This window comes from Haliotis rubra, unplaced genomic scaffold (assembly GCF_003918875.1).
Source record: "Haliotis rubra isolate DU_JTF1 unplaced genomic scaffold, ASM391887v1 Scf14, whole genome shotgun sequence".
Taxonomy (NCBI): domain Eukaryota; kingdom Metazoa; phylum Mollusca; class Gastropoda; order Lepetellida; family Haliotidae; genus Haliotis; species Haliotis rubra.
The window spans coordinates 1673457-1817635 of record NW_025765336.1 but is presented as its reverse complement, the minus strand read 5'-3'; the positions used below and the strand labels follow the sequence as shown (position 1 = coordinate 1817635).

Sequence of the window (144179 nt, the reverse complement as noted above, 5' to 3'; positions counted from 1 at the left end):
ACCCACTCAACATTCATAATACCCACTCCCAAAAGATACAGTGGGTACAGTACCCACATTAGCTAAATCTTATCTGGAGCTGTGTTTGTTGTTTTTGTTTGCAATTCAAAAGCGACGATAAAATCAAACAATCCTGTAATATATGCACGAACCACATAGGTGAAAGTCGAACCGAATCAAGCTAGTATCGTTAGTTTCGGAGGGCGACTGGTCCAGTGGAACGTGATCCTGTATAGATTGCTTCCCCACCACTGAATGTTCCTTTGCGGAGAGGGGCGGTGGAGTAGCCTAGTGGATGTTTGCGCGTCACGCCGAAGACCCGTGTTCGATTCCTCACATGGGCACAATGTGTGAAGCCCATTTGTGGTGTCCCCCGCCGTGATATTGCTGGAATATTGCTAAAAGCGGCGTAAAGTCACTCACTCACTCACTCCTTTGCGGAGAAGAAGCCGATTTTAGACACATTTGGAGTCAGAGTGTTAATATAAAAACGAGAAAGTGAAAATGCGCTGACATTTGTTTTTAAAAACAAATAACGGAAATTGTTCCCGAAACTACGTGACAAAGACAATTATTCTTCAAATGTGTGTTCCCCAATACCTGCATCATCGCAAGGCTATTTGTTTGGATGCTTAAAATATCTAACCCTAACACAGTTTTAAATTTGCAGCTATTGCTCACAATTTTGCTATACAGAGCACACACACACACACACACACACACACACACACACACACACACACACACACACACACACACACACACACACACACACACACACACACACACACACACACACACACACACACACACATTTACAAAAACTTGGGTTAATAGGTCAGTCGTACAATTATTGTCGAAATATGACGCTTGCAGACTTCTGGGCGTAGAATAGTCAATGAAATTGCAAATGACTTGTTTTGTCGCAGCATCTGTGTCACATCCTTTTCATCTGGGAAATGAATTATAAAAGAACTCTATAATATTTACAGCTTCGATGACAGCTTGGACATAACTATATCCCAGTTGTTAGCTCGATGCTCAAGATCTTCTTGAAAAGCATTCAGAAGTTGGACGAACTTGCATGCATGACATTTATGGATTTTTCACTCGGTTGATAACAGTGTTAGTACCTACACCGAAACGGTGCACTTATTGCAATAAATAAGTTGACTATCCATAGAACTCTGTTGTCTTTCATCTTTACAGCTTCTAAAATGCCTCTCAAAGAAGGAACTTTTTTCTTCTATATATGACTTTTTTGAGTGAATTCTTGCTCCTTCATCTGATGAAGGAGCAAGAATTAGCTCAGAAACGTCGTCAAGATATGAACATTGTTTCACAACCTCTAAATCACACACTCTACAAACTTTCAAGTTATATTATAATGTCGTCTTTGAATAATTATGACCATGAATACAATCCGATCCCTTCGTGATCAAAACTTGTTCCGGGATAAGCCGAATGGCGACTCGTCCTTGCCCAGTGTTGTTAGTTTTGTGACTTGGTTCCGTCTTGGTGCAAAAGGGCACAGCTTAAAAGAATGGTCAGTTGCCATCGGACCATAACTATTTTCAGGCTGTTCTCCTGGTGAATGCTGATTGGTCTGTACCTGCCACAAATCTGTCTGGATCCACTGTCAGGATAAAGTGGTATCCTTTAAGAACAGTGACAACCGGAACGTTTGAGCAGACATGCAGATTGTGGATAAATTGACAGTTACACCAAAGCACAATGCTGATGTTTCATTTACGCTATCACAAGTCACTCTGAAAACATAGGCTCAGAGTAAACGGCCGATTTTAAAAAAGTCATATATTCTGGTTCATGGGGGGGGTGGGTGTGAGCCCAACTAGTGGGACAATATTACGCATACGTGAAAATATCGTGAAAGAAACCACACCTCGCTCTTCATTGTTCTTTGCGATTTATACGAATATGCCCGCCCTTTATTCCGTTTAAACGGACGGAACTGGAGCTCTTTATGGGAGATGTCGTAAATAAGATCCTCTAACAAGCAGGATGCCCGGAACGGCTAACGTGGACTCGTTGTAATGCATTACTATGACAACTGATACTGAATAACGTTTTGTTTCGTTTTCTAGAAGTTGGTGGTATATAAGAAAAGTACGACTTTATGGATAACCAACTTCCGGTTTATTGCATCAAGCGGCTTCGAGCCTCTTACAGGTTACTATTAATCTGTTTTAATACATTCGGGGATTACATATGAATTAGGTAATGAATTTTTCATTCCCCAAGTTTGCGATTAAGCGCTATTGTGAGATTGGAGTCTTGGATTTGACGTAAACATAAAAAAAATTGTTTTGAAACAACACGAATACAACAAACACGTCGCAGTCGCTGGTACTCACATACATTCACAAACTGACATGCAAGTGAGTTAATGTCACATGAAGATTTAATGCAGCGAAGTTTAGCTTATTGATTATTGCAGGTACACATACTAAAACATTGTTATTCCGCACCTGTTCCTGGATATTATACGTGCATACACAGGGCCACATTCTTCTAGACCATATCACTGACGATTTTATAAATATGCATTAAACGTTATTAATCCAGACACCATCACTGATCATTCTCTATACATACACCGGACCACACTCTTCCCGACCCTGTCACTGATAATATCATAGATATAATTGAACCTCATTCTTGCAGACATATCACAGATTATTGTATGTTCACACACTAAACATTGTTAGTGAGGACCCTATCACTAATAATATTATAGATATAATTGAACCTCATTCTTGCAGACATATCACAGATTATTGTATGTTCACACACTAAACATTGTTAGTGAGGACCCTATCACTAATAATATTATAGATATAATTGAACCTCATTCTTGCAGACATATCACAGATTATTGTATGTTCACACACTAAACATTGTTAGTGAGGACCCTATCACTAATAATATTATAGATATAATTGAACCTCATTCTTGCAGACATATCACAGATTATTGCATGTTCACACACTAAACATTGTTAGTGAGGACGCTGTCACTGATTAGTATACAGGACTTTCTGTAAGTAACTGACCCCCAGTTACGTGTAGTCAACAAGAGAATATACAGAACAAAAGATATACCTTTAACATCAAGACTCTCAGCTTATCGTAACTGTTATGACAGCATCTGTACTCGTGGGCGTGTTTATAGACACAATCAGAGTATGCTTTTCAAAGTGCAGGCATGTTATCTGAAATATGCAGCATTTCTATTCACATGTATATTTCTTATTGTATATTTAGTAGACTATTCAGTTTAATGCCACTGTAGGTGGAACATCTATATTTCAGTCTTGCGCAGAGTCAGATAACATGACCCAGTTTGGTGAGGTCAAGGCAGGAGGTCATTCTCAAGAGACAGTCATTCAGGCAGATAAGAGCAGTGGGTGTCAGTTATAACAATGTCGGTTTCTAAGACGGTCACTTTGCCCGGGGGTGCCAAGATTCCATCCGTGGGGTGCGGGACGTGGACCGTGTGGGAGGTAAGAGAGGGAGGGGGATGTGATGAGGCAGGGTACGGGGCTTGGGTCGAGTTGTGGGTAAGAGGGGGAGGGTGATGTGATGAGGAAGGGGTTTGGAACGTGGGTCGTGTGGGGGGTAAGAGGGGAGGGTGATGAGGCAAGGGGTCGGAACGTGGGTCGAGTGGGAGGTAAGAGGGGAGGGTGATGTGATGAGGCAGGGGGTTTGGACGTGAGTCCTGTGGGAGGAAGTAAGAGGGGAGGGTGATGTGATGAGGCAGGGGTTTGGGACGTGGGTCGAGTGGGAGGTAAGAGGGAGAGGGGTGATGTGATGAGGCAGGGGTTCGCGACGTGGGTCGAGTGGGAGGTAAGAGAGGGAGGGTGATGTGATGAGGCAGGGGTTTGGGACGTGGGTCAGAGTGGGAGGTAAGAGGGGGAGGGAGGTGATGAGGCAGGGGTTTGGACGTGGGTCGAGTGGGAGGTAAGCAGGGAGGGTGATGATGAGGCAGGGGTTTGGGACGTGGGTCGAGTGGGAGGTAGAAGGGGGAGGGGATGTGATGAGGCAGGGGTTCGCGACGTGGGTCGAGTGGGAGGTAAGAGGGAGGTCGATGTGATGAGGCAGGGGTTCGGGACGTGGGTCGAGTGGGAGGTAAGAGGGGAGGGTGATGTGATGAGGCAGGGTTTGGGACGTGGGTCGAGTGGGAGGTAAGAGGGGGAGGGTGATGAGGGCAGGGGTTTGGACGTGGGTCGAGTGGGAGGTAAGCAGGGAGAGTGATGTTATGAGGCAAGGGTCAGGACGTGGGTCGAGTGGGAGAGTAGAGAGGGGAGGTGATGTGGTGAGGCAGGGGGTTTGGACGTGGGTCGAGTGGGAGGTAAGAGGGGAGGGTGATGTGATGAGGCAGGGGTTTAGGACGTGGGTCAGAGTGGGAGGTAGAGGGGAGGAGTGATGTTATAAGGCAAGGGGTCAGGACGTGGGTCGAGGGAGGTAAGAGGGGGAGAGGGATGTGATGAGGCAGGGGGGTTTGGACGTGGGTCAGTGGGAGGTAAGAGGTAGTAGGGTGATGTGATGAGGCAAGGGGTTTGGGACGTGGGTCGAGTGGGAGGTAAGAGGAGAGGAGTGATGTGATGAGGCAGAGGTTTGGGACATGGGTCGAGTGGGAGGTAAGAGGTGAGGGTGATGAGGCAGGGGTTTGGACGTGGGTCGAGTGGGAGGTAAGAGGGGAGGGTGATGTTATGAGGCAAGGGGTCAGGACGTGGGTCGAGTGGGAGGTAAGAGGGGGGGGGGTGATGTGGTGAGGCAGGGGTTTGGACGTGGGTCGAGAGTGGGAGGTAAGAGGGGAGGGTGATGTGATGAGGCAGGGGTTTAGGACGTGGGTCGAGTGGGAGAGTAAGAGGGGAGGGTGATGTTATAAGAGCAAAGGGGTCGGGACGTGGGTCGAGGGGAGGTAAAGAGGGGGAGGGATGTGATGAGGCAGGGGGTTTGGACGTGGGTCGAGTGGGAGAGTAAGAGGGTAGGAGTGATGTGATGAGGCAAGGGGGTTTGGGACGTGGGTCGAGAGTGGGAGTAGAGAGGGAGGAGTGATGAGGCAGGGGTTTGGGACGTGGGTCGAGTGGGACGTAAGAAGGGGTGGGAGGTAAGAGGGGGAGGGTGATGTGATGAGGCAGGGGTTTGGACGTGGGTCGAGAGTGGGAGGTAAGAGGGGAGGGTGATGTGATGAGGCAGGGGTTTCGGACGTGGGTCGAGTGGGAGGTAAGAGGGAGGGTGATGTTATGAGGCAGGGGGTTTGGACGTGGTTCGAGTGAGGGGGAGGTAAGAGGGAGGGTGATGTGATGAGGCAGGGGTTTGGGACGTGGGTCGAGTGGGAGGTAAGAGGGGAGAGTGATGAGGCAGGGGTTTGGGACGTGGGTCGAGTGGGAGGTAAGAGGGGGGAGAGTGATGAGGCAGGGGTTTGGGACGTGGGTCGAGTGGGAGGTAAGAGGGGAGAGTGATGAGGCAGGGGTTTGGACGTGGGTCGAGTGGGAGGTAAGAGGGGAGAGTGATGAGGCAGGGGTTTGGGACGTGGGTCGAGTGGGAGGTAAGAGGGGGAGGGTGATGTGATGAGGCAGGGGCTTGGGACGTGGGTCGAGTGGGAGGTAAGAGGGGGAGGGTGATGTCATGAGGCAGGGATTTGGGACGTGGATCGAGTTGGAGGTAAGAGTAGGCGGGGTGATGTGTTGATGTTTCAATACTGATTCAGAATTAGCGTGTCGAAATAACGTGAAATAAGACATTGGTTTTAACATATATTTAAAAATGACCTAACATGCACACACACGCACGCACGCACGCACGCACACATACATTCAACATTTTTGTCAAAACAGAAATTCAGAGATTAGGGTGACAGGCGTTGTCACTGTTTGAAGTCGATAAGATTTTCAGATTGATTATCTTCGATGGAAAGGGATTTAAATAACTGAATATTTACTACAAGACAGCAAATAGTGTTTTTTCATCCTAAGGGACTGAGCATTGATCACAGGCACGGTCCTCGGTGAATGTGATGAGGCAGGGGTTGGGGACGTGGGTCGAGTGGGAGGTAAGAGGGGAGAGTGATGAGGCAGGGGTTTGGGACGTGGGTCGAGTGGGAGGTAAGAGGGGGAGGGTGATGAGGCAGGGGTTTGGGACGTGGGTCGAGTGGGAGGTAAGAGGGGCTAGGGTGATGTGATGAGGCAGGGGTTTGGGACGTGGGTCGAGTGGGAGGTAAGAGGGGGAGTGTGATGTCATGATGCAGGGGTTCGGGACGTAGGTCAAGTTGGAGGTAAGAGTAGGCGGGGTGATGTGTTGATGTTTCAACACTGATTCAGAATTAGCGTGTCGAAATAACGTGATATAAGACATTGGTTTCAACATATATTTAAAAATGACCTAACATGCACACACGCACGCACGCACGCACGCACACATACATTCGACATTTTTGTCAAAACAGAAATTCAGAGATTTGGATGACAGGAGTTGTCACTGTTTGAAATCGATAAGATTTTCAGATTGATTATCTTCGATAGAAAGGGATTTAAATAACTGAATATTTACTACAAGACAGCAAATAGTGGGGGTTTTCATCCCAAAGGACTGAGCATTCATCACAGACACGGTCCTCGGTGAATGTGGTCTTTTTTTCTTCCCAGTTCAATATATGTGTATCTGTTGACTTGCTCATAGTGTGAGCGCGCTATCTTCTTTTCCTATCTATCCGAGTTATCTCGATGGGACAAAGATATGCAAGGCCAGCATGCGCGTGGTTAACACAATCACTCACTGAGCAGTTTTCGATAAAAGAAATAGTTCTTTATCATGGTTATGGATGTAGCCATAGCAACGGTATCTGGTTGAGTGCGATTGCGAAATCATAAAAATTTAAAGTCGACATTTCAACGTCAGCTCAGTTTCAGATTCAAACAAAACTGTATCCCACCTTCGTTGAAGTCAACCATTGTTTCAACGTTGTGCTGTCTGATGTTGATTTAAGTAGATTTTTCAATATCAGTTCTAGGGCTGAGACGATTCACCGATGCATCGATGCATCGCGATACATTTAAGAAGAAGATTGTTTATTAAAGTGCCACATGATGTTCATAATAAAAAACATCATAAAATATTGGCATAAAATAGAGTACAACGCCCGGCCAATACGGCCTATGAGACACTATATTGCATTTAAAAACAGAAGTTAAAATTTGATAATAAATTGCTAACAGCTATAGTTGGTGGAACAGTGTAGTATTAAAATAGCGTAATGTTGCTAGGATTGTTAAGTTGGTCCCCGACGTTAGGACAACAACAAGATGAAGGTAAATAGTGAAGAGGTAGGTTAACTTGTGAGTTGACGACGCCTTAACATGCGTAGGAGTAAAACGGCTACTTGTTTAATAAACTGGTTATCTTGCATAATGAGAGTGACCTGGTCAACAGGGGTGTACTGGGTAATAAAGGAAGGGTATACTGTGTGACAGCGTTCCATAAGTCATATCTGATATCCGAATAAATACTACAACATGCCAAGAAGTGAATTTCAACCTCGACTTCATTGCTGTTGCATTTACTGCAAATGCGTTCTTCCAAAGGGGTCTTAGGTCGTTTAAATCTGCCTAGTTCGACCTGTAAAGGTAATGTACCACAACGGAATTTTGCAAATATACAACGTTGCGATCTGTCCAAATAGTGTTGACGTAGCTCTCTGTAAAAAGATGTTGCTTAAATAGACGAAATGTGCGTAATTTGTTACCATTCACTTGTCCCCTGTCATTCCACAGCTCTGAGAGTCATTCCCTATAGTCTAACGTTAAGAGCCATTCCTGCACAGACTTGAGATCTGACCGAGACATGCTGTTTACATCAGTGACTGGGAGCTGTAAAGAACTAAGTAGTGACAGAACATTATTATACCATGATTTTCTGAACTTAGTAGACCATCTGTTAATGGCATTGAGTATTGTACTATGACTGTTAAAATGCAGCTTATGCCAAAATCTCACAATTTCAACTTTATGTTTGGTAAAGGCAGAACACCAGCCCATTTCACCCATTTTAACACCTAAAAAGAACCTACAGGCACGGTTTCTGATGGCATTTATACAGCTGAATTACCGGGTGCCCCAAATAGCTGACCCATAAGATAAAATAGGCTGGACTAAATTGTCGAACAAGGTATTAAAAACATCATAGGCCAACGCCAACGGTTTTAAACTTACAAATTATAACGCCCAAAGCACGGCTAGCAGACTTAGCAAGTTCTTTAGCTGTAACGCTCCAGTCAATATGTTCGTGGAACCAAAGGCCCAGGTATTTGTATGCATGGCTATACTCTATGATACTATCACCAATGGTAAACGTACGTTGAGACCTGTTCATAGACACAGGACGGAAATGGATAACTTTCGTTTTACCAATGTTAACAGACAACCTCCATCGAGAGCACCAGTCAGCCACACAATCTAGCAGTCGCTTTAAACAGAGTTCGTCGGGTGCAAGGAGAGCTATGTCATCTGCGTACAGTAACGTACTAAGCATAAGGTCGCCTATTCTAATACCACATGACAGACTGTTAATTTCATCTACTAAGTCATTAATATACAGTGAAAACAGCGTCGGCGACATCACGAAGCCTTGACGGAGACCAGATATAACTGGAAATGGGTTTGTAAGAAAGTTGTTGACACGGACGCTAGACCAAGTGTTAGCATATATTGCTTGTATAGCGTCGAGGAATCTACCCTGAATCCCAATTTGTCTAAGCTTATACCACAGGCAATCACGGTTTACTTTGTCAATAGCTTTTCGTATATCAATAAAACGAACAAATGTAGACTGGCGTGTTGACTTTCTGTTACTAATGACAGAGTTAAGACAATAAATATGTTCAGTGGTACTACGTTTAGCACGGAAACCATTCTGTTCATCTGCTAAAACATCATTATATTTCAACCAGTTACTTAAACGAGTGTTTAAAATATCACAGTAAAGTTTGCATGGTACAGGAATGAGCGATATACCTCTACAACCCAAGGATCTCTGGGGTCATTATCTGGTTTAGGTATTGGATTAATAATGCTTGAACGCAAAACATCCGGACAATTACTGTTGTCATAACAAGATGTAAACAACCTAAAGAGAATGTCAATACACGATCGCTTCTTCAGGCTCGTTTTGCACGAGCAACAGCTGCCTCAACCTCAGCCAGCGAGATGGGTTTGTCCAGGTCACTAGTGTCAGGTGTAACGTCGCATGGCACACTCTTGTCATCCAGTGCCTGGCGCACGTGTGTCAGGTGTGGGTCGCTTTGACCTGAAGGGGACGTGTCCACAAACAGTGCACTGTAATTTTTTCCCACTTATTCATCACATTACGTTTATGAGTTGATAAGTTTAAGTTTGATACAGCTATCGTATCGTGTGGACTGGTGTATCGATACAAAACGGGGCACAACTTTTTTTTCAAATCGTAAACATGTTACAGTACTTATTTAGAGAAAAATACGCAAGTATGATAGAGTTACTTGTTTGTGTATTACAATAGTGTTATTGTTAAACACAAATACCTTGAAATAAATCATTTTAAATCTTGATACCATGTCATTCTTTCAAGGTGTATGTATCGTGATACGCATCGTATCGCAGGTAAAATATCGCGATATGTATCGTATCGTAACATGGTGTATCGTCCCAGCCCTAAAATTCAGTTCAGTTTCAAATCCAACCCAAGTCTGTAACCCATAGGTGACATGATGACTGATGACTGCATCCCACTGTAACAAGACTGATATACTGATGACTGCATCCTACTGTAACAAGACTGGCATACTAATGACTGCATCCTACTGTAACAAGACTGGCATACTGATGACTGCATCCTACTGTAACAAGACTGGCATACTGATGACTGCATCCTACTGTAACAAGACTGACATACTAATGACTGCATCCCTGTAACAAGACTGACACAAGATGATGACTGCATCCTACTGTAACAAGACTGACATATTTGATGACTGCTGTAACAAGGCTGATCCTACAGTCACACAGCTGACACATTAATGACTACATCCTACTGTAACAGGGCTGACATATTGATGACTGCATCCCACTCTTACAAGACTGACATACTGATGACTGCATCCTACTGTAACAAGGCTGGCATACTGATGACTGCATCCCACTGTAACAAGGCAGACATATTGATGACTGCATCTGTAACTACTGTAACAAGGCAGACATACTGATGACTGCATCCCACTGTAACAAGTAACAGACATACGGATATACTGCATCCCACAGGCTAACAACTGTAACAGACATACTGATGACTGCATCCTACTTTTACAGAAGGATGACTGACACTGTAACAAGACAGATACTGATGACTGCATCCTACTTTTACAAGGCTGACATACTGATGACTCCATCCCACTCTAACAAGACTGATGTATTGATGACTGCATCCCACTCTAACAAGTGTGATATTCTGAAGACTGCATCCTACTGTAACAAGGCTGACATACGGATGACTGCATCCTACTGTAACAAGACTCACATATTGATTACTGCATCCTACTGTAACAAAACTGACATACTGATGACTGCATCCCACTCTAACAAGACTGATGTTCTGAAGACTGCATCCTACTGTAACAAGGCTGACATATTTATGACTGCATCCTACTGTAACAAGACTGATATACTAATGCCTGCATCCTACTGTAACAAGACTGACATACTAATGACTGTATCCTACTGTAACAAGACTGATATACTAATGACTGCATCCTACTGTAACAAGACTGACATACTAATGACTGCATCCTACAGTAACAAGACTGATATACTAATGCCTGCATCCTACTGTAACAAGACTGACATACTAATGACTGCATCCTACTGTAACAAGACTGATATACTAATGCCTGCATCCTACTGTAACAAGACTGACATACTGATGACTGCATCCTACTGTAACAAGACTGACATACTAATGACTCCATCCTACTGTAACAAGACTGACATACTGATGACTGCATCCCACTCTAAAAGGACTGACATACTAATGACTGCATCCCACTGTAACAAGACTGATAAACTGATAACTGCATCCCACTCTAACAAGACTGATATATTGATGACTGCTTCCCACTGTAACAAAGCAGACACACTGATGACTGCATCCTACTGTAACAAGGCTGACACATTAATAACTGCATCCTAGTGTAACAAGACTGACACATTAATGACTGCATCCCACTGTAACAAGGCTGACACATTCATGACTGCATCTCACTGTAACAAGACTGACAAATTAATGACTGCATGCTACTGTAACAAGACTGACATACTGATAACTGCATCCCACCGTAACAAGGCAGACATACTAATAACTGCATCCCACTGTAACAAGGCTGACATACTGATGACTGCACCCCACTGTAACAAGGCAGACATACTGATAACTGCATCCCACTGTAACAAGGCTGACATACTGATGACTGCACCCCACTGTAACAAGGCAGACATACTGATAACTGCATCCCACTGTAACAAGGCTGACATACTGATGACTGCATCCCACTGTAACAATGCAGAGATACTTATGACTGCATCCCACTGTAACAAGGCTGACATACTGATAACTGCATCCCACTGTAACAAGGCAGACATACTGATGACTGCATCCCACTGTAACAATGCAGACATACTGATGACTGCATCCTACTGTAACAAGGCAGACACATTAATGACTGCATCCTACTGTAACAAGGCTGACACATTAATGACTGCATCCTTCTGTAACAAGACTGACATACTGATAACTGCATCCCACTGTAACAAGGCAGACATACTGATGACTGCATCCCACTGTAACAAGGAAGAAATAATGATGACTGCCTCCCACTGTAACAAGGCAGACATACTGATGACTGCATCCAACTAACAAGGCAGACGCATTAATGACTGCATCCTACTGTAACAAGGCTGACACATTGATGACTGCATCCTAGTGTAACAAGAGTGACATACTGATAACTGCATCCCACTGTAACAAGGCAGACATACTGATGACTGCATCTCACTGCAACAAGGCAGACATACTGATGACTGCATCCCACTGTAACAAGGCAGACATACTGATGACTGCATCCTACTGTAACAAGACAGGCATACTGATGACTGCATCCCACTGTAACAAGGCTGACACATTAATGACCGCATCCTAGTGTAACAAGACTAACATACTGATGACTGCATCCCACTGTAACAAGGCAGACATACTTATGACTGCATCTTACTGTAACAAAACAGACACACTGATGACTGCATCCCACTGTAACAAGGCTGACACATTAATGACTGCATCCCACTGTAACAAGGCTGACACATTAATGACTGCATCCCACTCTAACAAGGCAGACACATTAATGACTGCATCCTACTGTAACAAGGCAGACACATTAATGACTGCATCCTACTGTAACACGGCTGACACATTAATGACTGCATTCCACTCTAACAAGGCTGACATACTGATAACTGCATCCCACTCTAACAAGACTGACATATTGATTACTGCATCCCACTCTAACACGACTGATATATTGATGACTGCATCCTACTGTAACAAGACTGACATACTGATGACTGCATCCTACTCTAACACGACTGTTACACCACGACTGATATATTGATGACTGCATCCTAACTGTTACACTGTTACCATACACTGTTACACTACACCGTTACACCTCACTGTTACACTACATTTTGATGATTGAATGTTTCAGGCGCCACCTGGTGCGGTCTGTGAGGCGGTCAAAGCTGCCATCGCGGAAGGATACAGACACATCGACTGTGCGTGGGCGTATGCTAACGAGCATGAAGTTGGTGAAGGAATAGAGGCTAAAATCAAAGATGGCACCGTGGCGAGAGGTGACTTGTTTGTCACCACCAAGGTAGACTAGGTCGACATGTTTTGTAAATCAAACAAAACACACAGTTATGGTTGATATTTTGTATTCTAGTAACGTAATGTAAAGCATAGGCGGATCCAGAGGGGGTGGCAGGGGTGCGCACCCCCCTTTTTGTGCTGAAGGTTTGTTAAATGACCATTGAAACGCGGGTGAAAATGAAATGTGCACCCCTCCTTTTCTCAATAGTGTGCACCCCCTTTCTCAAAAAGCTGTATCCGCCGCTGTAAAGTAATGTTCACGGTGAGAACATGTCTACAGAAACCCCAAAGATATCATGTAGATATATACTTCATAACAAATCACTTAAGGATCTTGAATATTTTTGGTGATATTTGTTTGTCGTAAAAACAGAGTATTCACTTTCATTACAAATCCCCCAAAATGTTCGTGATCCATAACTTTTTGTGTAAATATCGTAACAACGGGAATATATTATTTGGGTTATTCGCTGACCTCCAACCTGTGCGGACATACCATTTTGCCATCTCTTTATAGAGTAATACCAACGTAGGTCAAATAGTGACCGGATTGCAGTGTGCCGGTGCTCTCGGGGCACTAATGCTTTGTTCCTGTGATGTAGCTATGGGACACCGCTCACAGACGCGGCGCCGTCACAGAGCAGCTGAAGAAGGCCCTCGTGAACCTCAAGCTGGACTACCTTGACCTGTACCTTATCCACTGGCCCACATCCTTAAAGGTCAGTTGGTAATTAACACCGCAGCAATATATCAGATGTCCCTCCGTCATGTGAATAGTCGACTCTGGACCAGGCAAAGCAGTGACTGAACGGTAAATTGTAGTGTGGGGGTAGACTGGATGGTAGTAGTGGTGGTAGACTTGGTGGTGGTGGTGATAGACTGGATGGTAGTGGTCGTGGTAGACTTGTAGGTAGTGGTCGTGGTAGACTGGGTGGTGGTGATGGTAGACTGGATGGTAGTGGTGGTGGTGGACTTGATGGTGGTAGTGGTGGTGGTGGTAGACTTGATGGTGGTGGTGATAGACTGGATGGTAGTAGCGGTGGTAGACTGGATGGTGGTGGTGGTAGACTGGATGGTAGTGGACGTGGTAGACTGGATGGTAGTGGTCGTGGTGGACTGGATGGTGGTGGTGATAGACTGGATGGTAGTGGTGGTGGTAGACTTGATGGTGGTGGTGATAGACTGGATGGTAGTAGCGGTGGTAGACTGATGTGGTGGTGAGACTTAATGGTAGACTGTGGTGGTGGTGGTAGACTTGATGGTAGTGGTGGTGGTGGACTTGATGGTGGTGGTGATAGACTGGATGGTAGTAGCGGTGGTAGACTTGATGATGGTGGTGATAGACTGGATGGTAGTAGCGGTGGTAGACTGGATGGTGGTGGTGGTAGACTGGATGGTAGTGGTCGTGGTGGTGGACTTGATGGTGGTGGTGATAGACTTGATGGATGGTATGGTAGCGGTGGTAGACTTGATGAGTCTGGATGGGTGGTGATAGACTGGATGGTAGTAGCGGTGGTAGACTGGATGGTGGTGGTGGTAGACTTGATGGTAGTGGACGTGGTAGACTTGATGGTAGTGGTGGTGGTGGACTGGATGGTAGTGGACGTGGTAGACTGGATGGTAGTGGTCGTGGTGGACTGGATGGTGGTGGTCGTGGTAGACTGGATGGTGGTGGTGGTGGTAGACTGGATGGTAGTGGTGGTAGACTTGATGGTAGTAGTGGTGGTAGACTTAATGGTGGTGGTGATAGACTGGATGGTAGTGGTGGTGGTAGACTGGATGGTAGTGGTGGTGCTAGACTGGATGGTAGTGGTGGTGGTGGTGGACTGGATGGTAGTGGTGGTGGTGGACTGGATGGTAGTGGTGGTGGTGGTAGACTGGATGGTAGTGGTGGTGGTGGTGGACTGGATGGTAGTGGTCGTGGTAGACTTTCTGGTATTGTGGTGGACTGGATGGTAGTCGTGGTGGTGGACTGGATGGTAGTGGTGGTGGTTGGTGGACTGGATGGTAGTAGTCGTGGTAGACTGGATGGTAGTGGTCGTGGTAGACTGGATGGTATTGTGGTGGTAGATTGGATTGTAGTGGTGGTGTTACACTGGATTTGAATGGTGGTGTGGTGGTGGTACACTGCATACTAGTGGCAGTGGCGGTGGTAGACTGGATAGTAGTGGTGATAGTAGACTAAATGGTAGCGGTGGTGGTGATAGACTAAATGGTAGTGGCGTTGGTAGACTGGATAGTAGTGGTGATAGTAGACTAAATGGTAGCCGTGGTGGATTGTAGTGTTAGTGGTCGTGCTGGCGGTATACCTACCTATATTTACTGTGAATCTCCCATTTTTAATTATTTTGTGATTATTTCTGCAGCTGCTTTTGTTTACATTTTAGGAAGGCGACGAAAACTTCCCCCAAGACGAAAACGGCAAACATATCTTCGCTTTCCATGATCTCTTGGACACATGGAAGGTTGGTGCGGTAGTTCTAGTGCTGGATAGTGCTGGGTAGTGGTGGATAGTGCTCTGTGGTGCTGGATAGTTCTGGGCAGTACTCTATAGCGCTCATGTTGGTAGGCAATGCTGGGTATTGCTAAGTTAAGCTTGGTAGTGCTGGATATTGCCAAGCAATATCTGATATCGCTATCTGGATAGCGCTGGGTAATGATGCTCCTAGTACGGCAAAGTGATGTAACTATGCTTACCTGGAACATTGATTGACGCACTGTCACTCAACAACACTGTACCACGACCTCAGTAGCCGTAGAATATCAACTTAGTAACTGCATATGTAGATCTATAACACTGTAACTAGGTGATGCTGTCACTGAACTGTAGAACTGTGTCATGGTAACTATATATCAGCGAAACTCTGTACCCATGTAACACTGCACCACCCTCCCACCCAGGGGATGGAAGACGCGGTGGATGCAGGGCTGGCAAAGAATATCGGTATCTCGAACTTCAACAGCCAACAGGTGCAGAGAGTCATAGATGGGGCTCGGATCAAGCCATGCAACATCCAGGTAACACACGCACAAACACACACGCACGCACGCACGCACGCACACACACGCACACACACACACACACACTCAATTGATTGATGTGTTTCTTTCAGTAAAAACGAGACGTACGTCCACGGTGACGCACAGTCAACTTAAAGGCACTATTTCACACCACTCTTCTCTAAAAATAAATAATGCATTAATCTTAATAATACTATCTGCCCTCAGGGAAGGTATCATATAATTTATTCCCCCCAAAATTATGTATTTACATTAAAATATACAATTATAAAGTTCGAATGAATTAATGTAACGTTGAATTAAATCAACTCTCGAGCCCTCTACCGGCCGAAAAATATTTCATGCGAACCCCATAGAGTTATGTCCCTTAGAATGTTTTTTTACGAATATCACAAGTTGTGACTGAAACCAGTTCGGCAAACACCGACAGCACCGCGTGCGACAGTTTTCGATGTACGGAGCAATTGTTTACATTCCATATATGGCAAGTGTTCTCTGTTTGAAAGCTGTTCGCCTCGAAGTTTCAATTATCGATTACAGGCAAGTCATAAGGGATGATGATTCTTTCATTGCATCAATAGGAAGCTAAAATGAGTGCATGTGCCCCAATATATATAATATAGGCCAAAGTATTGTCGAACATGGGTGAATTCTTGCCTTTTAAAGACAACTACAACTGTAATTGTCATATGCAAGTGTGAATATGACTTTGTGTAAGATTCCTCCCCATTACTCCCCATCCTCCAACCACCATCCCTCTCCTCCCCCCACGTCAGCCTCCCCATTCCATCCCCTCCCATCGTCATCTCCTCCCACTGTCCAATGTTCCAATTTATAATATTTCAAATTTATTTATTTAAAAACAACAACTTTTTCATGAAATAGACCACCACTGTCGTCACCTCCTTTCCTAGTGTCAGTGCCCATGGCATCCCTTAATATCGCCGTAAACTCCTATAAAATATTGATTGTCCCTTAGTAAAAAATAATCAAGTTGTTTATATTTTTGTTGAAAGCGTTCAATCAAAGATGTATTTATATAAGTACTCCCGTCATCAGCGGATATTGACATCTTCTGTGGCAGTATTTTTATGATAATAAGTCCTTGAAAATGGTCGTGTAAAGGGGTTGTCATCTTTACCTTGTGTTTCATTCCAGATCGAGGTGAACCCATTCTTCAGTAACGTAAAGCTGATTGACTTCTGCCGAGAACGGGGACTGACTGTCACTGCCTACGCTCCGTTCGGGAACCCCAACAGGCCATGGTAATACCATCCTATATACTCGTAATAGATACTGCAGAAACCCAATTTCATTGAGGGGACAAACAACGCCCAAGGCCTTACATACAGGGGATAGACCACATCCCACCCTTACATACAGAGGATACACAACATCCCACCCTTACATACAGAGGATACACAGCATCCCACCCTTACATACAGAGGATAGACACATCCCACCCTTACATACAGAGGATACACAACATCCCACCCTTACATACAGAGGATACACAGCATCCCACCCTTACATACAGAGATACACAACATCTCACCCTTACATACAGAGATAGACAACACTCCACCCCTTACATACAAAGGATAGACCACATCCCAGCCCTCACATACAAAGGATAGAAAACACAAACCTTTCGACATGGCATTGACGACACCTTCCCTTTTACCCACCCAGGATGGACTAGAATAAATTCTTTGCAGACAAGGGATGAATCACAAGCGAGGATACACTACAACCCAAATACCAACAATAAATGATCGTTGTGTATCATTTCATAAAACTATGTTTCTTTAACAGTTCTGTCACTCATTCGGGACGTCATATTTGACGTTGACGTTAAGACACTACGCTGATTGTATCTAAACTAAAATGTCTGTGTACTGCAAACATTTCTCTATATTCCATATTTCTTTTCTGCCTTTGGTCATGTTTCCTTCCAAATATTCATTTCCAGGAAGAAAAGTGACGACCCATTGCTATTCGAGCAGCCAATCTTGAAAGAAATCGCTGCCGCCAAAGGAAAAACCCCTGCCCAGGTCTGAAGCATCGTTCATGGCACCCTTGTTGTCTTGACAACCACGGAGCATTAAATGTGATACTTTAATAATGTATCGGAATTGGCATTCATAAGAGAGAAATGTGTTGGTGTTGCTCCAAACAATTCTAACTAGTCGTTGACCATTTCGTGTCGTTCCCCTCAAGGTGAGGTGAAATTGGGTTTCATTTCAGCGATTCTTGTTCCTGATTAGGACACATAAAAATAATTTTTCGTTTCTCATTACCACCCGACCCAAAACTTTGGCCAGAGCCTATTTTTTCATTTATCTTTTTGCACTGGTAAATTTGCGTGTATAAAACCCGCAGACTTCCGAAATCCGTCTCAGCTTCCAGCATTCCAAGTTTTCGACTAACATTGTATAGAGAATTAATGACACCATATCATATTGAAGTCAATGAATTATTGGCAAGTTGCATAGCTTCAATTTGTTAATCACCTATACAAATTCATGAAAACGCACGTCCATAAACATGTTAAAGTTATTAAGCTTTCTCATTATAGACAATATTTTTATATTTCCCGATATTATCTGGAGATATCGACCAAGTCAATCTATTGTTTGAATTTGCAACCACCTGACCCAAATCATTACGAAACGTTCTACATTTGTGCCGAAAAAGTAAGATTTGTCTTTTTTGAAAGACAGGACGTCTTTGATACCAATCCACAGTTGTGTATTAAGTGATAAAAGTATTTCGTTTGTTTGATTGAACTTTAAAATAAATTCATAGTTCCCAATTGCATAGATGGATGCTCTTGCTGTCTATCACTGGATTGTCTGGTCCAGACCGTCGCCTTGTAGCATACATTGCTGATTGCCGCGTTAAACATCACTCACTCACTCACGTACGCACGCACTCACTCACTCACTCAGTATTAATGCTGTGTAGTGAAGTATCGTCTTGTGTTATCAACTAACATTAGCAGATCATGTTGAGACATTGTATTCTATAACGGTTCAGGTGTGTCTGAGGTTCCTCCTCCAGCGGGGATTGGCCATCGTTCCAAAGAGCGTCACGCCCTCCAGGATCAAGGAGAACTTTCAGGTAGGCCATACCACAAAACCGATCACTGCGGACACAGGTAAACCGGAAACCCGCTTTATGGACAACTACTGTTAGGACGTCTGTAATTCAACACTGGCTCGACCAAGTAAACTGACTGACACCCTCTGGAAATATGGTAGGCTATATTTATCTTACATTTTATAGAATTGATGAGCATACATTGAATAACGAACCCAGTTTTCGTTATCAAGAAGTTCTGAATAATCAAACACCTCATGCTCATTGGTACACCTGTGAATGGAACCCGCAATCTCTTATTACATGAGTATCAATGTATATATATGACAGAGCTACTATAGATATTCCATTTAAAGCGTTTGAATAACGAACCCTCTGCTAGCACGTTATTCGTTATTCGAAAGACGAATAACGAAACACGAACCGGCTGCTAACTTCAGGCTGCTTCTGGTGACTGTAACTTTACCGTTATGTTTGTATATTTCAGTTGTTCGACTTCGAGCTGTCAGAGGCTGAGATGAAGCAACTGTTCAGTCTGAACAGAGATTTCCGTGTCTATGAACAGGACATGTGAGTATCACATTTGTAACACCTCGCTTGTACCCTGAAATAGTCACTGTGTATTAAGAGAGTATTGATATTCACAACATACTTATTAAAGAACAACTAATGATATATGGACAACGAATGCGAGAATACGTCAACCGACCGAACTGTCAAATCTCCACGTGATTTAAATAACATTAAATAACATTAAAACTACTTCACACATTGTAAATCCTCAAAGCGCCCTCTGATGTTTAAAGCTTTTTGACTGCATATTCGCAAAATCTTTTTGAAAAATTCTTAGATCTGAATTAATAAACTATCACGGTTACATACTTCTTATTTAATAACTGACGCTCAGAAATCCGTTGACAACAAAGCACCATCTGGCATCTTTCAGCTTAATAATGTAACACCGTGGTATCGGCCAATCAGGTAAAAGTAGTCGTTTAGCCGACATCATCATTACTGGTTGTTGAGCAGTGGTATACACATGCATTTTTATCGGTAGAAAGTTTGGAATCGCTTGTTTTCCAGAACCAATTTTGCCAAACTTTGCATCCATGCTATTTTACAAATGTACATAGATACTCTGAGAGTGTGAGTTCGAGTCCCGTATGCGACTCATCTCAATATAGTACTAGAATTTCTACTTTACAGAGAAAGTGTAATGCCAAATATGTATAACATATCATATGATATGTTACATTTGATCACTTTCTAAATGGACCAGTGTAGTCCTTGCATCAACTCATGCCATTATGTAACTTGATAATGTTTTCCAAAAATGTTTACATGTAATCATGTTATACTTCACTATGCGCCATAAACACGTGGAAAAGATTGAGGTCATATTCAGTGTGAAAAGGTCACTGGGAAAGGTCATGGTTATATTCATCAGTTCGGTAGCAGATGCATCTTGCTGTACCTGCTTTATTAAAGAATCTCTGACAGGCTTGTCACCGTCCTATAACAAACAATACAGATCCACTGACAGACCTAAGCTGGTATTATAACGTCATAATGCTACGTGTGACGCCACTTGCTTGTCACCGTCCTATAACAAACAATACAGATCCACTGACAGACCTAAGCTGGTATTATAACGCCATAATGCTACGTGTGACGCCACTTGCTTGTCACCGTCCTATAACAAACAATACAGATCCACTGACAGACCTAAGCTGGTATTATAACGCCATAATGCTACGTGTGACGCCACTTGCGAATCTCTGACAGGCTTGTCACCGTCCTATAACAAACAATACAGATCCACTGACAGACCTAAGCTGGTATTATAACGCCATAATGCTACGTGTGACGCCACTTGCTTGTCACCGTCCTATAACACTGACTGACTGACTGAGTTTAGTTTTACGCCGCTTTTAGCAATATTCCAGCAATATCACGGCGGGGGACACCAGAAATGGGCTTAACACATTGTGCCCATGTGGGGAATCGAACCCGGGCCTTCGGCGTGACGAGCCAACGCTTTAACCACTAGGCTACCCCACCGCCCCCCTATAACAAACAATACAGATCCACTGACAGACCTAAGCTGGTATTATAACGCCATAATGCTACGTGTGACGCCACTTGCTTGTCACCGTCCTATAACAAACAATACAGATCCACTGACAGACCTAAGCTGGTATTATAACGCCATAATGCTACGTGTGACGCCATTTGCTTGTCACCGTCCTATAACAAACAATACAGATCCACTGACAGACCTAAGCTGGTATTATACGTCATAATGCTACGTGTGACGCCACTTGCTTGTCACCGTCCTATAACAAACAATACAGATCCACTGACAGACCTAAGCTGGTATTATAACGCCATAATGCTACGTGTGACGCCACTTGCTTGTCACCGTCCTATAACAAACAATACAGATCCACTGACAGACCTAAGCTGGTATTATACGTCATAATGCTACGTGTGACGCCACTTGCTTGTTGTCACCAGTCCTATAACAAACAATACAGATCCACTGACAGACCTAAGCTGGTATTATGACACGCTGGTATTATGCATAATGCTACGTGACGCCACTTGCTTTGTCACCGTCCTATAACAAACAATACAGATCCACTGACAGACCTAAGCTGGTATTATAACGCCATAATGCTACGTGTGACGCCACTTGCTTGTCACCGTCGTATAACAGACAATACAAATCCATTGACAGACCTAAGCTGATATTATAACGTCATAATGCTACGTGTGACGCCACTTGCTTGTCACGTCGCAGTTGACCTTTGCGACCAGCAAATCAGACCGTTGGATTCTCTGAAAAATAATGAGTGAGCGAGTGAGTTTAGTTTTACGCCGCACTCAGCAATATTCCAGCTATATTGTGGCGTTGACAAGAAATGAAATTACATGATATCCATCAAACAACACAACAGGGCCCGTAAGTAGATTACGGCACTACGCGAGTACTTGGTACTTCTGGTGACAAACAAAGTTTCATACCTTTTCGAATGGTCTCATGGTTGTCAGTTGACAGTAAGGAGCCGATAATCCTTGCAGGAATTTCCGATCTATCCATCCCCATATTACCCAACTATTACGACTGTCAAGTGTCAACAGCTGTGACAGCCTAGCATGGTTGCACACTTGGTCCGGTCTAGTAATGTCATATTTGGCGGTCGTGCAATCTGGAACTAGAACTGGTTCTTGAATATACGCTTGTCACCGGAAGTCTGGTACCGGAAGTAACCTAGTTTCGCATATCGCTAGTTGGCGCGCACAAAGGGAGCCGGGAACCAGCTTAGAACTGGAAGTAGCGCCTCGCGAGACTCTCAGGCCCTACACCATATATAGTCAAACACTTTTGTGTCGAACTTGTATTGTACAACTTACTTTTGTCTCGACGTACAAGCTGAGTCCTGCGTATTCCTTATTTAGTAAGGATTTTATGGTTGTGTCGAACTTCGGATAACTCGAAGTGTTAACGTGGGTTCCTTCGACACAACCGTATTTCACTGTATTCTCAATTACACTGACTAATGTTGATCATTGTTGTTTCAGAACGATCGATCATCCTGAGTATCCATTTAAGATCCCCTTCTGAAGCGAAAGGATACTACTTGCTTACACTCAGGTCAAACGTGTGTATAAGACATGAATATTGCATGAAATAAACTGTTAGATGCCTGAAGGATTAATTGCGTTGTTCATGCATGGCAAACAACCCCTTGGGAACCACGAGTCCAAGTACCCAGCCACTTACGGTTGTAAGTGGTGATTAAATTGACTCTGTGGTAAAGACACAGTGGTTTGCGGCTTGTGGTCATGCGGGGTAGTTGAAAGCAGTGTGGCTCATGACACTGCAGTCACTGTGGCTGACGGCGTGTAGTCAGAAACTGTGGCTCATGGCGTGGCGTAGTCAGACACTGTGGTTCATGGTGGCTGATGTTGTCAGACACTGTGGCTCATGGCGTGTAGTCAGACACTGTGGCTCATGGCGTGTAGTCAGACACTGTGGTTGATGGCGTGTAGTCAGACACTGTGGTTGATGGCGTGTAGTCAGACACTGTGGCTCATGGCGTGTAGTCAGACACTGTGGCTCATGGCGTGTAGTCAGACACTGGTGGTTGATGGTCAGACACTGTGGTATGGCATGTGAAACTGTGGTTGATGGCGTGTAGTCAGACACTGTGGTTGATGGCGTGTAGTCAGACACTGTGGTTGATGGCGTGTAGTCAGACACTGTGGTTGATGGCGTGTAGTCAGACACTGTGGCTCATGGCATGTAGTCAGACACTGTGGCTCATGGCGTGTAGTCAGACACTGTGGCTCATGGCGTGTAGTCAGACACTGTGGTTGATGGCGTGTAGTCAGACACTGTGGTTGACGGCGTAGTCAGACACTGTGGTTGATGGCGTGTAGTCAGACACTGTGGTTGATGGCGTGTAGTCAGACACTGTGGTTGACGGCATGTAGTCAGACACTGTGTTTGATGGCGTGTAGTCAGACACTGTGGTTGATGGCGTGTAGTCAGACACCGTGGTGGCGTAGATGGCGATGTAGTCAGACACTGTGGTTGATGGCGTGTAGTCAAGTCGGACACTGTGGTTGACGGCGTGTAGTCAGACACTGTGGCTCATGGCGTGTAGTCAGACACTGTGGTTGATGGCGTGTAGTCAGACACTGTGGTTGATGGTGTGTTGATCAGACACTGTGGTTGATGGCGTGTAGTCAGACACTGTGGTTGATGGCGTGTAGTCAGACACTGTGGTTGATGGCATGTAGTCAGACACTGTGGTTGATGGCGTGTAGTCAGACACTGTGGCTCATGGCGTGTAGTCAGAAACTGTGGTTGATGGCGTGTAGTCAGACACTGTGGTTGATGGCGTGTAGTCAGACACTGTGGTTGATGGCGTGTAGTCAGACACTGTGGTTGATGGCGTGTAGTCAGACACTGTGGTTGATGGCGTGTAGTCAGACACTGTGGTTGGCGGCGTGTAGTCAGACACTGTGGTTGATGGCGTGTAGTCAGACACTGTGGTTGATGGCGTGTAGTCAGACACTGTGGTTGATGGCGTGTAGTCAGACACTGTGGTTGATGGCGTGTAGTCAGACACTGGTTGATGGCGTGTAGTCAGACACTGTGGCTGATGGCGTGTAGTCAGACACTGTGGTTGACGGCGTGTAGTCAGACACTGTGTTTGATGGCGTGTAGTCAGACACTGTGGTTGATGGCATGTAGTCAGAAACTGTGGTTGATGGCGTGTAGTCAGACACTGTGGTTGATGGCGTGTAATCAGACACTGTGGTTGACGGCGTGTAGTCAGATGCCACTGTGGTTGATGGCGTGTAGTCAGACACTGTGGTTGATGGCGTGTAGTCAGACACTGTGGTTGACGGCGTGTAGTCAGACACTGTGGTTGATGGCGTGTAGTCAGACACTGTGGTTGATGGCGTGTAGTCAGACACTGTGGTTGATGGCGTGTAGTCAGACACTGTGGTTGATGGCGTGAAGTCAGACACTGTGGTTGATGGCGTGTAGTCAGACACTGTGGCTCATGGCGTAGTCAGTCAGACACTGTGGTTGATGGCGTGTAGTCAGACACTGTGGCTCATGGCGTGTAGTCAGACACTGTGGTTGATGGCGTGTAGTCAGACACTGTGGTTGATGGCGTGTAGTCAGACACTGTGGTTGATGGCGTGTAGTCAGACACTGTGGTTGATGGCATGTAGTCAGACACTGTGGTTGATGGCGTGTAGTCAGACACTGTGGTTGATGGCATGTAGTCAGACACTGTGTTTGATGGCGTGTAGTCAGACACTGTGGTTGATGGCGTGTAGTCAGACACTGTGGTTGATGGCGTGTAGTCAGACACTGTGGTTGATGGCATGTGGTCAGACACTGTGGTTGATGGCGTGTAGTCAGACACTGTGGTTGATGGCGTGTAGTCAGACACTGTGGTTGATGGCGTGTAGTCAGACACTGTGGTTGATGACATGTAGTCAGAAACTGTGGTTGATGGCGTGTAGTCAGACACTGTGTTTGATGGCGTGTAGTCAGACACTGTGTTTGATGGCGTGTCAAATACCCAAAGGTAAGGACGTCAGGCATAGTATCATTATGACCCTACCTTTCACAAGTAAATACATAGGGTAGACCTAGTCCTGCCCTGTATCACCACAGAGAGACATACATAGGGTACTGGGGATCTAGGCCTGCCCTGTATCACCACAGATGGACATACATTGGGTACTGGGGACCTAGGCCTACCCTGTATCACCACAGATGGACACACATTGGGTACTGGGGACCTAGGCCTGCCCTTGTATCATCACAGAGGACACACATTGGGTACTGGGGACCTAGGCCTGCCCTTGTATCATCACAGATGAGACACACATTGGGTACTGGGGACCTAGGCCTGCCCTTGTATCATCACAGAGAGACACACATTGGGTACTGGGGACCTAGGCCTGCCCTGTATCACCACAGAGAGACACACATTGGGTACTGGGGACCTAGGCCTGCCCTGTATCATCACAGAGAGACACACATTGGGTACTGGGGACCTAGGCCTGCCCTTGTATCACCACAGAGAGACACACATTGGGTACTGGGGACCTAGACCTGCCCCTGTATCATCACAGAGAGGCACACATTGGGTACTGGGGACCTAGGCCTGCCCTGTATCATCACAGATGGACACACATTGGGTACTGGGGATCTAGTCCTGCCCTGTATCACCACAGAGAGACACACATTGGGTACTGGGGATCTAGTCCTGCCCTTGTATCACCACAGAGAGACACACATTGGGTACTGGGGACCTAGGCCTGCCCTTGTATCACAACAGAGAGACATACATAGGGTACTGGGGATCTAGGCCTGCCCTGTATCACCACAGAGAGACACACACATTGGGTACTGGGGACCTAGGCCTGCCCTTGTATCACCACAGAGACACACACACATTGGGTACTGGGGACCTAGGCCTGCCCTTGTATCACCACAGAGAGACACACATTGGGTACTTGGGACCTAGGCCTGCCCCTGTATCTGTATCATCACAGAGAGACACACATTGGGTACTGGGGACCTAGGATTGCCCTGTATCATCACAGAGAGACACACATTGGGTACTGGGGATCTAGTCCTGCCCCTGTATCACCACAGAGAGAGACACACATTGGGTACTGGGGATCCTAGTCCTGCCCTTGTATCACCACAGAGAGACACACATTGGGTACTGGGGACCTAGGGCCTGCCCCCTGTATCACACATGAGACACCCTTGTATCATCACACAGAGAGACACACATTGGGTACTGGGGATCTAGTCCTGCCCTTGTATCACCACAGAGAGACACACATTGGGTACTGGGGATCTAGGCCTGCCCTTGTATCACCACAGAGAGACACACACATTGGGTACTGGGGACCTAGGCCTGCCCTTGTATCACCACAGAGAGACACACATTGGGTACTACTGGGGATCTAGGCCTGCCCCCTTGTATCACCACAGAGAGACACACATTGGGTACTGGGGATCTAGGCCTGCCCTTGTATCACCACAGAGAGACACACATTGGGTACTGGGGACCTAGGCCTGCCCTTGTATCACCACAGAGAGACATACATAGGGTACTGGGGATCTAGGCCTGCCCCTGTATCACCACAGAGAGACACACATTGGGTACTGGGGACCTAGGCCTGCCCTTGTATCACCACAGAGAGACATACATAGGGTACTGGGGATCTAGGCCTGCCCTTGTATCACCACAGAGAGACACACATTTGGTACTGGGGACCTAGGCCTGCCCTTGTATCACCACAGAGAGACACACATACATAGGGTATCACCACAGATGGGTACTGGGGATCTAGGACTGCCCTTGTATCACCACAGAGAGACACACATAGGGTACTGGAGGCCTAGGCCTGCCCTTGTATCATCACAGATGGACACACATTGGGTACTGGGGACCTAGTCCTGCCCTTGTATCACAATAGAGAGACATACATAGTGTACTGGGGATCTAGGGCTGCCCTTGTATCATCACAGAGTGACACACATTTGGTACTAGGGATCTAGTCCTGCCTCTGTATCACCACAGAGAGACATACATAGGGTACTGGGACCTAGTCCTGCCCTTGTATCACCACAGAGAGACACACATTGGGTACTGGGGACCTAGTCCTGCCCTGTATCACCACAAGAGAGACACACATTGGGTACTGGGGACCTAGTCCTGCCCTTGTATCACCACAGAGAGACACACATTGGGTACTGGGGACCTAGGCCTGCCCTTGTATCACCACAGAGAGACACACATTGGGTACTGGGGACCTAGGCCTGCCCCTTGTATCACCACAGAGAGACACACATTGGGTACTGGGGACCTAGGCCTGCCCTTGTATCACCACAGAGAGACACACATTGGGTACTGGGGACCTAGGCCTGCCCTGTATCACCACAGAGAGACACACATTGGGTACTGGGAACCTAGGCCTGCCCTTGTATCACCACAGAGAGACACACATAAAGTACTGGGGACCTAGGCCTGCCCTTGTATCACCACAGAGACACACATTGGGTACTGGGGACCTAGGCCTGCCCTTGTATCACCACAGAGAGACACACATAGGGTACTGGGGACCTAGGCCTGCCCTTGTATCACCACAGAGAGACACACATTGGGTACTGGGATCCTAGGCCTGCCCTTGTATCACCACAGAGAGACACACATAGGGTACTGGGACCTAGGCCTGCCCCTGTATCATCACAGAGAGACACACATAGGGTACTGGGGATCTAGGCCTGCCCTTGTATCACCACAGAGAGACACACATTTGGTACTGGGACCTAGATCTACAGAGACACACATTGGGTACCTGCCTTGTATCACCACAGAGAGACATACATAGGGTACTGGGGATCTAGGCCTGCCCTTGTATCACCACAGAGAGACATACATAGGGTACTGGGGACCTAGGCCTGCCCTTGTATCACCACAGAGAGACATACATTGGGTACTGGGGACCTAGGCCTGCCCTTGTATCACCACAGAGAGACATACATTTGGTACTGGGGACCTAGTCCTGCCCTTGTATCACCACAGAGAGACACACATAGGGTACTGGGATCTAGGCCTGCCCTTGTATCACCACACAGAGACATACATAGGGTACTGGGGACCTAGGCCTGCCCCTGTATCACCACAGAGAGACATACATAGGGTACTGGGGATCTAGGCCTGCCCTTGTATCACCACAGAGAGACACATTTGGGTACTGGGACCTAGTCCTGCCCCTGTATCACCACAGAGAGACATACATAGGGTACTGGGACCTAGTCCTGCCCCGCCTCTGTATCACCACAGAGAGACATACATTTGGTACTGGGACCTAGTCCTGCCCCTGTATCACCACAGAGAGTTACACAGTGGGCACTAGGGTCTTGGTTATTATTATCGGGAACGTACTATTCATTGTTCTTGAATGGAGATTCAATTTTAGTTTTACTCATTGTCCCTATCCAGACTCATTCAACTCTCCTTGATGTATATCGCAATTATTCATTCGGTTTACCAATCAATCAATCAAGTTCACATGTCACTCAGGTTATCAATTTACCTGATTATTTGATTGTCTCAGAAGCGAAAGGTCAGTATATTGAATTTTCTACTCGGGATTTTCAAACATTTCTTTTAATCAAGAAGCACCAGAAATTAAATCTTTGTGTGATGTTAAATTCAGATTAAATGGGCTTCGTTCGGTGGCTCTCCGAATCAAACCAGGCATTATTCTTCTCAGTGACATAACCACTGTTGTATTAATTTACGATGGTCGCATTGAGAAGCTTCCAGTTTATCAGATTTGTATATTTAAAATCCCTTCCCACTTTGCTTTACAACTTGATGAATTCGACATAGGCATGAGCATTTACATTCTCTTCCCTCAAAGGTTATATGTCATATCTTCCTACGAACCTCTGTTCTAATACGGCCATATTTCCCGGTTCTTGTAAAATCCCCTAGCGGCAAAAAGTCACAACACGAATTATCTCCCTTCTTTTTATCCAATCAGAACATGTGTTACGTCGACTTAGATCCAGCTTGACTAATACAAACAAATGTGGGGCCACAAATGTCCCTCATCAGCAGGGAATTGTGTTGATGTGACACACAAGACATTTAATGGCTAGCTTGTCCGTTGTCAACGAGGGCGATGGAGATGCCATTGATCCGCCATTACATGACTGAGTTCTGTCTAGAAGAAACGTTTGCGCATCGCGCAGGGGAAGAGGTTCTAGTTTTCCCGAAGCATACGGAAATTACCGAGGCCTTGCGAATGATCACTTTTGAAACAACGTCGCTGATTGCACAACTAAATCTGATTGCAACCAATGACGAATCCTGAACACTCGCACCATGAAAGGGCCGTATTAGAACAGAGGTTCGTAGGAAGATATGACAAGTAACCTCTGTGGGAAGAGAATGGAGCATTTATAATTGTCAGAATTATTTTTTTTAAATTAAACCAACCTCTTCTTTTACTCTCATTAGAATTTTCAATTTGTCCTCATTAAAACCTTTAAGAACCTTTACAACTTCTCCTCGAAAATAATGCTTTTAAAATTCCACATTTATTACTTGATAATAAAGTGAACATTCGAAAAGGGGACAAGAACTATGTAATTTGATTTACGACTTATATCCCAAAGTATGAACAAGTGTGTCATAATTTAACTGATGTATGTTGGATAATTTTCCCTTCCACTAACTCTGATTGTAGTGAGATTATGGTCTCACAATTCTATCTTTTTCCGCGAGAGCTGACATTGTCAGCTAGAAATCATCTAAATTTTCATATTTAACGAGAATTCCTTTTTCACTACTTACATTATGATTCGTCCTCTTTGCAAATTCCCACCCATAATAGTGTACATATTTCTGTGAAGATTTATATCACTTGATTAAAAGCGTTTCTACCTACTATGACAGGTGATTTATGGTCCTCCAACATTGTGGAGCAGCTTTCCCGTTACCTCTGAAACAGTCCATATCGCAGGCACCATCCTGTCTGTCATATTAAAGCGGCCTTAAACTCTCAGTCTTTGACATCTGGTATGTGTAGACAAAGTCGACATATTCTTTGTCCTTGTTGGTATTTCTATACGTCATATTTCATACTGTGATCTAGTTCAACAACCAATTATGTGAGCCTTATGAACACTTGTCTGTAGGGTACATTGAGAATTTGAGAAAACAGAATGTTTTAGAATTCCATAGGTGATTGTATCGCATAAAAACTCATGTTCTAAAGTTATATTTATATTAGTTCTGTTTTCATATGAAATGTCATCATGGTTTTACCTCTATCATAACTACCGAGTTACCAGAGGAATATTCAGTCATATAATAATACTCATTCTTACAAAAAAATATTGTAAGCCGTTGCTATAGAGATAGTGCTTGTATTCGGACTGCGTATCTCACATATTATGGACAGCCGGTAGTTACTTATATTAAAATATTCTCCAGATGCTTCTCTTCAATATTACGTACTAGGATCGAGTTTCATCAGTGTTTCAGTGTATTCCCTCAATCCCTCACATATCTATACAGGATGTTACTTCTAGTACATTGTTGTATCACAAGCGTTTAATCTCTCCACGTGGTAATCTCTCCACGTGGTAACCTCCCAAAACTTCAGGGAGACCGCCATATCTGTAGTTTCATCGAATGCAACTAAATGGGAGAGAGACTATTGAGAAGTTACTAATACAACAACTTTGTTTCTGTTGTAAAGATACCCGTTTTGAAGAAGAACTTATAGGTGTACCTTTCTGTGAAGTAACAAACTCTACCTTTCGAGGTCAAGCCATATTGCCATACTGACCTATGATTATGATTGGAAGTTTAACGTCGGCTTCTGGCTGTAGCACCCACTTTACAGTTTCAATTGTTCTGTTTATTTCCCTAGAGGTACTCCACTTAAGGTATCAGAACAGTTGACCGCGGTAGATTCTCTTCATCTTGAGGAATATTCAAATGAAAACACAGCATCTTTAAACTTAATCCTTGTTTGCCTCACTTTGTTCCTTCAGTATCATTTACTTCTGAATACAAGCCATACTGACCTATGATTATGTCTACTCAGCAGCGAACACTAATCAGAACAGTTCCCTTTCATCTTGGTTTGAGTCAGAAATCGGACTGAATACAAAGGTATGAATAATGCAAATTTTAATCAAGTTATGTCTGTCTACGGTCTAAGTTTTGGGAGATAACCCTCCATTGCCTTAGTTTTGGGGAGATAACATAAAGTACGTATCTCTTTCTGCCATTTCCATAGTAGGGCACAGTTTTATTGTATGTGCTTCTCACCACCCGACCGACCCATCTAATTTTATAGCCGATCGATGCTCATGCTTTTGATCCCTGGATTGTCTGGTCCAAACTCGATTATTTACAGACCAACGCCATATAGCTGGAATATTGCTGAGTGCGGCTTAAAACTAAACTCACTCACTCACTCACTACTTCGATGTGACAATGTCAAAAATGATTCTCAGGATGTCGGACTTTAAACCAGTAGGTCTGCGACTTCTACTGAAGCTCTTTTCGATTTGATGGATGGTGATTGTTTTGCGGCGTAAAACTAAACTCACTCACTCACTGACCTAGTCAGTCCAGTCCCCTTGCCACTCGGGTTATGAATTAACCAGATTATTCTGCTCTTTTAGAGGCGAAAGATCATCCCTGACTCTCGAAATGGAACCAGGTATTATTCTTATCAGTGGCACAGAAACCATTTAACAAACTTATGGTCGCACTAAGAAGTGTCCAGATTGTCAGAATTGTATATTTAATATTCCTTGTCACTGCACATTGAAACTTGATAAATTTGACATTGGCATGGGAATTCATAATTGGCAGAAAATGACAACCTTATCTTTTACTCGGATCAGAATTTTTGTATTTGTCCGATTTTAAACCTTTTGCAAACTTTACAATCTTTCCTAGAAAAGTATGCTTTAAAATTACACATTTATTACTTGATGATAAAGTGTTTGATAACATAAACAGGTCAAAGAAGTTGATTTACGTCTTATTTCAAAGCGTATGAAAAGGGCAAATGTTATTTCGGATAATTCATTTGATGACGGTTTGGATAGATTTCAGTTGGATGGGAACTTAACCAACTTTGTTTGTCGTGAGAATATGGTCTCACAATTATTTCAATGTCGTTGATACTTGTTGTTTAACAGGTTTTATTCCTTTTGAGGATGTAAACAAATGTATAATGTCAAATACATCTTCCTTGACTATAACATGTTTTAATAATATCCCAATACAATGGACTCAACTGATAAAAACACAGATATAAATATTTATAACACAGGAGTAAACAATAACAATCACAAAGGTTAAAGTTCTTTTTTACGCTAAGTTACTGGTAACTGATGGCCTTATGCTCAAGGTACAAGTGGGAAGAGCTATGCCATGACATTACTTATACATGGGAGAAAATCTTCCTTCGGAATATTAAATGTCCAAAAGAATGTTCAATTACGAAAATTCCAATACCAGTTCTTACATCAAATAATCGACTCAAGATACTACCAACAAAACTGCAGTATTTGATAACGATTCAGGTACATTTTATCAATTTTTCTATGTATTTCTAGAATGCAAACATATTGAACACTTCTGTGACCAGCTTGAATACACAGTCAGTAATATTTGGATTCAATATCAAACAGACACTAGTCTACCACATCTCACGTTGCTAAGCGACACCTATTTGTGTCAAGTATGAACTAGTGTTGGGAATTGGTTAAAATCTCATAATTGATGATTGCTTCATTACAACCGATCAATCATCGAAAATAATTGGTTAGCGTCATTTATGAATTTTTCCTGGTTATTTTTGTTAATGCACAAAAACATAAAGAACAAAACATGTAGTTCTTTGGGGTTTTTTTTTCACAATTTTCACATCTTGAAAGGATGACTAGTATGTTAGGAACATAAATTTCCTGATGTCTTTAAGATAAATTTAATCATGACTTGGAACAAGCTTTTAGTGCTTATGAAATGTAACTGACAAAACCAACCTTGTGAAAAATATTGTTAATGCTAAAAGTGTTTCAGAATTGTTTGTATTCGATTATGAGAAAACATGATCGATTGCTTGGTCGTTTAGTCACTGCGACCAATCTTCGATTATTTCAATTAATCGGACCACCACTAGTATGAACAACGAACAACCAGCTCAGAATACTTTCAACAAGAGAGTCGGTGATCTATACAAAATAGTTTTAAATACTGCCAAGAAAAAGAACGCTGTGGAAAATGGGACAATTCGACTAACCTATTTGATATCAGATATGTACTATACTCTCACTTACTCTACCATTTACATGTATATGTACTCATTTGCGATTAAATCTCAGAATTCAAAACCTACCCCAAATAGATTCTTCTGAACAAGAATTTGTAAGTGTATTTTCAAAATGAAACTTTACCCATATAGTTACTGCTCAGTCTGATCTGATTTATGGGTATTGATTGACTGACTGACTGATCTCGGTGTATTTGGACGTCTTTAGATTTATCTGATCAATTATTTTTGATGGACTAAAGTAGTTTAATGAATTCATCCATCAATCACTGACATACGTATGTACGCTTTCTGCTATGCATATTTAATATTGACGAAGTGAAAGATAGATTCCTGACTTGACATGAGATTTATTCCTTTATATATTTATTCGAGAATTATCTGGATGTATCTGATTGTTTGATTCAATGAATGATTGATGGATTGAATTGTACCATCTACAATTCATTACAGTTTTTGTTCCAAGATAAATGTTAATAGATTCATAAATTTAGAATGGCAATGATGGAAAAAATAAAATGGGGGAACTCATATTAGATATTACAAGTTTCTACACAAGTTTCTTTTAAACAAGAAGCTGGTAAAATTAAACAAAGATAATAACGGGCGAGAAACTATGAAAGTCAACGTCTTAATTTTGAGGAACACTAAATGAATGAAAAGGCTAGGAAGCAGATGGCTATATTATTGAGTGTGAACCAACAACGGTGATAAGATAACAACAAGGGAAGCTAGCAGTTAATTAACACTGATTGGTTATGGCAATGGACAAATGAAAGACGTTCCAAGAATATTTAGAATCTTTTTCATGATCGTGGAATGAACAATGCAAGCATATGTAATATGTTAGAACTCGAAGACGACACAATATTGTTGCCAAAGAAATATTTACCATAGTTTGTCTACATTTCCCATGCAAACAAGCTCTTAATGTTCTACAATCTAAGAAAGCAGACTGAATCAAATCAGCATCTCATGAGATGCACGTTTCAGTTGTGGTATCATGAAAAGGCATTGCATGAGAGGATCACATTTGATGTTGAATTTTGGAAATTATCTCTGGAAAAACTGTTAAAGTTTTACCTTAGGGCTGTTTTACCTGATATCGTCTCTGGGCGTGTTATGCGTGGCAAATCTCTGTATAGAAAGTAGGTATTCTATAATATCTAACTCAACGAAATATTTAATGAGTAGATGAAGAGTATATATGGGTGTACATTTCAAACTCAAAATATGTTCCCCAATGACATATTTATCATGCATTTCATCAGAAAACCATTTGACTATACAGTTCAATTAAATTTGTATTTGTATCTTTATATTAAAAAACAGTTCTGTGCAGCAATTAAGCTACAGATATATTGTTCTTTCGGATTTTTATTCCTTTTCGTTCTTAGTCTGTATGAGTCAAAGATTGAACAATAAGTAAAAACAGTCTGTTCAAAATGACATTTATTTAACGACTACAGCTTGTCGACAAACACATGGTTTTGTTTCCAATATTTGACATAATATCAACATGGATGATGTATTAACATTGTAACATTGTAACTTCTACGCGGTACGAGGGGTAGAAGAAGAATGGATAAGTGAACACATATTTTCCAAATCTTAGAAACATTATTGGATAACGTGATTGGAAGAACACCCTGATGAACACGGAAATTCTTAATTTCTTCATTGCCATTTCCACATAATTTCACAAGTCTTGTTTCTTCAATTTCTCGTCTGAAAAACTTCCTATAAGCTCTCCTAAAAGGGGGAATGATCAGCTTCAATCCCCGTGGTGTAGTTAAGTCCGAGATAAGAAAACCCTTATCCGTCATTATAACATCACCAGGTTCACATACATTCAATACCCACTTTGTTTAGTAATTTGTTTGTTACTTATATTTCTGCACCATAGATCTGCCAGAAAGGTTATCACTCCAGATGAACTGATACTAACTAATGCCTTATAGGTCATGTGTGATTTTTATTGTGAATACAGTTCAGATCTGTTTCCATGAGACTGTGGTGTTTCAGTAAATACTTCTGTGCAGTCAATAATCACTCGTGTGTTAGAATATCTCTTGAAGTTTGCAGACACTGTCTTTCTAATAACGTTTCTAGATGGCCATGCAGTCAGGAAGGACTGATTAACACTAAGATAGTCTATCCACCTGTCAATATCGCACCACACTTCGGCTTGGAAATCTATCAGCCAAATCCTCAAGTAGGAATCCCAATCCAAACTCATCAATTAACCTCAGAGTTATCGGTCTCCCTACTGTGTTTGTTGTACCATTTCTAGCTTTGTCTTCCAAAGACTCGCTCATTTCATCAAATAATGAAGTAAACCCCTTCGAATTTGGCACACCAGTATAAAATCTAAATTTTTCTCTATTTCACAAAATCCGTTTGTTCCGATTTATTCAGGTTCTGCGTATCACAAGACACATTTCCATAGTAGTTGTGCATAGACATCGATGCTGTAACATAATTTTCTGCAAGTAGGACTGTGTCAAATGAATCTTTAGTTGTATTTTCGGCATCCTTCGACGGGCCTTGATTCTGTTTTACTGCATCTTCAGTCTCTCCAGTCAGCTGGCAAAGCAAAGCAATTACTAGTATTACATTAGTAAACACATTTCTGCATATCAAATACGATAAGGTGTATGTATTTTATTCATGGACAATTTTTACTGTATAATCTATTCAGATACATCTGTACGCATCTATGTCTTATGAAACTAAAAACCATTGATATTAGCTTAAATATTCGAATGTATGGAGTTAGCTTGATTAGCGTTGATTCAAACATATACTATCGAAAAAAAAAACGCATGGGCGTTTTGTATTTTTACATATCTATCAGTTACCTATGGTGTTCAAACAATCGTCAAAATATGTAACAAAAGTGTTGATAACATTTTACACAATTGCACAAGCAAAACGTCGACCTTACCTGAAAATGTTTATATTGATGAGATTTCTTACAAGGATTAAAAAGGCATCACCACAAAGCAACAGAAATCACCTTCCAGTTGAAACTGTGCAGCAAAGAGCATGCACTGTCTGGCTATAAAAATCCAGATTACTTTCGGAAATCGGCATTCGTTTTGAAGGAGTTTCAAGGTCAAATCACTACGCCACGTCTTGACGCTGCGACACGCAACATCGCCATTGAAAGAATGCACGCTGGAGATTACCAATCTTCTGTTGCCAGGCGTCTGAATGTTAGTCTGAGCACGATATCACGGCTTACAGCTCGTTACAACCAAACAGGTATAACAAATGACCCTCCCCGTACAGGCAGACCTCGAGTCACCACTGTAGCCCAGGATCGGTACATCCGGGTACTACATTTGCGTGATCGTACTGCCATGGGTGAGAGCACAGCAGCCAGGGTGCCTGGACTTCAGAGGATATCCGGTCAAACTGTACGGAACAGGTTGAGAGAGATTGGACTGAGAGCCTGGAGATCCGACGTCGGGACAGTGCTACGTCGTCACCATCGCGCTCAACGTCTCCGTTATCTACAATTATCCACTTGGTTGTATAGACATTTCCTTCTTCTAAGGTGGTGCAAAGATTCATTTCCTAAAGTCTATTTGTAGACGAGTTATACATGTTTGAAAATACACAACATATTTTTCGCAACAGATTTCTGGGTTATGGGTTTCATTTTTAAATAGTAGCCTATATTTTCAAATTCACCTTGTTTGGATAAACTACTTATACTTAGAGGCTCGAATAAAAATAAATTCTGATCGCATTTACTTAATAATTTAAGTTTTATTAGTGGTAAATTATCTTACTTTACATGAGTTGGACACCTTTTTGCCGAACACTGATGGAATAGTACTACGTTCAAACTTCCCGCTCTTGAAATGTTCAGAGCACAGACGTTGAGTGACGGTGAATTCATACTCCTTCTGTACGAGTTTGTTGCGTCTGATCCATGTCTTTCATATACTTCCCCAGCTGGAAACCTATGCAGTGATACCATCCTAGTCATGGCCTTTTTGCCACGGTAGCTGGAGCATACAGTGTTTGATCTTAGCATGGTCATCTATTTTGACGTAAATAATCTCCGGAAGTCAACGCTAGGCTGATAATGAACCTCAGCAGTTGAAGAGTAGCATAAGGGAGACAACTCCCATAACCTTGTCGGAAAGTACTAATAGTGAGTGAGTTTAGTTTTACGCCGCACTCAGCAATATTCCAGCTATATGGCGGCGGTCTGTAAATAATCGAGTCTGGACCAGACAATCCAGTGATCAACATCATGAACATCGATCTGCGCAATTGGGAACCGATGACATGTGTCAACTAAGTCAGCGAGCCTGACCACCCGATCCCGTTAGTCGCCTCTTACGACAAGCATAGTCGCCTTCTTATTAGCCAATAAATATATCCAATTCTCCAGTGTCAAACAGAATAAGTTATCCATTGAAAGTTTGTCAATATTCTGCAGGATATTTTTAAAGTTGAAAAACTGCACGTAAGAATAACACTTGGCCTTCATTTCATACCAAATGAACACACCTGAACAATGTACTGCAGTCCCAAATGTGTCATGATGCCAATTATATTTTACGTAAGCTTCAATTGCGTTATTTGACCAATGTAACATTGATGTCACAAAATATACACCTGCTGTACTGAAATGAATGAACAGAACAGAAAAAACATCATAAGAAAAATACCTTCACATGCATTGGTCCAAAACATTCACCGTCCATCAAGTCGAAAAGAGCGTTATTAGAAGTTGCAGACTTACTGGTTTCAAGTCCGACATCCTGAGTATCATATTGGACATTGTCACATCGAAGTAGAATTACTTACTCATGCTCACGTATTTCACTAAAGTAGTACACGTCTAAGATACACATCACATAAAACATAAAACGGATATGCAGAGACATTCTCTTCCCACAGAGGTTACTTGTCATATCTTCCTACGAACCTCTGTTCTAATACGGCCCTTTCATGGTGCGAGTGTTCAGGATTCGTGATTGGTTGCAATCAGATTTAGTTGTGCAATCAGCGACGTTGTTTCAAAAGTGATCATTCGCAAGGCCTCGGTAATTTCCGTATGCTTCGGGAAAACTAGAACCTCTTCCCCTGCGCGATGCGCAAACGTTTCTTCTAGACAGAACTCAATCATGTAATGGCGGATCAATGGCATCTCCATCACCCTCGTTGACAACGGACAAGCTAGCCATTAAATGTCTTGTGTGTCACATCGACACAATTCCCTGCTGATGAGGGACATTTGTGGCCCCACATTTGTTTGTATTAGTCAAGCTGGATCTAAGTCGACGTAACACAGTTCTGATTGGATAAAAAGAAGGGAGATAATTCGTGTTGTGACTTTTTGCCGCTAGGGGATTTTACAAGAACCGGGAGATATGGCCGTATTAGAACAGAGGTTCGTAGGAAGATATGACAAGTAACCTCTGAGGGAAGAGGATGATGCAGAGACGTACATACTGAAATGCTGTTCAGAATGGTGTTAAATCCACCTCACTCATTCACTTTAACTATTGTATAACATGCAGTACCCAAATGTATACTTTTGATTTTCTCTAAATTGCATTCTCATTATTTATTAAACCAACTTCTGTGTAGCCATTTGTTTTGCAGCTATACCTATACTGTCTATAATGACTGAGTGAGTGAGTTTAGCTTTCAATTCTAATCCGGCTCTTCACGGGTTACTCTCTCAATAACCACAAACTGCAAGAGTGTGGAACAGTATAAATGTGTGTTTATAGTGCATCATGTTGTACCGTGCGTACATAGGTAGTACATTTTGCATACTCCTGAAAACAAGTTAAAGAACATGTCAGATTATCTACAGTAATGAAGAATGTGGTGTTCTTCAACTTTCCCATTGTTTGAAGGATACATTGTACCTTTAATGCACTTTTATAGGGTTGGTGACAGTAAAAGACTAAGCACATCTCTGACATCTCTGCAGCGTGTGCAAGGTTTGCTTTCACAGTCCTTGAAGAGTTTGCGTGGCCTGCCCTGGTTGCACTTGCCTGTACACAGTCCGCCAAAACAACAGCTGTTTGAGTAGCCAGTGATCGACCATGCGAACAATGTGTCCGACCCATCGAAGCTGGTTCTCAGTATCATGGTTTCGATGCTGATGGACTCCGCTCAGTCAATAACTTCGAGATTCGAACTCGGTCCTGCCATGGAATGTTCAGGATGGACCTCAGGCTGCGCATGTGGAACCGCTCCAGTTGTTTGGGGTGTCATCTGTACAGGGTCCATGACCCACACCCGTAGAGGAGTCCCTCTATGTATTTAAAAACAAACAAAAAGTAACAAAGAACATTTAGGTTCATATTCTTAATTCTTAAAAAATATCTTGTCTTAATATACTTCTACACCTAGAATGAACTGTGCTTTTACTCTTTGTTGGTTCAAAAAGCGACAAAAAAAGAGAGAAAACAACACGAGATTATGATTCCAAGTGTATCATAAGCGTTTATGTTTATGTGTTTATGAATTTTCATAAAATATTGGTGGTTAATTTGTTCGAAATAAGGTCACCGTATACATCCCCACCCTAAACCTGACGCAAATACTTGCACAGGCAAGGCAATTATTTACCTACAAAACTGGATCATATGGTACAAGTGAAACAAAGGAACTGAAGTGGACATCATTTTTGTTTCTGATGCGTTTGGAAATGTTATCCACATATCGGTCATAAAACGTTTTTAAACCTTACTTAGGCCTTGCGTGATGTAGGCTTGATTAAATAACTTTTCAGAAAGACAATTCTATTCCAATAATATTTCATCCGTTTCACGTTTCACTCCAGAAATCACAGTTAAACCAGCGAGTAATTAGATAATCTAGTCCAGTCTTCCGAGGTTAAGCAGTAAAGCACTGGCTATTTACTGGAAGCCTCTCATGAGACAAATGGAACCAACCAGCCGACGTACCACTGAATATTCATCATATCGAACAGGTAGCTGTGATCTGGTTGTTGTATGGTCAGCACACTGCTCCCCTGCAACTCAACAGTGTCAGTATGGATATACTGCTGCTGCTGCTAGTCTTGGTGTTTTGGATAGTTCATGTAACAAGTAAGAAGTTTCTATGCTTATACGGGTTTTATGTTGTATTGGTTTCTATGTTTTATGTGATTTAAAATGCAACTTTAAATTTCTTCACCAAAATATGTCGTAATGTTCGTGTGACTTTATATTCTTGCGTACTCGGGGAGTTTGGATGTTTTGGTTGGTTTTTGACTTGCTTAATTGGGTGCGTGAGTTTAGTTTTACGCCGCATTCAGCAATCTTCCAGCTATATGGCGGCTGTCTGAAACTAATCGAGTCTGGACCAGAAAAGAGCATGAGCATCGATCAAGGCAATTGGGATGCAATGACATGTCTCAACCCAGTCAGCGAGCCTGACCACCCGATCCCTATCAGTCACCTCTTACGACAAGCATGGTTACTGAAGACCAATTGTAACCCGGACCTTCACGGGTATGGTAATCAACAGAACACGTTGGCGTGTTGTATTGTAGAGCATCACTTGCTTCTACTAGAGATGGGTACTCGCATTGCAAATACGGTACTCTAATCTCCAGTATATGGCATTTCATATCAGGTCTTTGTCATGTCGCGTAGGTTCGAACAGTGATTAGTAAGACGGTATAACATGTCATTGCTCATCACTCGCGTTATTGTTACTGAACACGCCTCTCCAACCATCTTGGAAACCAGTCGGACCCTTTCGCTAAATTCCAGGAAAAGCTAATGGGTACTTCTAAAATGGAATGGATTTTCCGATTCGAAATTATGTACTGAACTAGTAGACGTGTGCTCTATTACGTGTACAATTATTTTAAATTGAAAGTGTATCAGTTTATTAAAGTTTTTGATCAGTAAAAGCACAGAATGTGTTTGAATTAAAGATTAATAGAAAACTCGATTTCCTATGAAATTTAACTATGAAGTAAAATGGGACAATTATTTCGGATTACCCACATGGTCACGTGACTAGTAATTTGCTACATGTTCACTGGTCATTGCGGAAGGAGTATTGTGCGACCTTTGCAGAACCATGGAGCACAGGTAAATTGTAGAGTACTTAGGGTTGCGCAACAAAGAGAAAATGACCAGTCTTTCCATATGCGAGCGAAGCGACTTTGCTTGCTTCGCTCGCTTATGGAAAGACTGGTCATTTTTTCTTTGTTGCGCAACCCTATTTGCGCTACAATTTGCCTGTGCATGGAGGAACATCACCCGTGTCCACGAGAGAACTGAAACAGTAAAATAATGGTGTTTAAGACACAGGGGAACAGGTTCCAATATCGGTTTCGAATACCATCAGGCCCTGGAGCTGTATAAGATTGGACTATTAGATAACACTTTTCAGGCAATCTGATGAGATGCAACGACCCAAACGACAAACGACCCAGTTATTTTTTTCATACATTGGAGTGATTGTAGTCACGGACCCTTGTTGCCTCAAGGTTACAGTCGCCGGGAACAGACCACAGCTGTTCCAAAACCTTTCATTGGCATCCATGGGAGGCCGTTTATCATGTTCACCATCACCTTTTGTTTTGAGTTGCCTGTAAAATATATTTTCATTATTTCTAAAGAATTTATTTTGTTTATGGATTTTCCCATTTTTCTTTCTTTCAGTCCAAACCTTTAATTTTGCCTTAAGGTCATCGACAATTTGGAGAAGTACCTTTTCTTTCTTGATTTAAATTTTCTCCAAACCGACTTTTGCCTTTTAGACATGGGGTTCCCTGACGATCTTATTTTAAGGCACAGTTCAATCCAGGAAATGTTTCTTCTAGTTTCATTTAGTTTTACTAGAAACCGTTTTTTCTTTGGTCTTTATTATTAATATTATGACAATGATTTGTTTTAAATCTTTTATTCATCCACTGGCATATATATGTACAAAAAGCAAATGTAGTCCTCATTAATACAGTGGCAACAATTGTACGTATTCCGATAGCAATAGTACTAAGATGCGTCAAGTATGTTCACTAAAGATATCAATTTTCTTTAGAAGCAGTTAAGGTCTGGGATTTTTGGCAATATAATTCTCAATGTTGAAAAGGTCTTTAGTGATTTTAGGTTTTCAAAAGCAAATCTTGTTTAATGCATGGAATATGAATGTTTTTTTAGTAATGAGAATGATATGATTCGTACGAATTTGTGTGCTTGGAATGCCTTTGAGTACATACTGGTTAAATATTGCTTCAAACCTTTTTCCAGAGATTATTGACACAGTGACAATCAACATATACATCTAAAATATCCTCATCGTCTACCTTGCAGAAACTACAAGTCTTTTTTATCCACAAGCATCATTCGAAGCAATTCATGCTTTGTGTAAATAATTCTGTGAATAAATCTATCCACTGGAAATCCAAAAGCTTTGTGTCTTTTGTACATTTTTTTACAAGTTAGTAAAACCTACGTTCCAGTCAATATGAAAAGATAATACGCTCTGCCATTTTAAACACACTGGCAAAGTTGTTTTTCTGTAGTGGTCATGTCATAGTAAAATCTAGAACCTTTCACATCTAATTTATAGTAAGATTTTCTGGGGTTTTTTTATTCATTTGTTTGATGATGTCTCTCTATGCTTTTGGTATGTTTAAAACTATTCTATTATATTCAAAAATTGTCCGGTCCAGTTCAAGGGCATTATTTTTCAAAATTCATGAAGCCATCATCATTGCAAATAGCTCCAATTGAATTCCTGAACCAGCTATCAACACAAAGATCAGAGTAATGAAATTGGTGATTAAGCCGTAATGGTTCACAAAGAATGTCCTCTGTATCAAGATTTGTTTTATGGATTTTATAATATTCTGACCAGATATTGAGAACATCTTACCAGAAAGGATTTTTTATTTAAGAAATACACTTCGCTCTACCACCATGTATAGTGTAATAAAACACACTTTTGCCCTGAACTATTATAGTTAAAGCACGAGGACGCTTGAGTGTTTTAACGTTATAATAGTTCAGGGCGAAAGTGTGCTTTATTACACTATACATGGTGGAAGATAGAACTGTATTTCTTTTCTAAGATGCCAAATTTAATACTTTCTAAAGATAATTACGATTAATCTAAGGCAGAAAACAAACGACGGTGTCGGTGACCTAAATTAAGAATCCTCGCACAGGGCTAACTGGCGCGCTGTTCTATTGATGTGTCTGCCCCCCTACGTTAAGACGAACGTTACCAGAAAAAAACAAATGATAACAGTTTGATGACGGTTTACGTTCGGATTAAATATCTTCTCTGAATTATTTTAATTACATCTGTCATTAACGTAAACCATATGGGGCAATATGAACGTTGCATTTCTACTACCAGCGTAAGTTTAGATCAGTACATCCAGAGGAAGTTGAGTAGTCAAGCGACATTCCACAATTGCATTGTGGGAATGTAAACATTACGAACTTTACCGTGTCGCTGAAAACTTTTGAGTCGAAATGACACATTTTAACCGTCGTAAAACATAAACGTATTGTTTCCACCAGTGATGTTAGCTGCGTGAAGCAACAGCAAACCAAGAAACTGGATGCAACGGTGTAGTTTACTGTAGGAGGCCGTACGAGGCGATGACAACTGACATGCATCGTGACGTCGCTTACATTGTGACGTAATGTAAAATGGTTCGATTACGAGGGGGCACACTAGAATGGCGCAGTGACGGGAAAACGTCATTCAATTGTTACGTCATCAAAAAAACTATACCTTTATTGTCTGATAATGTATTTATTTTTCGATTGTTCTAACCGCTAGGCATCTTAGAAATGAATGTGTTCAGCAAAGTTTGCCTCCAATATAAAAATAGTTTATAGGTATGCTGCTTAGGCCAATATGAGTGTTTTTCCGAATATATTAATTCAAGTGTGAAAGCTTTAAAGCATTGATAAAGTTGTTAATATCAATTATTCTAAGTCCTGCCTGCTCGTGTTTTCTTACTATGTTTTCCCTCTTTATTTTATCCCTCTTGTCATTCCAAATCAAATTAAAGAATACCTTATTCGGATCATCTATACATGATTTGGAAGGATTGAGGAGGGCAATAAAAATATGTACTAAGGTAGAAAGAGCAAGTGTTTTAATGACCGTAATTTTACCAATATGAGTAAAGCTTCTTTACACACGGCAAGAATTTTGTTAATATTCTCCAGTCTTTTCCTTGTATTGATAACCAAGAGGTTTTCCACCAGAGGTTTTCCAGTTGAGCATTAAGTTTATTCCTAATACTTCAAAGTCTCCTACATGCCAATCTAGTTTCATATCTGTACAAAGTGTAACACTACTGTCTGCCATTGCAACTATCCACAAAGATTTGGTCTTATCAATGTTCATTTTGAGGTCTGAAATTTTATAGAAATCGTTAAGAGTATTAATAGCAGCCATTAAGCTATTGCCACTTCCATCTAAAACAGGTGGGTGTAATCTCCATACTGACCTAGTTTGTTTTCAATACCATTAAGTGGGATACCGTTAATTTCAAGATTTTTGCGAATCATATTTCCTAATATTTCAGCCATAAAAAGAAATAAGTAAGGTGAGAGAGGATCACCTTGTCGACAGCCCCTTTCATGTTGTATTACACACGGGTGGAATTTGAATAAGTATTTTCATCCATGTTATCATCTTGGATCCAAAGCCAACCTTATCCAACAACCGTATGATAAAGCTCTTTGATACAGTATCGAAGGCTTTTTCGAAACCGATTAAGAGTAATAGACCAGGTTCGTTAGATAATTTAGCTTCAAAAGAACATCATATAGTTGCCTTGTGTTTTCACTTATATTTCTCACGGAAATTAATCCTGCTTGATCATCATGAATGAGTTAGTCAAGAGTTTATTTTAAATTACTAGAAATGCAAGTACTGAAAACTTCATAAAGGGAATTGAGTAAAGTAATAGGTCTCCGATTCTTTAAGTATACTCTATTTCAATTTGATTTAGGTATAAAAGTTGTCTGTATTAGAATACAGTATCTTATAAAATTTCATTTGTTCATTCAACATCTGTTTATCAGAGATCGACTGTGCCCTCAACGGGGGTTATAACCTATGTTTTATATCTACCTTCGTTTCAATAGTAGGCTATTTATTCTTTTAACATCGGAAGGGATGGTGTAAATCCAGCTGGGGTCCATACAGGCATCAACAGTACTGTACGTCCTCATGGTCCCTACTATGGTGATCTGCCTTCAGTTGCTGACGATGTGTAGACTTTTATATATTGTATTGTTTTCTGTAGTAATACATTTTATTATAACAGGCTGCTTTTAAACCATATCTATGATACGCTGATGTTTTTACTGTCCTTGGAGGACAGGTTTTTATGGTATAGATTTATTTGGGTGTAGTGTGTAGTTTGTTTTCGTCACGGTATGGCTGAAATGTTGCCGATGTGACGTTAAATATTAACTCACCTAGTCATTGACATTCCTTGACATCCATAATACACCTCGAGCGTTTTAGCCAATACGTTTGTCGAAGATCTGATCTTGCACAATAAAGGTGAAATGGCCGGTTCCTTTCCACTTCTTTACCCACCTTAACCAGATACAAGGACGACATGGGACATGACTTTGCGTCTTTAAAATCTGCAGCTCCAGTCTTTGGTGTCTACAACTCGTAATGTTTGAGGTAGAATCGAACCTGCGTTTTCTCAGAATATTTCAAAGAATGCCATGTGTTTCTTGCACAAAATGTGTTTGTAAAGTAACATTTCCAAATTTGACGAATCGGTGGCAAAAATGATATCCAATTTTTTAAACTTTTGATTTGCAAAAGTGATCCTGCGTTCTTTTTCAGTGAACGATTAACTTGCCTTTGCAAGCGTTAAAGCATATTCTAGAAAGTAGTAATTATGTTTAAAACCCAAACGTTAGACTTCCAAAACTATAGCAATTGGGTCAAGTATAGTTGCGTGAACTGTCTTCTCTACTTTTCAGATTCTCAACTGGTAATATTTTCAACACCAACAACTCATACCTACCACTCGCTGTTTGATCATAATGTTAAACGAAGACACCACAACTCCCTCACGTTTAAGGTGAAAGCCTGCAGGGATGCCCATGTAGCCTTGCAGACACATTACCAGAATTCAACCCTCCAGATGTACGAAATCGTCCTGGGTGGCTGGAGCAACACCAAGTCAGTGATCAGGCGATGTGCCCAGTGTGATCCAGTAACGCTTTACCATGGAGCCGTGGTGTCCTGTTCTCAGTACAGACAATTCTGGACGAGCTGGGTTGATGGAACAATTAAGGCAGGAAAGGGTGAGACAGTTGGTCAAGACACGATCCTTTCTTACACAGATCCCAGTCCACATACCATCAACTACTTTGCTGCTGCTACTGGATTTGGTTCGTCTGGGGAGTGGATGTTTGGTAAGATTAATACAACTGAGATAAACTTCTAAAGTGAACTAAATACGACCTCATTGAGTCCCTCTGCAGTTTGATACTAGTAGAATTGGTTCAGGGTCATCGTGGAGCCCACATGCTTCAAAGATGTGTTATTCTTTGGACGTTTAACTCTGCAATTTCCAGCTATATGATAGCGATCCGTATATAATTGGTCTGGACCAAAGAATTCAGTCATTGACACCATGAGCACCAAGTCAGCAACCGTGACCACCTGATCTCGTTAGGCGCCTCTAACGACAAACATGAGTTGCTGGTAAATAATTCTAAACTGGATCTTCACGTGTCAGCTTTTAAGGTAACAGTTTCACAGAATATTATATATGACAACTGTCGGGGTTTAACTGTGGTCACATGTATTTCTCTTTCTGCTGTCATATTAGTGACAATTAAATGACACCATGTTCTGATGACAATAACGCAATTCATTTAAGAAATACAGTTCGCTCTACCACCATGTATACTGTAACAAAGCACACTTTCACCCTGAACTATTATAGTTAAAGCACGAGAACGTTTGAGTGTTTTAACGTTATAATAGTTCAGGGCGAAAGTGTGCTTTATTACACTATACATGGTGGAAGATAGAACTGTATTTCTTTTCTAAGATGCCAAATTTAATACTTTCTAAGGATAATTACGATTAATCTAAGGCAAAACACAAACGACGGTGTCGGTGACCTAAATTAAGAATCCTCGCACAGGGCTAACTGGCGCGCTGTTCTATTGACGTGTCTGTCCCCCTACGTTAAGACGAACCTTACCAGAAAAACAAATGCTAAGCTGTTTGATTACGTTCGGGTAAAATATCTTCTCTAAATTATTTTAATTACATATGCGCTTAAGGTAAACCATATGGGGCAATATGAACGTCACATTTCTACCAACGTAAGTTAAGATCAGTACATCCAGATGAAGCTGAGAAGTCAAGCGACATTCCACGATTGCATTGTGGGAATGTAAACATTGCGAACTTTACCGTGTCGGTGAAAACTTGTGAGCCGAATTGAGACATTTTAACCGTTGGAAAACATAAACGTAATGTTTCCACCAGTGATGTTAGCTGCGTGAAGCAACAGCAAACCAAGAAACGGGATGCAACGGTGTAGTTTTCTGTAGGAGGCTGTACGAGCCGATGACAACTGACATGCATCGTGACGTCGCTTACATTGTGACGCAATGCAAAATTGTTCGATTACGAGGGGGCAGACTAGAATGGCGCAGTGACGCCAATGCATTGTGACGTATTGCAAAAAGTGCACATCGTCTGATAAAGTACTGTCGGCACCTTTGATCTTTCACCGAAGCATCTCAGAATAATAAGAGGGTAAACATATCCGGGTTCAAATTTTAATACGATGCCCTAGGGCAATATATCACTTTACGAGGAAATGTTCCATGTCAAGCCTCGATTTCAAAGGGAGCTACTTTTTTCATTCATGAAATATTACTATGCTTTTCTACGTTCATTCACAGATGGGCATTTCGGAGATGTAGAAAGTGTAATCCAACCGATTGGGATATTTCATGTGTATAATGTTCCAACGGATACAGAGGGTGATATTTCTTTACATTCACTGCCCTTGTTTGAATATTCCAACTTGCGCCTGGCATTCTGACTGGTACTGTCTTCTGTAGACTTTGCGCTACGTTCTAAAGCTGCTATTTCAAAACAAACTTCTTGTTTATGGAAGGTTAAACGTTGTGAATTACATATTTATGACTGAAACATATTTTTCTGTTGTTATTTAAACTCAAGGTTGACAAATAACTGTCGCTGAAAATGTGCACTTGTTTCATATGCGCGTACGGTAACTGTCGGTAAGTGGTGCTAAGGTCTTCGCCCAATTACGTTGATATTTTCTTCCGCCGCCATTACAGGTGATGCTGCCTTATATCACTCGTGCTAAATGTCCGTATTTCCCGTGCTCTCGCTCTGGAATTGCTAACATTCCGGCATTCGTGACGTAAACATAGTATGACACGCAGACTCCTATAATATCCTCTATGTGTTTTTGTTGTAGATATCTGTGAGTCTACTCTGCAGTTTAAGTTCCTCCAGAACAACTCAACGTATGACGGAGGCACCACTACTGATTCCAAGACAGTTCAGTCCAGAATACATTGCTCGATCACCTGTTTCTCCAACATCTGGTGTCGGGGATTCAGTCATGAGTTGTCCACGAACACCTGCAACATGTTCGATGATATTCCAGCAAAGACAGCCCTCAACTCTGCCACGGGATGGACTACATGTATTGTTTTCCAGTGATTATTTCTTTCAAATGTTGTTTTGCATATTCGTACTATGTTCACAAACCTCTACACCCAAAACGGTGAACTTTAAGTGGGAAACGAAATAAAACCAACACCTGGTGTCATCTCTTCTTTTCAGTGGGGCGATGGGGTAGCCTAGTCGTTAAAGCGTTGGCTCGTCACGCCGAAGACCCGGGTTCGATTCCCCACATGGGCACAATGTGTTAAGCCCATTTCTGGTGTCCCCCGCCGTGATATTGCTGGAATATTGCTAAAAGCGGCGTAAAACTAAACTCAGTCAGTCTTTTCAGTGATCCATTCAGTTGATGTAAATCGTTGTTTCGTCCTTTATGCCAATTGGAAACAATGCCGACAGAAAGTCGAGACTGGTTATTTTCCGGCATTGACGTTTTGCGTCAATTTCCTGTGATGATTAGTGTCAAGAACAAGACTTCATCAAGACCTCATTTCCGTATAAGTGCGTTTTGGATTACGTTCTGTCCCGTGTCGATTTCTTAACTGAAACAAATGCAAATTCAGTGTGAAGCCAACACATAACAAATGTGTAACAGCTCACGCCGAGAAAACACGACTCGTTGTGGGGTGTGAATCATTTATTCGAGAGGAAGAAAACAGCGCGCACAGTTAACACACTAGATAACTTGGAAAGTATACTAGGCACATAAAGAAACTGTGCATACAAAAATTTAAAATCTAAATTTATCAAACCTGTGTAGACACATAAGGATTTAATCTCAGAGATTAGTGACATGTATCCAACATGCATGCACGTGCCACGTTCCGTGACGTCAGTGGGTTCGTCCTTGAGACGTGCAATACGTTGTTGCACGTGCATTCCGGGAAAGAGAAACAGAGCAAATGAATGCCACACAATACTGTCACTTTGGAAAGCTCAACCCCTGCCCTTCCGATCGTTCAACAAATTAAACGGCTATTGAAACGCATAGCATGCCAAGGCTCACGTCTGCACAACGTCATGAGGCCATTGGGATGGTCCGTGGGGGAATGTCTCAACGACAAGTGGCTGCACATTTCCACTGCCACCGGAACACCATTTCTGCACTGGTGAGACGCTACCAGAACACAAATGACGTCATCGATCGGCCACGTTCTGAACGTCCACGTGTAACAACGCCAAGACAGGACAGATGGATAAGGGTGACCCATCTTCGCAACAGGTTTCAGACTGCAGTGATGACTGCCCGAACCATCACAGGACTTCGCCGTTTCCACCCCAACACAGTTCGACAACGTTTACGTCATCACGGGATCAGACCACGACGTCCCGCCATACGGCCTATCCTGACACAACGTCATCGACAAACTCGCCGAATGCGGTACCGAAATCATGTCCGCAGGCCCTTGTTTTGGTGGAGAAATGTTGTTTTTACAGATGAGTCCAGGTTTAACATTTCCCATAGTGATGGACGTCAACGTGCCTATAGACGCGTGGGAGAACGTTATGCACAGGCCTGTGTCTTGGAGAGGAATCGCTTTGGTGGTGGTGGTTCCGTGATGACTTGGGGTTGAATAACAGCACGCCAAGAACTCCTTTGGTGATTGTTCAGGGCAACATAACTGGTGTGGGCTACAGGGATCCGATTCTTCGACCTGTGGCAATTCCGTTTCTGCAACGTAATGGCCCTGGGTTAACATTCCAACAGGACAATACCCGCCCTCATACGGCAAGGGTTGCTATGGATTTCTTGCAACACCACAACGTTGACTTACTGCCCTGGCCTGCAAATTCACCGGATCTCTCCCCGATAGAGCATGTTTGGGACGAGATGGATCGACGTCTACGCCGTCTTCCTCATCCGCCAGATAACGTCCTTGACCTTGCAACAGAACTTGAGAGAATCTGGCGTCACATCCCACAAGCCTTCCTTGCACGTTTGATAGGCTCTATGCGTCGTCGATGCACTGCTATTCTCAATGTCGATGTTGGACATACCCGTTATTGAGCTTGTGACATGGTCGTTTGACCCCTGTCCCGCTTGTGGACTCGTGACGTCATTGTGATTGACTTTTCAGTTGAAATTCTCCCGACTTGTTATGGTCTCATGATCCCTCCATTAAAGTTTATATGTACCTTTGACATTGTTATCGTACTTATTAACTGGGATAATATTTTGACAATGCACATTTTCTTTATGTGGCTAGTATATTTGAGAGAATTAAATAATAGAATATAACATTAGGTGTGAATATTTTACAGCCTGAACCGGTGAAGCTAAGCATAACGTTTACATTATTAAAACGCTAATATTAAAGAATGTTTTAATAGACGTCTTTAGCCTAGAACAGCAAGTTAAAGACTTTATAACCTGACAACTTTATAAAGAATTTGTACAACCAAACATAAACTAACCTTGTGACAACTCTGGCTTGGCCTCACATGTTCGGCTCTCAGAACGCAATGACGACCACAAGACACTACGAGGTATCATCTTATTGAAACAGATGATCCAATCAGTCAATCAAAATCCTCAATATTATCACAAAGATTCCCACCAACATGAAATGCACGTGAAATGCATGTTCATCAACCATGCCTTACCAGACAACAGGCAAAGAGAATATCATGAATATTATTACCCACAAAACTGTACAACACAAAAAAAGGTTTGGTTTTTTTTCATAGCTTTTTATTGACTTTAAAATAAAACAAACAATATATAAATGACGTGAAAACGTCACTGTTACATATACCAATCAGCAAAAACAAATGGTGTACAATTATCATTTGTGTTACAAACTTAATTAGGCTTACAAATAAATACAAATTAGTGAAAAAGTAATGGCAATACACAATTTTTGTGGCCGCAGAAATATTCGTTGCAATTGCAAAGGTTGAAAAAATAAATTCTTCTATTCTTCGCTAAAAGATCAAGGCGCCGACAGTACTTTATCAGGCGATAAAATACACATTTATTGACGTTCTACGCCATTTTAATCTGCCCCCTCGTAATCAAACGTACCTTTGGTAAGCGACGTCACGATGCATAGCAGTTGTCATTGCCGGGTACAGTTTTCTGCAGTACAACTAACTCAGTAGCACCACGTTTCTTGGTTTGCAGTTGCTTCAGTCGGCTACGACAAGATAATATGTGTCGACATTTCAATTTCGCTGACAAGACCAATGTCCAAAGAAATGCGATTGTCACGTGACTCTTCATCTTCTATTCTAAACTTCGTTGGAAGTAGAGATGTGACGTCTATGTGCCCCATATGGCTAATAATCTCAAATTCAATTAGGATATTAAAGAGAAGAATTAAACCCGAAAGTAAACCATCTTGTTTTCTTGGTAACGAGCGTCTTAATGCAGGCTGCAGACTTGGCACGGCATTTAACCCTGAACGCATAACCAACTTAACTCCATGACAATCCGAATACCGATCGAAGGATTTCTTTGGTGTATGATCATGAAAGAACGATAACTCTACTTGTATTTAATTCCGCAGTATTAAAGAACTCGAAGGTTTTTGCTTTTAGAATATATTAACCTGTTCATGATCTTCTTTCATGAATAGGCAATTAAAGTAACAACAGATTCACAAAATACGTTTGAAATAATGTTAAACTGAAGAATTCACGGATAGCCCAAACATGATTTAGTTTACCAGTTGTCTGAACTCTTATGTATAACTGCTGCTATACACCTGGTGAAATATAAAATGAATACGCTGAAAAAATATGAAAGACCCCAGGAAACGTCAGACTGAAATATCCCCAGTGAAGTGAAATGTTAGCACAGTGTGTAAGATTAAAGTTGATTACCTATACATGTATATGAATAAATTGTTTTGAAACCCGTAGCTATTTTTTAATTCTGTTCGATTCTATTTAATTCTGATTAGTTTTGGGTTTTTTTGCACAAATCCATGGAGAGGGGGACGAGTCTTCTTGGAGGTTACGAAAGGGGCGAGTGTTGACGAAACGGGTAGAGCAGGCAGTGCAATAAATAACACAAGTTCACATCATAAGTTACATCGGCGGTTTTTCAGCAGTGTTGTAACGGAGGGCAATGTTGACGATAAAAATAATTTTAATGTCACAGAAATTGTAACCAGTATATCAGAACACTACACTCCCCACTCGCCGAAAAAGAAAAGAAAACCAACAACCCCAACCTACTTTACCGACATGGCATCCCAGGATATATTCCATCCCTCAAATGTTCTTATGTTTCAAGTAAGACGCCTACAGAAATATATCGCCGACAGCCTTTTATTTCTCTATCTTTCCATCAGAAGGCTGCTTCTCCACTGTCTGATATAGGGAGTTGTACGTGCTACCCGTATTTGGCTCACCACCAAAAGCACGGGCTTCTACACCTGTGACGTATGACAATTTGAATTCACATTCAATTGTCATCCGTCAGCCATCACACATGTATGGCTGACACAACATCTTCCTAATGTTGTATTTCATTCACAGGTAAGCACCCTCTCTATATCCTTTCTCTATTTCATAGTGCTAAATATCTAATTATTATCAGTTAAGTATTTTAAGTTAGTAAACATATTGTTACCGATCGCGCATAAAGTAAACATATCTATCGCGTATCACTTACTAACTTAAGCACAAGCACGTAAGACAGTGTGTGAAAGTATAATTATATTATATTTTATAAACCTTTTATTATCAACACCAACTGTATATATTTTTAGCAATAATATGATGCATCAGCTTTATGTGACGTCATCATGTAAACAATCAACATTATTCAATTGCTATCATAATTATAACGTATGCCACTGTGCTATTTGATTATCAATTGAATAATTAATATGCCTGATTGATTGACATTCAATTGTCATCCGTCAGCCATCACACATGTATGGCTGACACAACATCTTCCTAATGTTGTATTTCATTCACAGGCAATAAACAAGATGTTTCACACGAACGAGGGTCTCCGTCCATTATTTTGTCTGCTTGGCAAGACTCAGGCCTGAACCCGCGACAAATTGGCGCCCGAACAGGGACGGAGTCAATCAGCCTCGTCAAGGACAGTGACAACGACTTCGTCGGCATGACCTATATCATCAACATGACCTACATCGTCAGCAACATCGTCATGGTTCACTGTCTACACATCTTGTCAACCAACTGAGGTACTACATATGAACTCCTCACTCACATCGTTCACGGAGCAACACATCGTGAAACAGGTTTTTGACTTGCAATACCGTAAATACTGTGATGAGCTCGTGTTATGAACTTGTGTGAATTTACATACATAAAGTTCTGCATAACGAACCAACTGCGATAACTGTTATCAACTGATCAAGTGGTAACTGTTCATCTGTGAATATCTGCGATTATCTGTGATGGACATCTTTTGACATTTATCATCAGAGACTTTCATATACTTCATAGACATTTCACATTGTTTCACCTATTTACATTGCATTTATACATTGAATTCTTATGACATTTTGTCTTTGTATTTCTGTGTACACTTGCTGTGATAATATTGATTGTGCAATAATATATTTATTCATCATGATCAAAATATCATATCATGCACAGCTTATGCTACTGTGAAGCAACTTAGTTCAGCTTAGTTAGTTTAATATTGGCTTGGCTGGTTTAAGTCAACTTAGTTTAGCTTAGTTAGTTTAATATTAGCTTAGCTGGTTTAGGTCAACTTAGTTTAGCTTAGTTAGTTTAATATTAGCTTAGCTGGTTTAAGTCAACTTAGTTTAGTTTAGTTTAGTTTAGTTTAGTTTTTAGTTAGCTGAGGTGGTTTAAGTTAGCTTAGTTAGTTCCCTATAACAAGTTGGCGTCTGTAAAAACGACGAAGTATTCTTAGTGTTATATTACTAGTGCAATATTGTTTCTTTACATTATGATTGTGTGAGCGCGTCCGTCACATACACTTGCACTAACAGGTCATCGCACTCGCGTCAGTTATCTCGTTGTTCACCGCGTTCGCGTTTGTAGGCACTTTGTATAACCTTAAACTTGTAGCTTTATCAAAACTTAGGGTCTTCATTCTTCTCTCTGTCCTATAGGTCTATCCTCGCCTGTCCTATTGGCGATTACCTCCCTTTGCTTCCATTCCAGCTGAAGTTGTTTTGTTCTTTCTGGGATTGTTTGCGTTGCTTCATCAGTAATTTTATTACTCTTGTTGTGCCCTTGGTGTCTATTTATTAGGTTCACTTTCGGTTGACAGCTAGGGGTTTATATTTTTGCATTCTCTGGTGTTTACATTTCTGTACCCATTTTTGGTACACTACCGTATTACCTCTTGTAAACATCAGTTGCAACTTACACTTGCATTTTCACTTTATGTGAACACATGTGTTAGTATTGCATACGCACATTGTACATATATCACTCATAGTACCGTTACCATGGCACAAGGAGGTGAAGATTGGGAAGTGAGATCGGAAGTGATCTCAGAAGAGGATGAAGCTAGGATGTTGTCATACCTACAGAAGACTGGGAAATACAACATACAACCTACTTCTTTTACTTCTACACCACACATCAAACCCAAGCCACATTCTTCTTCATTTAACCCTCGCACTCCTAGTTTTCCTTCTTATGTCCCTACACCAAACTCCTTCGCCATTCCAAATCAGCTCTACCCTCCTCAACCTTGGCCTGTATACCAGCAACCACCTCGCATATCCTTGTTTTCAGGTGAAGATCCAATTCCAAAGGGAGAGACTACGTTCGAGAATTGGAAGTTCGAAGTCCGTTGCCTTATGAAGGATGAGAGTCTGCCTTCTTCAACACTCACTCAAGCAGTCCGGAAATCGCTCAGAGGAGACGCTGCTCGTCTACTTGTATCCCTCGGGGAGTATGCCACCATCACAGACATCGTGCAACGTTTGGAAGGACCCTATGGCACCATTGTCACAGCGGAATCCCTACTTCAGGAATTTCACCAGACCTTACAGCAGGAACGGGAATCGGTAGCATCATGGGCGATACGATTGGGAGGACTTGCTTCAACGTTCATTGGACAGAGGAGCCTACATGGATAGTCGCGGAAGGAATGCCATGCTCAGGAATAGATTCTGGACTGGACTGAGGAATCCACACTTGAAGGATGCCACACGACATGCCTTCTATTCAACAATGGATTTCGAAACCTTGCTACAGACAGTCAGGCTCATCGAACAGGAGCTCTCCAACACTCAACCTGTTAGATCCCGGCCGCCACGTAGCACCCATCAGCCACAACAGACTCTTGGATTCTCACAGCCACTGGAAGGATCTACCACTTCTTCCCCCCACAGATATCTCAGAGCAACTCACTTCCATCACCAAGAGACTGGAGAAGTTGGAGACAGCTCACCGGAAACCAACGTCTGATAACCAGATGCTACAACAGATTCTCGACCGGTTAACAGTGTTGGAATCCCAGAAGGAGAATCCACCTAGACAAGTCCCTCTGCAACCATCACGGTCTCGAGGCAGAGGCAGGGGAGGAAGAGGAAGAGGCACTGGCAGAGGAAGAGGAAATGAAGCTTTAAACTGATTCAGCCTACTTCAGCGGGGCATGCAGAGGCTGAAGACTTTACTAGCCCCTCAAGTGACCTACACCAAAGGATGATAGGCAAGGCGAATGAGGCATCAGTTAACATCGAAGAGTTGGATTGTGAAGCTTTGATTGATCCTGGATCCATGGTCTCCACTGTATCGGAAGGATATCACAAGTCAAGTCTAAGTCACCTCCCGTTGAAGGCACTCACTGACTTTGAAGTGGAAGTAATGGCAGCAGGTGATAACATCCTTCCCTACACCGGATACATAGAGGCTAACATCTACATCCCTTTTATCAACAAGAACTTCACACTACCACTACTTGTAACTGGTGACACGGAGTACAACAGAAGAGTCCCTTTGGTAATCGGCACCAACCTTATAGATCAGGTAGAAGCTTACTTGGAACCAGTCAACAGCAGCATCCCTCCTTCATGGGTTACAGCTCTCCGGTCCCAAGCCTCTAATGGAATCATCGGTCAAGTAAGATCCACAAATAAGTCCCCTATTAATGTTCAGCCAAACCAGATGATGACTGTTTATGGACTTGTTCGACATCAACCCGGAAGAACAACAGCAGTTACCGAGCACTTCGACTTGGATTCTGATCTACAGACAGGACTTTCGGTATGCCCAAGACTTGTAGATGTTGGAAAACATGGTAACTCTTCAAGGATTCCTGTTCGAATCTGCAACCTCTCAGCAAGAACCATCACCATACCAGCCAAGACAAGACTCTGCAAGTTACATGAGGTCCGTGTACTTAGCCAAGTACCTATTGATGCCTTACCACTGAAGACCCAGACACATGCAGAACCGACTCCAGCTCCAACAGTTAGCATCGACCTTTCCAACAGTTGTCTAACAGATGCACAAAAGGACCAGGCCATGACTTTGCTTCAGAAATGGGATTGCATCATGTCGAAGAACATCTTAGACTTAGGACACACCACTGCAGTTCAACATGAGATTAATCTCACTGATGACACCCCATTTAAGGACCCTCATCGTCGCATACCACCTGGAATGTTTGAGGAAGTGAGGGAGCATCTTCATGAAATGTTAGCCTGTGGAGCCATACGGGGAGTCGCATAGCCCTTTCTCATCCAACGTGGTGCTTGTACGGAAGAAAGACAAGACTCTGAGGTTCTGTTTAGATTTTCGCCGGATTAATCAGCGGACCATTAAAGACGCCTATTCCATCCCTCGGATTGATGAGACACTGGATTGCCTCTCAGGAGCATCTTTGTTTTCAAAGCTGGATTTGCGCTCGGGATATTGGCAGGTGGAGATGAAAGAAGAAGACAAGAAGAAAACAGCATTTTCAGTCGGCCCACTTGGATTCTACGAGTGTAACAGGATGCCGTTTGGCCTTACCAACGCCCCAGCTACGTTTCAACGTTTGATGGAAAAATGCATGGGAGACCTAAACCTGAAGGAATGTCTCATCTATCTTGATGACGTCATCATTTTCTCCAAAACGTTTGATGAGCATTTGGAACGCTTGGAAGCAGTATTTCAACGTCTCCATGACAATGGACTCAAGCTCAAGCCATCCAAGTGTGAGCTGTTCAGAGACCGAGTGACATATCTAGGACATGTAGTCTCTTGCAATGGAATAGAAACAGACCCAGAGAAAGTCTCTGCACTGACGACCTGGCCAACTCCAACTAATGTCCATGAAGTCAGAAGATTCTTAGGCTTTACTGGATACTATCGCCGTTTTGTCAAGGACTTCGCCAGAATTGCTCGGCCACTGAATGATCTCCTGACTGGACAACCCAAGAAGAAGAGAAGGAACTCAAAACCTGATCCCAATTGGAAATGGAACGATGAACACCAGGAAGCATTTGACACCTTAGTCAGGCACCTCACGTCACCTCCGATCTTAGCCTATGCCGACTACTCTCTTCCTTTTGAAGTCCACACAGACGCCAGTATAGAAGGACTTGGTGCAGTGCTCTATCAGAAGCAGGACGGGAAGATGAGAGTCATCGCTTATGCAAGTCGTGGTCTGAGGAAAAGTGAGAAGAACTACCCTGCTCACAAACTGGAATTCTTGGCACTGAAATGGGCAGTCACGGACAAGTTCCATGAGTATCTCTACGGTAACAAATTCGAGGTCAAGACTGACAACAATCCTCTAACGTATGTCTTGACATCCGCCAAGCTCGACGCTACTGGTCACCGATGGCTAGCTGCTTTGTCAACCTACGATTTCATCATCACATACCGAGCTGGAAATACCAACATGGATGCTGATGGATTATCAAGAAGGCCAGACTACTCTGTTAGCCAGGAGACACACATAGAACCAACCTCTATCAAGGCCATCTGCCAGGTTCACCACACTCCTTGCATAGCAGCTGAGAACAGCCCAATGAAGATATTCCTGTCTACACTGTGAAGCAAGAGTGTGGTAAAGGGCCACTGAGGGGACTCTACATCGCCAACATGCTCCACCACTACAATCTGTTTCCCTACAGCCAGCTCTGCCTACACAAAGACGTGACTACCCACGCAGCAAGAAGTCTGTTTCCCTTCATGTGAAGGATTACCAAGCTGCACATGAATCCGAAGATGACAGCGAGGAAGAAATACTGCTGCTGCCAAGACTCAGGAGTCAGGTAGGTGCAACTGATGTCCTCTCAGCTGCTGAGTCTTCCATCTCTGATCGTGGTCACATCTCATGTGATCAACCCGCCGATGTCAGCTCCTTAAAGTCTCAACAGCACTAATAATAATAATAATAATAATAATAATAATAATCTACTTCTATAGCGCCGAGTTCCAGCTAGGCCGCTCACAGGCGCTTGTGCAGATCAGTCTATTTCATTTCAAATAGATGTGTCTTTAAATGTTTTCGAAAAGTTGGTAGACTTGGGGCAGATTTTAGCGACATAGGAGGTTGTTCCATAGCATTGGAGCTGCACATTCAAAGCAGCGGTCCCCGTATTTGGTCCTGGATGGTCTGGTGATAAGCAGATCTTTATCTTGTGATCTAAGAGTTCTTGTTGGTCTATGGTTGTTTTAGAAGAGATGACAAGTAAGATGGAGCAGTGTTGGTCTTCAGGCACTTGTAGATAATGGTAAGCACCTTGAATTTTATGCGTCTGGCAACGGGTAGCCAATGCAGTTCTCTTAACCTGGGGGTGATGTGGTCTCTTCAAAGAGACAACGAGTTATTATCCTGGCGGCTGTGTTTTGTATAACCTGGAGTCGATGAACCAGGGAAGCTGTTATCCCAAACAAAAGTGAATTGGCATAGTCAAGGCGAGATATGACTGTTGCTTGAGTGAGAGTTTTGGCAGTTTCATCTGAAAGATATCGTCTTAGTTTACCAATCTGATGAAGATGATAGTGAGAAGACTGGCACATTTGGGTGACCTGCTTGTTCATGGTCATGTGGGAGTCAAAAACAACTCCTAGATTCTTCACTTGGGAAGAGGCAGGCACATTCACAGGTCCAATATTGACTGAGAATTCTGTCATACGTTCCTGTAAGTGCTTTGGCCCAGCAATGAATACTTCCGTTTTGTTGTCATTTAGTTTGAGAAAGTTAATTCTCATCCAAGTTCTGATGTCACTGACCTGGATCTTCTGGACGTTCTCTGGCAAGAGTCACCGACGCATTGCCAGAGGTTCCAAAGCACTATCCAGAGGCAGTTATTTCCCATGACAACACCTCAAGTCCGGCTTCAACGTCGAACCCATGTTCACCTGCGCAGACAGAGGATGTTGCTGTTTCTCCTGTCATTGAGGATGGTCAACATGCATCTCCTACCCAAACCGACACTCCAGAGTTGGGGAGGCCTACCCGACTTCGAAACCGTCCAGCCTGGATGAGGGATAACCAATGGATCATCAACTTCGGATCGACCATCAGAGAAGACACAGAAGAGGAGGAAGTTTTTGTGTGATGTACTGCTTATTGTAAATATGTTTGCATTTTGTGGCTCTCTTTGTTCAGTTTGGTTTTGCCTGTTCTTATCTCAAAGTATAAGAACCATTGAGAATCCAGAAGGAACATTTCAGTGTTTGGTTTCTTCTTTCCCAAGACATGAGTCTTTGCAAGTGTCGTGGTTTTATTTTTATCATTCGTTGGGGCTTCATTTCCTTTGTCCAATGACTCTTATCAACAACATTTTTCCAAAGAAATGTCGCCGACAGCCTTTTATTTCTCTATCTTTCCATCAGAAGGCTGCTTCTCCACTGTCTGATATAGGGAGTTGTACGTGCTACCCGTATTTGGCTCACCACCAAAAGCACGGGCTTCTACACCTGTGACGTATGACATCAAGGACGAGACAGGACCCTTTATCTAGCTAAGTCAAGGTTCTTTTGGCCTGGAATGTCCGAGGAAGTGGAGCAATATGTGAAGAACTGTGGAAACTGCATCAGACGCAAGTCCAAGACTACAGTGAAAGCTGCACCTTTAGTCAGCCTTCAAGTCATCACAACCTATGGAACTTGTGTGATTGGATTATCTGAAACTTGAGGAATCAAAGGGAGGCTATGAGAACATCCTCGTTATAACAGACCATTTCACTCATTATGCCGCCATCCCAACTTCGCCAACCAATCCGCCAAGACAACTGCGAGAGTCCTGTTTGACAACTTCCTCGTCCATTATGGTTTCCCAGCCAAACTTCACAGTGACCAAGGGCTTTGAGGAAATATCATCAAGGAACTGTAATCGAGTTAACGGAATCAGAAAGACCAGAACAACACCTTATCATCCTCAAAGGGAATGGGTATGACTAGGCGGTTTAACCAGACTTTGATGAACATGTTGGGCACTCTCGATGAGGAAAAGAAAAGTGATTGGAAGACATACGTTCCGTCACTGGTACACTCATACAATGCCACCAGACACGAGAGTACAGGATACACGCCATTCTTCCTCATGTTTGGGAGACACCCTCGACTCCCTGTGGATGCCTTTCTCGGAGTTAGCCTTGGAGAAGGACAAACAACGCACACTCAGTATGCCCAGAACCTGAGAAAGAGGCTACAGTTTGCCTATAGCATTGGCTCCAAGGAATTTCGCTTTATCGCAGTATCGCTATATCGTCATATCGTTATGTCGCACCATCGCCTGTTTATATCGCATTATCATGCCGTATCGCTATATCTTCCTTAATGTCGGCTGTTTAGCCATTTAGGTGTCATGTTATAAGCCATTTAGGTGATGGTGTTATCAGCCATTTAGATGATTCGAGTTATCATGATAATGTAGTGTCTTTGCTATCAGCCATATCGGTGTCTTGCTATCACCATATCGTGTCGTGTTATGGCTATTTCGTTTTGGGGCTGTATGTAATACCGCTATATCGTTAATAAACCGCCATGTCGCAATATCGGTATTGTAGTGCTATCGGCTTATATGCAGTTGATACGCAGTACCGACTCTCATCTGTGAACAGAACAGTTCTCCATTGCCTGTATCGCCAGTTTTGGTGTTGTAGGGCAAACTGTAGACGTTCACGCCGATGACGAGGGGTGAGGATAGGTCCACGGTAAGGTCTACGGCAATGGATGTTCCCGCTGTTAAGACGTCGGCATACTGTATCAATACTGATTAGTCTTCCGTGTGTTCTCACTGTCTGGCGTGCTGTTTAGGAAGCCTGCATGAAGGGAATCTGTACATGCTGTCGCACAACATGGTGGTCTTGTCGTCTTGTGGTCACCCTTGGTCTGACAGTACGGGGGCGATCATTTGTGGTGTTGGTGGCCCAGACACGTTTCTGCAACCTGTAGATGGTCCGAACGTTGACCTGGAAGTGATTAGCAACGGCTTGTGCAGTGTGGCCAGCTTCAAGTCTTCCTAGCACCTGGTTCATCTGAGCTGTCGTGAGTCGCGGCATCCTGCTGACGTTGAAATGTGAATGTTTCAACCAGGTTTGGGGGTGCTTTTTATAGGGCTGGTCCTTGTGAACAGCACGTGCAGCATGAGTTGCATGAAAAACATGGAGAACACCGTACCATCTCCGAAATCAGGTTGCGTTTTTGAAACCATTTCCTGGGTTCCATTCTGAGTTTGGGAAGAAATGTCTTTGCTCAGGTAAAGTTGGAGATGTTGTCAAAAATATACAATCAAAACATTCAATGAGTTTACAGTCATCAGTTTCTGCGACGGAAAATTCCAAACTGACGTTCCTTTTGCTGCTTAGTATATAACTATTATGATAATAATAAATAAAGAATCGGGTTAGAATTGGTCTTCAGCAACCCGATTAATGGAATCGAGTAGTCAGGCTCGCTGACATGGTTGACACGTGCCATCGTATCCCAGTTGCGTACATCGATGCTCATGCTGTTGATCACTTGGTTGTTTGGTCCAGACTTGATTTATTTACAGACCGCTGCCATATAGCTGGAATATTGCTGAGTGCAGCGTTAAACAACAAACAAAACAAAAACAAATTCAGGGCATTCGCATATACCAAGGTCCATTTCGGAAAGACTAAGCACGACACCCTGACTTACAAAGCGTTCTACGATATGATCTAGGAACGATGTCATTAACAGACGGTTCAGTTACCAATAATTTCTGAAACCCTCCATGTTTATATCCATTAGGTTGCCATATTTCATTCCAAAGTCTGTCGTTACACCCCTGGCAATCGAAATCATCCACAACTTTACACTACTTTAAACAAATCGCTTCCGTTTTACCTTTAACATATTTTCAAAGAATCCCCATAAATGTAGTAAAAGTATTCAAAATATAATGTAAACTTTGTCAATCATAAGTGTCACCTATTTTCGTTATATGACGATTTATTTGCAAATGCCCATCAATAATATTAACATTAAAGTAACTAATAAGGTTACAGCATCAAAGGCAGGTACCTGGTTCTGAAGTTCACATTTCTCAGTCATCTTAAAGGGTGCATATGATATTCACTGTTGATAGCTATGTTTTATCAATCACTGAATGTTCGCGGCAGTAGCTCTTGTCAGACATGACCTAATTACCACTGTGTGTCACTACGCTATTTACATCCATGAAGGATTCTACTACTGATGTCATTCTGTACTGTTATTTTCACGTCTCCAATGATATATTTATTCACTGTCTGCAATCATTATGTATTTTGAGTGATAACAACCATGTTTGTCAGGGACTATTTCTTGTGTACACTCCTGCATAGTGGCTATTTATAGAAAAATTTATTTTACAGTACATTTACCTGTGAGAAACGTTCTTTTATTTATCTTATTTATCCTAAATTCACATATGTGTTCTGTGATTATGTAAAGCAAATTCCCATTGAGGGTAATAAAGTTTCTTCTTCTTCTTCCTCTTTCTATATATTACCCTGTATTTCTTCTTTTTCTTCTTTCTATATATTCCCCTGTATTTCTTCCTCTTCTTCCTCTTTCTATATATTACCCTGTATTTCCTACATTTTCTATTCTGTCTTCTTCTTCTTTCTATATATTCCCCTGTATTTCTTCTTCTTCTTTTTTCTATATATTCCCCTGTATTTCTTCTTCTTCTTCCTCTTTCTATATATTCCCCTGTATTTCTTCTTCTTCTTCTTTCTATATATGCCCCTGTATTTCTTCTTCTTCTTTTCTATATATTCCCCTGTATTTCTTCTTCTTCCTCTTTCTATATATTCCCTGTATTTCTTCTTCTTCTTCTCTTCATATATTCCCTGTATTTCTTCTTTTCTTCTTTCTCTGTATATTCCCTTCTTTTTCTATTTCTTCTTTTTTTTCTTTCTATATATTCCCCTGTATTTCTTCTTTTTTTTCTTTCTCTATATATCCCCTGTATTTCTTCTTTTTCTTTCTATATATTCCCCTGTATTTCTTCCTCTTCTTCCTCTTTCTATATATTACCCTGTATTTTCTTCTTCTTCTTCTTTCCATATATATGCCCCTGTATTTCTTCTTCTTCTTTTTTCTATATATTCCCTGTATTTCTTCTTCTTCTTCTCTTTCTGCATATCCCCTGTGTTTCTTCTTCTTCTTCCTCTTTCTATATATTTCTTCCCCTGTATTTCTTCTTCTTCTTCTTTCTGCATATTCCCCTGTATTTCTTCTTCTTCCTTTTTTCTGCATATTCCCCTGTATTTCTTCTTCTTCCTCTTTCTATATATTCCCCTGTATTTCTTCTTTTCTTCTTTCTATATATTCCCCTGTATTTCTTCTTCTTCCTCTTTCTATATATTCCCCTGTATTTCTTCTTCTTCTTCTTTCTATATATTCCCCTGTATTTCTTCTTCTTCTTTCTTTCTATATATTCCCCTGTATTTCTTCTTCTTCCTCTTTCTATATATTCCCCTGTATTTCTTCTTCTTCCTCTTTCTGCATATCCCCCTGTATTTCTTCTTCTTCCTCTTTCTATATACTCCCCTGTATTTTCTTCTTCTTTCTATATATTCCCCTGTATTTTCTACATTTGTACCTGCAATATGAGAGTCGTTCCGTGTTTTACCGTCAATTCAAAGCAAAGCACTATTTCACAGTCTGTTGTCCGTTTTGTCTGTTTGCATTTGCCAAATAATTTAGTAAATCTTGTTAGTGTCCGAATTATTAAGGGACACATAGGACAAGATCAGTACCTGGATACAAGGCATATTTACGCTGCGTTGGCCCTAAGTTGTCAATGGTCTTAGCATACATTTGACGTCTGTCAAAATGTCGTCCCAGTTGCTTGGTCTGAAAATATGGGTCTCCTTATTATTGTAATATCAGATATTAGCACAAATCCCATTTGCCCAAGTCTCTTTTCGGACACTTTGTATCACACGAGGACAATACCAATTGATAAAAGAAACTGATTCTTTTGTAAATTTCACTTGTCATAGAGCTGACCACCAACCAAGACGGCGACCACTGACGCTAGGTAGATATTGTCCGTTTAATTGTAACAGATTTTCTTGATGTCATGATTATTTCTACTGTGTCTAAATTGTATTCGGACAAACAGGAATAAGGACAATTAGTAATCACTTCCTTGTGTTAGAAATGTCACTACCTATTCAGTTTGTCTGGTATGAAAGCCATCAAACCTGTGTTCTGATTGGCTAAGAAAGCTTAAGGTCACCTGGCCTGTTAATGATTACTATAAAAATGATCACTGGTCAAGGTCAAGGTCTGCCGAAATGCTGAAGGTGGCCTTTATAAACTCCTAACAAACCAACCAACCATGGTCTAGGACACGTTCCATTTATTACTGTTACTATAGCCTCCTGCTCTTACTTTTACCTGGCACCTCTACCACCCTCATATTTATCATCACTGCCGGAAGAGATTTAAGACTGAGACTAATTCATAATTATATTTCTTGTGTACATCATCTGTTTCTATACAATATGTCATACAAGCTATGTACATCAACCCCATCCATTCTATAAACATTTACCTGGCTTCCTATCATTTGTATAAGCTTTAATTCAATCCTTCGTATGTCACCTAACTGGCTTCCAATCACTTGCTCAATCTCCTATACAAGCGTTGTACATCAACCTCAGTTATTGTACAAAAACAACTCATCCCCAATCTACTGTAATAACAAGTGGCCTAGTAATATTCAATCAATACTGAGGATATTTATTGGCATCATATATATTATCGCATTGTTATTAAGTTGAACGTACATTGTTGCCATTAAAACAAAATTAAACATAAGGGTTGCTTTCCCTACTTCGTCTTTTCCTTGTGTTATTTGTCTTCACACGTGCACCACGTGCAGGGTGTTACAATAATAAACCTGCTCTATAAACAATTGAAAATATGTACTATTACTATTATTCCATACCTGAAAAGAATTGAATATAAAAGCTATTATTCCATACTTTTTAAGAACATGTTAGACGATCTACACACAACACTCAGTGCAAACATCTCATAATCTCATATTTTGGGCCCTGAAAAGGGGGCCATCAATCCCAATTTCATTCTCTTCCCATAAGGGCTACTTGTCATATCTTCCTACGAACCTCTGTCTCTAATACGGCCCTTTCATGGTGCGAGTGTTCAGGATTCGTCATTGGTTGCAATCAGATTTAGTTGTGCAATCAGCGACGTTGTTTCAAAAGTGATCATTCGCAAGGCCTCGGTAATTTCCGTATGCTTCGGGAAAACTAGAACCTCTTCCCCTGCGCGATGCGCAAACGTTTCTTCTAGACAGAACTCAGTCATGTAATGGCGGATCAATGGCATCTCCATCGCCCTCGTTGACAACGGACAAGCTAGCCATTAAATGTCTTGTGTGTCACATCAACACAATTCCCTGCTGATGAGGGACATTTGTGGCCCCACATTTGTTTGTATTAGTCAAGCTGGATCTAAGTCGACGTAACGCGTGTTCCGATTGGATAAAAAGAAGGGAGATAATTCGTGTTGCGACTTTTTGCCGCTAGGGGATTTTACGAGAACCGGGAAATATGGCCGTATTAGAACAGAGGTTCGTAGGAAGATATGACAAGTAACCTCTGTGGGAAGAGAATGTCCCATTTACTTCTGTCAGCCAAATTGGATAGTTTACTGTAAACATCTGGAGAGAAACTTTGAAAGAAAGCAAAACCATTTTACAGTCACACGGCCACGTCTGTGAATGAATCTAGAGTGCCGATGTCCAACGATGCTACCAGAATCGACCCTTCGCTGCCCTATCCTTCGTAGTGATGATTGAATTGAATGTATTGGTGAAACTACTCACCGAGTGTCCCTTGGCGATGGAACAAAACCTTGGACAGTCGTTGTTTCTTACTTTGCCTCGAAGTAAATGCCTGTTCCCTTTATACAATGTATTCTTTCTTTATTCGATTAATTTTCGGTTGTGTCCAAAGACGCATAAATTGAAATATTGACGTATATCCCTTCAACTTTGACACAGCAGTGTTCGACTGTACTCTGGAGGAATGTTGGATAGTCTTTAACAGTTCCACGTTTGGACTGTATGCGCCGTACTACTGGCATCCGCGATTCCGTCTGCTAGGTGACAGTATGTGACACACTGACCACTTAGAGGCATAATTCCCGTTTTATATCTTTTAAGGCATGTGAACATACATCATTTTACTTTGTTTGATGTACAATTCACTGCAGTTTCTATTCCAAGCTAATGTTAATAGATTCTTCAATTTCGAATGACAGTGATGGAAAAATAGAACCAAATCACTGATATAATTATATACGCTTTCGGCTATGCATATTTAATATTGACGAAGTGAAAGATAGATTCCCGACTTAACGTGAGATTTATTTATTTATTTATTTATTTATTTTCTAGAATTTATTTGATTTATTTCATTTATTTATTTATTTATTTATTTATTTATTTATTTATTTATTTATTTATTTATTTATTTATTTATTTTCTAGAATTGTCTTGATGTATTTCATTGATTGATGGATTGAATTGTACTATCTACAATTCCCTACAGTTTCTTTTTCCAAGATAAATGTTAAACAGATTCTAAATTTCGAATGACAATTATGGAATAACATAAAAAAGTGAAATGGTTGGAATTAGGGAATACTGATATGTAGATATTTACTAGGGGTATGAAAGCCGGGTTTCGAAGTTTCTTTCAAATTAGAAGCTGGTAACGTTAAACAAAGATAATAAGGAGAGCATAAAGCTATGGCCCCTCATCAGAACGTCTTATAAAACAAGTCCCTTGCTACTGTTTGCTTTCCCGGTCCCACAAACACCATTCTCTTCCCAATGTAAGTCATAATGTAAAGGTTCGTATGAAAGCCGGACTTTCTGAGTTTAGAACGCCACTTACGGACCTCAAATCAGATTGTTTGTGATTGTTGTTCAACAACGGGAAAGCTCAATGGGCCTCATCAGAACTACCTGCATCCTGCGTCTTCGGCATTGCCAACGCTTAACCGGCTTCCCCGTCCCCCTCGTTCGTAGGAAGAGATCACAAGTAACCTCTGTGGGAAGAGAATGCACAGACACAGGTTGGTTCATTAAATAGTACAGATTAGAGGTGACTATTGAGTGGGACAGAACTAGCGATAGTCTATTGAAAATTACTATTGCGATAGTGATAGTCTATTGCGACCAACTATTGCAATAGGTTTTTTTCTACTTGAATTGTCTCATTTGAAGCCATTTCCCGAATCAGGGATAATCTACAGCATTCTATTCTCCCTGCCCGAATGAACGTCTAGTACGTAAATTCAGTCTCTTTTAATAACTGACAAAAAACATGAAACCCAGATGAAGTAAACAGTTAAAACATAAACGTATTGTTATTCACAGTTTCAAACACCGAGACGCATGTCGTGTTTGCCGCCATGTTTGTTTAAGAGGTAACAGGGGCGGATAACAGTAAATCAATGTGAATAAATCTGGTACTTCCTGTATTTTGCGCTGCGCATTTATCAAAGGAACTCAATCACTAAACTATCGATAGTCATACATACGTAATTAACCTACTCAGGTAAATGGCTTTAAAAAATAAACACTTTGTGTAGGTAACTTCGTGATCATTTGAAAAGAGAAATTAATTGACCTACTCAGATTTACGTGCTAGAAAAATCTAGCAATAACTGTTGTAACTATAATGAATCCAAATGTATTTATTAACCTGTGACTGCTCTTTCCGATCACCTGTATTACAAGAACAAGCAGCGGCAGACTTGTACCTACACAGACATTCAACGACTACATCACTACAACCTGGGTGGACGACGACGCTCGCTTTCCCTTGCCCATATGGAACCATCATGACACATTCGGCCCCAGGACTAACAACAACATTGAGGGGTTTCACAGTAGATTGAATGCTACACTCAGTCATCGCCATCCAAACATCTTCAGGTTTATGGAAATCATCAAGAAAATAGATGAAGGCAGAGAAGGCCAAGCTGTGCCAACTCGACCTGGGAGGCGCCCCTCGATCGAGGAAACGCGTGTACAGGGAAATAGACAATCGACTACATAGACTCCAAGATCAACTTGCAGATGGAACGAAAAATCACATGCAGTATCTTGATGCAGTCGGCAAACTGCTGAAAACATGAAAAGTGTCAAAATTTCCAAATATGGACCCATGTAAAAAAGTTATTTATAATGACACACAAACATCATAATAACGCAAATCATCAAAATGTGTGAATAAAAAATGATAATGAAGTATTTAATGAACTATTTCTTCTGTGTAAATATAATGATAATCTTTTTCAGTATTTCAGTATTTAACTTGTTCTTTATTGAAATCAATAAATGCTCTTCAATGAACAATGTCTTCTGTGTCTCATTAATGAACTATGCCTCCTGCGGGTACTCTTCAGCAACAGGGCTGTTCCCGCTTTCATCGTAGGGATTGGGAAGCACCACTGTGTGCACTGAACCATTAATTAATGTGTCTCGCAACTGTGAGGACACCATAGATACTATTGATGCATCGATAGTTTTTCCTTTCTACCATCGATTAATTGCTATCGGAAACTCTCTGGCTGAAATCCCTACAAAATTGTTTCTAAAATATTTCTTGAGTTACAGGTTGTCTTATTCGTACAGACCCTGAAGCAAATATATCCAAGAAGGCCCACGCAAGTCTAGAAAATGTGGCAAGTCTAGATTTCCTCAGGGTCTGAAAATGAAGAAAGTCTCAGGGCTCCTTTTCATTATATTATATTTTGTTTTACTATGACCTTTTTTCAGTAAAATATGTTCATTTCAGAGACTAGTTGTTAGTCTAAGGTTATCTGTTATACCCCACTTGACAAAGGAATGCAGTTTCATAAATGTTTCATCCGTTAATGGCCTCGATTGCCATCAGTCGATATATCCTCTTGTTGGAAATTTGTAGCCAGGGACATTTTGACGTATCAGGTACAAATAATTCCGGAAGCGAAAGCCCAATTCCTGGAAACAATCCAACAAAGAGCTCAAGTTCAGAACTCTGAAGATGTGGGATAATTTGTTTTAAGGGGGTATGCTACTTACCAATGTAAGTAATAATGTACAGGGATATGAAAGCCGGGTTTCCAAGGAAGTACGGACCTCAAATTAGATTGTGATTGTTCGGGGAACTACGGTAAAGCTCCAATGACCTTGGGTAAACACTAGGGCTGCGCAATATAACCGGTTTACCGGTATTTACCGGTTCAGACAAGAAAACGATACGTATTGCGATACGCTGATCGAAAACCGGTATTTTGACTTGTATTCGGAAAACGTCGTAACACTCGGAAATCTTCGGATATTTTCTTCTTTTATTTGTGCCAAATATTATTCACATGTTTATTCTATCATGATTAACATTTGTTTATTAAAGCTTAATCAAGCATAGTGATTTTGTTGTGTTTTTGCTCTATAAATCAAGCAGTAACTCGATTATATGTAGTTTTTTGTTTAAAAGTACTTCACGCAATATATTGCAATACATATCGCAATACATGCTTTCGCATCGCAATATATCGCAATATGATTATTCTTTGCAATACCCACCCCTAGTAACCACACTGTACCTCTCCCCATCTCAATAAAATGCTTACCGTATTTCAGATTAACGTACCATAGTTAATTCATACGTCGGCTACGGCTAAGCCAGAACAGAAACGGACGTCAATATACCGTATAATTCCGCATGGGTTACTCTTGGAGACTTGGGTCTGCTCTGAGGACAGTTCTAGTTTTACAGTTTCATGTACCGTCTCTTCATGTCGTTTTCTCTTAAATAAAGCAATATGCGAGTTGGGTCCCTCGAAGTACTCATGAAATGCCCTTTGGTCACAGGTAGTTTAAGGGATTTGGGTGGACGGCTGACGTAGTACCCACTCGGGTTTGAATCACTGTTTGGACAATAATTTTTACAAATAAAAATCTAGACTTTGCAATCGTATATTGTTTTTATATGTTATGATTAACATACATTTCAAATTTGAACGAAATCGGTGAAGAAAATACAGATGCAGTGATCTTAAAAAAATAGTAGATCTATCTGAAACTATTATTTTATAAAGAGAAATATATTCTAGAATTGTGTCATTCTAATTGCAGATTTTGCTCTATAGATATAAAATATTTATGATCATAACTATGCGTGAGGTTGGTTTTTATGCATGGAACAATTTGACCTGTCACCGATGAGGTTTCGCGCCCGTGCATGTGTGCGTGCGTGTTTTGTTTTTGTTTGTTTTTTGTTTGTTTGATTGTTGATTTATTTATTTTATTTTATTTTATTTTATTTTATTTTTATTTTATTTTATTTTATTTTATTTTATTTTATTTTATTTTATTTTATTTTATTTTATTTTTTTTATTTTTTTTTTTTTTTTTTTTTTTTATTTATTTATTTATTTATTTTTATATTTTTTTTGGGGAGTGTCGGGATTGGTGAACAACATTGCCCACCGCTACATCATTGCTGAAATACCGTTGATGTGACCAGAGACCATATAATAGATATGGTCTCTGATGTAATTCAAATTCAGGTTATAGATTTTCGAAGCTTATAAGATAGTCGATACATTAACAGATTATTTATTGTGCCGCGTTTCCCGACGAGAGTTACCTCCCTTACATCGTTCTTCATTTCTCAAAGTCTGTTTATTTATAACATCCGGTGCAATGAAAGAGTGACAGCGTGACAAATATTTCGTCAATTAACACTGGACCTGGGGCTTTGAGAAGGCTACTTTTGTGACGGAAACAATACATAATCAAAACCTGTCAAAATGATGCAAGTAACAGACTTTCAAAGTGAGTTGTTTCATTGAATTCAGCTTCCCTTGGATACTTGTGCTGACACGTCATTCTTGTCGACGAGAGACGTCTGTTACCAAGTTCCATGTTTTTATTAGGCGCGTTCTCCAGTGCGAGCTCACAACATAAACTGATGTTTTATTCATTTAATAACAGACAGTGGCATATAAAAATCGATACACCAAGTAACGAATATGATAAGTGTTATAAATGTTATGCAGGTAGTCAAAACAAAGTGGCAAAGCTAATACTGAACAATATGTTCTACTGATGATAGTCAATAGATTCGTTCTTATTACAACTGCTATGATTGGTCCCCATACAAGGAAAGTTTTAAAATAATCTTATCATTAAATCTTTCGGTTTGAAATTTGTCAATATATATTGCTGTCTACTTTACTCTTTTGTGACCCAGCTTGATTTAGCAGGAAAGCTTACATAGGACATATTCAGCTGATCATATGGCGCCAAGATTATAGTTCCTGCTGACCCAGTGTGCACTATCATTTTATGTATAAAAATTAGGGGTGGGTATTGCAGAGGATGTTCATATTGCGATATATTGCGATTCAAAAGCACATATAGCGATATATATTGCAAGAAATTTTTCTTAACAAAAACTACTTTTAATCGAAGTTAATGCTTGATTTATAAAGCAAAAACACAACAAAATCACAATGCTTGATTAAGCATTAATAAAACCTTCAATTATGACAAAATAAAAATGCAAATAATATTGGCACAAATGAAACAAGGAAACATCAACACAGTGGTTACTAGTTTGAACTCGTTTCTCCACTCTCAAAAAATGCCCTGAGATTTTAGACAGCAACTTGACCTGGTCAGGACATATCAGAGATCACTGGTCATTACTGAGTAAATATTTAAAACATTGCGAAACACTTCAACAAAAATTAAGAACACAACTTCAAACCAAACTTAATTTGACTTCCAATGTGAAAAACGTAAACATCGGAAGATGTCCGAGTGTTACAAAGTTTTCTGAATTCATGTTGAAATACCAGTTTTGGATCAGCGTATCGCAATTACGTATCATTGTCTGAACCGGTAAATACCGGTAAACCGGTTATATTGCACAGCCCTAATAAAAATCAAGCAAATGTTATGTCTTCAACACATCTGCTGTAACTGTACATGGTATAGGTTTGCTGGCATTATATTGGAGTTAACATTGTACAGCCCTCAGAATAAAAAGATTATTTGACAGTTCTGCAAAGAACAAAGATTCCATGATAATCATGACAATAATAATCTAACTATTAGAAAAAATTTGATGTTGAAATCTTAGTCAATTTGTAAACCCTTACTCACATTACATAGAAGGAACAGAGTATTATTGGACACAGGCTTTATGAAGATTGTGTATTCTTTGTTTCAGGTCCTGGCCAAATGGGCTGTTATGATTCACTGACATATTCGGTAAATTGGACTGTATTCCTTTATGAATTCAATTCCTTATCCAGATGAATGAATATTCATGAATTCATTAAAAAGGAGTACTGTTTATTTTTTATATTTGGCTTATTTTTATGCAGATTCTCTGTTTGGCTATGAATAGCAGAATCTGCACAGTGCCCAAGCTACTATGTTTCTCCTTTACAATGTGCCATGATCGCTATCTAAAATCTTATGGCAAATTATTATGGGCTGTGAAGCACTTGCCTAAAGGGAGATAATATTACAATGATATTAACTTATGACATAAAAGTATTGTATAGGCATATGAATTGTATCTCAGTGTATTATCAAGATACGTATCAAATTGCAGCCTCATTCCATTGCTACATCTCTGCTGCATTCATGAAGTAAACATTTACAATTTCAGCATCATCATTGACATAATACCGTGAAATTTTAGCAATGATGTTACTATTATTAGTAATGTTGGGAATTGGTTCAAATCTCATAATTGATGATTGGTTCATTACTACCGATCAATCATCGAAAATAATTGGTTAGCGTCATTTATGAAATTTGTTAATGCACATAAAAATAAGGAAAAAACATGTAGTTCTTTTAGTTTTTTTTTGACAAAATGCCACATCTTTAAAGGATGACTAGTACCGGTATGTTGAGAATATAAATTTCTTGGAATTTTTCCGATATATTCAATCATGACTTGAAACTAGCTTGCAGGGCTTGCGAAATGTAACAGACAAAACCAACCATGTGAAAAATATTGTTAATGAAAACAAGTGTTCCAGAATTGTTTGTGTTCGATTATGAGAAATTATGATCGATTACTTGGTCGTTTAGTCACTACGACCAATCTTCGATTATTTCAATTAATCGGACCACCACTAATTATTAGTGATAGATGGTGACATTGTATTCCTGTAATACCACACACGTCTAACCATTACATTCACTTAAAAGTTTGGTGGTATATGGATACATAAGTTTTATGTGTCTACATGGGTATACAGTGTTGGAAATACTTTCGAAATTTTGCCAGCCAATCGGGCTAGCTATTCCTGAAAGTTACTAGCCCACAAAATAGTTCACTAGCCCGAAATGTGAATGTAGAAACTCAGCAAAAAATTACAAAAAAGTAAAATACCATCATTTATCAGGCCATAATCTTGCATGATTTAAAAGTGTATTATAACTTAACAAGTCGGAGAGAGTGATATATTTTAGAAAATATCCCCATGAAAATTCTCTATCCAGACGGAACAGGGACTATGGAAATATACTGGCCCGACTGGATTTTTGCTAGCCATGGGCTAGCAGGCCAGTGGCTATTTCACTCACTGGTATAGATAATTTGACTAATGAAGACAATCAATTTAATACTATGTATAACTATAAACTGGCTAGTACATTATATGTGTAAAATTCATTTTTTGACTTATCATTGTCTACTTTAACTGCCATCATACAAGCACTTGAGGGAGTGAATTATCAATTTAGTATTGATTTGGAATTATTAATTTAGTATAGATAGTCATAAACTTGTAACAATCCATTATGGACGTGAAAAGATTACCAATGAATTGAAATCATGACATCAATGAAATCTCTATTAAAATGGGTTTTTTATTGTCTTTTTTGCAGATTTTGTTCTTAGCTGGCCTGGCATTTGTAATAGGCTTGGAGAGAACAGCAAGATTTTTCTTCCAAAAGCATAAGGTGAAGGCCACAGGGTTCTTCCTTGGGGGCATTCTGGTTGTCCTCCTGGGATGGCCCATGGTCGGCATGTGTGTGGAGATGTACGGGTTCTTCTTGTTATTCAGGTAATGAGACGCACTCAGCTGAGGCCTGCTACCTCTGCAACCCATCCCGCTACTCAATCCCCAAAATAATGGTGGTTCTGGTAACCTGAACCCGTGAAGATGCGGGTTAGAATATTGATCTTCAGTAACCCATGCTTGTCGTAAGAGGCGACTAACGGGATCAGGTGGTCAGGCTCGCTGGCTTGGTTGCCACATGTCATCGGTTCCCAATTTCGCAGGTCGATGCTCATGCTGTTGATCACTGGATTGTCTGGTCCAGACTCGATTATTTACAGACCGCCGCCATATAACTGGAATATTGTGGAGTGTGGCGTAAAACTAAACGCACTCACTCACTCTGGTAACCGTGACTGACCCAGCATTTCTCTTGTGATGATGTTATTACACATATGACTAGTTGTGGGGAAATAGCACCAAATAGTGAAAGTGACAATCAATGTTGTTTTACTCATTCTCAGTATGTAGATGATGTGACCGTTTTTTTTGTTTTTAAATATCCACTGGCTGTTGTATTTGTTATAATTTTTCATAACCCTTCTGAAACCATAGCATGACATTGTAGGTCCTACCTGTGATTCACCATTCTCAGTTCAGGGTATCTGAAACTTCTGTTTTGGAGGGTCTTTTTAACCTTATGATAATATAACCAGATTTATAGTCAGTGTAGACATTTGAACTGCATTTGCCTGGTTCCTTACCTGTATTCATACCTGATAAGTAGCAAAGGTACTGTAAGTCCCCATGGTCTCTAGTATGGTGATCTACCTTTAGTTGTTGGCGATCTATAGTCTGTTTCTATATTGTATTGTCCCAAATAGTCAAATAATTTGAAGCTAAATTGCTAGTTTTAATATTTCAATTTATGATATTCTAGTTGTTTTACTGTTTTATACTCCAATATTAACTATTGTTAACATCTTACCTGTTTTAGTCACGATATGGCTGCAATATTGACAATGTGACTTTAAATTTTAAACTCACTCACTCACTCATCCCTGGTAATGATACAGCCAATTTATTTTGGATTCTTGGTTGGAATAGATCTCCAGCAAGTTTGCAACCCAGTTGATGTCAATATCAAGCACTGGATTGTTTGGTCCAAGTTAGATTGTTTACAGGCTAAAAGTTTGCTAAAAGTGTCAATACACAGTAAACAATCAAACAATGAGATGAGTGAAGTCAGTGAAGCAAGTCTGTCAAGGCCATGGTTCAAATACCATTTTTTTTCAGAAAATTGATTTCATATGTGAAAATATTTATAACATAATTTCTGATTTGCATTAAATATTATAAAACATTTTTTTTCATATGTGTTGTTTGCATACACTCCCTCACTCACACCAGTCAGATACTGACATTGTTTACTTCTGTTTCAGTGGGTTCTTCCCTGTAGCTGTCAACTTTTTAAGACGTGTACCAGTTGTAGGAACAATATTGAATCTACCGGGTATAAGATCGGTAAGCTAAACCTTTATCCTTCTGTGTTGACACGGGGCGGTGGGGTAGCTCGTCACGCCGAAGACCCGGGTTCGATTCCCTACATGGGCACAATGTTTGAAGCCCATTTCTGGTGTCCCCGCTGTGATATTGCTGGAATATTGCTAAAAGCGGCGTAAAACTAAACTCAGTCAGTCAGTCTGTGTTGACACATTTTGACAACACACGGTGGATTTTGACTCTCGATAGTAGCAAGTGACTAAGCATGGTCAGCTAACGTCCAGGTGTGACTAGGTGACAAGGATTCAAACTCAGACGACATTATTACAATGTTGATACCCTCAAGCTTGAGAAAAACATAGCAAATATCTGTTCTGTCAGTTAACTGAAAATTATTTCACCACGTCAATTTGTGTTTTCTTAGTGTCAGTATGGTATGCACAAGACATCCATTTTGTCTTTGATCCTTATTTTAGGATTTACAGATGTTATGAATAATTAATTGTTAGATGGATTAAAGTTTGTGATAATGATCTATGCCTCTCCAGGGCGGTGGGGGTAGCCTAGTGGTTAAAGCGTTTGTTCGTCGCCGAAGACCCGTTTTCGATTTCCCCACATTGGTACAATGTGTGAAGCCCATTTCTGGTGTCCCTCGCTGTGATATTGGTGAAATATTGCTAAAAGCGGCGTAAAACTTAACTCACTCACTCACTATGCCTCTCCAAAGAAGTATAGGACGATGCTTAGCATCTATAGCATCATCATGGCTAGATGCAGGTGGTTGTCGTCATTCTTTAAGCTGATCTGAATTTTATTAACATTCACTCATAGACTGGTGAGAACAGCAATAATTTAGTCTGTTAATTATTATTGTTATGAATTCCTTTCTGAATGTATTTTCCACTTTGTTTCAGTTTGCGGACAGAGTGGGAGAATCTGGCTCTATGGTATAACTCCACCTGATGCTCATACTAAAACACATTCATGTGTTACCATGTGTCTGACTGTGTTGTGTGAATGTTGACAGTGTAAACGAAACTATGTGTAAAGTGGGCACAACTCTGGCCATTGCATACGAAGTGTAACCCCTTTGGTGTATATGAGGTAAACCTGGCTGGTGTATACACAGTGTACCCCAGCCTGGTGTATACAAAGTGTAACTCCAGCCAGTGTATACACAGTGTACCCCCAGCCGGTGTATACAAAGTGTAACTCCAGCCGGTGTATACCAAGTGTACCCCCAGCCGGTGTATACAAAGTGTAACCCCAGCCGGTGTATACAAAGTATAACTCCAGCCGGTGTATACAAAGTGTACCCCCAGCCGGTGTATACAAAGTGTAAACCCAGACGGTGTATACAAAGTGTAAACCCAGATGGTGTATACAAAGTGTAAACCCAGACAGTGTATACAAAGTGTAAACCCAGCCGGTGTATACAAAGTGTAACTCCAGCCGGTGTATACAAAGTGTAACTCCAGCCGGTGTATACAAAGTGTAAACCCAGCCGGTGTATACAAAGTGTAACCCCAGCCGGTGTATACAAAGTGTAACTCCAGGCGGTGTATACAAAGTGTAACCCCAGCCATTGTGTACAAAGTGTAAACCCAGCCGGTGTATACAAAGTGTAACCCCAGCCATTGTGTACAAAGTGTAAACCCAGCCAGTGCATGTAAAATGTATTCCTGGCTGGTGTATACAAAGTGTAAAATTCTCCCATAATTCCACTCCATTGTTAATACCATATGACCGTTCCTATAGAATTGACGATCAGGGGACATGTCTCAAGTTGATACACCGACCATATTTCACAATCAATTCATCTGTATATTACTTTGACTAAGCTCCTGAATAATTCAGTACAAAATTGATTCAACCTAAAGGAGGAATCTCAATGCATTGCCTTAACAAAGGACAGTTGCAACTATGTTTGGAACACCTGTGAACGCTTTGTTAAAGTGTGATAGTTACAATCATATCAGCAGTAAGATCACTTTGTCGAACATCATCCTTGGTGGTTAGGTGGAACTTGGCCAAACTACAGACAAGCTTGATTTACATCCTTCAAATGTGTCATAGTTATTCAAATGTATATCAATTTTCAATATTTATTACGGCTGTAGATTTAATCAAGGAAATAGGGAATATAAGTATGTTATGTCAGACTACTGTACAACATTAGATCAGCTACTCTACAGATACACATTAGGGGTAAGCTAGTGGTTAAAGTGTTCGCTTGTCACGCTGAAGACCCGAGTTCGATTCCACACATGGGTACAATGTCTGAAGCCAATTTCTGGCATTCCCCTGCTGCTGGAATATTGCTAAAAGCGACGTAAAACTAAACTCACTCACTACAGATACATTATCAGTCCAGGAAGAAAGAGCAGCAGCAACATGTCTAATGTTTCTACCCAATACTTCTTGCCATGGTGAGGATGTCTTGTGTTCCAGAATTAATACACATTTACCTCAAGCCTATCATGTCTTACCAAAGCATCTGCAAACATGACTATTTCTTTGGTTAACATATTTGTTGTGACAGCTTTTAGCAGCTTATATTAATACATCACTGTCCTTCGTCACTCAGAAGTAATCAGTGTTGATGAAAAATGGTAATTTACATAATTTATCTAGATCTAAGTCAAATTGTATGAAATTCTTTAACTGTACTGACAAACAAGTATTTCTCTGACATAGGAAACCTGTTATGTGTTGATAGAGGACATAGATTGAACTCTGTTAAAATGAGGGCATGTCTTAATTTCTGCCAACAAGGAATGCAACAGTTCATAGTTAGGTCAATAAAAGCATTGCAGTTAAAAGAATGGCTAGGGGCTTTGCTAAAAATATCTAGGGGAAACATTATCTCATCACAAACTAGTTTTGTCAACTGTTCAGCTTCTCCACAAAATGGCAGTTTTGAAGGATGGATTAAACAATGGTATTATCCTGTTTGGGGCTCACAGTCGAGCAAGAAGCAATAGAGAATCATGTTTTAGCTACCTAATATGATCAATTTAAATTGTTATATCTAAAGATATGTCCGCCTTCTGGTGTTGTGATACTTGGGGGAATCCTAGTAGTTAGTAAGTGTTCTCAACTTGGCCGAAACACAGGTTTCATTCCCTTCATTGGCCAATACTACCCAGCATTCAACACCTTCCCTAGTCTGTCAGTTACAAGTGATAGACAGTGTTAAGGATCATTCTCTCACAATGACGGAAGCCTAGAAGAATAGATTATTGGATTATCGTGTCAGCCTAAGGGACAGCCAGGTGTTCGAGAAGCACGTTCACAGACAAAGTTATTTATTCATTAACCTGTGCTGTGCCGTCTCCATCCTTTCTCGAACACCTGGCTGTCCCTTTCTCTGCACTCCTCCCTCGTAACAAATAGTGAACTGTGTCAATTAGGGGTGTCACGATACACCATTCTCACGATACGATACGTATCACGATTTTAAGGTCACGATACGATACGTATCGCGATACATAATTTTCGCGCCTTTTCATAGCATTACCTTACCGGCAACGTACGCGCTCGCTGATTGGTCCATCAAAATAGTCTAGCCAATCACAAAAGCTGTTAGTTTCCAACCTATTTTTTTAAGTAAAGCTAGCTACATCTAATTTATCGAAGCGGTCTCGTATAATTTTACTATCAAGACTTTGAAGGAGATGGATATAGCATAAAAATTTGAATCGATAAAGTTTTAAAATAGGAATCGATACACGCAAGCATGTATCGCGTATCGTATCGTCAGTAAAAATGTATTGATGTATCGATACATTCGCGTATCGCGACACCCCTAGTGTCAATATTTTAATGATAGTTTGTTGAACAACTTTTTTATTTTTAGCTCAAAAATTCTGCAAAAACCTCACAGAGTGGGTATGATGTTTTGATTATGATCAGCGTTTCATTGAGTATTTTATGTTTATTAGTTTTCGAGTTAGATTGCAATTCATCAGTCCGCTTTTGAACCAAACAGACTATAGTCGGTGAAAATCCAGATGTTGACTGACCAGTGTATGGAAGAAAGAGTACGTACACAATAACATGTACAGTGTTCGATCACCATTGCTCCATTCAGTATAATGGTAACTCAGTAATAGAACACAGTAATGCATGGCTGATAACATTTATGTACATTTTTATCAAACTTAAGTTTTACATGGACTCTGCGAACAGTTATGAAATGTCTGAACCCCAAAGACAGCACTGTAGCGAGGGATCACTGTATATAAGTAAAGCAGGATATGGGACTGGAATGTGTTAATCAGTGAGTATTACCATTGTGGTGAACAGCCCTGTATGTGTGTTGTATGATACTAACCTTGTATAAATGTGATGTGTTACCGTTTTGTCATTATATTCATGTAAATATCATCAATGTTATCATCTGAAGCGAAAACATATGCAATCTGGTTGATCAGCTCTCAGTGATACCCTATAACATGCAAGTCTGCAAGTCACTGACTTCTCTCAACGCTCAAATATACTACACAAAGGAGTTAAGGACCAGCCAATTCTTTTATGTTACTATAGTTCTTCTGTCGTGTGGGGCGGTGGGGTAGTCTAGTGGTTAAAGCGTTGGCTCGTCACGCCGAAGACCCGGTTTGAATCCCCACATGGGTACAATTTGTGAAGCCCATTTCTGGTGTCCCCCGCCGTGATGTTGCTGGAATATTGCTAAAAGTGGCGTAAAATCAAACTCACTCACTCACTCTGTCGTGCTGTCACTGATCAGGTGGTAGCCTAGTGGTTGAGGCATATGCTCGTCACGCTGAAGACCCAGGTTCGATTCCTCACATGGGTACAATGTGTGAAGCCCATTTCTGGTGCCTGCTGTCGTGATATTGCTAAAAGTGGTGAAAAATTATACTCACTCACCCATGACAGATCAGCTATAGTAATATTATAGAATCAGATCTTCGAACTCTAGAATATGAAAGCAAATACCACAATAAGCACCTTTGGTATTTAGGAAAATGTCAGCAGTGTGTATTAGATAAAACAGGGTCTAGGACAGTTGCCACCCAGACAATTGCCACCCAGGACAGTTGCCACCCAGGACAATTGCCACCTAGGACAATTGCCACCAAGAACAATTGCCACCAAAAACAAATAATTCTGTTTCTTTACCAACTTTTATAAAACGTGATTCATTATGGTGGCTTTGATATTGTTTGGTGTATATTTGGAACGTAACAGTATCACAGATACTGGAATTATTTTTCCTTTATGGCAAGTCCCAACTATTTTAACAGTTTATTTGGAGAAAGAGGTTGCCTTGTGCCTGCACATAATTGCTTGGGTCTAGGTTTGCATCCTGACATGTGTATGGTTCATTGGTTGCCTACCATGATGCTGTGTAATATCATTAAGTGGCTTAAAACAATACTCACTCACTTCAACAATTCATCAAGTCAGATCATAGTCTAAAGGATTCAGTGACTTACGACTTACATATTCACCCCTGATCTTGTCAAAACAAATCTGTGTTAGACCCCAGATTCTTGGTGCTAGATTAAACAGTTTTTGTTAATAGAAATCATTCTAAACTTTTGTTATTAAGTACTTCAGTGTTGAGTGGACCTAAGTTTTAAGAAACAGAAACATCATCTTACCTAGAGACACCCACTGAAGGTTCCGCAGTGCAAGTCCAGCCAGGAACCAGAGCTTCACGTTTGGTTGTTTCCTACCTGGGGTGGACTGCCTTTGCTCAAACAGTAGATCATTACATGTTCTCATCAAAGGGATAAAAACCGGTTTACAATTTGAGTAGGAATATGGTTAAAGAAACACTAATGTTTGTCCTCTGCATCGTGATGGAGTTTTTAATTCGTCAGTGGGACATTTATCATAAGACACACCAAAAGCTTAATTACATTCAATGGTGTACAACAGGTGTAGACATATGATGTTACTTCTTACTCAAACATTGGAGTAGAGGTTCAGGAACTCAGTTTGAAATTAGTTACCAAAGAAGTCAGACATTTGAAAGAACTAGAAGACATTACATTTCTATGATAACTTCTGAATTGTTTGTAAAGATGTGTCAGTTCTCCATATGGCACTTCATCAGACTAGCACTAAGTACAATATTGAACAAACTTACAATGGTACAAGAATTTGTATTGAAACATCGCACTCACGAAATAAAAGAAGTTGTTATCCATAAAGTGTGTTCAATATTGTACTTCCCAACTTCAAAAATGCCACTCAAAGAAGTAATCCTGAGTAAGTGTACTTGATGCATATATCCTTGGATTATGTGTTTTTAAATGTACATTTTTGGACGGCTTTGTTTACTCTTGCTATAACGAGGCGGGTTACGTCACACAGACATTGTAAATACTCAGAAGATGGCTTGTGTTTAAGATAAAGTTGTCTTTATAACTTGGTGACATGTTTTTACAATTGTTCATGTGAGAATCAAGACTGACTGACTGAGTTTAGTTTTACGCCGCTTTTAGCAATATTCCAGCAATTTCACGGCCGTGGGACACCAGAAATGGGCTTCACACATTGTACCCATGTGGGGAATCGAACCCGGGTCTTAGGTGTGACGAGCCAACGCTTTAACCACTAGATCATCACACCGCCCTTGAGAATCAAGAAAACAACAGATGTTCCTAAGCGTTCCAAAACGTAAGGATATGTATACTATGTAAAATAATTCCCCCATTCTTTCATATTAATATAGGGGCGGTGGGGTAGCCTAATGGTTAAAGTGTCTGCTCATCAAGCGGATGACCCAGCTTCGATTGCCCACATGGGTACAATGTGTGAAGCCCATTTCTGGTGTCCCACCGCCGTGATATTTCTGGAATATTGCTAAAGGCAGCGTAAACCCTCACTCACTCAGTGCCATGACAAATTAACTTCAGTAATATAAAAGATGTGTCCTTAACTTCTTGTGAGTGGCATTCATGCTGATAAGTATACAGTGTGTGTATATTTTAACTCATTACTTCAAGTAACCTGTTAAAACAAACCATGAAGAAGAGACTGCCCATACAAGTAGGGCTGGCTATCATTATAGATGATAGAAATCGATTATCGATAAATATCGGAGACGTATCTTTGAACAAAAATGTCTGAAAGAAATGAACATTTCATATCACTGGTGGGCCGGTGGGATAGCCTAGTGGTTAAAGCGGTCGCTCATCACATCAAAGACCCGGGTTCAATTCCCCACATGGGTACAATGTGTGAAGCCCATTTCTGGTGTCCTCTGCCGTGATATTGCTGGTATATTGCTAAAAGCAGCGTAAAACTAAACTCACTTACTCACTCATATCACTGGTGAGTTGTTTCCTGTGTCCTGAACATAATTTTAAAGCTGACCATGAATAAAGTCTTAAGTTTGTGTATTATGTGAGAAAATTAGAACTTTTGTCCATTACAAAAGTTAATGTACGATATTATCAATAACACAATTTTCATATAGATAATCATTCATATTTGTTCCTATCGACGATATTTCTGATTAGCAATCATTTTGGCCAGCCCTACATACAAGTGTTGTGTCTTCACTTAAGGGTAATTAGTTCATTTATGGTTGTGTTTTCTGAGTATATCTTGCATAAAGCTATCGAGGTTATAACAAATACCTTAAGCTTTTCACAAGTATTATCTGATGTCAAAATTGTCCAACTCGTTCCACTTGATCATTCATTGCTTCAGTTTATTATGTAAATAGCCAAATAAACAAATGTGAAACTATGGTATTGTTTGTTTTAGTTTTTCCTGTGAACATACAATATGTGTGTACAATAATCAGTGTGTGTTAGGTTGTGTTTGTGATAAGGATGTGTTTGAAGGTTCTGCTAACCTGGGCCCTTATTCTCGAAACGTTCGTAGTCCTAAGAATTCTTAACTTTGATCGTAGCCAATGTGTAAAGAATGGGCTTAAGAAGTTCGTAGAGCTACGAACGTTTTGAGAATAGCTAGCCTGAAGTTTAAAGTATATGTGTTACAAATAGTGTTATGATACTTTTCATGTTATTGTGACTTTAACTAATCTTAGTTATGTAAGAAAAAACTATCATATGACATATTCCAGTTTTTTGTCTTTTACTACCCCCCAAAATTTTCAGAGATTTCGCATGCATATATGGTTGAACTACGGTAAAAATTGGGATCTTACTTACAGGTCAGATACATTAATAGATATTACTTGGTGAAAGGGGGCAGTGGGGTAGCCTAGTGGTTAAAGCATTTGCTTGTCATGCCGAAGACCCGGGTTCGATTCCCCACATAGGTACAATGTGTGAAGCCCATTTCTGGTGTTCCCCGCCATGATATTGTTGGGGCAAGGCACTTTGGGTGTACTAGAAACCTCTCATTCTGGGTTCGAATCCCTGTTTGATCTGGTTATGTTTCTCGGTTTGTCTGTACCATTTTCATAGGTTTCACCAAAGTTGTAAACATCTCAGATCTGTGCCACTCAGGCTTTTGAGTGAGTGAGTTTAGTTTTATGCCGCACTCAGCAGTATTACAGCTATATGGCAGCGGTCTGTAAATCATGTCTGGTCCAGACAAACCAGTGATCAACATCATGAGCATCAATCTACGCAATTGGGATACGATAATGTGTCAATCAAGTCAGCGAGTGACCAAATATATCTAGAATAATGTTCATAGATATTTGGATAAATATATGTACATGTTGTCAGATGAATCCTACTATGGTTTGTTATTAGAAAATATGTTAAGAAAATACTGACCAAAGTTTAGCTAGGGAGATGGTCGAATATGTTTTATCTAACAATTTGAAGATAGTTGAAAATTTTCGTAATTGATTGTAATTAGTTTGCAGTACAAGTATGTCATCATATCGCTTCATTATGATGATAAAATACTGTTTGTTGCTTTCAGGACAAAGTGTAATGCCAGTGTGAGTATTCTATGAATCAGGTGGTGGTTCTGTGTTGTGGGTCAGTCAGCCTCTCCATAACCTGCCCAGCAGTCCCCTCCATAACCTGTCAGTGGGTCCCTCTCCATAGCCTGTCCAGGAGTCCCCTCCATAACCTGTTCAGGAGTCCCCAGGGAAAGGGTGTCAGAAATTTTGATGTCTTAGAAATCGGAACCAGCTATTATTGGCCAAGACAAACACAGAGTATGGATACTTAACCCTTAGGGTTGGTAAATGATTTTTCAGGTCTGAAGTTTAAACCTGTTTCTGGTATTGTTTAGAAATTCAAATGAAACAAAAGTGTATTAAAAGTTTATTTTTGGTGAATGTAAGTTTATATTACATATATTATGTATTTTTTTATATATATTTTTGTCATTCATCATTAAATGTAAATTCATTGTTTAATGTAAAACAGGTGTAAGATGATCCTGTTTAACAAAAGGAAATTATTTAAGTATTTTTGCAGTTTCTATCATTATGTCAAAACAAACAAGTTCTTGAACCTATCAATGTCGAAGGGTTTTGAAGCAGTCATTTTTACCAGGGTTAACCCAAGCTGAGGCGTTCAAAGATTAACAGTCATATGACCATTACCCACCGGGTACCCATTCACTGCTGGGTGAACATGTCCTTTTCATTTTGGATCATAACCCTCCCCAAGAGACTGTCCTACTTTGGGCAACCCTCCCCTGATTCCTGTTGACACACTTACTCTTACACTAGATAACTGGTTCCTATGCAAAACTATCCTGAAAACCTTCAATGTCATACTCTGACCAGTGCTCAGATAGGATTGTGGGACATTTACAGAGGTATTTAGAGAGCTACACAGGTGGTTCACACATTTATTGGTGGGACAGTTTAAATTTTCACTTAATTTGTGACCCAGCATGGTAAGTTATCTCCTGACAAACCCATGTTTGATTCCAATTTGTAACCTCTCTGGGTGGCCCAGCATTGCTGCTGCATGTATATTACTAAATTCAGATGAAGACCATCTTCAGTCCCGCTGCACTAATTTATGAGCTACATAACATGTACCTTTGTGTGAAGGTCCTGATTAAGGAGGTCATGTGTAACCAAAATTTGGTGCCTTTAGTCAATAATTATTAATTTTTTGGCCCAATGGTAGTAAAAAAAATGAATCTGAAGTGCAAAATCATCTCTGAGAATGTAAACGGTCAGTGTATCTCTAGCGAAATCTTGGGACAATTAGTTCTGCCTTTAATTAGAATTTATGTTTCCTAAAGCTGAATGGTTTTGCTGTTGTTAAATCTATTTATATCCATTCATTTTAAAAAGATTTTAACCTTTAAAAACAGTACAGGTTTTAATTACCAACAGGAGTTTTTATGGACATTTTATGTTATTTTTGAAAAAACATTCACTTGTTTTACATTTACTATTTGTTTGGCACTGATCTGTTCACCATTAGGACCTACATGTGGGGTTATGTTATGGTTGGGTAGTTGTCAGGCAGCTTTCTGTGTACAGTGCTTGGCTTTAATCAACACTTTAACACCCATTGAAAGAGAATATCACTACTGATTCAGTGAACTCTATATATGGTCCAAATGTTCAGTTGCTTCATGCCGCCATTTAGCTGGATTATTGCTGGATTATTGCTGAGTGCAGTGTAAAACAACAAACAAACAAACAAGGTGCTTCACATGCTATTATTAAACCTTATATCTGTGAAGATCTGGCTTAGGACAGGGCCCCGTTCCTCAAAGCGATAGTAGCGCCAAGACGATCGTGGTAACTCCCATACTTTAACATAGACTTACGACTGTCGTAGCGCTAAGACGATGGTAACTCCCATACTTTAACATAGACTTACGACTGTCGTAGCGCTAAGACGATCGTAACTCCCATACTTTAACATAGACTTACGACTGTCGTAGCAGCGCTAAGACGATCGTAACTCCCATACTTTAACATAGACTTACGACTTACGACTGTCGTAGCGCTAAGAGGATCGTAACTCCCATACTTTAACATAGACTTCACGACTGTCGTGAGCTAAGATGATGGTAACTCCCATACTTTAACATAGACTTACGACTGTCGTGGCTCGTAGCGCTAAGATGATGGTAACTCCCATACTTTAACATAGACTTACGACTGTCGTAGCGCTAAGATGATCGTAACTCCCATACTTTAACATAGACTTACGACTGTCGTAGCGCTAAGATGATCGTAACTCCCATGCTTTAACATAGACTTAAGACTGTCGTAGCGCTAAGATGATGGTAACTCCCATACTTTAACATAGACTTAAGACTGTCGTAGCGCTAAGACGATCGTAACACCCATACTTTAACATAGACTTACGACTGTCGTAGCGCTAAGATGATCGTAACTCCCATACTTTAACATAGACTTACGACTGTCGTAGCGCTAAGACGATCGTAACTCCCATACTTTAACATAGACTTACGACTGTCGTAGCGCTAAGACGATCGTAACTCCCATACTTTAACATAGACTTATGACTGTCGTAGCAGTAAGATGATCGTAACTCCCATACTTTAACATAGACTTATGTCGTAGCACTAAGATGATGGTAACTCCCATACTTTAACATAGACTTACGACTGTCGTAGCGCTACGATCGCTTTGAGGAACGGGGCCCTGGTCTGAAGCAACCTAAGCTTGTCCTAAGAGGCGACTAACGGGATTGGGTAGGCAGGTTGGTTGACACATGCCATCGTATCCCAATTGTGTAGATCGATGCTCATACTGTTGGTCACTGATTATTTACAGACTGCTTCCATATAGCTGGAATATTGCTGGGTGCCATGTACAATAAGCAGACAAAACATTAAGACTGGGTGGCAGTCATAAGGGCAAGCTTTGGCTGAACCCAAGGGTTTGGTGCAGACAGGCACTTACTCGGGATGGAATCCTGGATTCTTTAGAAGCAACATTGTAGCTAATTAGGGACCATTCATAATTTGTGGCTGGGGTTTTGGAGTTGATGATGAAGATTTTAAGGGTGGAGTCACCCATTTTGTTCTGGGGAGGCAGGGGTCATCAATTTTGTACATAGAATATTTACAAATTATGCTGTAAAATTATGGGAAGGCGGGGACAGGGGTCATTGAGTTTGTACATGGCATGCATGGGTGGGGTAGGGTGGTGTTCCAAATCATATCTCACTCACTCACTCACTCTCTCTCTCTCACACACACACACACACAGCCATAAATTATGAACGGTCATTTGCTGATTAGTCATGGTCCCGTGACTGTCATTTGCCCTTAAATGGCGTTTTAAAGTTCAGGGTCTCAGCTCTGACAATGGGGGCTGGGGAAGCCGTAAGGTTGAATAATCGAGGACATCATTACGTTTGTTCCGATGTGTTCGGATTAGGACAGGAAGATATTTAATATTGTGGATGTGGAAAGATGTTTCATTTTGCCTAAAACTTATTCACGCATTCATTGCAAGAGTGTATTTGTACTCCACGGAAAGTTGCCTTTGTAAGATGCCTGCTGCAGATTCGACTGAGTTGGATTTAATGCAGATTTAAACACTATTTTAATTAAAACACGTGTCGGCGTAAGGTTTGTTGAAAGTCTGAAGAGATGCAGGTTTAATTCAGTTACCATTTTGGTGCAACCCAAGAGAACGCAGGGGCGGATACAGCTTTTTGAGAAGGGGGTGGGGGTGTGCACACTTCATTTCCACGAGAGTTTCTATGGTCATTTAATAAACATTCATGATACCATACAAACAAACAGACACCATAAAAAAAACCACTCCACCCCCTTTGATCCGCCTATGGAACGGGTATGGAGCTGACAAACTTAGAAACAATCGGAGAAACCGGGATTTGAACCATGATCATAGCTTTGTGAGGGTTACAAGGGAGGCAACTCTGGACGCCACGGCCACCGGCGATCTGTTGCACATTGGGACAGCTGTATCTAACGTCAGTTTAACAATTCAAATGGCAAGTTGTCCGTTCAGTTTGTTATCAAGGACAGTTTAGATACATTTGGGTGGTAGTCAAGTGACTGAAGTGTTGGTTCATCACACGGAAGACCTGGGCTTGATTATCACGGGGGGATATCAGAAATGGGCTTTGAATACACAAACTGTGACAAAGCCCAAATCTAGTGTCCCCCGCCGTGATTTTGCCGGAATATAAATCCTACCCATATGCTCACATAATACATATCAATCAGATTTAGTGGTTGACGCTTTCATATTGTTGTGGGGCGGTGGGGTAGCCCAGTGGTTAAAGCGTTCGCTCGTCACGCCGTAGAACCGGGTTCGATTCCCCACATGGGTACATTGTGTGAAGCCCATTTCTGGTGCCCCTCGCCGTGATGTTACTGGAATATCTATTGCTAAAAGTGGCGTAAAACCCAACTCGCTCATTCACTCATATTGTAGTCGTATATTAAACAGTGATGGAAATATATCTGCTGGGTGAACCCACTACCTGTTAGTAACACAAAATGTTACAATAACACAAAATGTGAACGAGTGGTTAACATATGTCACGACAATTGGGTACAATGTGCGCCCAAATATCCCCGCCGTCATCCTGAACCAAAACCGAGACCCGCAAGTCTGATGCCGAACCCCAGATCAGGAATACTGGTTTGTCAGTACTAAACCCAAAGGGACACACTGAATCATTGCTGGATGTGCCGTAAAACCCAACTCACCCTTTGTTTTACTAATGCAAGGTTCTTTTCTAATGCGGTATGCACTAAATATTTCTAACCTGTACTGTGTAAATACCAGTGTAAATTTCTTTTATGTGTAAATACCAGTGATGATCATGCATGAAGCCATTTTTCTTTTAGTAACTTTATCAAACGATACATTTACAATGGTAATTCAGTTCGTAACAAAAAAATATAATTTATTCGAACATACCAATGTTAATTATACAAAGAAACATACATAGTGACAGAAGTGGCACCCCACCAAAGCCTAGTAGGTGGGGTGTTCGACCCACTCTTGGGTTTGATTCCCGACATTATTACAGGTCCTAATCCATTTTGTTGGTGTCTAATGCAAAAATCAACTGCAAGATGTCTACAGCGATATAATAACTAACACTTACATAACTCGGTCATAGTTTTGAATATTGAACTGTTTTCTTTCAGACAACAGAATCCACCATGACGCTCAAAGTACATCCATATGTAAATAGTGACCAGCACTGTCTCCATTTTCATTTCCTAATGGCTCGGCCATTCATATCGTCAAGTTGATTTCATAAATTGTCACCTGCTTACATGATGGGCCCTGAACCATGTCACAGAAATACAAATGGTTCCACTTCCAGGTTCAGCATATGTTATAGTTTACTCTTTCTATCAATCCTGAGGACCCGGGTTAGAATTGGTCCCATGCTTGTCGTAAGAGGCGACTGACGGGATCGGGTGGTCAGGCTCGCTGACTTGGTTGACACATGTCATCGTATCCCAATTGCGTAGATCGATGCTCATGGTGCTGATCACGGAAGTGTCTGGTCCATAACTCCAACAAACAAACATTGTTTCTGCTCAGATTCAGTCGAAGTTTATACCACTTTCTTTTAAAAAAGAATTAATTGCCAGGAATGTATTTTCTCTGATTTAAGCTATGGTGTGGTAGTTATAATATATGTATGTTTTTGGAGTCAAATTTAGTCAGAACAGCTATACAAACGAACAACTACATGCATATAAGACATGTGAGTTGATATTTTAATTTTTGCAGTCATCTGATCTACGGTTAAACCATTATGTCTGTCCAGAACCAACATTGGTAAAATTAGTTAAACAGTTTACATAGACGTATGACGATTGTAACACTAAAGGGGCTTGTAGTACGGATTCAGAACGGTATCTCGCCTTCTGAATATGAAAGATTAGCTGCGCCAGACGACATTTTCCAAAGGGAAAGACGTACCAGGTTCATCTTGGACAACTCACAGCACCATTCCATTCGTGACCAACTCGTGTTACTCCGAGACAATCCGAGTGGTGACGAATGGCATCATTCATGTCCACTCAAGTCATCCCGGACAAGATCGCAAGAGACGGGTCGAGACGGAGATGCATATGGCATCCGGGTATTATGTGGAGCATCAACAGCTGATCACAGAGATTGACGTAAAAACATAGCAAGGGTACCCCTGACTGTACATTATTCTGATGTTGTTAAAAGTTCACATTGCAGAGAAGGAGAATAAAACAAAAATAGCCAGTTTCGTCTGTCTTGTATCGTGGTAAGCTATAACAGATCTGCAATGGAAACATCCAAATCGAATACACCGAAGTTCCTCACCGCCCACAAGTCTTGAGAGCTTCCACCACTTTGTTGGTCGTGAGAAGTGTCTTAAAGAGGGTCGGATGGCGACTTGGATAGTGTGTCATCGTACCCACGTCGCGGATCGATGCTCACAATACACTCTAACAAACCTGTTCTCGGTCTAGAAATACGAGAAATACACATTTTAAGGTCGACTTACAAACTTCTGAAATAGTACATTTGCCATTGGCTATGGGCAAGAGACATACAAGTAATGGCTGCTATAAGATTAACAGCTTCATGGGGATTCCTAACTTGAGTGAGTGAGTTTAGTTTTACCCCGTTTCTATCAATATTCCAGCAATAACACGGCGGGGGACACCAGAAATGGGCTTCACACATTGTACCCATGTGGGGAATCGAACCTGGTTCTTCGGCGTGACGAGAGAACGCTTTAACCACTGGGCTACCCTGCCGCCCCTTCCGAACTGGAGTCACAGGCGTGCTGGAAACCTTTGATTCAGGGTTCGAGCTCCGTTTCAGCCTAATTATATTTTAAGCAGCTCTATTTCACCTCGGACGTTCCTCCCAAACCAAGATGGCTGTCAGATAGGAACGGAAACACTGTACAAACTACAAAGCGGTGTAAAATCCAACACACTCCGTCATGGAACACTCAAACTAGTGGTCGATAACACGATCATCCATCAACACCGTCACGAAATAATGACATGACCAGATGGGTCTCCGAGAGTATTGCTATTAATAGCATTAAATTTAACACACTTGCTCTGCTAAGTTTTTTTTAAGAATCTGCATCAAGCCTTACCATTTCAAATTTCAAAACACGGAGGGCACTGTGAACCTTGGAGTCAAAGGTAGACTGTGCATTTGTAATATTTATTAATCCAAATACGAACTTATTGCGATATCGGTATATAAAAGTCATGATGATACGATCCTGTTAACAACTTTACACCACCGGCCTGTGTTTGGGGCAGGTTATATTTCTATAACATGTAGAGGACCGCCTCCGTGGTGTAGTGGTTAGAGCGTCCGCCCGGAGAGCGGAAGGTCGCGGGTTCTATCCCCGACGGCGTGATACCAAAAGACGTTAAAATATGGTACTTGTTGGTCCCTGCCTGGCGCTCGGCATTAATGGGTACAACAAGGACTGGTCGGCTCGGAGTCAGTATAATGTGTCTGAGTGGGGTATTCATGCTTCACTGCGGCATGGTATCTCACATACACACGCATGCACGTTCATATGAGCACGGACGTAACTCGAGTACTCGTAGGACGAGTCGGTTTAAGCGTGGACTATTTATCATACTCTATGAGTCCATTTTCACAGGACTCGAGGACTTCTAAAAAGGGTATAGTGGGGTAGTCTAGATAACTCGAATTATTGAGGACGTTTTAGACGGACTGTCTGCCAATGACGTTGACTATGTGCTAAGCATGAGCGGCCGTTAACGTCTAATATTAAGAAAAGATATAACTTTATTATCCCGGAGGAAATTCTCATACATCCAAACTGTCTCAAAATAAATATATACACAGTTCACAAAAATATACACAATAATTACATGCTCAAAACGAATGCTATTTACAAATAAAACTGACATGATATAATTCAATTAACCACATAGGTAAAGAGGCTGAATAATTCTAGTTCTAATCACATGATGGTGATTCAAAATATTTGTTGCATTCACGAATACTTGATGGTATGAAAGACTGTCGAGCTCTGTTTTGAGGGAAGGTAATCGACAGCAGCGTCCAGAAGGAAGTAGTTCAAAATGGTGAGATGAAATATGTCAACTATCAAATCTAATTTTAGCTGTCTTTTTGACTATACTCGAAACACACTCCAGAAATTTTGCAAGCAGTATTAACAATTTTGAAAAGTCTGTTTTTGTTAAGATGAGACAGATCCCCATACCAACATAGAAAATTGTTGGTCAACACACTTTGAATAAAGGTTTGATAAAAAACTGTCATTACGGTTTTGTCAATGCCTTGACGATAATAATGTTCAGAATCAGAAATTAGGCCAGTAACAGTGGCGTCATCTGCAAATTTCACAGTAAACAAGTCATATATTGACAAGTAACAGTCATTGGTATACAAAACGAAGAGTACGGATGAAGGAACACAGCCATGTGGATCTCCAGTAGAGGTTGAGAGAAAAGAAGATTGATAGCCATTGGCACTGACATACTGAGTTCTATGTACCCTGAATTCTTTAACCCATCTGATAATGTTTTTATTAACACCTAGATTACATAGTTTACTCCTCACACGGTGTGGCTGTATGGTATTAGTTGTTACAAGTCTGCAGATGAGAGTAAATATTATACATCGATTGAGATTTCACTTCTTTGAAAATGATGAATAGGTAACTATCTTGACAAAAAAATGGACTGATCTCCACATGTTTTGTGTGAAGCCATATATCTGAATATTGCTGGAATATTGAAAACCTTTCACTCACTCTACGTTAAAGTCTTCACGGCCAGTCCTCTACTTTTCATCAACGCCCACTATTGTCCACACATAAGTTTACCAGCACTCCAGTTGGTTTCAACGACCGAGTGTAAACAGTATTAAGAATACTCGCATTATCAGTCTTTACCAAAAACCGTTTTACTGGACCTCATTATAAAAAATAAATAAAAACATTCCTTGATTGACACCCCGACATCAACGAATATGATAAACACATAATTTGCTCAATCAGGCGATGGTGCTTGGCGATGTTGATAACGATAAGGTAAACTGCAACTTTGGGTTTTTGTTTTACTTTCTGAGACTCACTTAGACAATAAGCTATAATAACAAAGATTTCTGTTTGAAGTGACTGCTTTCGTCGAACATCTATAACTTTGATCCCATTAAATTATGACAGGATTGTCGCTGCATTGAATGATAATGACTAACACTCTAGGTTCAGAAGTGTTTGTTATTTTATTGGATTTGGAAAATCCAAAGGTTAATAGTCTTGCACTTATCAATAGTAAAAAACTAAATTTGACTGACTCAATCAAATCATGGTATGATTATGGTCGCTGCACTGACTACAATGGAATGATAATGTCTGTAACACTCCAGCCTTAGAAGCGTTTGTCGAAAGTCTTATGTTTGTTAAAAACTCATAGACCTCTAAATTTGTCTGATTTACTTTGAACAAAAACTCAGCACAATTATTGCATCTGACTATTAGCATGTGTGGAGTCCTACTGTATTATGCTTCTTCTGTTTATAGTATAATGAGCTTGTTGTGGGGAACATCGATGGAGACTTGTCAGTCTTTAAAGGCAGCAGTGTCACACCATGGAGAAAGACCTCCGATCTTGGAATGGTTTGTAGATTAGAATCACTTCTGTCAATGTAGACATTAGCATTCACTGATATTACAGTTTCAGAAAAAGGATCTCCATGTGTTGACAATCCAGCTAATTTTGTACCAGTGACTTAGGTAAACTGACCACATTTTTGCAAAACACAACTATTCTCTGTAAATTTCCACAGATTAGTAGTCATTTCTTACCTTATTTCTCTGTTAGTCTCTATTACTGACCTGAGAAATGATACCTAATAAAATATTCATCCCATTCATTTCTCATCCTCTGCATATTTGTAATATCCAATACTCATAATTCCTATCCAGCCTGTCACTTGGAATGTGCTGTTATATAGGGACCCTTCAGAAACATCAGTGGTATGGAGAATCATTTTTATCATCTTTATGTGTACCTCTTTTTTGGAGACTTTATATTTCTCTTTACATATACCTGACCATATTGCAGCGATAGTTATGCATGGCTATTATTACCTCAAAGTCATTTCAAAGATGATCATGTTCAAATATTTTGTTTTCATCTTTTCAGATAACATGTATAGGTCTAGGAGATATATGCAATAAAGGAAAGGTAATCCTAATTTGTTTCAAGCAAAAGGAATTCTAAAGAACACTTAACAATGATGTATTTTAGGTGGCAGAAATAAGAGGGAAAGTGTCCTTGTCATAATACGATTGAAAATGAAACTGAAAGAAGATGTCAAAAACTTTTAGTTATTTTTTTGTTCCCATGAAGGTCCAAGTTAAACTGGTCTTCCATATCCCATTCTTGTCATAAGAGGCAACATAAAATGCTTGCTACGAGTTATTTTTTACTTTTATATAAACTACCACATTCACTGCATTAAGCATCCACCTTAACAACTGCAAGACAAGTCTCTCTAATCCTTATGACCTCTGAAGATCCGACTTAGAATTGGTCTTTATGCTCTTATGCTTGTTGTAAATGGCACTGAGTAAGTGAGTTTAGTTTTACGCCGCACTCAGCAATATTCCAGCTATATGGCGGCTGTCTGTAAATAATCGAGCCTGGACCAGACAATCCAGTGATCAACAGCATGAGCATCGATCTGCACAATTGGGAACCGATGACATGTGTCAACCAAGCCAGCGAGCCTGACCACCAAATCCTGTTAGTCATCTCTTACGACCAGCATGGGTTACTGAAGATTCATTCTAACCCAGACCTTCACGGGTCTAAATGGCACTGAATAGGATCTGGTTGATCTGTGTCAAAATTTTCCAAATGTGTAGATCGATGTTTATGATGTCAATCCCTGAATTATCTGGTCCAGACTTATAGAGTAATATAGACCACGATCATATGGCTGGATTATTGCTGAGTCTGGCATTATACAACAAATAAACTATGGTAGTTTATAGGACCATACTTGTGTTTGAGGGTTTCAAAAAGGGGAAAATGTCTGAGTTTTTTTTCCCCACATCAAGCTGAAATGCTGTAAAATATAACTGTGATACTTTACAAAGCAGCTCTGCACACAACTAACTCACTCACTCATTACAGATATCACATTTTTATTCAGGTTTACGACATTAAGCTTATAATCACATTTGTTACATTTATGGTTGTTATGGTTACAGAACAACCTGGTTTGTCTGACAGCTGAAGGTTGGTGCTACATCTTCGACATCAGGCCGGAGGGCAGCTCAGAGGTAGGTGTCTATGTTACCTGTGTCCTGGGTGTATAGGGGTAAACATGTCTTGGCACACCGATATGATGTCCTCTGACTTTTTCATTGCACTTGTTGACAGTTCCTCAAAGAAGATGAGAGTGATATTGACATTAGAATCCTCAAGCCTGCCTACACACAACATCTCCCAGCCAACGGCAAGGTGATGCTGATAGCTGATACAGGTAACTGTCATAGTCAGTGTAGGTAACTGTCACAGCTGATACAGGTAACTGTCTTAGTCAGTGTAGGTAACTGTCACAGCCGATACAGGTAACTGTCACAGCTGATACAGGTAACTGTCATGGCAGAAACAGGTAACTGTCATAGCTGATACAGGTAACTGTCATGGCAGAAACAGGTAACTGTCATAGCTGATACAGGTAACTGTCACAGCTGATACAGGTAACTGTCATGGCAGATACAGGTAACTGTCATAGCTGATACAGGTAACTGTCATAGCCGATACAGGTAACTGTCACAGCTGATACAGGTAACTGTCATAGGCGATACAGGTAACTGTCATAGCAGATACAGGTAACTGTCACAGCTGATACAGGCAACTGTCATGGCCGATACAGGTAACTGTCATGGCCGATACAGGTAACTGTCACAGCTGATACAGGTAACTGTCATGGCTGATACAGGTAACTGTCATAGCAGATACAGGTAACTGTCACAGCTGATACAGGTATACAGGTAACTAACTGTCACAGCTGATACAGGTAACTGTCATAGCCGATACGTCATAGCAGGGTAACTGTCATGGCTGATACAGGTAACTGTCATAGCTGATACAGGTAACTGTCATAGCCGATACAGGTAACTGTCACAGCTGATACAGGTAACTGTCATAGCAGATACAGGTAACTGTCATAGCTGATACAGGTAACTGTCATAGCCGATACAGGTAACTGTCATAGCCGATACAGGTAACTGTCATAGCCGATACAGGTAACTGTCATAGCTGATACAGGTAACTGTCATAGCCGATACAGGTAACTGTCATACAGCTGTCATACAGGTAACAGGTGTCATAGCAGATACAGGTAACTGTCATAGCTGTCATACAGGGTAACTGTCATAACTGTCATAGCCAGATACAGGTAACTGTCATAGGCTGATACAGGTAACTGTCATAGCCGATACAGGTAACTGTCATAGCTGATACAGGTAACTGTAACTGTCATAGCAGATACAGGTCAACTGTCACAGGTAACTGTCATAGCCGATACAGGTAACTGTCATAGCCGATACAGGTAACTGTCATAGCCGATACAGGTAACTGTCATAGCTGATACAGGTAACTGTCATAGCAGATACAGGTAACTGTCATAGCAGATACAGGTAACTGTCACAGCTGATACAGGTAACTGTCATAGCCGATACAGGTAACTGTCACAGGCTGATAACTGTCACAGGTAACTGTCATAGCTGATACAGGTAACTGTCATAGCGAATCTGGGTAACTGTCATAGCTGATACAGGTAACTGTCATAGCTGATACAGGTAACTGTCATAGCATACAGGTATACAGATACAGGTAACTGTCATAGGCATACAGGTAACTGTCACAGCATAGCTGATACAGGTAACTGTCATGGCAGATACAGGTAAGTCATAGCTGATACAGGTAACTGTCATAGCCAATACAGGTAACTGTCATAGCCGATACAGGTAACTGTCATAGCCAATGCAGAATACAGGTAACTGTCATAGCCAATACAGGTAACTGTCACAGCTGATACAGGTAACTGTCATGGCAGATACAGGTAACTGTCATAGCAGATACAGGTAACTGTCATAGCAGATACAGGTAACTGTCATGGCAGATACAGGTAACTGTCACAGCTGATACAGGTAACTGTCATGGCAGATACAGGTAACTGTCATAGCCGATACAGGTAACTGTCATAGCAGATACAGGTAACTGTCATAGCCGATACAGGTAACTGTCATGGCAGATACAGGTAACTGTCATAGCAGATACAGGTAACTGTCATGGCAGATACAGGTAACTGTCATAGCCGATACAGGTAACTGTCATGGCAGATACAGGTAACTGTCATAGCTGATACAGGTAACTGTCATAGCCGATACAGGTAACTGTCACAGCTGATACAGGTAACTGTCATAGCCGATACAGGTAACTGTCATAGCCAATACAGGTAACTGTCACAGCTGATACAGGTAACTGTCATGGCCGATACAGGTAACTGTCATAGCTGATACAGGTAACTGTCATAGCCGATACAGGTAACTCTCATGGCTGATACAGGTAACTGTCATAGCAGATACAGGTCCCAGACACACGGACACAGAGGGTAAAGTCATGATTGAACTTTTATTCCCATGTTTTTAAGATGGTGATGGCCAGACAGAGTTGGTCGTTGGCTACTCAGACCGAGTGGTGCGGACTTTCCGATGGCAGTCAGGGCTGGACAGTGACGCCTACTCAACTGGACAGTTCATACAGCACCAGAAGTGGCAGCTGGCCGGTCAGGTGAGCTTTACACTGACTTGGTGAATATCGGTTCATATAGCACCAGAAGTGGCAGCTGGCTGGTCAGGTGAGCTGTACACTGACTTGGTGAATAACGGTTCATGCAGCACCAGAAGTAGTAGCTGGCTGGTCAGGTGAGCTATGACACTGACTTGGTGAATAGCGGTTCATGCAGCACCAGAAGTGGCAGCTGGCCGATCAGTTGAGCTATACACTGACTTGGTGAATAACAATTCATGCAGCACCAGAAGTGGCAGCTGGCCGATCAGGTGAGCTATACTCTGACTTGGTGAATAACAGTTCATGCAGCACCAGAAGTGGCAGCTGGCTGGTCAGGTGAGCTATACACTGACTTGGTGAATAACGGTTCATGCAGCACCAGAAGTAGTAGCTGGCTGGTCAGGTGAGCTATGACACTGACTTGGTGAATAGCGGTTCATGCAGCACCAGAAGTGGCAGCTGGCCGATCAGTTGAGCTATACACTGACTTGGTGAATAACGATTCATGCAGCGCCAGAAGTGGCAGCTGGCTGGTCAGGTGAGCTATACACTGACTTGGTGAATAACGGTTCATACAACAACACCAAGTGGCAGCTGGCCGGTCAGGTGAGCTATACACTGACTTGTTGAATAACGGTTCATACAACAACACAAAGTGGTAGCTGGCTGGTCAGGTGAGCTATACACTGACTTGGTGAATAACCTTCATACACCAACACCAAGTGGTACCTTTTCTGATGTAATTATTTGCAGATTCCTACAGTAGAATTGAGGGACATTGTAATTCTTGTCAGTCAAATAATTTGGGTTTACTTCGACTGCTCCATCACCGTACTGTCATTGTCATGTTGCTGTTGCCATATTGTTGCTATATAAACTGGTTGACACATTCCCTTTTTATGTAGATTGGATCCATTACGGTGAACAGTTGTGGTGAGGGCAAGCCTCAGCTGCTGGCGTCCCAACCTGGGGGAACGCTGGTCACACTGCTGCAGGGGACCAACATCAGGATAGAGCAGCCCCACATAGAACACAGGTCAGTCGTAGTCCCACATAGAACACAGGTCAGTCCCACATAGAACACAGGTCAGTCCCAAATAGAACACAGGTCAGTCCCACATAGAACACAGGCCAGTCATCTAATGATCTATAGAACACAGGTCAGCCCCACATAGAACACAGGTCAGCCCCACATAGAACACAGGTCAGCCCCACATAGAACACAGGTCAGTCATCTAATGATCTATAGAACACAGGTCAGTCGTAGTCCCACATAGAACACAGGTCAGCCCCACATAGAACACAGGTCAGCCCCACATAGAACACAGGTCAGTCATCTAATGATCTATAGAACACAGGTCAGTCGTAGTCCCACATGGAACACAGGTCAGCCCCACATAGAACACAGGTCAGTCATCTAATGATCTATAGAACACAGGTCAGTCGTAGTCCCACATAGAACACAGGTCAGCCCCACATAGAACACAGGTCAGCCCCACATAGAACACAGGTCAGCCCCACATAGAACACAGGTCAGTCATCTAATGATCTATAGAACACAGGTCAGTCGTAGTCCCACATAGAACACAGGCCAGTCATCTATAGAACACAGGTCAGTCCTACATAGAACACAGGTCGGTCATAGTCCTACATAAAACACAGGTCAGTGATCTATCGAACACAGGTCAGTGATCTATCGAACACAGGTCAGATGTCTATAAAACACAGGTCAGTCATCTGTAGAACACCGGTCAGTTTATCTGTAGAACAGAGGTCAGACGTCTATAGAACACAGGTCAGACCCACATGGGACACAGGTCAGTCATCTACAGGGCACAGATCTGTCATCTTTAGAAAACAGGTCGGTCCCAAATAAAACACTGGTCAATCCTGTTGCATAAAATATGTTTCATTAATACAGGTCTGCTAGATCTGGAAAAGTTGCCATGTCACATATCAAACACAAAGGAAGAGTGATAGCCCAGTGGTTAAAGTGTTTGCTGATCCCACCATATTCTGGGTTCTATTCCAGTGAGGAGTCAACTCAGCAGTCCTTTGTGTACCATCCCCTGGGGTCCTGCAGAGCTCGCAACAAGGAAGTGTCAACTGTCATCGTTGGTGGAATAAAACGAGAGAGAAAGGAAAAAGACGACAAAGCTTCCTCTTTCTATGCCCTGGCCACTCTAGATGGTAACTATCAGTGTTTCGACTCGCCCAGCAGGCACATGACATTGTTGAAATATGATTGATCTGAGGTTGCTACGTTGAAAGACATTTTATCAACATTGTATCAACATTGATATCTGATGCTAATGCACCATCAACATGTCAACATCATCACAACTTTCAAATCCCTAAATGAGCAAGGTATACCATTATTCAGTCATGACCGAATAAGTTGTAGTCTTTAGGGGATAATGGGGATATAAGATTTCTCAGAGCTTAGCTTGTAATCAGCAAGTCGACAATCTCACCAACTTGGACTCTGGTTTCCACAAAAATGGAAGTCTGACAACTGGTAGTGTAGATCACATACTTTGTGTACCCTTGAAATGACTCGTGTGAATCCGGGATAGTACTGAATCCCAAAAGTACTGGAGTCATTTCAATTTACACTTGTCAGAGGGGTAGACTAGAACAGTCAAACCTTGGCTGTGGTCTAAATGAGTTGTTTTTTTAGCTTTACGCCGCTTTTAGCAATATTTCACCAATATCACGGCGGGGGACAGCAGAAATGGGCTTCATACATTGTACCCTTATGGGGATTCGAACCCAGATCTTCAGCATGACGAGCAAATGCTTTAACCACTAGGCTACCCCTTGTGGGGATTCAAACCTGGATCTTCAGCATGACGAGCGAACGATTTTAATCACTAGGCTACTCCGACGCCGCCTATTGTCGGAAGACTTGATTCAGTGTGTTTTACTGTTTGCAGGTAGCCTTGTGCTTGTACAGTCTGACAAGACCGAGTCGGACAAGATCGTGTGGTCACTACAGGTCGATCACCAGCTGTTCTCTCTCCACAAACTGGACGTTACGGTCAGTGGAACAGACGCCAGTCGGTCAAGGGATAATATCCAACATTAACACAGGCTGTAGTTATATATAATTGAAAGTATGCATCTTCCAGGAGGAGCCAGAATAGTGATACTCGTTGCCCTCCATGAATTGAGGCTTTTAATAACTTTGAAAGATTATAGTCATTAACCTGGACATAATTTTGTGTGAAAAACTTGAAAGGTTACGGCAAATGTTGCATATGAAAAACAGATATATTATTTATTTGTATATGTGGCCCTGAGGCCAATAGTACATGTGTACAATAATAACAGTGCATTTATGCGCAACCTGTAAATACGCGAGTTATAGGAACATCAATAAATCCATAAACACCCATTCACAATTTACATTTTTTCTCTCAACATAAGTATGTGGTACAACACAAGGGCTACCTTAAACAACAAGTCAATATTTTCAGTGCGAAGTAGCATACAGAATTTTTCTCTCGACGGTTGGTTATAGAAAAAATATGTCAAATATGTTTCTCTTATTTCTAAATATTTCGGGCATACAAGTAATACATGGTACTCATCTTCTTGTGATAAATTGTAGATTGGACATTGGATATCTATTGCATTTGAAGTTTGGGCAAATCGCGCCGCTTGGACTTTGAAGTTGTAAGCGTTACATCTAAATTTAGTAAGCGTACGCTTAAGTTGTGGTGATTTAATGAGAAATACTACCCTTTGTGTAGTATGTAGAATAAGTGGGCGAAGAGTTTTGGACGCTTTTTAAGGAGAATTATTGTCTGTTATTCCTTGTACAAATTAGGTGTCAAGGATGTGGCACATATTGAAAGTATTTTCAACATTGTCATTTGTGCGTTGTGGGGAGTTGGTGGCTGTGAGATCTGAGACACACTGCACAGGAATGAGTGAGTGAGTTTAGTTTTACGCCGCTTTTAGCAGTCTTCCAGCAATGTCACAGCTGAGGACACCAGAAATGGGCTTCAAACATTGTACCCATGTGGGGAATCGAACCCGGGTCTTCGGCGTGACTTTACATTTCATGCAGTACATATGCTGACCTAACCATCAAATCTGCAGCCTTTACTACTGCATTTGTTACTTCTCTGATGATGGAGCGGTAGAGTAGCCTAGTGGTTAAAGTGTTCGCTTGTCACACCAAAGACCCGGGTTCGATTCCCCACATGGTACAATGTGTGAAGCCCATTTCTGATGACAAACCGTGATATTGCTATTCGTGATATTGGAATATTGCTAAAAGCGGTGAAAAACTAAACTCCCTCACTCACACTTCTCTGATGCTAATTAATATGTGTGGCAGTATGTCCTGGATGTGGATGGCCATGATAGGATCAAGTCTCAGAAGACACTATTGTCTTCATTGCAGGACATGTTACTATGGTAACCACAGAAAATTGTGTATTGTTCTTGTTGCTAAGGTTACTATGAAGAAGTTTCTGTGGTGTAGAATGTGTTTTCTTGTCTCTAGGGTAACAATCGTGAGGAGGTTGTATGTTGTTCCTGGGATGGGCAGACGTACATCGTCAACCACAGCCGTGAGGTGGTGAGGTACCAATTTGAAGAGAATGTTGCCGCTTTCTCTGCAGGTAGGTTTTTGAATATGAATAACTCTGAATTTTAATAAAATAGCTTAATCCTGTGGACCATTTGTTCAGAAGTGCACATCAAAGTTCAAGAAATATATTTCAAATACATCACACTTATTGCTTTGTTTTAAAAATACTTGTGAAGGTGTGGGTTCGTATTGGTCCTCAGGTACCCATGCTTGGCATGAGGTGACTAACAGGATATGTAACACATTATAAGTTGTATGCTTCTCTCGAGGGTAATACGGTCTGATGTATGCCTCTTTGAAGCAGTGTCACCTGAGCCGGTAGGAATATTGCTGAAACAACGACCAAACAAAAACTTGTTTTGAAAGAATCTTATTTTGGGGTCAGCTAATTCTTTAATGTCAATGGTGACGTGCCAACAAATTCTGTTAATGCACGAGAACATGCGTGATTTTGTTCAAAACTTGGCAGACATATCTATTCATGTATATGCAGAGCTCCAGATAAGATTTAGCTCATGTGGGTACTGTACCCACTGTATTTTTTTGGAGTGGGTATTATGAATGTTGAGTGGGTATTTCATTTTCCGTTACCCACTGCTTTCAAATATGTGCGTATTTCAGTCATTTTACACACCGAAGTATTGTGTCATCGAGTAAGTTTACTAAGCAGGTATGTTCTGCCTTACGTCATACCTAATTAAAACAAACTTAAATATAATGGAAATGATTTCATAAAAAAATCACTCATCCTATACTGACAGTACAACACTTGTCCTATACTAACAGTACAACTTGATAGCAATCGATGTCTTTTTCATTACGCAAGCGATTTTTATAAATATATTCCGTACGCATTTGTTTTAAACTTTTTGCGTATATAACATTTTAAATGCGTAATTGGTACGCAACAATTATTTTTCACTGCGTAATTGGAAATTTTCTATGCGTATTTTACCCGGATACGCAGCCTATGATATGTTTAAGTTGACCCAAACACATCAGAATGTGCGAATACAACAAAGAAGATGTAGACTTTGTGGCAGATGAATGATTGCTCTTATTGCAAGTAGCACGCTGATGTTCAGTATGTGTTTCAGGTTTCTTTGCTCTGCCAGACCAAGGCAACGTGCCATGTTTTGTGTACGCAACGTTCAACAACCGCATCTACATCTACTACAATATCAGCCTCCCCGAGGTGGAGTCCACCAACCTCCTCACCGTCATGGGCAGGAGAGACGACACGCGGCAGCTGCTGGCCAGGATGAACATTGATCGTATGTTCACGTTGATATAACAGACACTTATAGCTCTCATTTGATTACCCTGGTGCCATATTCAGACCATTAGAAGAATCTGTCGTCAGCAAGCAATGCTTGTTGTGTGACTGACTGAGTGAGTGAGTTGAGTTTTACGCCGCTTTTAATAATATTCCAACAATATCACATCTGGGGACAGCAGAAATGGGCCTCTCGCTTTGTACCCATGGGGAATCGAACCCGGGGCCTTGGTGTGATGAGCGAACGCTTTAACGACTGGGATACCCAACCGTCCTGCTTATTGTAAAAGATGATGTAAGATGGGTAGTCACACTTGCTGACTTCATTGGTGCCTGTCTTTCAGACCCTGGTCATTCAGCTCGAATATTGATGAGTGTGATGTTAAAAAAGCAACAAAAACTAAGAAATAACCCTTCACAAGGCATCCTTCAATAGTGAGATTTGATGAACTTTTAGATGAACTTTTAGAGCACATTTCCAAATAGCTGTAAGCAGAGGCCCAGATAAGCTGCGTATCCGGGTAAAATACGCATAGAATTACGCATTGAAAAATAATTGTTGCGTACCAATTACGCATTTAAAATGTTAGATACGCAAAAAGTTTAAAACAAATGCGTACATAAGATATTTATAAAAATCGCTTGCGTAATGAAAAAGGCATCGATTGCTATCAAGTTGTACTGTTAGTATAGGACTAGTGTTGTACTGTCAGTAAAGGGTGAGTGCTTTTTTATGAAATAATTTCCATTATATTTAAGTTGGTTTTGATTAGGTATGGCATAAGGCAGAACATACCTGCTTAGTAAACTTACTCAATGACGTAATACATGTACTTAGGTGAGTAAAGTGACTGAAATACGCACATATTTGAAAGCAGTGGGTAACGGAAAATGAAATACCCACTCAACATTCATAATAGCCACTCCAAAAAACTACAGTGGGTACAGAATCCACATGAGCTAAATCTTATCTGGAGCTCTGGCTGTAAGTATATTCTGTCAACTTTTTTTCAGTGATATATGTTTTTCTTGGTGCATGTTTCAGCTAAGCGATCCGACCAGCTGCGACAGCTGTATCACTGGGTGCTGTATGGCTTCCACGGCAAGACATGACCAACTGAGCAGACCTACACCTACCAACGGAAGACATGACCAACTGAGCAGACGTACGCCTACCAACGGAAGACATGACCAACTGAGCAGACCTACACCTACCAACGGAAGACATGACCAACTGAGCAGACCTACACCTACCAACGGAAGACATGACCAACTGAGCAGACCTACACCTACCAACGGAAGACATGACCAACTGAGCAGACCTACACCTACCAACGGAAGACATGACCAACTGAGCAGACGTACACCTACCAACGAAGACATGACCAACTGAGCAGGCGTACACCTACCAGCGGAAGACATGACCAACTGGAAGAACGGAAGACATGACCAACTGAGCAGACGTGCACCTACCAATGGAAGACATGACCAACTGAGCAGACCTACACCTACCAACGAAAGACATGACCAACCGAGCAGACGTACACCTACCATGGGAAATTCACAAGATTCTCGATACTTGCTGCACGATATTAGTTGCCAGTTTGTCAAGTAATGGTCTTTCTGATCTGACACAAAGAAAATATGATGAAGGGATTGCAATTTTGTGCACAAATCTTAAGTCGATGACATACTTTATTTCTGTCTCACAAATTATATCATGTACAGACACGTTTAGATCGTTAGAAACCTGTGGGCATTCTAGGTTGGAATGTCCCTGTGCTTGTCCTAACAGGAGAATAATTACGTAGGTTGATTGTCTGATTGGCATTCAAGATGTGGGTGAGTAAATAACATAGCAAACGACTTGATGGATAACAATGTCTTGTGTATTTTTAATCTGCTCTTTGCTGCGACTATATAACCCATGAAGATGAGATCAACCCATGAAGATCAGCAACCCATGAAGATCAGCAACCCATGTCTTAAAGATCAGCTCCCATGAACGGCATCCCATGATGGTCAGGCTCATTGATCTTGTTTGATTCATGTCATTGTATCCCAATTGCATAAGATCAGATGCTCATGTAGTTGATCACTGGATTGTCAGGTCCAGACTGGATTATTTACAGACTGCCCCTATGTAGCTGGAATATTGCTGAGTGCGAAGATCAGCAACATGAAATTAGTAACCAACAACAACAACAACACTACTGTATATACTACTCATTAGTGGTGTTCTGATCAATTGAAATAATCAGAAGATTGGTCGAATATTGTGACCAAAAACACCAAACACAATCAATCACATTTTCTCATGAATCGAACATAAACGATTTTTTCTCATAATCGAACTACTTTTTTAGTCCTTGAAATACTTGACAATGGAACATATCTTAGAAATTGTCAGGGCCTGAAAACGTGTTTAATTCTTAGAAAACACTCCACTAACTGAAAAGCCATGACTGAATATTTCTCTAAGACTCCAGAAAGTTTATGTTCATGATATATTAGTCATCACTTTAAAGTAGCAAGTTGCATCATGTTATACATATCTACAATAACAACCTGGATTGGAAAATCGGAAAAATCTTGCTAACCAATTTTTTTCGATGACTGTTCGTTGGTAATGAAGCAATCATGAATTGTGAGATTTCAACCAATTCCCAACACTAGTACTCATCACCTGCTGGTAGCCATCTTTGGCTTGATAATGGTGTAAGATGTACACCAAAATGTTGCTCCATGCAGTAAACAAAAAGTTGTTACCCGTCGTATACTCTGTTAGATGGGGTTTCATTATCGAAGACTTAGCTGATTATGGGTCATTCCCCAACATCAGATGGTGCTTAAAATAATCACTGAATTGTCTGGTCTTGACTGGATTATCAACCATTTAGCTGGAATATTGCTGGATGTGGCGATAAGCAGCATGTACTCTCACTCACTCACTCACTAATGCCTAGATGCATTTATATTAACATAAATTTTGAATAGGTATCATGCATTTTCCTGTCCACATTGTCAAATTCAGCATTATTATATGGTTGTGATGTCTGTTTTGACCAGTAAAACGGTTGTCAAGCCCTATGTTCTTCAACAGTTATGAAATCTCTTTTTCACTCAGGATGACTTTGGAATTGTTTAATTTAGCTAATTTAATGTCATCAAACCTATTGTTACTATATACACCATAGGCATGGAAATTATTGACTGATTGTGGTCAAATCAAGTGATTGATAAAATATGAAATGCGCTTTTTGTTCAGAGTAAGATGTGATTGGGGATTGTCTGTATTTTGTACATATATAAATAAAACACCGAAACATGAGACTTACTTTTAGTTAACCTTGACATTGTCAGTGTCATTTTACCTTGTGAAGTTTTCTGTCTCTCTCACCAATGGAGTTCCAGGTGTAGAATTGGTCTTCAGCAACCCATGCTTGCGACTCACAGGATCCGGTGGTCATGCTCGCTCACTTGGTTGACAGGTCATCCGTGTCCCAATTGCATACATTGATGCTCCACCGCCTCCGTGGTGTAGTGGTTAGAGCGTCCGCCCGGAGAGCGGAAGGTCGCGGGTTCGATCCCGACCGCGTCATACCAAAAGACGTTATATTATGGTACTTGTTGGTTCCTGCCTGGCTCAGCATTTATGGGTACAACAAGGACTGGTCAGCTTGGAGTCAATATAATGTGTCTGAGTGGGGTATTCATACTTCACTGCAGCATGGTATCTCAGTGGGCTAGCACTATAAAACCAGCTTAAATCTGGGCTAGTACAAGCAGCCGCACATACACATACACACCCATGCACGTCGTCATATGAGCGAAATATTCTCAAGCACGACGTTAAACCCAATTTCACTTCACCTCACCTCACCTCACTTTGATGCTCATGCTGTTGACCACTGGATTGACTGGTCCAGAATTAATTATTTATTGACCGCTGCCATATAGCTGGAATGTTGCTGAGTGCAGCAAGAACAAAGAAAGCATGCGTTGTCAGAGGATGTCAAGACACTTGAGATCACTGGCCTACACATCAGTACTAAGTGAGTGAGTGAGTTTGGTTTTACGCCGCTTTTAGCAATATTCCAGCAACATCACGGCGAGGGACACCAGAAATGGGCTTCACACAATGTACCCATGTGGGGATTCGAACCCGGGTCTTCGGCGTGACGAGCCAACGCTTTAACCACTAGACTACCCCAACGCCTACACATCAGTACTAAGACAGTTTAGGCAGCAGTCTGTGTCAGAGCGGGTGGTTGGGTAGCCTAGTGGTTATAGCGATCACTCATCACACCTGAGACCCAGTTCGATTCCCCATATGGGTACAATATGTGAAGCCCATTTGTGGTGTGCCCCACGTTGATATTGCTGGAATATTGCTAAAAGCCCCTTAAAACTCACTCACTCACTGTGTCAGCGCCCTGGTGCATGCATATTGGATTAACACAAGGGGTGATTATATGAATCCTGTATATAATATTCACACAAATGAGGATTATATGAATAATGTCTGTTGCATATGAGATTAACACAAGTGGGGATTATACCCGCCAACACGATCACTCGGAAGTGTCTAGTTACATATTCAAAATGCAATGATTTCCCAGGGACTATCACAGGCAATCAGTCAGTAAACAATTCCCGTTGGCTTACTTCCGGGTAAGGTCTGGAGAACAACACCGCATGAATCTCTGTGTTACTGGTTTCAGTTTCAGCTGATAAAGTCAATATTCCGAAAGTAAGGAAATTGGGTATTATATATACATGGGGATTATTCTGTTTATCAGATAACATGAACTTTCAAAATTGTATTTGGTCTGATGTTTAGACGGATGACAAAAGGTTCTTTACTTTGTGGATTACCACATCTTACGTCAGATAAGGGGTCCTGAAGCGTTCGGGGCGGTGGGGTAGCCTAGTGGTTAAAGCGTTGGCTCGTCACGCCGAAGACCCGGTTCGAATCCCCACTTTTGTACAATGTGTGAAGCCCATTTCTGGTGTCCCCCGCCGTGATGTTGCTGGAATATTGCTAAAAGCAGCATGAAACCAAACTCAATCAGTCAGTCAGTCTGAAGCGTTCGTTCGTCACGCCACAGACCCGGGTTCGATTCCCACATGGGTACAATGTGTAAAGTCCATTTCTGGTGTCCCCCGCCGTGATATTGCTGGAATATTGCTAAAACGGCGTTAAACCAAAGTCACTCACTCACTCACTACTTCAGATAAGGGGCGGATGTGGAGTGTCAACATGGGTGTCTATATGTTGACCCGTAGGGGAGGGGTGACCGTGATATGCGCCACCCCACCCCCACAACACAGAAACAGTTTCCAACTGAAATATCCTTCTATCAGGAACATTTTGACAAAGAGGATTTTGTTCAACCCATCCACACATTGTCCAACAGCTACATAAATGTACATGTATTCGTCTCCAAACCAAAAGTAGAATAAACTAATGTATATATGTATAACTTTAAGTTTTATAATTATGATTTTTCGTTTTGTTTTGACATGTTCTTCGTGACGATTCTGAATCAGAGCCTTTGATGACATGGGGCATTAGCACGGGACATGACGTGGTATATCTACGTCATGATAAAGGCAGACAACGCTCAGGGAATACTTTAGAGAACAAGGAAATAGACTTCACTATTCAAATTGTTATTAAAATGTTGACACGTCTGTGTATTTTTGTGCGGTGGGGTAACCCAGTGGTTAAAGCGGACGCTCGAAGATCCTGCTTCGGTTCCTAAAATAGTTCACTGTGTAATGCCCATTTCTCGTGTCCTTCGTCGTGATATTACTGGGCTATTGCATAAGGTGACGTAAAACCACACTAACTCACTCACTCTATGTATTTGCTGAGCACGAGATTTGACATGAACGGCGCATCGTACATTTAACGATCTATCTGCATTGTATCAGATACTCATCAACGGCCTGTCTAACACAGCTCCAGAACACGTACAATGGACGCACTGTGAGTGTTTCGTAATAGATCTTATAATGGCGGAGGTTCATCCTGTTACTAACTGAGCCTCGCTTCGCTCCTGCGACGCTACTGGACTTGTAGATTGAAGGATTGTGTGATCAGACTGGACTGCATACAAACCTCATAACATTAGATTAGACGTTGTCTTCTTGACACTCCTAAGTAGTCTGTCACAGTCCCTGAACCGCATTATTGCCCCAACTGCCTTGCCCTCCCTGCAATGCTAAATCTCTAAATAAAGCAAGTCTAGATTTCCTCAGGTTCAGGATCTTCATCTGTCTGGGGCTCCTATTCAATTTAAATGGGATTATTTTTTATATATTCAGAGATTATAAGCGTAAGTCCAGTCCCGAAGCTGCGATGCGCTAGTCTATAGAAGACGGTGCACCTTCACCCCTAGTCTGTCTCACAGTCCCTGAACCACATTATTTCCCCTACTGCCAAGCCCTCTCTGCTGTGCTAAAGCCCTAAATAAAGCAAGTCTAGATTTCCTCAGGTTCAGGTCTGAATCTCTGGTCTCCCTAGGGCTCCTTTTCAATATAAATGGGCTTGTTTGTTACTATCAAAATTATATATATTCAGAGACTAAGCCTTAGTCTACTTCACCCCTAATAATGGACTCTACCAGCGCGGACGAGAGCTGCTTGATCTGATTATTCAGTGGCACATCGGGAGTGGGTACAGTCTCACGGTAGGTACTCCAGTACATGCACTATCTATTGTCAAGAAACATAAGTTTCATGTCTTGAAAATGGCAAGTAGACAGAAACGGTTCGAAGACAAGTTTGGACTTGGTGTAGCTGGTGAGATGACAGCTAAATTTGACAAGGAAACACTTGACATTGCATGGGAGGTCGTGAACGGCAAATATGACATCTTCAACCACCCACAGCTGCAACAGGGGGATGATATAGACTGGCTGTTTTTCATCGTCGTCAAAAACAAACATTCAGCGTTGTGGGCCATCGAGGACAGAGAGTTGAATCGAGTTCAGGAGATTCTCGCCAACGGGGATGTTTGGCCATGTGATGTGGCATCTTTCATGGAAGAGAACTGCTTCGTCCGAAGATATCACGTGGTCTACAGCCTCGAATCTGATTCCTACTTTGTCAGATCCGACAAACTCACTCTGACATCACCGAAGTATGACGTCTGCTTGTATGTTGGAACCTTGACGATCTCGGAACGAGCCTTGGATGTTTTAATGGCGTCCCTTGCCGATAAAACCTATCTTCTGTTGGTGTCAGACTGTTTAGAGTATTGTAAAACGTTTGTGTATAAATACTTTGAAATGTCTAGCAATACTATGGACAAAGAGCATAAGGAATTGCTTGAAAAATTGACAGTGACGACAATATTTATGTCTCAGCTTAGCGAGAAGAGAAGCGGACGAAATTACTATTTGTCTGGAACAGCAATCCGTAGTTTTCTTACGTCTGGTCCCGGTCAGGTAGTCCTTGCCACAGCTGTTTCAAGTGTCGTGATGCTTTTTCATGAGGCGCTTTATGGAGTAGTCCTGTTCCTGATCATATTTAATTACACAATCAAGAAACAATTATTCTGATCATTAACACAACAACAACAACACTACTGTATATACTACTCATTAGTGGTGTTCCGATTAATTGAAATAATCGAAGATTGGTCGCAGTGACCAAACGACCAAGTAATCAATCACATTTTCTCATAATCGAACATAAACGATTTTTGAACTACTTTTTTAGTCTTTGAAATACTTGACAATGGAACATATCTTAGAAATTGTCAGGGCCTGAAAACGTGTTTAATTCTTAGAAAACTCACTTCACTAACTGAAAAGCCATGACTGAATATTTCTCCAAGACTCAAGGAAGTTTATGTTCATGATATATTAGTCATCACTTTAAAGTAGCAAGTTGCATCATGTTATACATATCTACAATAACAACCTGGATTGGAAAATCGGAAAAATCTTGCTAACCAATTTTTTTCGATGACTGTTCGTTGGTAATGAAGCAATCATGAATTGTGAGATTTCAACCAATTCCCAACACTAGTACTCATCACCTGCTGGTAGCCATCTTTGGCTTGATAATGGTGTAAGATGTACACCAAAATGTTGCTCCATGCAGTAAACAAAAAGTTGTTACCCGTCGTATACTCTGTTAGATGGGGTTTCATTATCGAAGACTTAGCTGATTATGGGTCATTCCCCAACATCAGATGGTGCTTAAAATAATCACTGAATTGTCTGGTCTTGACTGGATTATCAACCATTTAGCTGGAATATTGCTGGATGTGGCGATAAGCAGCATGTACTCTCACTCACTCACTCACTAATGCCTAGATGCATTTATATTAACATAAATTTTGAATAGGTATCATGCATTTTCCTGTCCACATTGTCAAATTCAGCATTATTATATGGTTGTGATGTCTGTTTTGACCAGTAAAACGGTTGTCAAGCCCTATGTTCTTCAACAGTTATGAAATCTCTTTTTCAACTCAGGATGACTTTGGAATTGTTTAATTTAGCTAATTTAATGTCATCAAACCTATTGTTACTATATACACCATAGGCATGGAAATTATTGACTGATTGTGGTCAAATCAAGTGATTGATAAAATATGAAGTGCGCTTTTTGTTCAGAGTAAGATGTGATTGGGGATTGTCTGTATTTTGTACATATATAAATAAAACACCGAAACATGAGACTTACTTTTAGTTAACCTTGACATTGTCAGTGTCATTTTACCTTGTGAAGTTTTCTGTCTCTCTCACCAATGGAGTTCCAGGTGTAGAATTGGTCTTCAGCAACCCATGCTTGCGACTCACAGGATCCGGTGGTCATGCTCGCTCACTTGGTTGACAGGTCATCCGTGTCCCAATTGCATACATTGATGCTCCACCGCCTCCGTGGTGTAGTGGTTAGAGCGTCCGCCCGGAGAGCGGAAGGTCGCGGGTTCGATCCCGACCGCGTCATACCAAAAGACGTTATATTATGGTACTTGTTGGTTCCTGCCTGGCGCTCAGCATTTATGGGTACAACAAGGACTGGTCAGCTTGGAGTCAATATAATGTGTCTGAGTGGGGTATTCATACTTCACTGCAGCATGGTATCTCAGTGGGCTAGCACTATAAAACCAGCTTAAATCTGGGCTAGTACAAGCAGCCGCACATACACATACACACCCATGCACGTCGTCATATGAGCGAAATATTCTCAAGCACGACGTTAAACCCAATTTCACTTCACCTCACCTCACCTCACTTTGATGCTCATGCTGTTGACCACTGGATTGACTGGTCCAGAATTAATTATTTATTGACCGCTGCCATATAGCTGGAATGTTGCTGAGTGCAGCAAGAACAAAGAAAGCATGCGTTGTCAGAGGATGTCAAGACACTTGAGATCACTGGCCTACACATCAGTACTAAGTGAGTGAGTGAGTTTGGTTTTACGCCGCTTTTAGCAATATTCCAGCAACATCACGGCGAGGGACACCAGAAATGGGCTTCACACAATGTACCCATGTGGGGATTCGAACCCGGGTCTTCGGCGTGACGAGCCAACGCTTTAACCACTAGACTACCCCAACGCCTACACATCAGTACTAAGACAGTTTAGGCAGCAGTCTGTGTCAGAGCGGGTGGTTGGGTAGCCTAGTGGTTATAGCGATCACTCATCACACCTGAGACCCAGTTCGATTCCCCATATGGGTACAATATGTGAAGCCCATTTGTGTGTGCTTGCCCACGTTGATATTGCTGGAATATTGCTAAAAGCCCTTAAAACTCACTCACTCACTGTGTCAGCGCCCTGGTGCATGCATATTGGATTAACACAAGGGGTGATTATATGAATCCTGTATATAATATTCACACAAATGAGGATTATATGAATAATGTCTGTTGCATATGAGATTAACACAAGTGGGGATTATACCCGCCAACACGATCACTCGGAAGTGTCTAGTTACATATTCAAAATGCAATGATTTCCCAGGGACTATCACAGGCAATCAGTCAGTAAACAATTCCCGTTGGCTTACTTCCGGGTAAGGTCTGGAGAACAACACCGCATGAATCTCTGTGTTACTGGTTTCAGTTTCAGCTGATAAAGTCAATATTCCGAAAGTAAGGAAATTGGGTATTATATATACATGGGGATTATTCTGTTTATCAGATAACATGAACTTTCCAAAATTGTATTTGGTCTGATGTTTAGACGGATGACAAAAGGTTCTTTACTTTGTGGATTACCACATCTTACGTCAGATAAGGGGTCCTGAAGCGTTCGGGGGCGGTGGGGTAGCCTAGTGGTTAAAGCGTTGGCTCGTCACGCCGAAGACCCGGGTTCGAATCCCCACTTTTGTACAATGTGTGAAGCCCATTTCTGGTGTCCCCCGCCGTGATGTTGCTGGAATATTGCTAAAAGCAGCATGAAACCAAACTCAATCAGTCAGTCAGTCTGAAGCGTTCGTTCGTCACGCCACAGACCCGGGTTCGATTCCCACATGGGTACAATGTGTAAAGTCCATTTCTGGTGTCCCCCGCCGTGATATTGCTGGAATATTGCTAAAACGGCGTTAAACCAAAGTCACTCACTCACTCACTACTTCAGATAAGGGGCGGATGTGGAGTGTGAACATGGGTGTCTATATGTTGACCCGTAGGGGAGGGGTGACCGTGATATGCGCCACCCAACCCCCACAACACAGAAACAGTTTCCAACTGAAATATCCTTCTATCAGGAACATTTTGACAAAGAGGATTTTGTTCAACCCATCCACACATTGTCCAACAGCTACATAAATGTACATGTATTCGTCTCCAAACCAAAAGTAGAATAAACTAATGTATATATGTATAACTTTAAGTTTTATAATTATGATTTTTCGTTTTGTTAAAATGTTGACACGTCTGTGTATTTTTGTGCGGTGGGGTAACCCAGTGGTTAAAGCGGACGCTCGAAGATCCTGCTTCGGTTCCTAAAATAGTTCACTGTGTAATGCCCATTTCTCGTGTCCTTCGTCGTGATATTACTGGGCTATTGCATAAGGTGACGTAAAACCACACTAACTCACTCACTCTATGTATTTGCTGAGCACGAGATTTGACATGAACGGCGCATCGTACATCGATCTATCTGCATTGTATCAGATACTCATCAACGGCCTGTCTAACACAGCTCCAGAACACGTACAATGGACGCACTGTGAGTGTTTCGTAATAGATCTTCTAATGGCGGAGGTTCATCCTGTTAATAACTGAGCCTCGCTTCGCTCCTGCGACGCTACTGGACTTGTAGATTGAAGGATTGTGTGATCAGACTGGACTGCATACAAACCTCATAACATTAGATTAGACGTTGTCTTCTTGACACTCCTAAGTAGTCTGTCACAGTCCCTGAACCGCATTATTGCCCCAACTGCCTTGCCCTCCCTGCAATGCTAAATCTCTAAATAAAGCAAGTCTAGATTTCCTCAGGTTCAGGATCTTCATCTGTCTGGGGCTCCTATTCAATTTAAATGGGATTATTTTTTATATATTCAGAGATTATAAGCGTAAGTCCAGTCCCGAAGCTGCGAGGCGCTAGTCTATAGAAGACGGTGCACCTTCACCCCTAATAATGGACTCTACCAGCGAGGACGAGAGCTGCTTGATCTGATTATTCAGTGGCACATCGGGAGTGGGTACAGTCTCACGGTAGGTACTCCAGAACATGCACTATCTATTGTCAAGAAACATAAGTTTCATGTCTTGAAAATGGCAAGTAGACAGAAACGGTTCGAAGACAAGTTTGGACTTGGTGTAGCTGGTGAGATGACAGCTAAATTTGACAAGGAAACACTTGACATTGCATGGGAGGTCGTGAACGGCAAATATGACATCTTCAACCACCCACAGCTGCAACAGGGGGATGATATAGACTGGCTGTTTTTCATCGTCGTCAAAAACAAACATTCAGCGTTGTGGGCCATCGAGGACAGAGAGTTGAATCGAGTTCAGGAGATTCTCGCCAACGGGGATGTTTGGCCATGTGATGTGGCATCTTTCATGGAAGAGAACTGCTTCGTCCGAAGATATCACGTGGTCTACAGCCTCGAATCCGATTCCTACTTTGTCAGATCCGACAATCTCACTCTGACATCACCGAAGTATGACGTCTGCTTGTATGTTGGAACCTTGACGATCTCGGAACGAGCCTTGGATGTTTTAATGGCGTCCCTTGCCGATAAAACCTATCTTCTGTTGGTGTCAGACTGTTTAGAGTATTGTAAAACGTTTGTGTATAAATACTTTGAAATGTCTAGCAATACTATGGACAAAGAGCATAAGGAATTGCTTGAAAAATTGACAGTGACGACAATATTTATGTCTCAGCTTAGCGAGAGAAGCGGACGAAATTACTATTTGTCTGGAACAGCAATCCGTAGTTTTCTTACGTCTGGTCCCGGTCAGGTAGTCCTTGCCACAGCTGTTTCAAGTGTCGTGATGCTTTTTTTCATGAGGCGCTTTATGGAGTAGTCCTGTTCCTGATCATATTTAATTACACAATCAAGAAACAATTATTCTGATCATTAACACATACATCACCATGTATGGCACCTGTTTGGCGGCGGTATCAAGGAACAATTATTGTGATCATAATTATTTTACAAACGTCCTCTTTTTGTTGTCAAACAATTTTGAAACAAATGTCACAATACCGACCCCATCAGTGGAGACCCTCAGTGATTTCCTGGAAATCTGGTGATTATCAACTGGTGGGGGTACTTCCAATATACCGGCATGTATTAATAGTTTAGGGATTTCCAATAAAGATAATGTGTAGAGATGTGTTAGATTTTGAACACTATAACAGGAGACTATAAATTACAACTGCTTCAGTGTCGTCATTGAATGATTCGACATTCAAAGGACGTGCACGATGTCTTCTTAAGCACAACTAGTTTGAGACAATAAGGTGAGATGTGTTTTTTAAACCTGCAGATTACACTAGGCCTAACAGCTCGAGACATAGGTCACCGTGACCCTGTCAAGTCAGGTCGCCTCGCCCTTCCCCTGGTGTACTCGTATCAGAGAAACGTTACATACATTAACACTGTTTAAATGAGGGTGGTTTTGTAACGAGGTGGGAACGGAAACAAACATGGTAACCATGACAACATTCATATTCCTGCCCATGTCGCTAGATATACGAGTATTGATCGCAGATATGAGTCCGTGGTAGTCTGGGTTTATTTGGAGCAACTCGTGTTTTGGAATTCCACGGAGACCTTTTCCCTGGCAACGCCAGGTTGGTGGGTCAGTTATATTATGGGTATTTCCATATGGTTCAGATACGCCGTAAAACAACAATAACACCTCATTTATGTGGACGTATGTTGTGCCCTTAAACGCACAATGGTCTTAAGTGCACAGAAATCATAAATAAACATGAGTGGGCGGAGCTTATGTGACGAAGAAGCATAGGTCAACTCCCTCTACTAGTTCTGCGGAAGATACTGTGCCGAGTATGTGACGTAGTGACATAAGCTCCGCCCACTCATGAATATTCATGATTTCTGTGCACTTAAGACCATTGTGCGTTTAAGGGCACAACAGACGTACATGCAACTCATTTAGTTTGAATTCCAGTGTTTTAGAACCTGTGTTATCTGTCAACCGAATTCTATTTTGGTCACGATTCCCTTAATGGAAGTTTTGTATGAAGAAAGCATAAGAAAGAAATTCATTGCCATGTGGAATTAGAGTGAGATCGGTTCAACTCTCCTTAATATACATTGTACATGCATTTTACATATTGAACCTTTTCTTCTCAATTAGTAGTGTGGGTTATGAACTGAACAAACAAAAAATCGGGATCATAGCTTTTTTGCGTGTGGAATATGAAATAGTATGCTCGGTCTAATTCACTGAAGATATTCATGTTCCTTAATTTTCTTGGTTGAGTATATCTGCAAGGACACTTCCTTTACAAGCGGCCTGCACTGATAACGATTGAAATACTTGGTTTTGTATTACAGATCCGTGATTCATAAGCCAGTTACCTGAAGGGTTGCACGTCAGTGGGTCCGTGTCAAGGCGTACACACACGGTTTTAGTTGACTCGTCTACAGGTTCCATGGTAGTAGTTTTTGAAATCACGGAAACAGCCGAGAGAAGCCGACTGCGGTTAGGCATACACCATGGCAGGAAAACAAAACCTTCGCAAAAAACAACTTGAGGAGAAGCTTGGGTTACGACAAGGTGACCAAATCCATAGCAACTTTGATCGAAGTATCATGAAGATTACTTGGGACATATTACAGGGTCGACATAGTGTGTTTGACCACCCAGACCTCGAGGACGAACCTGACCAGGAGTGGGTGTACTTTCTGGTTATTCATAACACCCATGCTGCAGTTTGGGCCATCACTGACCAATATTTGAAAAATGTTGAATCCCTCGTCTCTAAACGTTTTGTCACACATGTAGATATAAAAGAATTTATCCAACCGAGCTGCGGTATCAGGAGATACCACGTGGTTTACAACGACCAATCAGATCGCTTCTATGTCCAAGTTGACAGCCTCGTTCTGAGCGCCCCACAGTATGACACGTGCCTATATATCGGCACGCTGACGATTCCAAGACGTTCACTTGACGTCATAATGGCGACACTGGCGGAGAAAACGTACCTTCTCTTAGCGTCTGACTGTCTAGAATATTCCAAGCAGTTTGTTCGACTTTACTTTGAGCTTATTGAAGAGGAGATGACGAGCGAACAGAGGGATTTGATTGACGCGTTGACAGTGACCACGAGCTACGTCACACAAGCCAGTGAACGAAGCGGACGGCAAAACAGGTCCTCGGGATTTTCTCTCAGAAGCGTCTTGACATCAACCTTCTTCCAAACGTTTTTGGCAGTCTCAGCTTCAAATCTGGTACTGATTTTTCTCATTAAGAGATTTTCGAAAAAGTGAAAACCATATCATCTATCCAGTCACATGAAATTTGTCAAAATTACCTGTGCATTTTGGAACCGCATTCACTCTGTAGTGGATTTACCCCAAAGGATCACAGTGCCAAGTTCGTGGCGGAGTGGTATCTGAACCTGTTTTGTCGGACGTATCTTACAGAGGGACAATGTTATTGTAAACTAGAATACCTCTATTGATGTGTTCCACAAAACTGCTTCGTCTGATCAAAAGATATAAGAACTGGGTGGACTGTTTGTTACTGATGTTTACACAATTCGAATGTTGCTGTTATCGTGAAGAAATATTTACATATTTTCTGACTTATATTAGTGTACGTGCAGAACTCTCAGTTTGCATCTTAATTCAATTAAAGAAAGAGTAAAAAATAATATTTTACAATTGTTATCACCCGCGCAAATGCCTTTGGTATCAGGGATTCTTCATCGGGCCGCTATACTGGTTTCACCAATGTAGAGGTTGAGAGTTCAAACCCAGGTTGCTGCCTGAACTTTTTTAATTTGAATAAAATCTACATCTTGGCATCTGATCACATGATTAGCAGCACATGTTGACAGTTGGGTAGAAGGCCTCCATGTTTAGACCAGGACACAGTTCATTGTTATGGCGGGCGGTGGGGTAGCCTAGTGGTTAAAGCGTCCGCTCGTCACGCCGAAGACCCGGGTTCAAATCCCCACATGGGTACAATGTGTGAAGCCCATTTCTGGTGTCCCCCGCCGTGATATTGCTGAAATATTGCTAAAAGCAGCGTAAAACCATACTCACTCACTCACTCATTGTTATGGCAGAACACAGATGGCAGTTTGTTTCTTTACTTTAACATATTTCTATGTCCAAACGAGTTAAAAGAGAAAATGTTTGTATTAATTATTTGGTAATTTAGAAAATATGGAATTTGAATATTTGTATACTTTGAAAGGTTAGATTTGTGTTGCATACTTAGCAAGTATTTTGTTTCTTGGTGTAAAGTTTTGTGAACTTAGTCATCAATTTGCTGGAAATAAATTGATAAATAAATAAATAATGTGTTTGATATTCAGTATTTCTTATGAACTATGTTCTAAAGAAGTCGACCCGTGAAGATCCGGGTTAGAATTGATCTTCGGTAACCCATGCATGTCATAAAAGGCCACTAACGGGATCGGGCGGTTAGGTCCCATACTGCCTACAGTTCCAAACTGCCTACATCCCAAACTGCCAACAAAAACATTGTAGGCAGCGTGGGAAAAGAATTTTTGCCCTGTAGAATAATGGAACATCCCGAGTATCAATGAAGAAGGGGTGCTTCGTTTGGAGTAAGGGATAATTAGGGGGATTATATTAGTATATATCTGTGCATCTACTTCTGTGTATAGTATGTTTTGAGTCTTCTCATCCAATACAGACTACAAGACAAGTACAATGATATTGTTTTATTTTGTTTTGGGAAGCAGTTAGCATGCTTATATTGTAACCTCCAAAGCAGGATTAACGTAATCCTATTTGATCAAGTTGGGTAGGCTTGTTTTAACTATGTTGTTACTGGCTTTGTCTGTCTTTGTCAGATTATGTCGAAAAACATGGTAAGGACTAAATTGTTGAGAAGATCTCATCTTCTCAGTTAATTAAACTCCTAATAAATTAGAAGGGGAACCAACTGTATCCATCACACAATGGCAAATGTTCAACGCGTTCAATTCATCACTTCTCAAGCAGGAGGACGGCAAGTTTTCTTTGCTGGTTACCGATATCGCCTCAACGTTAGACAACAGAACACAACACATTGGAAGTGTGTACATTCTGAATGCAAAGGCCGCTGTTCTACAACGGGAGACTTCATGTAATCAACAACACCGCACAACCATGTCCCAGTGGAATCGCGGTCGACCAGATGAGATTCGACGCTCCTTACACACTACACCACGGAGGCTGAAGTTAAGATTCGACACCTTGCGTCACCGTGTACAGAAGGACGTCACATCCATTCGGCAGCTGTACGATGAAGAGTTGTCTGATGTTGCTGACCCAGCGTCTGTACCATCGTTCTCGAGTGTAAAGTCCTCCCTCTACCGGCACAGAAGCAAAGTTCTACCAAATCTACCCAAGTCTCTAGCTGATGTTCACCTCGAAGGACCATGGACTCAGACAAAAGATGGACAGCAATTCTTGTGCATTGATGATGGTGACGACGACAAGATACTGGCTTTTGCTTCAGAGGACATGTGAAACATGCTCCACAGTGCCAACAAGTGGTATATGGATGGAACGTTCTATGTTGCACCAGCCCTATGGGACCAGCTGTATGTCATTCACTGTATGGTGAATGGGGATATGTATCCATGTGTGCATGCGCTGCTGCCAAATCGTACGAGGGCTACCGTCAGAAACGGACTGATGAATTGCAAATTTTATCATTGTACAAAATTGCCACATAAATATAAATAGTACACATGTTTATCATTTACTAATACCCAACAGCTTTCTGATATTTGAAAATGTTCCGGACTCCACCAAAAAAGTTCTTTAAGAAACTATCATCATTGAAAACGCAAAAGTTGTTATCTGTCGCGGCGGGGTGAAACCGTGAGGTGAATTTGGGTTTAACCCCCTGGCTGCCATTTGGACATATATGTCCCTACACAAAACGCAGTTGGTGTGCCAGAGGGACATATATGTCCTTTTGTAACAACATGGTAAAAGAAGTTAAATTATTAGAAATAAACACAACCCCAAGTCCAAAACAATGCAACATTTAAAAGTATAGTAAATTTCCAACAATTGTGCGTTATTTTTATAACTGTACCATACATACAAATTGTATATGGAGGTAGTCAAAATCACCTTGTCTCACTAACGATCAAACTTGACGCCATTGGAATATTTTAAGATTTGGAGCACACTGCACTATCTGATTGGAAAAAAACATTGTAATTCACAGTTACAGATATGACAGAAATTATTGCTTAAAAGTTGGAAAAGGATCAAATGTCTACAGTTCTATATAAGAATAAGCTTCTGGAACCAACAAATACCTTGTATATCGATGGTGTAATGTGCGTAATGTTTCTCCTCAATGTTTTCATGCTATTGTAGTGATCAGTGCTTCCACACTCGTACATCGGGTAACATTGGATTGGCCATCTGATGCTGCTCGTATGTTTCCGGGTGTGATCGAGGCACGTGATCAACTTACCCGCCAAATCTGACAGGTGACAATTAGCAGATCGAGACCAGACACTGACCAGAACGGACGCAAACTGCTGTATACATTCAGAACGCTTGATCTCCCCATCATCTACGCTTACTAAGCAAGGTAAGCGCCTTTCCCTATCACTAGGCTTTCACAACAATGGCGCTGTGAACAGGATTAAGCCTTTGTGAAATTTGTGACAAGAAAAATATGTCGCACGACAATGGGAAAGGACTGATGAATGGGTCACGTGATGTCCTTATATAGAGCAAAACTCGCTGTATGGAGCGTTTTAAGCTTTTTCAATGGCTAATAGAGTAAAACCCCCAATGCTCTTTAGTTTTATATTTATCACTTTTCGGCCGTAAACAAATTCATCGCAATGTAAAAAACATAGTAATACCAAAGGGTGTTGATGTATCCACTATCCATGTGCTTGTTCATGTCAACCGCTGGAAGCTGCATGCCTCGCACCCGGCGTATTACGTGTAAATTTCATGGTGTTGATTGCAGTGTTGCGATGTACCTAGCTGTCAATCACTGTCGCTGGATACATGGCAACGCTGTAGCAACGTTCACATGGCTTTGCGTGGTTTGTATTTAATCAAATTTCTGTCAACATATTTATATATGTGTAGTGTTACCAATATGTATCCATTTATATTATTATTGTATATATTACATGTATTTACATTAATGCACGTTATAAAGTGGGTAAATATTCTGCAGGTCTTTTCATTGATGAATGGGTTAGCAGGTATGTATTCACTGTGCATTATTGTTTAATACAAGGCTTTAGGTTGACACTTCTGCACTCAGTTATTCTGATGACTGACAGCGGTCAACTGTCACCTAAGTCTGGGGTTATAAGTTATGTGTATTAGGTTTTTTATTATTATACAAGGTTTTAGGTTGACACTTCTGCACTCACTCACTCTTGTCAAGACTGACTGACAGCGGTTAACTGTCACCTAGGCCTGGTGTGTATATTATTTGTTTATTATTTATGTCCATTTGGTAAGTGTGGTAGCTTGTTCAATGTGTTAGTGTTTATTTATTTGTCATTTTTATAATCATGTTTATGCCATGCATGAAATATGATTGTGTTATATTAGCTTAGGTCAAACGTTAGATTGTGCAAGTGTTTCACCCTAATGTGGCCAGGTTGCATTTCAGTATTGGACGCCCGCTGACCGTACAGATTATTCTTAGGTATACCATTTGCCATAGTTTACTGCTGGTACAGTTCTGTTATCTTGCCTGCAATGTTGTGTGTGTGCATCTGTAAGTCTGGTAGTGTTAGGCAAGGGTAGCTTACGCTTAGCGGCTGAGTTGTTTGTCCTCCGGGGAACGATATCGTTCACTTGGTTCTGGTTTGTGAAGCCTGTAAGTCCGGTTGCTGACAATATGCCGTCCACTTTAATGCTCTGTCCTTCATACGAACGGCAACATTCTACTGGTCCGCAGTCAGTATATTCGGCAACGTGGAGCATTCTTCACGATCAACTGGCGCTCTATCCTTCTTCGGACAATGGGCATCGCAGTCTGCTGCCATTGCCTCGCCCTGTCAGCAACGTGTAGCACAGTGTTGTTTGGGTTGGTATCAGTTCTCTATCGGTGGTAGCTGTGGTTGATCGTATGTCTCGGGTCTTCTCTGCCGCCATGGTCTCTTTGGCTCAGGTGTAGACTCGTTACATGGGCTGTAACCTCCACCTTCTATCCTTTGACATATATAGAGTTTGTCTTATCCATAATATCGGCAACTCTTTAGCTAGGTTAGTTTAAGGTTATACAGCTACCATATAAGTACCCATAGGTCAGCTTGGTCTTACCTCAGGTTGTAGTACAAGAGCAAGAATACTGCAGGGAAGGCTCGGACACTTATGTTCCTTTCCCAACTGTATTCGTTCCAAAAATGGGGTTATTTATAACTTGTACTAACTTATCATATATTAAGTATGGTTGTTGGATTATTTCAGATAATCCAATCATGCCACCAGTATTTGTTAATCTGTGCTCTGAGGAGGAACTCAGGCTTATTCGGGAATAGGGATGAAACTGGCCGGAAAATTGTGGAACTCAGAGAGACCCTCGGTGTACTGGCGGAGGAGGATTTCCGTGATCTCCCTCTATCAGGAACCCTGAGCAGGCTCTTAAGCGCCATCTCCTTCGGCTGTGGAATATCCTGGTATCTCAACTGCAGGCTCTTGGTCTCCGAGGATGGTGGAGCAACAGGCTTCAGGGCAAGCTGCACCATCCACATCAAATCTAAATCAGTTTTGGACAGTTTACCCCTGTCACCCGAAGGTACACCAGGTAGATTGTCGATACTGATCAAAGGTTCAGAAACCAGTCACCAGTACTGGCGCTGATGCTATTCAGTCCAACTTAAGACAGTTGGAATATCACGGAAACCAACTTGCAGGCCAGTAGAGGGACTTACTCCACAGAGTCATAGTGCTCTCTATGACCAGTGGCAGGCGGCCTCTCATGATTTCAACAGGGAAATGGAAGCTTTTACTGATGTTCTTGCCAATCTGGGAGCCAGTGGCCCTAAAGATCCGGTATCTGGCCGTCTTGCCAAGGCACCCATGCTTAACCCTCATTCTGTGGTACATGGTATGGACGTGTCACGGCAGAGTTCAAGGACAAAGCCCAATACTGAGGAGATCGACCCTCGGGTCCTCCAAGGTGCTGATGGGAATGTCCATCAGAGACATGCTCTAACCCTGGGTATAAGGAACGGAGGGACAGGCCAAACCAAAGAATGGCCCCTCAGCCAATCCTATTTAACTCAGCCCAGGGGAAAAACACCGTGAAACCCCATCCACCCAAGGGACAGCTAGATCCAAGTCCCATCATCCTCAAGCTGTGCGAGATGACAGTCTGAGAGAGGGCATCGAGAAGCAGGGAAAATCTCCGATAGAGAATCAGAAGGAGATGAATATCTGTTTAAAGCGGAACGGGGGCGACCCGTTGGGCCTCCTACTTCCAGTACCCCTGCTGGGCCTAGAGAGGAAATGTATCTGGAATCTGGGACAGAAGATGGTTTGTCAAGATATACAGATGGGTACCCTAGGATTAACCATTCCTTAAGGGATTATCCTGTATATGGAGACACACATGACCATTCTTATGGTAGCCATCAACGTTCCTGGCTCCCAAAAGGTCTCACATATATGGAGACTATATCGACCATGAGCCAAGGGAGTATTATTCCATAGAAGGTCCTAATCGATGCGGGTGGATGCTACACATCCTGTGGCCCATAAACCCAATCAGTTGCGGGGAACTCCAGCCACTCGAGATCATCCTGGATATTTTGCTGATGGTCTCCGCACCTGCCCCAGAGATAGGCAGAGGATGTGTAAACCTCTACGTAACGAGAGGGTAGACAGGATCCAAAGAGCTCCTCATCGTCATCAAAGCCGCCTGGAGAGAACCGTTAGGCTACTCTTGGGATAGCGACTTAGATGAAGTTCAGCCTAAACATATTGGGAGGAAACATCGAGCAAATGGGGATAAACCAACAGCTTCACTACCGCGGATGTTATATGGCGGTAGTACAAGATGGTCCTCCTTTATATGAAATTTCAACGTTTTGCTCGCTCTCAATCATGGAAGGATGAAGAAAAGTTAGATCAGTTGTGTTACTGCCTAACCGGTAAAGCAGCTGATTTCTTTGCCTTATTGATAGAGAGGGATGAGTTCATCTCTTTCCAAGGAATGATAAAGAAACTGGATAGGCGGTTTGGGAAACAGTGCCATGCAGAGACTGCCCAACTGCAGTTTCAAACCTTCGTCAGAACTTTCGGACGAGTCCTTGGAAGAATGGGCGGGCGTGTGTACTCAAGTCGCGATTGCTGCCTTTCGGTTTACCAGATGACTTTGTGGAACAACAAGTGGTCGCGGAGATTCTGCCAAGGATGTGCTAATAAAGAAGCTGCCCACTATGTTTCAAACCTGGGATTGAGAACCTGGAATCAGCCATGGATGCTGTACAGAAATACTTCCAGAACACCCAGGCAGTATATGGTAGACCAGTCATTAGCCGAGATGTGAAGCAATCAAACTTGGCCAATGATTCGAGGAAGATGAATACTTGGTTTCGCAAATGACTTCTCAGTCGAATCACCTCCTTCTCAGGATAAGCGGCAAACTCCATCACAACCCGTAAAGGTACAATGTGGTGGAACGTTTGACCCACCTGGAAGCTTCGGGTTGAGGAGATGTCAGCATGACATACGAGGAAGTTGACAGTCATCTTGAGTCGTGGGTTTAGAAGCCCCTCATCATCACCAACGAGATCGGGAGTGCTTCAAGTGCGGAAAACAGGCCATTTTCGCAGAGATTGTCCAGTCAATTCTATTGAAGATAGTATGTGAAGGAGATACCTGTTTAGTCCATTCAAGTGAGTTCTGACAATAAAGTCACCCAAGAATACTGACACAGGAATGCATGGTGAGAGGTCTATAGCTGGTTGTCCTCCAGTCTCCCAGTGTTACCAAGAGGGTGAAGGTCACCATCAGCGAGTGTCCCCTCACCACCTGACCACTGCCCACAACATCCTGTACTACCGGGACAAGGACTTCAGTGAGACAGTGAAACTTGTCTGTGAGTAGTTTCACATAGTACAACACTGGCGGATCAAACTGCTTGGCAATCCAAGATACAGAGACTTTGGTAATGGCACTGATAATTAATGGAATCAACCTACTGGACAGTGGAGTGTTTCAGTGTTTAGCAGGGCAGGTGTTGGCATCAATGGACAATGGCTTGCTGTTTATGGCTACGACCAAGTAATGAGTCTCTGATCTCTACCGATGTATTGCCACCAACACCCATGGTAATGCCTCAGAAGAGTCATCATCACTACGACCAAGTAATGAGTCTCTGATCTCTACCGATGTATTGCCACCAACACCCATGGTAATGCCTCAGAAGAGTCATCATCAAGACACAGAGTGCAGCCACAACAGTATATCACTGACATCCTGAGTACCAGTGCCACCCTGCAGTGGTGTGGTGTCACCTGAGATCATAACATCCAGGTTATGGGTCTTCTACAAGAAGCCGGATTATGTGCAACAGCCAATCAGCAATGGAGGTCGACATCTCATCACACCACAGGGCAGTCTCATCATCACTGGAATTGCTGGTCAGGACTTCAGTAAGCTACAAGTGTCGGGTCATCTCACCGGGGGCAACGACAACAGAGTAGCAATGTTTATAGGCATTGAACTTCCCTGTCACCCTGTAGTTCTCTCTGTTGTGTTGCATGCAACCAAAAGCAAACACTGCACCATGCAATGGCGACCAGTGAATGGCGGTAACAGCCCCATACAGCGATATATCATCCATACAGAGATGAAGTCTAAAAATGGCAACAATGAGAATTCCATATAGGTGTTGTATCCAGTCAATGTGTCTCCTTACAGAACAAGTCCCGACGTATGAGGTCTTCAAGCTGTCAGATCCTACAAGCTCAGGATCAGTGCAGTTGACAATGTTTAGGTGGGCAATTCAGTCAGCCTAAACCAGATCCAGTTCTGCCGAGTGTAAAACAAACATTCATAGAAATAGGATTCCATAATCTGACTTTTCAGGACTGTAACTGAGTCCACCGATCTGGTCTAGATTCCAAGTGAAGCATTGTCCTAAATCTAACTTGATCAGGACTGTAAATGAGTCCATCGATCCGGTTTAGATAATTGGACTATTAGACTAATCCATTCATCTATTAAGTTATCGCGAACCGACTTGGTTGCCATATGCATCGTTTTTCACTTCGCGCCTCAACGTATATTTGAAATCATACAGACAGTAATACATACCCATTGACATCATGTTAAGAACTTTACTTGTGGAACACTGCCACTTTTCATAATGGTGTGTATACTCAGATATTCCATTATGTCCCCTCATACCTCATATTTAGGAAAAATACAGAAAGGGTACCGAAACTCATTCGCCGGAAGTTGACACAAAATGGCGACCGAAGTTGAAGGTCGCTGACAGTACTTTCCACGAGAAGAAATAGCGGCACCTACGGTTCTCAGATGACAAAAGAAATGCAGGCAAGATAGCCTGTGATATCTCCTAGTGGGGACTGTGTTGTTTATTTCTTCGGAACGACCGCGTGTTAGTAATTGTTTTTAGAATATTATAGATGTTTAACTTTCTGAATAGACGTTGAAAAGTACACATTGGTAACAACACCAAAAGCTTATATTTAATACGTACTAATCGCTGTTTTGATTATCCTGAATTAATAGGTTATTTCTCATTTCAACACGAACTTCGTGTAAGTGTGATTTACCACGGAATGAATACGTTTTGTTTTGTAATGATATACATCATAAGTTGTAGCACGGTTGCTCATTCGCTGACTATCATAAAGCTTGTCATCTAATTGTTGTTGTTTCTGTTTCAGTGCGTAAAAAATACACTCATACTGGCTGTATGCATTTGTTGGATACCCTGTTATTATTTAGATTCCTATTTCTTATTTTGAAGAATATGTGTGTATCTGTTTCTATTGACACTTTCTAAATTTCCACCGCGCACCGCTTCCATAATATTGGCGAGGTGGGCGCGGTTAATTTGCGATTGTTCGTCTGGAACAAAATACCGTGACACGCGACCTTTGACATGCCGCGTCACAGAGGTTACCGCTGCCCGAGTCAAAACAATAAAGTTCTACGTTTCAATCGCTAACGTTGATACGTAGATGAATGAAATGTGATTAAAGATACTAATGGCGCTACAATAGTTCATCCTTGTTTTGTTTGAGAAATCAGCACAAGGGATGCTCACGGAAATATATAAAAAGGTTGCCTCCCGCCAAGAGTATGAATATTCATGAGTGTAAATATAGCCCCATGTGACAGACGACAACATATCATCGTTGGAACATGACGGCAGTGGGAGTGGGTGATGACTACGATTTGGGGGAGTCGGACTTTGAGTCGGACATATCCGTCGATTCTCTCGATTCCGACTCAGAGTCTGACTCCCAATCAGGAGAAATGAGCGGTAAGTAAAATTATCTGTCATTTTCAAGTCAAATAGACTAAACTGAGTATCGTGTATGGCTATTGTCAGTGACAATGTACATGGCGGGAATATATGAATTATGACTGATTTGCAAGTTTAGTAATTTTAACATATTGGTGCAATTTTGACTTTTCAAATGTTAGACATTTACCATGCAATTATTGATACCGCAGAAACAATACATTCCTATATGAGTTTTATTTGAAATAAATAAATCCTCATTTGACTGAAGTACAAATATTATGCAAATTGAAAATTTCAACATGTCCATATGTGGGCAACACTTATTTTTAATAAATCGTAGGAATTGTAGCACTATTCACACAGTAAAAAAAGAGAATGTGTATTCTGAAATAGTGTCAACATAAGTACTCAATGTAATAAAAATAACATGTGAATTTTTCATATCAATATTGTCTTTGAATGTAATCATGTACTTTTGACATAGAAGAAAATATGTTTTATGTCAGTGAGTACAATTATACAAAAAGGGCCTTCTTAATTATTAGTACAAGCATTTTGTGACACAGAGAACATACAGCATATTATTATTGACACATATTACAAAATTGAGTAAAGTCCAGTTTTGATAAATTTGGCAACGCTAGAGTTTAGTGGTGAATAATAATATGGTGCTTGGTCTCATATGTTTGGTAGGTACATGTATATAAATTATTGTATTTGATAATATTCACAAGTAGATGTGATCTGGCAAATAGATGTGGATGTGTTGATGCAATATGTCTGAATTTAAAAATCATAATTAATTACTTGAATTGATGAAACTATAGTTAATACCTAATGTTGTTCTTTTATCTGGGCACATACCATTATTAACAAGGGTTAAGCTTCATTAAGCCTTATGCAACCAACCATAAAATGTGTTGTTTTAAGAGGTCTGTCTGTTGGGAGGTCTTTATTATGGGAAGATACCTGTACAATTAATGTGTACTAATTAACTCATCTCTGAATATACTAGCCTCATATAAATATTTACCTAACTACTCTAACATTGTTAATACAAAAGTTACTGATGGACATTTGTAATTATATTGTTAAATAATAAAAACAGTATCTATATCTATGATATGATGGACAATATAACATGAAATGCAATTCATCTTAAATATCATCTTTTCAATTAACAAAAGTTATGTTTTGGTATTTGCCATTTTCTACTGCGAAGTTATGGGAGCACATTCACAATTTTGATACATACTTCCTACACAGAGATATGGAATAGCTTTATGTACATAATATATGAAGCGAACATTGCTTGATATTCAAAAACCTATGTTTACACTGTTTACTGTGCAAGATAATGCCTTGAGTTACTTCACAGAGTAAACAGATCAAGTAGGGTTAGCAGGATTAATTACTCCACTCTGCCTAGTAATTTATGTTATTGTAGGGCACAACCAATAAAGTATAATGAACCAAACATAATTTTTTTATCGTTTCATTAATCATTTAAAATGAATACTTAGAAAATGAAAGTGTTATAAAGTGGGGTATAAACTCAGGGCTCCCACAGGTCAGGGAAAAGTCAGGGAAATCTGGCATTTCTCTGAAAGTCAGGGAAAATTCAGGGAATTTTGATATTTCTATGAAGCAGAATTGGTTCAATTTCTGAATTAAACAGTATGAAACATATTTTCTGGGTTAATATAAAAAAAAATTCTTCGAAACTGACATAAATTTGACAAGAGCCTTCTTAGCATGTGATTTCCGATGTAATGCGGGGGGATATAGTCAACGTCTTGTCTGTCTGTCCGTCCGTCCGTAATCATATTGTTTCCGGAGCATAACTCGAAAACGGTTCAATATTTTCAACAAAACTTTGCAGATATATCAAACAGAAAATAAAGTGGTGCCTTTGAATATTTACAGATTGTTGTCATTTTTATTTTTCTTGGTTGCCATGGAAACGTTTTAGACTTTGTCTAAAAAAATGAAGTTCAACTTTAAGTAACTGTCAGATGATTTGCTGTTTCATATTTGTAGTGGCTGGGGGATTTGTCATCTTTTGATGACTCTTGTTTAGCATGGAAAAACACTAGTCCGAGATAGGCATAGTGATTAACAATAGATAATTGTTTGCCATTCAAAACATTTTTCTTTATAGGTCCACCTTGTCTAAAGATAACTATGTTAACTCATAATTTTCCATTCATTTGTATACTTTTCCAAAATATTATAAATAGTATGATGGCTATGGTGGTTTCTTGCAAATTGTGAAAGCCCATTTTGGTCAAAAATACCCATATAAGTTTCTTTGTTAAAGTACAGTCTAGGTTTACAGGGTTAAAAATACCCCATATATTAGTGTGCCATGGCACAGTAAATATTGAAATGGCACGGCTGAAAAATGCTCTTGGTGCCCTTTTGACACGCCTAATGTTTTAGAGACATAACTCACATTTAGTCATTTAATCCCCCAAACAATTATTTTTTCCAAACTGAATAATACCATACATATTTGAATGCCAATAAACCCATATCTTTATTTAACAATAAATTTCAAATGATCATCATCATTGTCATGTATTCTAAAAACATGTGGGCATACTTGATTTCTGAAAGGCACACCTAAAATATTTGTCTGGTGCCATAAGGCACACTTAGAAAAAAACGTATTTCTATCCCTGGTTTATAATGTGCCCTATGTTCAGACATTTGCTGTTTATTCACAAAGTTGAAAGTGGTTGAATGGTGTTCATACTCTAGTTGTCATGGTTGTACTGAATGTAAAGTGACATCTTGCATGTTTATTCTTTCCAAATACGCCTTTGATAATTACAACATTTTGTGATAATGAAGAAATGTGTTCCTGACTTTGAATGAAAAAATTCAATTAAATCATTAGTTTCACATTTATGCTCTTTGTCAAATGCCCTTGATATAAAATACAAAGTTTTCAGATGATATATTACTGACATCAAGTGAGAATATATATTTCATGGTCACAGTCAAATGTATCTAATAGTATTATCTTACATTATGGCAGGAGAGTCAAGGAAAAATTTCTTCATCCCAAATATCAATGTTTTGGTTAATGTAATAAATTAACAAATACTATGTGTATTTATGATATGTGTGAAGGAAATATCTTAACACGCAAACACGGTGGTTAGGACTGACTGAAAGGGAGGGAGGAGGCCAGTTTTTACACTTACATGGTCAGGGAAAATCTATACTTGTCAGGGTAAAGTCAGGGAATTTTTACCTGCCATGCCTGTGGGAACCCTGAAACTACCTAAAACAGAATAGCTGTAGGCCACAGCCCAGAGGGGTTTAATAACTATGTGGTCATACCCTTTTTATTTTTTTGTAAATATTTAAGACAATATACTTCTGGTGAATTCAGACTCTTTGCTGAGCTAATTCTCCACCATGACCATCACAACATCATATTAGAAAATCATTAGAAACCACACTGGTGCAATACAGTAGCATCATTATACATCTTTCAGATAATCTGCCAATATAATTTGTATATCTAAGGGAGGTAATACAGTACACAAAGAATTGCATTATCTCCCCTCTAACAATATGAAAATCCATCATCCAACACTTGTTGAGCTTTAATTCTCACTGTATGAAGCACTGAGAAATAAATGCTGCAGTATTCAGTACAGTCAAATTATTTTTTCAACGAGGAATGACTAGGGAGAGTAAAGAATGATAATATTTTTCCCAATGATATTAGGATATCTAATCTGAAAAATCAAAATGGTGTCACATTATATATAGGGTGTATTACCTGCCCCATTAAGAAAGTATTGTGAACAATCTGGGAAATGCTTTATATGAGCATGTGTCATAAGCCCATTAATATATTTTCCTGTGTTACTTGCATGAAAACACTCTCTAAATGAAAATAAATCTTTCCTTTAATATTTAATTGAGAACACTGGTACATATTACATTTTTTTAGTACCCCACTGATGCAAAAAATTATCACAACTTTCAGATGAAGAACTTCAAGAAGATGAAGAAGAAAGAGGGGCCCAACCAATGGTTCGTGGCCCCTGGCTGCCTGTGCTGGACACAGACAGCTTTGACCTCGGCAATGACATTGACTTTGCCGGGGACTGCGGCCCTGTCAACCCTCCAGGTAGTCATGTCAACAGTACATTAAACAAATAAATGACATACTAACATACATGATTTATCATAAAATGAATGTATTCATTAATGAACATAGGCAATACAATTCATAAGAAATAACTTAATTGTTATATCCTTCAATTTGGTATGTGGCAAAGTTACACATGTTCAGGTATAAATGTGGATATCAATTGAATACTATTGACATTATGCTGGTATCTATCAAAGATATAGGTATGTATGAATGTTTATGAAAGATTTTGATTGTAGACAAAATGCGAAGATATGATCAATAATGGTTTGTAATAATGATAAAGGTTTAGATACAAATAATGATATAATTTTCAGGTGAAGATGCCCCTCCTATCAAATATTTTGATCAACAACTGGGAGGAGGGGATGGAGGTGTTGATTTGTTCGACCTGCTGGTCAGGGAGACAAACAGGTATGCAGAGCAGTACCTGCAGGGCCGCACTCTATCGCCGCAGAGCAGGGCTCGGGCTTGGAGACCCGTTGACCGGGAAGAAATGCGGGCATTTCTTGGACTCTTGTTGGGCATGGGTGTCGTCAGGAAGCCAACCATTTCATCCTACTGGAATGAGGGGGACAAGAACTGGCTGGCATCAACACCTTCCTTCGGGGCAACCATGTCGAGGAACCGCTTCCAAATCATCATGCGGTTCCTCCACTGCAATGACAATTCTGCTGCAGTGCCCCGAGGGCAGCCAGGTCATGACCCCCTCCACAAGATCAGGCCGGTCCTTGATCTTGTGAATGGATCCTTCGCAAACACTCACCGGTAAGCTATTTTAAATTTTCCAGTTTAAATTTAACAATTTTTAGGATGAAATGTATGACATGGTGTCTAGACATAGTCAATATATCCATGAAAGCCCATCTAAGTAAATGACTACCGGTAAATGAAATTTAATGATGACATGAACCTTATATTGCATAAATATTGAAATGTTTGCATCAAGATCTTTCACATTATTCAGGCTGGCCCAGAGTGTTTGCGTGGATGAAAGGATGGTTGGCTTTAAGGGACGACATCATCTTGTTCAATACATGCCCAACAAGAAAGCACACAGATGGGGAGTGAAGTTGTGGATCCTTGCCGAGGCGGGTACTGGATACACCCATCAAGTCCGGATCTACAAGGGCAGGAACCTTGGAGGACCACCACCCAGGGCAGGCCTTGGGCACAGTGTGGTCATGGACTTGATGGAACCGCATCTCGACAAGGGACACCACATCATCTGTGACAACTTCTTCAGCAGTCCGTCTCTCTGCCATGATCTCTTCGACAGGGAGACGTTCTGCACAGGAGTTGTCGCCGTCCGGAGGAAGGGAATGCCGAGCTCCTTTGTTGGGAAAAGACCACCCAGGGGCTCGACAATTGTGAGAAGACAGGGTCCACTGCTGGCAGTGCTCTTTTCAGACAGGAGGGTCTTCACAATTTTATCTACCATGGGTAGTCCAAGGTATATAGTATTTTAAACTTTTCAATATCCTGTTTGGCAGTTTAGTCAGTATGATTTCTATTACTTGTGGTTATCTTTCAAGCACATAATATCATGATACAGTTTTATGAGTGTGAAATACCTCAATTTTATTGTGAAGATGTTTTGAATTTACTGACATGATTCTTGAATTCTTAACATGTAATGTTTTCTTTACAGAATGGAAGATGGGCTTAACTCACGGGGCCGGTCTGTCACTCTCCCCTCAGTCGTAAGACTATACAACACCTTGATGGGGGGAGTTGACCTTGGGGATCAACTCATTGCTGTATATGATCCCCAAGTCCGCTCCGTGAAGCTGTGGAAGAAAATTTTAATCAACTTTCTTCTCACAGCTTCAGGTAAGAAAATTTTTTCCCATAGAACTCATAATCATCACTCATTGGTATTATACTGTAGTGTCTGCTTATCATCAATAAGGTAATAATGGATCTGTTCATATAATTATTGCTATTGCTCTCAAAGTGTACTTGCTGATGACACAATTTAAAAAAAATAGAGTTATTGAATATTAATTGGTACCACTTCCGATATATTTTGATTATAGTGATTCATCAAGAATGAGCTTTTCCAGTGATTATTCACTATAATTCTTCAATGTTTCTTATCTTTACGTTACAGTTAATGCCTATCAGACCTTCATGAACACCCATGGTAGGACGACCCCCCGTCTGGACTTCCACATGTCCCTTCTCCACTCACTCGTCGGGAACACTCATGTGACTAGGAGGACTGGCAGACCAAGGACCCAGCCTCCTTCCCGACGACTGACCGGACGCCACTTCATCGAAGTGCTGCCTGGAAGGAAGAGGAAACAGTGTGTCCTCTGTAGAAAACGACAGAGGACCACAGATGGCTCTGCAGGGAAGGTCAGGACTTGGTGTCCTGACTGCACTGTAGGCCTCTGTGCCCGCTGTTTCAGCCAGTATCACACAGCCGCTCACATTGAAGAGTGAACGGCTGTATGTACTGGCATATCATCCCTTCAGGCAGTTTCCCCATCTGTGTGCTTAAGTCCACTGTACATAAATTTTGTGAGAGTATGACTTACGCCGTAATTGCAATACTAAAGCAAAGTCACGGCGAATTATTGTATATAAATATATTGATTGTAAATATTCTTGATGTGATTTGAGTGTGAGAGTATGACTTACGCCGTAATTGCAATACTAAAGCAAAGTCACGGCGAATTATTGTATATAAATATATCGATTGTAAATATTCTTGATGTGATTTGAGTGTGAGAGTATGACTTACGCCGTAATTGCAATACTAAAGCAAAGTCGCGGCGAATTATTGTATATAAATATATTGATTGTAAATATTCTTGATGTGATTTGAGTGTGAGAGTATGACTTACGCCGTAATTGCAATACTAAAGCAAAGTCACGGCGAATTATTGTATATAAATTTATTGATTGTAAATATTCTTGATGTGATTTGAGTGTGAGAGTATGACTTACGCTGTAATTGCAATACTAAAGCAAAGTCACGGCGAATTTTTGTATATACATTTTTTCTGTAAATATCGCCAATATTATTTGATTGTGAGAGTACGACTTACGCCGTAATTGCAATATTAAGGCAAAATCACGGCGAATTATTGTATACAAATGTAGTGCCTGTAAATATCCTTAATATTATCTGATTGTGAGAATATGACTTACGCCGTATTTGCAATATTGAAGCAAAATCACGGCGAATTATTGTATAATATCTATTTATACCAAATGTCTTTCATGTAAATAAATATGTATATAATGAGAGATTTCTTTTCATTGTCTTATACATCTGATTAGAACTAAAGTTACAAGTTGTGAGAACTTTACTTTTGAATGAACCAGAAAACACATGCCAATCTCAACTGTTACTAAAACATACTTTTAACCCCTGAAGGTCCGGGATAGAATGAGCAGGGTTAGAAATCTCTTTGAAAAGTCTACTAGCCATGAGGACTAGTGACTCTCACCAAACTACTAGTCCTCACACAATTTTGGTAGTCCTCAAATTTCAATCTTTTATAAACCAAATAATTAATTTGACTTAGTCAAGCAGTATTGGCAGAGGTGTGGTATCATAACAAACAAACACACAATATGTTTTGGCATAGTTTAATTCAGTCATGACAGATGGATATGATCATATTATTCAAATAACACAACTACAACGTAAATAAGTTCATATTTAATGAAAATGCAAGCTTACACATTTATATTGTCCAGATAAATCTCGAAGGGAGCAAACAATGCAGCGATTTTTTCCATTTGTAACATGTCATAATTATCCCCTTACGTTTTTCTTTTCTATTTTTCATGTTTACTCAATCGGAAAACTATTATAAAGATATTTCTCAAATAATATGTATGGTCGTCTATTTCTATTATTGGAAAATACTTATTGTAATGGATACTTTGTGACAATACATGTAACTTATATTTTATTTTTTAAAATATACTTTGAAAATTGTACTTTACACACAATTTTTTTACTTACACATTTGAATAACAACCTCATGCAAAGTTTCAAATTACTCAAAAACCAGGAGTCTGGAACACCCTCAATTACTAATTCCTTGTTCAGTAATGAAATGTTTTTATCTGTAATTTAACAAGTAATATAACTACCCTAATTACATTTCATGTTTGAAACATATACTCATATGAAGTAAAAGAAGTCAATGATAACAATATATTCCAATTTATCTGATTATTCATGTTTGTATTATGGTTCAAAAGTGCACAAGAATATAACAATTTATATACAGGAATAGGAATAAATACAGTTAAGGTGGTCACAGATAATCATAACAAAACCATAACCTGATTTAACTGACACTAATGTTGAAACATTCACTGGATGCTTGGAAGGAGATTGTGACGTTTCAATATACAATAACTATTAACAAGTGTAAATGAAAGTACTGTATTACCTTTATTTTGTATTAATATAGGTGATGACAGGTTTATTTATATATAGTGGATTAATACAATTTCTTAAAATAATTTCACAGAATTTTAGTCTTCTTTCATGGAGTGTCTAAGATATGAGCACTTGTAACCTTTGATACCAATTTCTTGTTATGACTGAAATGTTTTTTATTGCCTTATAACTATTTCCATAATACATAACTACTAATACACATGGCTTGTTGTGGGATTAATAAAGGTGAAATTTTGTATAAATCTTTACTCACTGATATACGCATTCGAATTTGTGATTTTTTTTAAAAACAAATACTCAGTAATAGTTATTGGTTTTCATCAGTTTTATCATAACCTATCTAAATGTCACTTTTGAAACTGAAATAACGTAACCCAAATCAATTTGTGCGGTAAATGTCACGAGCAGGCGCGGACCTAAGAGAAGACATCTAATTCGCGGCGAACTATTTTCACGCCCGTTTTTTCAGGCGCGTAAACTTTCGTGTAATTCCTATCAAATCATTTAAACATTAACACGTATGCATAGTTAAACAATAATTTAATTTGATATTGCCCGCTGAAATGATGTCACCATGTCAACTAAGTGTACGATGGACATAAACAGGTCACAACACGACCATGGATTGAAAGAAATATATCAACAAAATGTTTCACACGGTTCAGACTCAGATCTTCATTTCGACCAAATTTTCAACATTCACGAAATACCAACTCACAATTAAATCAAATTGACTGCACACATATCAGGTAATACAATAACATTGCGATGTATGCCTTTCTTACTGCATGATAGCAACACAAAGTGACGGGAATTGAAAACTGGAAACCTAACCTAAGCATAACGTCTAGAACGTTGAGGTCACTGCGTTTATCGTGTACAAAGTACCACAGTATGGCAGATTCCATGCATTACCCAGCCAAATCCCTCACATTTACCCCACGATTACGACATAAGGTTCTGGCACTTACCTTCTCGGTTGCTGTCGAACTGAATAAAACACTACAGGACCAAATAAAGTAAATCCGAATTCCGACACACCGCTGAACATTGTCGGCGACATTTTTAAATATGCAAAGCTGTCGACAAGACAATAGCTCTTTCTGAGTATTTCTGCTTCAAGTAATTTTCTATTTGTTGTGACATTTCTACTTGTGTTTACCATAATGGTTTTAAATGAAAATGAAAATATAAACACGTCTTTCACTAATCATGTAGATACGAGACTAACTCTTTCATTCGTCTGTATGCAAATTTCGTCGACGTGTCCGCCATCGCACGGTAGGAGTGTTTTGAGCAACGACTTGACAGGGACCGTAATAAATGCTTGTGGGTGCCAAAGAAGTAAAAGAAAAACTATTCATGGGGGCATGATTGTTTCAACATTTGATGAAATACCCTTTTTAAACATTCAAGTGAATAATGGCCGCTAAGAATATAGATTTACTGCACCGAAAAAAAATCCAGCAGTGTGTTCAGTTTAGATTCTGAGTTGTTGATTCGTTTCCCTCTTCATGAAAAACGTCAATACTGATCTTTCAGATTATGTTTTACGTCAAATTTTATATGATAACGAAGGCAATTAACTGCAGATTTCAGGTATAAGATTTCATTCATATATCACGAACAGTTTTTCCATTTATAAGCGTTTTCCGACAAGACATCCATGGGAAAACGTTGCAGTGTAACCAATTTACGGGCCAAATGGCGTCATACAAACTTCAACGAATTTGTAATCGACGATTTCGCTGGCTTTATTTCCGCTACATATTTCATTTTCAACATGGTAATTGTGAATCAAACGAGCTTCCATAACATGTTTTCGTTTTGTTTATTACTGCAAATTTACAATCTAACGAGACGCCCGAATGACCCGATGCGCAATGCACAAAAAATGGCTGCCGTGGAAATTCTGTAAAAAATACATATTCTACATTTTTACGAGCTATTTCTTACGCATAATGAATCCATGCCATAAAATATTTACATAGACATAACGGGAAATGAATGAACTTTTACAGTGTGGATTTTGAACATTGTGAGTAACGCCGATGCTGTTTGACGTACATTTTAGACGAATGTATGCAGTTTTCATAACGTCTCGCTCAAATAAACTCGGCACAGCGACAACACACGGTTATTTCTATGTGGAAAGACTGCGTTTGTGTGAAATGTAAACAAAGACAAATTCCGATTTTACACTGCGTAGCATTTTCTGAAATTTTTCAACATTCATCCGTCTATTCATTGCTTGCGATTGGCTCAATACCTTTAGAATATACATGGAAAGAGTATCGTAGCAAGAAATAGGAAATTATAAATAGATACAATGCAATGATTTGATAATTCATAAGAAATTGTCAAAGTTTCCGTGCAGCGTGACGCCATGACTGACGCCAAATCACGCAGAACGACAACGGTAATTATCTGCATTTCTGTCCTTTTCTTACGTATAGTGAAAAGATAAAACATATAACAATACACAGATAGTCAGAATCATTCTGATTACTTACATCTCATATTTATGTACAAACGATCCCTGAATCAGTGGAAAGGTCCTCGCAAAATCCTGTGTACCCTTTGTCAGCAAAGCCGCCATTTTGTAAGAAATCGGTCAGCGGTAGTGATGTCATACGTCAACATTGTTGTACATATTAGGCAATTTCTTTGAGGTGAAGGTCGGTTGAACAAGAGTAAACACAATCGTCATATCCTTCCGATTACACTGTCAGTATTATGATGTATATTTTGCGCATAGTTCGGATACTTTTTCATGAAACTGACTTCAGTATCTACATTTAGCCTTGTTCAATATCATATCATACATGCATATAGGGTTTACGGTGTTTTATTCTTTGAAAGTTTTGATTGTTTGAATCATATTTACATAAGAAAGTGACATATTTATTGCAATACACCATATTTTAAACCTTTACACAAGTGTTAGAAGATCAAACGTAGCCATAACTGCAATTACTTTAGTTCCTATGATGTACAATATTCAATTTATTTGGACTAATATTGCAATTTCATATGAACAGGTTAATGAACGGTGATATGATTCAACCTTATACGCAAAACTGATAATATTAATGACAATTATTTATATATGGTATGAAATGTACATGCACACATATTTAAAGGAATTGTTCTTGCTCATTGCATAATTTTGTGTCGTTTTATAGACAAAAGAATGATGCATATAGATCGGCAAGGTGCGCGTTTGTTGGCAACGTTTTATGATTCTCTATCATTGTTTTCGATAATATATTCAATTCATATTCGATTAAATAATATTGTGATGACAGGATATCAAACTCTAACTACTCATAGGAAAATTGTTGAAAAATATATATACCATCTCATGTGTTAATTCGGACAAATCTTATATCCATATTCTAATATATAGTTCCATATATCAAAAGCTATCTTTATGCATCTGTCATTGCATACGTATGAAGAGAAATAGCTTCATAATCATAAACAAACAAAATTTTATCCCAAACAAAATGTTCGGGTGTTGTGAAATATTATTTTTATTTACGTTAAATTGATGCCAAACAGGTGCGCGTGTTGGTCACAATAAGATACGCTGTCAAACTGTCTAATTGTTGATATATTCAGGACACTATTTAAATGGAAAAATCAGTCATTTTATGTTTTGTCTAAAGAGTGTAAAATTCTGACATAGAAGTCTAGACCTTTTATACAATTAATGGAAATTAAGTGAGATATATACTAATCAGCATACCAATGTCGTCGTTTTCCGACGTCGCAAAATGCATAAAACAAGCGATGACGTCAAGTAAAATGTTGTATTATTTTCAGCAATTTCGTTACATTTGAAGATATGGCTAGTACTCTGGTAATAACGATGCAAAATTAGTCAAATTACATCTACACAAACAGGAGAATATGGGAATCTAAGAACTAACTTATATATCGGATAGGCCATTCAAATCGCTATTACGTGCTTTCAAATGTAATACGTTGTCATCTTTTCTTATAAATTGTGAAACTACCAAAGCGCATCCGTTCTCATTGGGGAACTTTGAATTGGAATAGTGAGGTTCACCAGAATATAAAATAACGAAAATATAGCGTCCGTATCCACAACACATTTTCTCCAAGTGATCTGAGTTACATTGTTAACGTCGTGCTTGAGAATATTTCGCTCATATGACGACGTGCCAGCGTGTGTATGTGTATGTGCGGCTGCTTGTACTAGCCCAGACTTAAGCTGGTTTTATAGTGCTAGCTCACTGAGATACCATGCCGCAGTGAAGCATGAATACCCCACTCAGACACATTATACTGACTCCGAGCTGACCAGTCCTTGTACCCATTAATGCCGAGCGCCAGGCAGGGACCAACAAGTACCATATTTTAACGTCTTTTGGTATGACGCGGTCGGGGATCGAACCCGCGACCTTCCACTCTCCGGGCGGACAATCTAACCACTACACCACGTAGGCGGTTCAAAAGCGAGTTAGATATTAAACCATTCACTCGTTTCATAAATATGGTATTACAGGGGACATCGTTTAGTATTCTCCATATATGCTTTAACCACCAGCCTACCCCACAGCAGGTCTTAGTGACTTACGTGGCGGTGGCGTAACC

The 144179-nt window shown here is 40.9% G+C and overlaps 5 protein-coding genes across 6 annotated transcripts; all 5 read left to right on the top strand.

Moving 5' to 3' along the window:
- The first annotated feature begins 3370 nt into the window (after positions 1-3370).
- Positions 3371-22808, top strand: LOC124268709 (aldose reductase-related protein 2-like). The gene is made up of 10 exons (XM_046703700.1): positions 3371-3523; positions 12811-12978; positions 13577-13693; positions 15362-15439; positions 15876-15992; positions 17154-17260; positions 17968-18049; positions 19035-19118; positions 19585-19667; positions 22683-22808. Exons 1-10 carry the CDS (start codon positions 3443-3445, stop codon positions 22723-22725), a joined length of 960 nt encoding a protein of 319 aa, XP_046559656.1. The 5' UTR covers positions 3371-3442; the 3' UTR covers positions 22726-22808.
- Positions 22809-46677: 23869 nt separating this feature from the next.
- On the top strand, positions 46678-54384 carry LOC124268783. Its single transcript, XM_046703806.1, has 3 exons — positions 46678-46951; positions 49012-49242; positions 54152-54384. The coding sequence occupies exons 1-3, from the start codon at positions 46678-46680 to the stop codon at positions 54382-54384; spliced, it is 738 nt and encodes a 245-aa protein (XP_046559762.1).
- A 21132-nt stretch (positions 54385-75516) lies between these two features.
- LOC124268782 (vesicle transport protein GOT1B-like) lies at positions 75517-92305 on the top strand. The gene is made up of 5 exons (XM_046703805.1): positions 75517-75722; positions 77099-77180; positions 78074-78106; positions 86046-86064; positions 91215-92305. The coding sequence occupies exons 1-4, from the start codon at positions 75517-75519 to the stop codon at positions 86055-86057; spliced, it is 333 nt and encodes a 110-aa protein (XP_046559761.1). The 3' UTR covers positions 86058-86064; positions 91215-92305.
- Positions 92306-95080: 2775 nt separating this feature from the next.
- Positions 95081-107154, top strand: LOC124268708 (KICSTOR complex protein ITFG2-like). 2 transcript variants are annotated; one of them, XM_046703699.1, is made up of 13 exons: positions 95081-95122; positions 95615-95710; positions 96240-96281; positions 97313-97384; positions 97485-97587; positions 99766-99905; positions 100811-100941; positions 101938-102095; positions 102842-102945; positions 104422-104539; positions 105606-105782; positions 106830-106893; positions 106972-107154. In XM_046703699.1, exons 1-13 carry the CDS (start codon positions 95093-95095, stop codon positions 106973-106975), a joined length of 1239 nt encoding a protein of 412 aa, XP_046559655.1. In that variant the 5' UTR covers positions 95081-95092; the 3' UTR covers positions 106976-107154. The 2 variants fall into 2 exon arrangements, with proteins under 2 accessions (XP_046559655.1, XP_046559654.1); XM_046703698.1 differs by having other exon boundaries at positions 106830-107154.
- Positions 107155-129765: 22611 nt separating this feature from the next.
- On the top strand, positions 129766-138382 carry LOC124268706 (piggyBac transposable element-derived protein 4-like). Its single transcript, XM_046703697.1, has 6 exons — positions 129766-130962; positions 134957-135100; positions 135442-135892; positions 136092-136577; positions 136776-136957; positions 137238-138382. The coding sequence occupies exons 1-6, from the start codon at positions 130842-130844 to the stop codon at positions 137570-137572; spliced, it is 1719 nt and encodes a 572-aa protein (XP_046559653.1). The 5' UTR covers positions 129766-130841; the 3' UTR covers positions 137573-138382.
- Positions 138383-144179: the final 5797 nt, after the last annotated feature.

Excerpts from the sequence above, each read along its gene's own strand:
- LOC124268708 (XM_046703699.1), top strand. The coding sequence starts at position 95,093 with ATGGTGCTTGGCGATGTTGATAACGATAAG. Across the intron at positions 102,946-104,421 it reads TCCACAAACTGGACGTTACG|GGTAACAATCGTGAGGAGGT; the intron begins GTCAGTGGAACA and ends TCTTGTCTCTAG. Across the intron at positions 105,783-106,829 it reads GGCCAGGATGAACATTGATC|CTAAGCGATCCGACCAGCTG; the intron begins GTATGTTCACGT and ends TGCATGTTTCAG.
- LOC124268783 (XM_046703806.1), top strand. The coding sequence starts at position 46,678 with ATGTACGAAATCGTCCTGGGTGGCTGGAGCAACACCAAGTCAGTGATC. Across the intron at positions 46,952-49,011 it reads GTCTGGGGAGTGGATGTTTG|ATATCTGTGAGTCTACTCTG; the intron begins GTAAGATTAATA and ends TTTTTGTTGTAG. Across the intron at positions 49,243-54,151 it reads TGCCACGGGATGGACTACAT|GCAATAAACAAGATGTTTCA; the intron begins GTATTGTTTTCC and ends TTTCATTCACAG.
- LOC124268782 (XM_046703805.1), top strand. The coding sequence starts at position 75,517 with ATGGGTTTTTTATTGTCTTTTTTGCAGATTTTGTTCTTAGCTGGCCTG. Across the intron at positions 75,723-77,098 it reads GGGTTCTTCTTGTTATTCAG|TGGGTTCTTCCCTGTAGCTG; the intron begins GTAATGAGACGC and ends CTTCTGTTTCAG. Across the intron at positions 77,181-78,073 it reads ATCTACCGGGTATAAGATCG|TTTGCGGACAGAGTGGGAGA; the intron begins GTAAGCTAAACC and ends ACTTTGTTTCAG.
- LOC124268706 (XM_046703697.1), top strand. The coding sequence starts at position 130,842 with ATGACGGCAGTGGGAGTGGGTGATGACTACGATTTGGGGGAGTCGGAC. Across the intron at positions 135,101-135,441 it reads CGGCCCTGTCAACCCTCCAG|GTGAAGATGCCCCTCCTATC; the intron begins GTAGTCATGTCA and ends TATAATTTTCAG. Across the intron at positions 135,893-136,091 it reads TCCTTCGCAAACACTCACCG|GCTGGCCCAGAGTGTTTGCG; the intron begins GTAAGCTATTTT and ends CACATTATTCAG.
- LOC124268709 (XM_046703700.1), top strand. The coding sequence starts at position 3,443 with ATGTCGGTTTCTAAGACGGTCACTTTGCCCGGGGGTGCCAAGATTCCA. Across the intron at positions 12,979-13,576 it reads ACTTGTTTGTCACCACCAAG|CTATGGGACACCGCTCACAG; the intron begins GTAGACTAGGTC and ends CCTGTGATGTAG. Across the intron at positions 19,119-19,584 it reads GGATCAAGGAGAACTTTCAG|TTGTTCGACTTCGAGCTGTC; the intron begins GTAGGCCATACC and ends TGTATATTTCAG.